Source organism: Notolepis coatsorum (genome assembly GCF_963971535.1).
Source record: "Notolepis coatsorum genome assembly, chromosome: 18".
NCBI lineage: Eukaryota > Metazoa > Chordata > Actinopteri > Aulopiformes > Paralepididae > Notolepis > Notolepis coatsorum.
In genome coordinates this window covers 93,480,838-93,625,016 of record NC_140182.1, presented here as the reverse complement: position 1 = coordinate 93,625,016, position 144,179 = coordinate 93,480,838, and the positions used below count along the sequence as shown (strand labels likewise).

The window sequence follows — 144,179 nt, the reverse complement described above, 5'->3', positions numbered from 1 at the left end:
GTAGGAACGTTTTACTTTTTCATTCACACATTCATACTAAAATACTGTCTAGAGTATAAATATGTTTTTATCGTTTTCTGCAGTATTTCATAGAACGTGAGATATAGGCATAAATGCATATATTAGATTATCAAATGCAGTTTGATACCGATCCATGCTATATAAAAAATGTCAACTGTACATGGTCCTAAACGTCATGACTGATCATCTGCGGGTGAACGGAGGGGGGGGGGGGGGGGTCGTTTATAATTCAATGACCGACGTTAAATGATTTATGTAGTATGGGTGATATATTGATCAGAGCAGTTTGTATCGAAAATGATAAAGAAAAACGCTGAAACGCTGTCAGTCTCCTCGTAGCATTGGGCGTTGAGAGTGGAGCAAACAGATCCCAATTATGTGATGTTGATCGATGCAATCCATTTCCGGTTTGTATATTACTAATACACGTCCAAATCATGTTGATTATTGAGTTATGGCAAAGATCCATATCCACGGTGTCTGTATTGAGCCCCGGGACGATAAACGAGTGGCCGGACGAAATTAGGGGACGGACCGAGCTCCCAACGGGCACTTCCGGTTTGGCAACTCGCCGATCGGCCACCAGGTGGCGGTATTGAAGCGTTGCAGAGTTGTGATGGCTCAGACAGCATCAGCCAAGACTCCGTGGGTGAAATATGAATACCATGACGAAAATATGAAATATTGATCTCAAACACGCCTTACGACGTGATTGGCAGACAACGCATGGCGGAGAAACCCGCCTTAACACGTGATTGTCGGAGAATGGGTTAATCAAAAGAAAATCGCGATCTCGATTCATAGACCTATGCAATCTCATTTCTAAGTTATGACAATTTCTTTTTATTAAACAAAAAAAAAGTTATTACATTTTTCTTTTTTTTCTTTTTTTTTTTAACTTTTTAAATGATTTTATTGAAGAAATAAGAATCGTGAGAGAATCGTGATCTCAATTCTTAGAGAGAAAAATCGTGATTCACATTTTAGCAAGAATCACCCAGCCCTAGTGGGCATGCTAGCGTCTGTACTGAGGGGAGATTCTCATCTCCTGTTTCACAGTTCTTAGGTTTTCGTGTAAAAAGTACATTTCTCCTCCTATTCTTTTATCCTTTCAACTAAAGTCTGACCTTTCATGTTTGACATATTCTGTCCATTTGGTCCAAATCTGGTAGAATTTTTCCAGTTTGCTTCTAATTGAAAATTACATCTTTTCCATTATGTATATATCATGAATTACATCTATCCAATCTTCTATTGTGGGTGGACAGGCTCTTTCATCAGCACTTCTCCTTCCCTTTGCCAGCCACGATCTCACATAACATTTTCTGGATTGAACTGTCCTAGCGGTGGTCCATTACATTTGATAAAAACCAGACTGGACAGTCGGCTGACAGAGAGAGCATTCCTTTTTGCAGTAAGGATATCATCCATGCTGCTGAATGCCCGCTCACACTCACTAGTGGAGACAACGATGGTTCGGACTGCTTTTAGTAGAGGCTCCATGGCAGCAGATGTACGGGATGCCCTGATTTCCATGTATTCACGAAAGCTGAACAGTCTCTCTTCTGTCCACTTTCAGCACTTCGCACAAACGTAGCACCTCTGCGTGCCCATACTGTATGTCTAACTCCTCTTCAGGCCAACTACCAGAACTGGAGTTTCTTTCTGCTCCTTGTCCGGTGAAAACCGCTTTCTTTTCGCACTCACATCACATAACATCTGTAGTAATGAAATCATTTGAACGCATCATTCTCACCCACCTCAAAACCAGCACCACCCCCCTCATGGACCCACATCAATTTGCCTACAGAACCAACAGGTCTGTGGAAGACACAGTCAAGACAGCCACCCATCACCTGCTGCAACACCTGGAAACCCGCAACTCCTACGCCCGCATTCTGGTCATGGACTTCAGTTCCACATTCAACACAATCATCCCAGCCAAACTCATCAATAAACTACTGGACATGAACATTGACCCCTGCATCTGTCACTGGATCCACAGCTTTGACAACAGAAGGTCAAAATAAACAACATCACATCCCACCCTCTATATCTCAGCACAGGAGCCCCCCAAGGCTGCGTCCTTTCACCCTGGCTTTTCTCCCTATACACCAACCTGCTCATATCCCTCCACAACGCCGTCAAAATATACAAATATGCAGACGACACAACCCTTATAGGCCTCATCACAGACAATAATGAAACAGAATACTGTACACAAATTAACCACACAATCACCAGGTGCACAGACACCTCCTCCTCAACTCATCAAAAACCCAAGAACTCATCATCGACTTCAGATGCCAGCCAAACCCCAAAACCCCCATATCCATCTCCGGCAAACCCATAATCACCACAGACTCCTTCAAATTTCTCGGCACCCACATAAGCAATAGCCTCAAATGGGAAACCAACACAGACCACATCCACAAAAAAGCCAATCAAAGACTCTTCGTCCTCCGCCAGCTCAAAAAATACAGAGTCAGAAAACATCTCCTGCTCCGTTTCTACCAGGCCATCATTCAAAGCATCCTCACCTTCTCCATAACAGTTTGGTACAGCAGTCTGGACACTCACTCCAAAAACAAACTCCAAAGAATAATCAATAAATCCTCCAAAATAATCCGCACCCCCCTCCCATCTCTCGAATCACTCCACCGCCAAAGCACAATAAGAAGAGCTAGAAAAATTATCTCTGACCCCACTCACCCAGCACACCACATCTTCCAGCTGCTGCCCTCCGGGAGGCGCTACAGATCCCTGACCACCAAAACATCCCGCTTTAAAAACAGCTTCTTCCCCACTGCCATACGGACACTGAACTCCCTGTAACAACCCCCCCGCAACCCCCCCTACCTCTGTTGCTATGGACATGGACATAAACCTTGATATTGTGGTCTTGTAATTATGTATTTATGTTAGGGATGTCCGATATTATTGGCCTACCGATATTGGCATTAAAAGTGTCATGGGGAGGGACCCTGTCGGCCACCCGCCCCCTGCGGACGGGTGTCCCCCAGGGCTTGGTCCTAGGACCCCTTCTCTTCTCCCTCTACACTAAATCATTGGGCAACATTATCACGTATCATGGCTTCTCGTATCATTGTTATGCTGATGATACTCAACTCTTCCTCTCCTTCCCTCCCTATCCACTTCTCTGAGCGGATCTCGGCCTGTCTGTCCGACATCTCCGCCTGGATGACGACCAACCACCTCAAACTGAACCTAAGCAAAACAGAATTGCTCCACCTGCCAGCCAAATCCTCCCCCCTGACCCACCTTTCCATCACAGTCGAGAATGCAGCTGTGACCACGTCCCCGACCGCCAAGAACCTTGGTGTAACTGAGGGGTACAATTCCCTGACTGTATTGTTAGATATGATACTTACTACCACTACCTTTGTACTTAATATTCGGCCACCCAGTACTCGGCATAAATATATTATGATGAACACTGTCACGTAGATGAAACGGATCCAACACAAATGTACGAATTAGAAATAGGTCTTTATTTCTACACAGCGATGGTGTGTAGAGCAAGCACTTAATCAAATCAATCACATTTATGAATGGGAATTAGTATGCACTTTTATGGCAAGAGTATTCGTCGGTATATCAATAGAGAATGTCCAATCTCTGAAGGCGCAGGTGGTACATATACGACCTGGAATAGTTAAGGAATAATAGCAATGATACTTATGATTATAGAACTGGATACACTAGGGGGGAATTCCGGTCGCTTGTAAGACAACTGGAGAAGGGGGGGGGGGTAGAGTCTGGCTGTATCCGTCTGGCCGAGGGTATCCTGGGAGAACCCACGGTTGTGCGGCTCGGTGCCTCAGCGATCCTCGATCCACAGATGAAAGCAGTTGGACTCTCTGTGGGCCGGCTTCCTTCGGTCCACGATGGAGAGACGTGAAGCGACCTCGTCGTGTAGAGCGTCTCCTCACCTGTCGTCCTCTCCGGGGGGGGGGTTTCCAACACACGGCAGTGTTGGTCTTTATCCATAGAATAATCACTGTATACAAAGCATAATCCGTGCCTGGGAAGGCGGGCTGTCGTCGGTAGAATAATCCGGTATGCAGGTCCACTCGCTCGTCGGCTCTGGGGCTCCTCGGGTGCAGCCTCACATGGGGTCGGCCACCCTGGATAAGCAGTCAGTTCTCTGCCCGAAACGATGGGGTACTGACTACGATAGTATTCTCACCGCACGAAGCACTACATATGAATAGACTATTATTAGCTTAATAGACTACGTCCAACTCGACGATATAGTGCCAAATATGACTATTCAAATATTAATATACACGATGTCTCAATACCAATGGTAGGCCGAACTTGGCCTTACTCCCACACGTGGCGTCGCGGGGAGGCTTTACGTCTGTCACTCTATTGGAGGGTAAGAAACTGGACTAAAAAGGAAGTCCTACTTTAGTAGCGCAGTATATATACGCACTATGAACAAATAGTACCGTTAGTGGTGCGGTAGCCAGATTCCTACGCGGAACTAGGACTTGTTCGTACATGTTGAGCGGTACGTTTGAACTGGGTCTGGGGGGTATGGCAGCCTGGCACCAAGGTCTCGACCAATAGTAGAATGGAGACTATTATGGGATGTTCAGTAGGCTAGAATGGATATTCAATGCATATTGTACAAGGAATATACAAGGGATATCAGGGAATATTAGAGAATATACAAATACAATTAAATATATATATATAATAAATATATATATTCGGTTTAATCTGGCCCTTCACAACAGCCACCCCCTGATTGGTCCCAGACCTAATCAGTTAAGCAGAGACAGATTAATCGCGTTGTCTATTTACACATAAGGGTTTGCTGTAGGGGTCAGTCAACTTCACAAAGTCATAGGGTTATAGGGTCATGGTCATCATCGATTGTGTCTGGGAGTCGGGGCAGTTCTATGAGCCTCGCCACGGGACGGGTGTAAGTGCGACCCTGGACAAGCACTTCAGCTGCTCGGACCTTGCCGTCGGCACCGGTGATCACTTTGCTTACGCGGCCGGCCGGCCACATAGCTCTGGGCAGTGATTGATCAATAATCATGACGACTGTTCCTTCTGTCAAATTGTCTCTCTCCTTTACCCACTTCTGGCGGGTCTGTAGAGACGGTAGGTAGTGCAGTAGGAATGTCCTTTGTTGTGCACTCTCTATGGTAGTGCAATCATCTATGTTGGGGTCTGCGGAGATAACAGTGCTCAATCCACAGAACACAGGCTTCTTATTCTCAGCCTCCTCCTGACTGGCTTCCCTCGGGATAGGCGTGGGCCACTCTCCTTCCGGGAGCTTTAGGAATGCTGGGCCGTCACTGTAGACATTGCGACGGGTGAGGTCATCTAGGGGCATTCCCCGGGTGATGACGTCAGCTGGGTTCTGTTTTGTATCAACGTAGCGCCACTCTGTTTCTCCGGTTAACTCTTCGGTTAAGTCTTGAATCTCGGTGACTCTGACTCCCACGAAGACTTTGTACTTGCATGAGTCCGATTTGATCCAGGCGAGTACTGTCGTGGAATCTGACCACAGGATTGTTCTAGACACCGGTATGGTGAGCTCACGTTGGATGAGCGTGGCTAGGTGCGCTCCGGCTAGGGCTGCGCAGAGCTCTAGGCGTGGGATAGATTGTTGCTTGCGTGGGGCTATTCTCGAGCGGGCGAGGACAAATGCTGTGTAGATCTCTCCCCCCTCTTCTTGGGCCCGCAAGTAGGCTACTGATCCGTATGCGACCTCTGAGGCGTCACTGAAGACGTGTAAGTCCATTTTACATGTCTCTGGCCTCACCGTGGGTGGGAAGTAGCTTCGGCGCATATTAACGCCGGGGAGTGAGTGGAGCTCCATCTCCCACTCTCTCCAGGTGGATGCAAGATGTGCGGGAATGGGGTCGTCCCAGCCCTGGTCCTTGTCCCACAATGCTCGTACAATCATTTTTGCCCTGGTGGTGTACGGTAGAATACATCCTAGCGGGTCATATTGTCGGGCGAGTGTTGTGTACACACTCCGTCTGGTGGTCGGCGCCGCCGCCGGCCTTCCCTGCTCCGTAGTCAGGGGCTTGTGTCTGTAGTGAAGCGAATCTGTTTTGAATCGCCACACCAATCCCAGGGTCATCTCCTGGGCTTCTCCCGGGATTGTAGCCATCCAGGTCTCGCTGCTGGCTGCCTTGTCCTCGGAGGAGAGGCTGCGCAGTACTTGCGGATCGCTGCTGGCCCACTGCCTGAGATCAAAGCCGCCTTTGATCAATGAGGCGCGGAGTTTAATCAGGAGAGCCTCGGCTTCTTCCTGGGTTGAAAGGCTTTGTAGACAGTTGTCTACGTAGAAGCTGTTCTTTACGCTGTGTCGGACCTCTTCGTCCGCTGCTGGGTCCTCTGCTACATGTTTCTGTAGTGCAAATGTAGCACAGCAGGGGCTGCACGTCGTTCCGAAGGGGAGGACTTCCCATTGGTAGATGGCTGGGTGCTCATCTCCTGGCTTCTCTCTCCATAGGAACCGTAACAGGGGCTTGTCCTCCTCTACTAATCTCACCTGCAGGAACATTCCTTTAATGTCCCCGCTGATGGCCACCTTTTCCTGGCGGAAGCGGAGTAGAACGCCGAGTAGGGAGGGGCCGAGTGTGGGACCGGGCAGTAACTCTTTATTCAGATTTTGGGATCCGATCTGGTAGCTGCAGTTAAATACTATGCGGTCTTTACCGTTGTGATGGACCTTGTGGTGAGGCACGTACCACGATTCAGTGGTCTGGTCAGCCTCTTTAATGTCCATCTTTGTGACGTGTCCCGCTGTGATGAGCTTCTCAATCTCAGCGCGGTATACACTCTCTTGGGCGGGGTTCTTGGCTAAGCGCCGCTCCGTGTTCAGCAGGTACCGTTCTGTGGCGTCTGTCTTGGCGTGGAAAGTAGGCATTCCTTCTCGCCGCAGGAGTGGCGTGGCGTATCTCAACACGCCGTTGACCGGGACTCTCTTGGTCCCTGTCTCGAGGAGGTGAATGGCGTAAATGTCATCTTTAGAGCGAATGTCTTTCTTTCCGTTCTTAAAGGGCATTTGTTCCAAGGTCCATAACCGCTCTACGTGTTGCAGGAGTGCGGTTTCTCCCTCTGTGACTCGGGAGTGGAGACATCTAGTGGCTGTACTTCGGTTGAGAGATTTGGCGAGCGGGCCTTGGAGAGTCCATCCCAAACGGGTCTCGACTGCTGCAGGACAGCCTCGGGGTCCGGTATGAACCCGGTCTATCGGGACAATGAGGTCTGCATGGTCGGAGCCTATCAACAGGGTCGGCATAGCATTGTCTATGAGCGGGATCGGTAACTTGCGCAGATGTGCATATTTCTCCATCAGCTTGGCGACGGGGTATGTGTACCGCGACAGTCCTATTTCTTGGCTGGTGAAAGCGTCTGTAATCTGGTACCGTCGCTCAGGCTGGCCGCTTGCTGCGATAGAGAATGAGACATTCTCGCCCTTTATCGTCTTCAAATCTCGTCTTATTGTCCGAATTGTCATTTGGGTTTCGCTTCCCCGCAGCCCTAGCTGGGCCGCAGCGGAGGCGAGCAGAAGGGTCTTCTCTGACCCGTCATCGAGGACGGCGTAAGTGTCCAGGACTTTATTCTGGTAGCTTAGTGTCACACGCACTACCTTTAGGAGTACTCGGGCTCCACTGCCGCTGGCGGGATCGATGTACATGACGCTCGCTTTGCTGCTGGATGGTGCGGGTGAAGGGCGCCGTCTGTTACTGTCGTGAAGTATGTCCAGATGGGCTCCATCGCACTTGGTGCACCTTTTCTTTAAGCGGCATTCGGCTGCCATGTGTGAGCGCGCACAGCGAAAACAGCGCTTGTTGGACTTTATCCATTGACTTGCTTCCTCCGCGTTCAGCTTGGGGAAGGAGTCACATTGCGCTAGCCAGTGTTCTTTCTCACAGTAGGGGCACACTATCTTCCACTTCTCCATTCTGGAGGGGGTACTGTGGCTCCTGCTGCTCGGTACTGACTCCGATTGGTGCATCACAGTCACCGATCTTCTTCCATCATTTAGTCGTCTGGTTCCTTCTCTGGAGCCAGGGGTGCTCCGTCCGAATGTATCTAGCCGTAGGCTGCTGACTTCTCTCGCCAGGAAGTCTGCTAGATCGAGGAGGTTCGGTTCGGGGCCATTCGGGTCTCGGTGGTCTCTCTGCCGCCTAAAACGCTCCTGTCGAGCGGGCGGCAGCTTCTCCAAGATCCTTTCCACATTTGAGTTGGCGTAAAGTTCATGCCTCCCCTTCTCTCTCTGCGCTCCCAACATCCCTACCAGGGACTGCACTCTGATGGACAGGTCGTCCAGTGCTCGATTGTCTATTGCTGGGGGTAAGCGGTCGATGTGTCGGATCTCCTGGATCACGTAATCCCATATGCGCCCATACCTCTGGTCCAATGCTACCAGCGCTGCTGTGTATGGGGTGGTGGAAGTCGCGTAGGCGAGCGCTATATTATGTGCGCGGGGTACCTTTAAGTGCTTCAGTAGGATGGCGTATTTATGGCGTTCATCCAATACATCCACCAACATGGTCTCCAGACACATGCAGAGTTCTGTATACTGGGCCCGGTTCTCTTGGGTGAAGTCGGGTACCATAGGCGTGCCAATGTATGACACTGACTGTGGATACATCGGCGAGCGTTGGGGGAGAGGCCTCCTAGGCGAGTCTCCTCCCGCTCCTTGGTATGGGCTGGTACCGGCAGTGTACCATGGCCCGCTTGTCCAGGTGCTGTTCCTCGGTGCGGGTCGTGCGTCATGCTCACCCGTGTATAGAGTCGGGGGTCTGTAGCGCAGCTCCGCGGGAGTATAGCCTGGGCTGTACCGGACCTCCTGGTCCGGTAGAGTACTGTGCTGTCGTCGGGCGTGGTTCTCCTCCTCTTCCTCTTCGTCTTCAGTTAGGTCATCCAGTGCTTGTAGTCTCTGGTTTAGCCTCTCCACAGGATATGCTGCTCCTTCCCGGTTGCTAGGTCTCGCTTGGACCGGTGGGGGGAGGTGGTCTGTGGGGGGTATAGACCTCGTCTGTTGGTCAAGTTCAGGGTTGTTTACTCGGCTAGGGGATGCCGCCCTGGAGGTGTGTCTAGACGAGTTCCTGGAGCCTCTGGCGGAGGGAGAGGGTGTTGTCCGTCTGATCAGCTGTTCTATTAGTTGCGCTTGCTGTCTGTCGCGCTCTGCGTCCCGTAGAGCACCAGCGGCTGCTCGCTGGCTGTCTGCTCGGTCTCGGGCCACATTCTCTTCCCTCTGAATGCGTCTTATTTCTAGACGTATATGCTCTTCTTCGCTCCGCTGCTGGATCTGCAGTCGGTCGCGTTCAGCAGCGGCGTTCAGGCTGATGAGGAAGGCCTGCTGTAGGGTCCTCTCTGCCTCGCTGGGAGAAGGCGGTTGTATAGGGGAGCCTTCCCTCGGGGTACTCCTTGCGGAGCCTTGGAGCTCTATCTCCACGGTGCTCTCCCCGTCTTCTTCCGTGCCGAGTTCTCTCTCGGTAGCGTTGTATTCCTCCCGGGACTCATCGGGGACTACTTCTTCAGTACTGGCGGGGTGTGAAGTCATGTCTGGTTCCCACTGGTCCCCACCGTGAACTTGGTCAGTTACATTAGAACCCGTAGGGGCCTCTATGGTCGGGGTAGTCTGGGCGTTGGGGTTAGACATACTTTTACTTTCTAGTTTTACCGCGTTTACTGTTAGTAGAAGACTAGGTTGTTGACTGACAGCGTAAGCCTCTAAGTACTGAGGGAGCCGTCGTTCGCGCTGCGGGCGTTGGTTAGGAGGATCGTTTCGTGGAGTGTTCATCATAGGCCATTTCAATATTAATAACACTATATTAATATTACACTAATTACCTCCGGCTCGAAGGACCAATTGTAACTGAGGGGTACAATTCCCTGACTGTATTGTTAGATATGATACTTACTACCACTACCTTTGTACTTAATATTCGGCCACCCAGTACTCGGCATAAATATATTATGATGAACACTGTCACGTAGATGAAACGGATCCAACACAAATGTACGAATTAGAAATAGGTCTTTATTTCTACACAGCGATGGTGTGTAGAGCAAGCACTTAATCAAATCAATCACATTTATGAATGGGAATTAGTATGCACTTTTATGGCAAGAGTATTCGTCGGTATATCAATAGAGAATGTCCAATCTCTGAAGGCGCAGGTGGTACATATACGACCTGGAATAGTTAAGGAATAATAGCAATGATACTTTAATGATTATAGAACTGGATACACTAGGGGGGAATTCCGGTCGCTTGTAAGACAACTGGAGAAGGGGGGGGGGGGGGTAGAGTCTGGCTGTATCCGTCTGGCCGAGGGTATCCTGGGAGAACCCACGGTTGTGCGGCTCGGTGCCTCAGCGATCCTCGATCCACAGATGAAAGCAGTTGGACTCTCTGTGGGCCGGCTTCCTTCGGTCCACGATGGAGAGACGTGAAGCGACCTCGTCGTGTAGAGCGTCTCCTCACCTGTCGTCCTCTCCGGGGGGGGGGGGTTCCAACACACGGCAGTGTTGGTCTTTATCCATAGAATAATCACTGTATACAAAGCATAATCCGTGCCTGGGAAGGCGGGCTGTCGTCGGTAGAATAATCCGGTATGCAGGTCCACTCGCTCGTCGGCTCTGGGGCTCCTCGGGTGCAGCCTCACATGGGGTCGGCCACCCTGGATAAGCAGTCAGTTCTCTGCCCGAAACGATGGGGTACTGACTACGATAGTATTCTCACCGCACGAAGCACTACATATGAATAGACTATTATTAGCTTAATAGACTACGTCCAACTCGACGATATAGTGCCAAATATGACTATTCAAATATTAATATACACGATGTCTCAATACCGATGGTAGGCCGAACTTGGCCTTACTCCCACACGTGGCGTCGCGGGGAGGCTTTACGTCTGTCACTCTATTGGAGGGTAAGAAACTGGACTAAAAAGGAAGTCCTACTTTAGTAGCGCAGTATATATACGCACTATGAACAAATAGTACCGTTAGTGGTGCGGTAGCCAGATTCCTACGCGGAACTAGGACTTGTTCGTACATGTTGAGCGGTACGTTTGAACTGGGTCTGGGGGGTATGGCAGCCTGGCACCAAGGTCTCGACCAATAGTAGAATGGAGACTATTATGGGATGTTCAGTAGGCTAGAATGGATATTCAATGCATATTGTACAAGGAATATACAAGGGATATCAGGGAATATTAGAGAATATACAAATACAATTAAATATATATATATAATAAATATATATATTCGGTTTAATCTGGCCCTTCACAACACTTGGTGTTGTCCTCGACGACCAGTTGAACTTCTCTGCTCACATCGCAGCAACAACCAGAACCTGCAGATTCCTCCTGAGCAACGTCAGAAGGATCCGCCCCTTCCTGACAAAAGAAGCCACCCAACTCCTCGTCCAATCAACAGTCATCTCCCGCCTCGACTACTGCAGAGCACTGCTTGCTGGCCTCCCGGGAGGGTCATCAAAGAGAAGTCGCCTATTCTCAGTCCTTGCCCCACAATGGTGGAATGAACTACCCACCCCAGTTAGGACAGCCGAAACCCGTCCAAAATTTCGCCGTCGACTAAAGACGCACTTCTTCAACCATTATCTGAAAAAAATTTAATTAAAATATCTAACCCTAACTAACCTTACTGTCATGCACTTGTCCTAATAAACTAACCTACGCTGTAACACGCAACACTTTGATGAACATTGTTACTCAGCTGATAGAGTTGTACCCTTCCTGATGACTTGTCGTACAGAACTTGTAAGTCGCTTTGGATAAAAGCATCAGCTAAATGACTAAATGTAAATGTAAATATATATCGGAAATTATCGGTATCGGTTTTCACAAAAAAAAATTATAATGTTTTATATATATATTTTTTTACATTTATTTAATCTTTATTTACCCAGGCAAGCAAGTAAGAACAAATTCTGATTTTATTTATTGTCAAAAGTATGCATAATGTTCTGTTAAAATAAGAGATATGTAATGTTAATTACCTGAAATTATTCAGTTTTTTTGGGGGGGGGGAACCCTGCATATATCGGTATCAGTTGATATCGGTATCGGAAATTAAGAGTTGGACAATATCGGTATAGGTAAAAAAGCCAATATCCAACATCCCTAATTTATGTATTTAACTGCATGTAGTATGTACGTATTGTAAGTGATGTTATATGTTCTATGTTATATGTTGGAACAATGCTGTAACAATGCTGCACTGAAAACAAATTCCACCAGCCTGGCTGGGTGGTCATTAAATAATCTATCTATCTATCTACTATTAAGCCACGCTAACATTTTCGAAATGGTAACGTTATCTCTCTCTCTCTCTCTCTCTCTCTCTCTCTCTCTCTCTCTCGGAACGCAGTGCACGCTTACTTGCATCACGCGTAATGAGAGTCTCTCTCTCTCTCTCTCTCTCTCTCTCTCTCTCTCTCTCTCTCTCTCTCTCTCTCTCTCTCTCTCTCTCTCTCTCTCTCTCTCTCTCTCTCTCTCTCTCTCTCTCTCTCTCTCTCTCTCTCTCTCTCTCTCTCTCTCTCTCTCTCTCTCTCTCTCTCTCTCTCTCTCTCTCTCTCTCTCTCTCTCTCGGAATGCAGTGCGCGCTTACTTGCGTCGTTCGTAATGAGAGTCTCTTTCTCTCTTTCTCTCTCGGAACGCAGTGCGTGCTTACTTGCATTGCGCATAATGAGATTCTCTCTCTCTATCTCTCTCTCTCGCTGTCTCAAATAGCCAAACTTTACACTATAAAAACGAACTGGATATTTGGATAGAGTGTGTGTGTGTGTGTTAAGGCTGTCCCCAAGCCTGTTTTTGGGATTCGAACATTCGCCAGTGTTTTTCTAACGGACGTTCGAACCATAATTTTTAATCATGCAAAAAATGTCTCCTAAATACTTTTTCTGTCGAGTATTAGCTCACATTCACGCATATAACGTAGCGCATATGCACACATTGCTGCGGTTATTAACAGTACTGACTACATACTGGTCATGGGAGGCTTCAATAACGTTTTGGATGATAATCCATTTTGTGAATACATTTGTTGAAACAGCATCTTTGTTGGCCGACGGCTGCTGCTATAATAACGTTAGCAAGCTAAAGCTAGTGTTATCAAGCTAAAGCATGATATGCTTCACTGCCTGCCTGTTTTGTTTTTATGTTTTGTGTGGCGACTGCGGATGAAAACTAGCATCCTTGCTAAATTCGGTGTATTTACACGCATTTATTTGTAGTGTCCATTAATATGCTCTGTCTCGTCTAAATAAACAAATAATAAATAAATAAATAAATAAATAAATAAATAAACAAATAAATAAATAAATAAATAAATAAATAAATAAATAAATAAATAAATAAATAAATAAATAAATAAATAAATAAATAAATAAATAAATAAATAAATAAATAAATAAATAAATAAATAAATAAATAAATAAATAAATAAATAAATAAATAAATAAATAAATAAATAAATAAATAAATAAATAATAAAGCCAAGGGCTGCGCTCTGCATAGCCCTCCTCATCTCACTAGACTGTGTTGTTGTGACCCGTGTTCGCACGTGACTTTCGAATTATTGCAAACACAACATAGTACTGTGATATAATATATCACATTCTGATATAGATTTTTCGTGTAAAATAAATAAAATTGAAAAATTAAAACAAATTTAAACCGGAGGTTCAAACCCATTAATTAATATTCGAACGCCAACGTAATGAACGAAGGTCCGAAAGTTCAAACCTTTGGGCTCAGCCCTAGTGTGTGTGTGATTTTTTGCTGGTAAAAATGCTGAGTGGCTAGTGACTTTGGAAAACCACTAGCCACAGTGGCTGGTGAGCCAAATAGTTAAGCCCTGATTATAGGTATCCACAACATGATAAAATAACTACAATATGCATACCTAGATGCGTCATGAGGTGGCGGTACGCAGATGGGTAAAAATCTGAAGTCCCGGTACTGCGTACTGGTGAGTACCGGCCTAATTCAAGCACTGCCCCCAAGAAGATATTGTGATATACTGTATAGTGTTATTGATTCTCTCGCCCCGCTGTAAACGGAGTGACATCACTGGGAATTGAAGATCATGAGGGAAGTTGTAGTGAAACCTTTACTAAAAGCATCCAACCCCGAAGAAGCAAGAAGCATAGACAGCCTGTAAACGCCGGTCTCCCCTCGGAACGTCCCGCGCAGAACAAAATGTCACGATTTTCTCGCGAACAGTTCCAGGCGCGGATCTCGCTCGGGTATTTCCTTCACACCTTCTCACTCATGTACACTATTTGTAGGAATCTGGGCTAGTGCTCCCAACCGGCAACTCCCTGCAGACGAGGCGCTCCAGAAATACCTGCAGGCGAGAAGGAGCTAGGGCTGTGCAACAGGTGTCCTGTCACCTTAGCTATTATGTAAGGCATCATACCTGGGGGTGGGCGTGGTAATTAACGGTTGCTTTTTAGAGGTTGCCATGACAGCTCTCTCTCCCTCTCTTAGTACCCTTATTTCTCTCTCTCTCTCTCTCTCTCTCTCTCACTCTCTTAGTACCCTTGTCTCTATTTCTCTCTCTCTCTATCTCTCTCTCTCTCTCCCTCTCTCTCACTCTCTTAGTACCCTTATGTCTCTATTTCTCTCTCTCTCATTAACTATTTCCTGCTTTTCATCTCTGTCTCTTGTGTGTGAGTGTGTGTGCGTGTGCGTGTGCGTGTGCGTGTGCGTGTGCGTGTGCGCGTGTGTGTGTGTGTGTGTGTGTGTGTGCACGTTCGGGTGGTCCTGACTGAGTGACAGTCACATCCATCATGGGCGTATCAGGCCACAGAGCCGGCCCAATGGGCCGTGGCCTGCAGGTAATAGCAGCTGCAGCCGTAGCAAGAGACTGTGTCTCTGCTGTCATCCATCTATATACCAGACTGACACTTCCCGTCTAGTCCACTGGGACACCGCTAGATAGGAAATTACTGTTTTTTTCCTGTCCCATGCCTGCAGATAAAAGCAACTTTGTTACTTGATTGACTCTGATGCCAAGGTCCAATGTTTAATGATTTACAGCCCTGCCAGTCAACACCTTTTATCTTTAAAGGGACAATGCACAGCCCGTCGGTGGGAAGGCCTGGGAGTAAGACAGAGTGACAGAGATGCGGGTTCTGGCTTTGGCTTTGGATTTGACCCCCCGTCCAAACTGGGGGTTTCATCTATGACACTATCAATGTGGTTTGTTGAGTATGTGTACCGTATGTGCTAGAGGTCGACCCCATGTGTCACTTCACACCTTTAATTGGGGCTGATAGACAAGGCTTTATAGACATTAGTTATCTGTGCGCATGAGCCGATGGTGGCCGATCGTGATCGATGTGCTCTGGTGCTCAAAATAAACAACAGCATTCCCTGATGTAGACGGGATGTGCATCTCAACATTACCAATAGATCGCACATTACATCAAGGTCGTATGTCCTGGAAATTGTGAGGGGCTTTCAACCCTCTTATCTCTTTGGTCTGCTGGCCTGTTCAGTGTTGTTCAGTTACACGTACAAGCAGCAAGTCACTGCTATATGCTACACAAATGGAAACAGCAAATTGCTTGTTCATGGGCATTGATTGATTGATTGATTGAAAATTGTATTAACAGATTGCAGAATGGGTACAATACAGTACAGCTCAATACACACAATTGTTAAGGGGATGCAGACCAGATAAAGACTTTCGTCTTGTTTACATCAGGGTCCCCCATTTTCAATTAATCTTAACATATATGACATACATGACATACAGATAGACAGTACTGCTACATCTAGACATTTATGACATACCAGATTTACAAATACAGTACTGTTTGTGATACAAAAAGAGTCTAAAAAAGAGAGTATATACATTTGACGAAGAAACTGTACATTGGAGGAGGTTGGGTATGGGTAGGTGGGGTAGGTAACTGTACATTGGAGGGGGTTGGGTTAGGACATTTACTGTACATTGGAGGGGGTTGGGTTAGGACAGTTACAGGGGCCAGTTTCAAATTGCAGTCTCCCGTAGGTGCTCTTTGAGAGTGGTTTTGAAAGTGGGTAGTGATTCACATTCCTTTACAGCTGTGGGTAAGGCATTCCACATTGATGTGGCATAATTGCAAAACGTGTTTAGTCCCTTGTTTGAGCCGAATCTGGGTTTAACATGATTTGTGGTATTCACTGACCTTTGGGAAGTATTTTGACATGTACATGGGTACCTTAGTCGTGTAGTGTATCTTATAGACCAGGCCCATTGCAAGTTGCTTTACTCTGTCGTCTACTCTAAGCCATCCTAGGTTGTCAAAGTGGGCAGGGGTGAGGTGGGTTCTTGGAGTAAGGTCAAGCAGTAGTCTGACCAGTTTGTTTTGTGATGTTTGTAATTTTGATTTTAGCGCCTTTGAGGTGCTTTGGTACCATGAGGTGCAAGCATAGTCGTAGTACCCTTGAATTAGTGCTCCTGCCAGACTCTTCAGGGTATTCTTGTTTAACAGAGAGGAGAACCGGTACAAGAATCTAGTTCGTTGGTTGACTTTTTTTTATTACATTGGATGCCATTTTGTCACAGGAAAGATTTGCCTCTAGGATGGAACCTAGGTATGTAATTTCATCTTTCCTTGTGACAATATTGTCACCCACTGTAACTGAGAAACCGTCGGTCTTGCTGAGTTTGTTATTTGAACCGAAGAGAATGGACTCTGTTTTACCCAGGTGTAATGATAGTTTGTTATCAGCGAGCCAGCTGCAGATTCTGCCTAGTTCAGAGCTTCAGAGGGTTTTTTCAACCTGTAACTTGTTCTTGTCAGAGACCAACAGGGCTGAGTCGTCCGTGAACAGGAACAAGCTGACGCCATGTCATTTGCATAAATTAGGAACAGTAGCAGTCCTATATGCTTCCTTGTGGAACACCACAGCCAGAGCCACCACAGTTCACTGGGAGGGGGGGGGGGGATAGGGTACCGTTTACCTCCACCATCTGTTCTCTCCCCTCCAGGTAGGATTGCATCCAGCTCACTGGTAGACTATCAAAACCAATTGCTTTTAGCTTGTCAATCAGAATGGAGTGATTGACAGTGTCGAAGGCCTTTTGTAGGTCCAGCATGACCATGCCGCAGTATTTGCCCACGTCCACCTCTTGTTTGATGTGGTCGTTCAAATAGAGAAGGCATGTGTCAGTGGAGTGGGATGTTCTGAAGCCAGATTGGAATTCATAGATTCGATTTTTTTCTAATACATTCTAAGGGGTATGATTTTACAAGATGGCCACCAACCCTGAGCTGTTGTTGGGAGTTGATTGCTGCAGGGGGTTATTAGCAGCAATCCAATTCATGTGTGAATGCCATCTTGGGGTGGAATAGGCAGAGAAAAATATTCTGTGCAGTGGAAGGATTGGTCTCCTTCAGTGGGTGAAGAATACCCATTTAGAGCAGGAAAAGAGGGTTCAGTGAGGGAATCACTCCAGAGACGCCATTGGTATGTGTTTTATAATTGTCAATTTAAATCACTATAATTTGTACCTGTGGAGGGCTGGGTTGGTGGCAATTTTGTGGGAATCATTCCAATTAATGAATGTTTGTGTACTGTGTAAGATAGGAGGTGATGCCAATTGGCAAGTTGTTTTGTGTACTTTGGGTTGGATTTGGTCCGGTGTGATCAAGTAACAATTGTTTGGTTAAATTAAATTCAAAGATAATTGATTTGGTCTGTTTAAATTAAAAGTAAAATGTATTTGGAAGGTTGGTCAATTAATTTGGTTAAATTGAAATTCAAACATATTTATTTGGCCTGTTTAAATTTAAAGTAAAATACAAAATGTATTTGGAAGGGAAAATAATCATACTGAAAATACTGTGAAGGAAGTGTATTTGATTATTTGGCATGCACTTGTTATTTGTGGAGTGGCTAATTTGTGTATTTTTCTTTAAAGGTTTTCAACCTACTTTCAATGATGCTACCTTCAACAACATGATTTCAATGACTACCTCCAACAACATGATTGGAATGATGTGTTGGAAGCAATGAAAAGTCATTAATTAATTAGTAAAGTACTTGAAAAGATAGTTTCAGTTCAAATAAATTCCTTTCTTGAAGAAAACAACATCTTAGAAGAATTTCAGTCAGGTTTCAGAAAATATCATAGCACTGAAACTGCCCTCACCAAAATAATCAGTGACCTCAGACTAAACTCTGACGAGAATAAGATCTCCATCCTTATCCTGTTAGATCTCAGTGCAGCATTTGATACAATCGATCACGATATTCTAATCGATCGTCTTGAAAACCATGTCGGTTTCTCAGAACATGTGCTGGGCTGGTTTAAAACATACATCAGAGGGAGGAAATTCTATGTTAAACTAGGAGATCACATGTCTGATATATACGACAACAACTATGGAGTTGCACAAGGGAGTTGCTTAGGTCCTTTACTCTTCTCCCTTTACATGTTACCGCTGGGTGATATCATCAGAGAACATAATGTAGATTTCCATAGCTATGCGGATGATACACAACTGTACATATCTGCTGAACCAAATGCTACAGCGACTAGCTCCATTACAGACTGCTTACTGGCAATAAATAAATGGATGAGTAAGAACTTCCTGAAACTAAACGAGAACAAAACTGAAATTCTAATTATCGGCTCCAAAACTAGAAAAGAAACATTAATAAAGAACCTGGGGGGACTAACCCCTTGGATCAAATCTGAGGTCACTAGTCTTGGGGTTATCATAGATTCAGAACTGAACTTCAATTCTCATATTAGCAAAGTGACGAAAACATCGTTCTTCCATCTCAGAAATATAGCAAAAGTACGACCATTTATTAATCAGAACGATGCTGAGAAGCTAATTCATGCATTCATTTCTAGCCGGTTAGACTACTGTAATGCACTTTTCACAGGTCTCCCTAAGAAAACCACAGAGAGGCTTCAGCTAATCCAAAACTCTGCAGCCCGACTGCTAACTAGAACCAAAAGGAGAGAGCACATTAGTCCAGTCTTAGCTGCTTTACACTGGCTTCCTGTAACATTTAGAATTGACTTTAAGGTCCTTCTCCTTACATACAAAGCTCTAAATGGACAGGGACCTAGCTACATCGCCAACACTCTAATAAATTACACACCAGCAAGAACACTGCGATCATCAGCTGCTGGACTACTAGAGGCTCCCAGAAGCAGTCAAAAGAGGATCGGTAATGCAGCCTTTATCAACTATGCCCCAAAACTATGGAACAAACTACCCCAAAACATCAGGGAAGCCAACTCGCTAGACATCTTTAAAAGACAGCTTAAAACCTATCTCTTTGCTCAGGCATTTCACTGATAGATATCTGCTACCACCTAGTCCTAGTGGCAAGAGGAAACATCAGGGATATCCTGACACAACTTGTATTTACCTGCACTATTCTTACCCTGCCTACTCTTATACACTGCCTATCAAATTCATGTGTCGGTTATTGCACTTTTTACTTCTTACTGATGACTATTTTTAAACTGAATCATTTTAAACTATTTTTATTATTTGCTAGATCCAAATGTGAAACACTGCGATTATTTGTTCATGCAATAGGTCCCACTATTTAGTATGGGTTCGAGTCCCTGTGATCTAATATCACTAAAGTTACAGTGTGGGTTCGAGTCCCTGTGATCTAGTATCACTAAAGTTACAGTGTGGGTTCGAGTCCCTGTGATCTAGTATCACTAAAGTTACAGTGTGGGTTCGAGTCCCTGTGATCTAGTATCACTAAAGTTACAGTGTGGGTTCGAGTCCCTGTCATCTAGTATCACTAAAGTTACAGTGTGGGTTCGAGTCCCTGTGATCTAGTATCACTAAAGTTACAGTGTGGGTTCGAGTCCCTGTGATCTAGTATCACTAAAGTTACAGTGTGGGTTCGTGTCCCTGTGATCTAATATCACTAAAGTTACAGCAATATGTACTGGGAAGTATGTTGGGAATTACAGGAGTATTACTGAATAGAGAGCCTATTAGGATGCTAGATCCAAATGTGAAACACTGTGATTTGCCATATCTTGCTATGCTCGCTCATGCCTGTATTTTTTATGTCCGTTCTATTTTATAATTTTTTTACTATTTTTAAACTGAATCATTTTAAACTATTTTTACTATTTGTGTTACTGAAAACTGTAAGCGGAGAGCCTATTGGGATGCTAGATCCTAATGTGAAACACTGTGATTCTACCTGTCTATCTTTTTATGCTCGCTTATGCCTGTATTTTTTACTGTTGTGAAGCACTTTGAACTGCAACCTCTGTATGAAAAGTGCTATACAAATAAAGTTATTATTATTATTATTATTAAAATCTGCAAATTGGAGTCGAGTTGTCCCAGCGTCCTCTGTTGAGGTTTCAAGCCGTTTTTTAAGTTTGGGCAGCACTGGTACCAGGAAAAAACCACATAACTTGACAGTCGTTGCCTGGGTCTAATTTGCTGCCATTTTTGTTGAAATTGATACAGTGTGGATCTCGGAAAGAGATCAGGTCAAAGAAAGCTTCTCTCTGACATGCTCTTTATCAGAAGACTCCAAGGAGCTCAAAAGGCCTAAATGGCGCACCCTGCACTGCACTCTCCATGATGCTGAAACCTTACTGTCACCCACATTAGTAGACTAGAGCAGGCACAGTCTCCATTCACGCCAGTGAGAGATGTAGAAACGTTGGTTATATGTGGCAATTATTATTACAGACCACTGTGTGGTCCTTATCCGCTTACATTACTAAGCTAGACTAGCTTGCAGCCAGATAGCTTTCTACTTAACGTACAGAGCGGAAATTGGTATCCATCATCTTTGTCTGACTCTGGAGAAGACGGTAAGCACATCCCCATAATGTTAGCGTGTTCCTTTAACCGTTCTCCGTGGGAGAAGACCCCATATAAAAGAATGGCTCGATGTATCAAGTTTGTCGAAAAATTTGACTTTTGAAACATCACTTCCTACAGAGAAACTCTCTTCTGCAAGAAAAGAAAGCAAGCTTGAGATCAGTCAATTGGATCCTTTTCAGGTGGCGGAATGGTTAAGACCGTGGTGTTTGACTTTCGTGGTGCTGGTGGTTCACGACTTGGAGGACAAGGGCCTAGTGCCTGCTGTTATTGTACATGGTTATCAGTGTTATGTGGGTAGACTATGGCCCAATCGCAATACCCCCTTGTGGCCCTAGCATTGGCCTTACCCTGTTACAGTTGGGTAGGGTCCAAAACATAGCACAAAAACAAAACACGTCGGGCGACAGTGCCACATAAGCACATGAAAAGGTATACAAACGATACTGCAAGGCACGGTAAATACTATCAACGACGAACTAACGTATCCTCCATGGCAGGAGCGATAAGCGTTTACTCACAACGGTGTACTCGCGGGTAGGTTCAGTGATCGACTGACAATCTAAACAGTAACCAGGAAGAGCATATAAAGCCAACCTAACTAGACACACCAGGTACCAATGAATGCAATCAGGGCAGATAGACAGGTTAATTACCATCAGGTAACGCTAGGGGTTTGCTCCCTAGCAAAACCCCAAACATTACACTACCCCTCCGTTTTGCACATGGCCACATAGGGTGTCACAATTATTTTGTGGATCTAGGGGTAGTGGTCATCTAGCCCTCCAACTGGCTCTCCAAACTAAGTGTTTTCAGATGCTGACTTGAAGTGGAGCAGGTAGAAGGGTGAATAGGTGTTGGTTTCACCTTGAGGAATATACGCTGAATTGCGTATATTGCGTTTGTTCCAAAAAATTTTGTAACTATTTTCACGGCTCCAAATCAAGAAGAAATTAGTGGATTTCGGTATCTTTTGATGGCGGATACGGTGGTTATGTCAGTTAAGCCAGGGGTTCCCAAACTTTTCAGGCCAGGGCCCAGAAAATAAGGCGTCAGAGAGCCGCGGCCCAATGGACATCGTCAGGCTTTTTTTTTTTTTTTTTTTGCCAGGTGACCGATTTTTTAAGCCAAATATCACTTCAATCCTATTAAGTTAGTTCAAGTTAGTTATTCATTTATATGTGCTATTTATGAGAGGGCTAACTTGTTGCAAAATAATAATGATAATAATAATAGCCTCATTAAAATACTATTGTTGCTTCGGTTGTTTTCAGCGTTTTATGTGCATAATCTGTTATTTAGTTTAAAATGTTCGTTGAAATAAGTAGATTTTTCGTTTTTGTTTATTTATTAAGTTAATATAAAACCATATAGTCACATTTTAGAATACAATAGAATAGAATTTTAGAATACAACTAGAAACACTGTCCTGGCCTGCTTCTAAGTTCAGTGGCATGACAAAAAAAAAAAAAAAAAAAAAATAATAATAATAAAAAATAATAAAAAAAAAAAAAAAAAAAAAATTTAATCATCTCGCGGCCCACCCGTGGCTGCTCGCGGCCCACCTTTGGGTCGCGACCCCGACTTTGGGAACCACTGAGTTAAGCAATCAAATACAGCAAACTGCTCAACTGGACAAACCGGGCAGACAGTACCGCTCCTCATTCCGGGTGGGTTTTCTTCGCAGCCAGGGACGTAGAATACCAGTAATGTAGGAGAGACATGTCCGGTTATGGAGAACGGGTGGTGTTTTGTGGTGTTGCAGAGATATTGAGTGAAAACGCAGAATTGCTTTTGTTTTGAATGGTTTTTCTCTCCAGACGCACAGCGTTCCAAAAACATCTCAGTTCAAATTTAAAATAATGTATTGGAGGCACACACTTAACGTAATCACAAAATACACTGTAAATAAAGTGCTGTGTTTGATACATACAATAAATACGTAGACCTGCAGTATCATTATTATTTGTTAAACTACTCTACGTTTCTACGCCCCCTGCCATTACAGAAATATGTAAGTCCTTTACATAACAAGGCGTGTCTCATTTCCTAGGTAAAGATTTCGACCCCTTCCCCTTGTAGCTGCATTCTGAAGTGCCACTACCCAGCCAAGAAAAGCTAGGGGTGGTGCTAAGGGAAGGAAATTGTGATTGGGCCTATATATAGGCATAGATACTAGATAAGTATAAATTGAGTATAGGCAACAGAGTTCAGCGTTCAGAGTTTGTACCATATGGGTAGCAGAGCCTATATAGTATAGGCAATAGAGTTAAGAGTTTATAAGGCATGGTGAGTGGATGTGTGTGTGTGTGTGTGTGTGTGTGAGAGAGAGAGCGAGAGAAAGGGGGAGAGGTGGATGGGGGCTGTCACTGTGGTACAGAGTTCAGTGAGATGATAGCTGAGGGCACTTGGAACGGAGATTCCTATAAAACAGCCTGTGATTGGGGTGAGAGGTGTCCTTGACAATATTGCGTGCCTTCCTCAGACACCGTTTGTGTTAGATCTCAGTTGCAGGGAGTGGTGCACCGGTGATGCACTCTGTGGTGCCTTCCGGTCCAAGGCAGTGCAGTCGCCATGCCAGACTGATGCAGTAAGTACATGTATTTTCTACGGTACCCCGGTAGAAGTTCACCAGAATGGACCTGTCTCAAACCCTGCCCTCTTTTCTTGATCCTCCAATCACAACTGTCGCTTACCTCGGACAAACCAAGTTTGTCCGAGGTAAGCGACAGTTGTGATTGGAGGATCAAGAAAAGGGGCAGGGTTTGAGACAGGTCTATTGGAAGAGACAAGTGGGCTATCCGCAGTCTCCTCGGGAAGAAGAGACACTAGTGAGCTTGACCAGTGACAAGGTGTTGAGGGTCCAAGAGAGGTCCTTGGAGATGTGGGAACTCCAGCGGCACGGTGCTAAATGGTAAATGGCTGCTTTTTTATATAGCACTTTTATCCAAATCGCTTTACAATTTGTTACTCACATTTTTACCCGTTCACTCACACATTCACAACGACGGCAGAGGCAACCATGCAAGGTGCCAACCTGCTCATCGGGAGCAATTAGGGGTTAAGTGTCTTGCTCAAGGACACATTGACACGTTGCCCGGGAGGAGCGGGAATCGAACCGGGAACCTCTGGATTGCCAGACGACTGCTCCGGTGGTGTAGTGGTAAACACTGTCGCCTCACAGCAAGAAGGTCCAGGGTTCGATTCCCGCTTGGTGACCAGGTTTCCATGATGCCAGGTACCCAGGTGGGGTATCTCCCAGGCCTTTCTGTGTGGAGTTTGCATGTTCTCCTCGTGCTCGCAAGGGTTTCCCCCCCGATAAGATAAAACCCAATGGAAAAACATGCACAACAGATCGCTAACGCTGTGGCATCCTTGACGAAGACGGACAGGAGCACTTGGATAGGTCCCCGGGGCGCGGCTCACGTTGACGCCCTATCTGCTCCCGGCTGCCCTTGGGGGGAAGGACAACGAGATGGGAAAAGTGCAGAGAGACATTTCATCGGCGACTCAGTGCATGTGTGTGTGTGTTCCTGTGGGTCGCCCTGCATGACAAATAAAGACTTCTAGTCTAACAATTATTATTAACTCACTCAACCTTCATGCTGTTGATATGGATGCAGGGACGCGAGAAGGGGGGGTGCGGCAGGGGCTGCAGCACCCCCTGCTGGATGGGAGTGTAACTGCAACTGCAAGGTTGTTTTGGATTTTATTCCAAATTTGTAACCGAGGCTACTCATGTCACAGAGCGGAACGGCACTGCAGATTTACCCTACTCTTGGAATTAATTCAGATCGTCATAGGGGCGCTGTCTCGATAATGCAGTGTTATTATTAACAGCGTGTAGCCGACGGATGAACCGGTTGGGATTCGAATAGACGCGGCCTGGAAGCGTCAACGCGGAACTGGAAATCCGTTGGTAAAAAAAATAGACACAGCGGCTGGGATAGTTTTGGACTTTTGGGACGCTGCATTCGCAGTAAAGGAATATATGAACAAGCCAGCAGAACGGGAGGGTGATCGAAGACCTTTTGCATCATGTCGGCGATCATGTATGCGGGGAACGAATTGCAGAGGGAGTGCGCAACAGCCAGGTGGGGACCGTGGGGTAAGCTGGGCTGTGATGTGTGCATCAGAACGGTTGGGCAGCGGTTTTGATTGAAAAGTTTGATTGAAAAGTTTATTAACAGATTGCAGAATGGGTACAGTACAGTAGGCTACAGCTCAATACATACAATTGTTAAGGGGATGCAGACCAGAGAAAGACTTTCGTCTTGTTTACATCAGGGTCCTCCATTTTCAATTCATCATAGTATCCTCTAGTCAAGTGAACGAGAGTGTTGGTTATGACATGACAGACAGTGGAGCTGTTTGCAGATAGCGAGCATTTTGACGTGTTGCGTGGTGGCGATGTCTCGCAGACAATACAACTACAAGTATAATTATATAATATATATATTTTATATAAAAAAAAAATTATATAAAAATATCAAAAACGATCGATATCTCAGCACCCCCACTCCCCGCGGACTTCTCGCATGCCTGTATGGATGGGGGAGTGTGTGCCGACTCTGGTCTTCCTGAAGTCCATGGTGAGCTGTACCTCCTCCCTGTAGGCCTTAGCTTGTGGCTATTCTTGCTTGCAGTAGGCTTGCGCATTGCCAGATCTAAAAGGGAGATCACAGGTCGTCTCCCACATGACCATTATCTCTTTGTTTTAGAGATGTTGCAAATGGGGGTAATGCCCTTGTAGACATGGCATTCCTTATGTTGTTGCAACGTTTGTTGTGTGATCGATTGTTTGATCGATTGTTTGATCGATTCTGCCCCAGTCAGGGGAGGTTAATCTAAACAGAGATGTTAACTGAAGTCACAATGTTAACCGCTGTTTTAAATAACACTGTGATATGTAATCTAAACAGGCGATTGGCCAGCCAGATACCAGGGATAGAGACAGCTTAGAGACAGCAGCCTATTAGGTTTACATTGATGTTTCCAAAGATTCAATAAAGGATAAGACGCTCAGATCCAACGATTCAGCTTGCTCTCTTTTCACCGTGTCCTTGAATGGTTCGGTTCTCACTCTGACACATATTGTGCAAGGCAATGCCTGACTAGGCCTAACAAAAATAATAGTTGGTTTCAGGTTGGTTGTCAGTTTGGCCATGGGTAGGTAGGGAATTTTTTTTTTTTTTTTTTTTTTTTATTCTTTCCCACGGCGACTATGGATAGGGAATTTCTTTATTTAATTAACCCTTTCACTGCCACACGACAGAAGGTTAGCCCTTTACTATCACACAACCGACGGCGATGCTCCATCATTAGCATCATTAGCTCCGCGGATGCGGAGCTAATGATGCTAATGATGGAGCATCGCCGTCGGTTGTGTGATAGTAAAGGGCTAACCTTCTGTATTGTCACAGTGAAAGGGTTAACCGGCTGTCGTGTGGCAGTGAAAGGGTTAAAATGTTCACAACAACATGGATGCATGTACTCTGCCAGCATGTTTAATATCCATAATACTAAATGTTTGACTAAGATTTCTATGAAACTTTATTCTAAAAAAAAAAAAAAAAAATTTTTTTTTTTAATATATAATTTTTTTTTAAACTCATAAAATATATTGGGTCGCACCTAAATCGGCAGGGTCGGTCGGCAACCTGAAACCAACCATTATTTTTGTTAGGCCTTATGGTATTTATGAGTCATTTGGGGATTTTGTTTTAGCATGTGTGAGAAAAGAAAAGTTCAACAATATGTATTACAGTCTCACACACTCACACTCACACATGCTCAAATCAGCCAGTGGTTTGCTCTCCTCAACTAGGGTGTGAGCAAATTGCTAGAGCCTTATTAAGGGAGGAGGATTTAGATTTAGTGAATTAAACGGCAAATGGCTTATTTAAAAAACGGCAATCGTTTTTTGCAGGAGTGTGTTCTCACCTGGGAGCAAGTCTGGGTATGTGGTAAATACAGTGTCTACCCTCTCCCAGTCTCCTCTGCCCTTAAGGCTCCTTTTTAATTATTGAAAGACCTGCAATACTCTCTTTTGAGACTGAAACTACTTCCCTCGTTGTGCGGTTGAAGTTAGCCTGAAATCAGGCATAGTAGTGGAGGGTATAGACATCATCATCATCATCATCATCTTTGTTTTACGTCCTTTTTCCCCACTACAGTGAGGTTGGACGGGGCGATGACTCCACGCCACTGGGCACGGTTTTATGCCATGTCTTCATGTATCTCCAGATCCCTCATATCATTTTTCACACATCCCCTCCACGTCTGCTTTGGTCTCCCTCTCTGCCTCCGCCCATCCACAATCATCTCCTCCACCCCTCTCAACATCCCCCCCTCCTTCGATCACCTCATCACATGTCCAAACCACCTGAGACGTCCATATCTCACCTTGAAATCAATTTCCCTGACACCACAGATCTCATCCACCTCGGCACTGGTCCTCCCGTCCTGCCATCTGACTCCAGCCACATACCTCAACATCTTCCGATCGCAGCTCCTTAACACCACCATCACCCTTTTTGTCATTGCCCAAGTTTCTGAACCATACAGGAGAATTGATCTCACACATGCTTCATATATCCCTCCTCTGATCTTTACCTATATGTTTCGATTCACCAGTAGCCTACTAATTTCCCGCCACTTCCTCCACGCCGCCGCCACTCTCGCCCTCACCGTCCTTTCCACTCCCGCCTCACAGTCCATCACATCTCCCAGATTGCAAAACTGCTTCACCTCCTCCAGCACCTCTCCTCCCACCACTAGACCACCATCTCCAACCACCTCCTCCTCTTCCCTCTCACACGTGGCGTGGGGCATCTAAAATCCCTTACTCCCCTCAGATTTTCCAAACCTGAACATCTTTGGCGACACCATTTGTCACATTCTCTACACCGCACAGAGTTTACTCCCACTCCTCTTCCACAGACTCCACATGGGTATCTTCCTGACTGAATTCTCTCTCCTAGACACACCTAAAATCAGTTTACCTATGTCTTTTTATTCGTGAAGCAGAGTTTACACTAATACAAACTGTCATGATTTAAATTCATTGCATAGATTATAGCCAGCAGTATCATTATTGATAAAAGTGAAATGGAAATAGGGTCTTCTTGAGATAAGAAAACAAAGCAACACTATTCTGAAGAGACAGTATATGTATAGGCAGGGGCGTAGCTGGGGGGGGTAGCTTAGGATGATTCCAAGGGCCCAGCACTGGGGGGGGGGCCCAAAAAAGTTTTTATTTATTTTTTTTTACTAGCATCACTAGACATTATTAATGCTCTCATTGATACTATGTTTGTTTCTGAAGTGTGTGTGTGTGTGTGTGTGTGTGTGTGTGTGTGTGTGTGTGTGTGTGTGTGTGTGTGTGTGTGTGTGTGTGTGTGTGTGTGTGTGTGTGAGATATATAGAGAGAGAGGGGGGGCTTTGGTAGACTATTGCATTGGTCCATTCATTGAAGATGAACGCAATGCGACATCCTTTACTAGGCTCACCCACCAACAGTGCAGGTGCTGAACTGCTGATCCGAATGTATAGGTAAAAACCATATTATGCGTTTTCATCAATAATGAAAATTGCCAAAGAAAATTGGGGGCCTACAAATAAATTATTTCATGGGGCCCAGAATCTGGAGCTACACCCCTGTATATAGGTGATGATGACTGCCATGGTCGTTGACTGGAGTTCATAGTTTATTTATTTACTTTATTTTAACACTACCGTCTACAAGTGTACACACATTAACACATTTGGGGCTGCTCTGTTGAGATAAAGTGACAGTTGATTGCTTGGTTTTCGTCCATTCGCTTTTATCTCTGTGGTTGTGCATATAACCTTCAAGTACTTGTTGGCTTACATCACTCTGTGTCTCCGCTGCTTGTAATCATACAACCGACCTTTTGTTGCTAAGGATGTGGTAACATGTGGCTCCACCATTTACTGTAGATGAATTACTCGGCTGCATAATGTGTTGCACTGGTCTCCTGATAACATCACTGCAGCTCACTGGAGTCAAATCAAACAACTACACCTGACTGCTTACAGGGACAAGTGATGAGACAATAATGAGTGTGCAATGGTATAGGTTAACAAGATACACAATTATGTCTTTATTCCTGTAAAAGATCATGTAATAAGTATTTAGAATAAGTGTTTTTAATCTGCTTCTATCATGTTATTATTAAATGGTGTTATTGCCCGTGCTTTGAACTGCAAGTGAAAATTAATTGGGCTACATTCAGTGTCAATAGAACATAATGTTGATGGAGACAGGATTGCTGTTTTTGCTTGTTTGTATTCTGTGTGTGCATGCATGCTATGCACATGTGTATGCCTGTGTGTGCACAGTGCGTGTGTGCATGCGCTCACATATGCACATGTGTGTGTGTGCTTGTGACGCTGGTAATGTGTCATTAGCGTCATGCTCTGACATTATTGATCTCTCTGAGACGTTAATCACATTGTAGAGGCTTGGCCGGTATCTATTGCTATAATAACAAACACAGGAAATGAACATCTCTCAGCCTGATCATGTTTACTGATCAAGAACATGTTTCTTACTCTCTCCCTTTATCTGGAAGGGAAAACATTTATTGGGTAACACAAAGACCATAATAAAGGCCTTTTGCATCTCATTTTGTGATCATTTTCAGAGAGGGCAGAGCCTCAGCTTTCCAAGTTCCTCTCATTGGCTTGCTGCTCCATGTGGTCAGCTTGTAGACTGACAGACAAGGCACCCTAAAAACGTGGTATCTTTTGGTATAAACCCACCCCTGCCTTAACCCTAACCATAACCTCCTTGGACCTCATGCCCCACCTTAACCACGGCCGGATTATGCCACTAGGGGGAAAGGAAGTGTTATGGGCCCAACCCTGTCCCTCTTAATTAATTACAAAAAAATTATTCATTGAATTCATTGAATTCATTAATAATACATAAAAATTTATAATAATAACAGTTCTGGAATACTAATTTCTCTGGTCATTTGCCCAGTATGCCCAGTCAGTAATCCAAGCTCCCATGGATGCAGTGAGTGACACGGTACTTCAGATGGCAGGTTTTTAGCGACTCCCAGTGACAAACACACCTACATGGGCTGTAAAAACGAGTGGCCTGGACTACAGGCTTTCTCAGTTAGGTGGACCCCGTGATGAGAAAACAGATTTGTAAAGCCTGTTCAGCGGCTCGGAGCATTAGCGTAGATTATACCATGCAGTGATTGGAACCCTGAAAGCCCCGGGAGACCTCTAATTCTTTTGCAATTTCTGTCCTCTTGGTTGTTCCGTTTGTCAGCTGTCAGACCACAAAGGGCTACGTCTGTTGGCAGGGGTTCATTCAATCCAGCTCCTCTGTTGCCTGGAACCTGTGGACCGAGAAAATGGAAACATTCTCCTCATTTTCACAGCATTCGCACACCATACAATTACATCGGCGATGAGGAAGGGAGCGATAAGCAGGTGGAGAGGTGGGCAGTATTAAAGAAGAAAGAAGAAGAAGTCTAGTGTGAGGGGCTGGAATGTAGTTTGATGAAACATACAGAAACTCCACTTGCCACGTAGATTTACATATACCTGGAATGTATCATCTGTATTTAACCCATCCTATCTATTTAGGAGCAGTGGGCAGCCACATTAGGGCCCCCGGGGACCAACTTCTCTCCTAATGCCAGCGCCTTGGTCAAGGGCAATGGCAGGAGTTAGCTTAGCAGTAACATGGTCCCAGCTTGCTAGCGCACTCCTGGACCACAGAAAATGCCATGTAGTTTCCCTATGTAGCCTACTTACGAGTTTGTTCATATCTTCTGAAACTCGTGACATGTAATCGCACAGAAAGCACACCTGCCTGACTGTTGTAATAGTATATAGTCTGGTGAGAAAGACGAACATCTGTAGTTAAAACACTTGCTTCTGCTATCATCTGCTGGATCTCCATCAAACGCACTACCATTGAAAAGGCTTTCTACTTCTAGGGGCGGCTAACACAATTGTCAGTGTTAGCGGTTGGGAAGCCGGTGGGTTATGTGTCCTGGTCGTTGTAAACTGTGACTCCTACTGGTCAGTCGGGGCGCCTGTTCAGCAGGGAGGGGATCTGGGGGAAATAGCATGAACCTCCGCACACGTTACGTTGCCCCAGTGAAACTCCTCGCTGTCAGGTGAAAAGAAGTGGCTGGCGACTCCACATGTATCGGAGGAGGCATGTGGTAGTTCTACACCCTCCCCAGGCCGACAGTAGGGCAATACGCACAACGGCCAGGAAGGGAATTGGCATAACGACTAAATTGGGATGGGTGAAAAATACAGAAAGCTATTTTTTTTTTTATAAAAAGGCCTTCTACTTCTCCACAGCAGCTTCATCAAATAAAAGTAGAAACACAAGAAAAATAAAACTGAAGTAAACATTTTGACTAGGTGGGACTGTAAACTGTAAATTGTTTACAAAGTTGGGATGAGTTTTCTTGCTTGTATTTCTTACCAGACTATAGGCTAATATTACTACAATCGAGAAGGTGTGAACAAATGTCAGCAAACTCATAAGCTACATAGTGAAATTGCATGACATTTTCTGTGGCCTAGGTATGCGCTAGCAAGCTGGGGCGCTGTTGCGGCTAGAGTTACCGTTAGGTTATGACTATAACCAAGTTCTGTTAGTATAGCGACGCTCGGCATCGCTCTCTGCACTATCTCGCATATGTGCACGCGCACTGAATAAAGACCACAAATGTACCTTTAATCCCAATATTCGTCTGACCACACCCCTATCAGCTTACCCATATAAGCAGGGGTGGGGCCACCCACTCGCCTCCTTCCCAAGCTTTCGCCACAAGGCGAGGTCAAAGGCTGCAGCGGCGTCGGATGCCGAGCGTCGCTATACTAACAGAACTTGGTTATAGTCATAACCTAACGTTCTGTATCGTATACGCTCTCGCTCGGCATCGCTCTCTGCACAAGGGAGGCCGAGCGAGAGCCAACGGCCGACAAATACACCCCGCTGACAGCCCCCCACAACCATCAGAACAGGGAGGGCCGAGCCCCCCCGACCCACCCTAATGGAGGGCACCCCCCCTATTAGGGGCTTCACGGGAGGGCGACGGACCCGACCGTGCGAAGAGGCACTCAAGCAACTCAACGCACAGGGTGAGCAGACCGTGGCTTGACCCCACGACTACACACACGCACAACCCGCATGCCACCCGGGAAAGAACGGAGGAACAACCTCGTTACTGCCCCCAGAATCACGGGGTCAAGGGCAAACCCAACCCCGTGGCAAGGCCGTAGCAGCGGAGCGCGAAGGAAGACCCAGACCCACCAAAAGGATTGGACTCCCTGGAATGGGGGCCCGGAGAAGTCCATGATGCCAGCATCAAGACCCCACCAGGTGGGCACGTAGTGCCCCGCCCCCCACATCGCCAGCGTATTCGGACAAAGGCCCCTCAGCCGAGCGGGCCCCGTCCCCCCAATAGTACACCGCCTGGCACACTGACCCTGCAACAGGCAGTCAGCATGGCCGTAAGCACACAAAAAAGGTTAACCAACGGAAGCAGGCAGCGCACCGGGGAAAAACCAGGCAACAGGCTATTAACCCTAGCCTGGAGACTGCGGACGAGACAGGCGCCAGAGGGGACAGCTGAACACAGCCGCCCCGGCGGAAGGAGCGTAAGCTGGCGTTGTTGCATGACCAAGCCTCCATTTAAAAACCCCCACCCAGAGGGGTCGAGGCAGAGAAGGCTGACACGATTGGCAGACGTCATGAACGTGCAGGGGCACCCTCAACCGGTGAACCCGGGAGTTGACACTGCACCAACACACCAGGGAATCAACCACCTTGGTGTTACCCAATGCGGTGGTTGTTCCTATAACCCCTCAAGAAAAAACTCCAAAACACACCTGCGGGTATACACCGACTATACCGCAGTACAAGTGTTTCAGTTTCCAAAAAAGGGTTAACCCAGGCCTACGGGTCGACAAAACATTACTTCGGACCGGGCCTGGCGGTACGGGAAGCACAGGGTCACCAGAGGAGGTCAAAAACCACCCCCACAGGCCCCTCTTCGCCATGCGTGAGAGAGGAGCGAAAAAGAATGGAGAACCAGCCCCTAAGCACACCGTACTTGGTATTCCCAGGCGGTCTCCCAACCAAGTACTAACCAGGACCAACCTGTGTAGCGGCCGAGATCCGACGAGATCGAGCGTGTACAGAATGGCATGGCCGTAAGCCATTACGACAGTGCTGAGTAAAAACATACCCAACCAGGGTCTCCATAGCGCTTAACCCTGTGACACCCGGACCGACCTGGCATTTTTCCCCCTGAAAAAAGCCCAAGTCCCTCAGGGTACCAGAACAGCAGATCTGCATCCCCGGCGGACAACGGGTTCAACTGATCCGGACCAGCGTGACCAGAACCAGTCCCGTGCCCTAACCACGCCGACATGCCTACTCCAGGAGAAAGGGCAGATATGCGTGTCAATCTTAACATGAAAAGAAGGCGCCACCCAGACGTTCGGGCGAACCGCGCCTGGTGGCCCACCCCAAGGGCGTGAGACCCCTCTACATATGTTCAGATCCATTCCGTCATCATCCCCCAGACATGAACGAGAACCCGTCGAAAACCAACCCAGGTCGTGGGATTTGGTCGTCGGAAGAGGAAAAACCCCCATCTCAGTTGCTTTATAAAAACGCCGTTTTAACCACAAGCAACCAAGGCGCGCCAGTCAGTCGCCTGTTTACAGCGAGCTAGCACTATACGTGCGTCGGGACACACCCCCATCAATGAACAGGCTATTTAGACCTGTCATTGAATCCCCAAGGCGCCCAGGGGAACGACAAGAGGGGTGTGACACTTCCTAACTCCAACACTTTTTGAATAGAAAAGAAGGAAGCATCAACAGTATGTATCCCAGTCTACACAGCCGGGGGTAAAAATTGTTCACATTTTTACATCCCACCACCCTCCCATAGGAAGGAGACGGGGATCCCCAGAGAGACTTCCCACGCGAGCTGTACAGATTGAAAAGAATATATTGCACCTTGAGCCATGTAAAAAATTGGTTTTAGGGCTCTCCGGGGAAGAGGCACTGAACCCATACACACTCAATAATCGAATTGAATCGAATACATATACAATAGAATAGGACACCTTCCAGAGGGTCCACTCACTTTGACAATCTGAGGAGGAAGGCTCTGTACTCTGATGGAGGCTCCCTCACATGGAAGAAGGAGTCCGAACTCACAGAAGGCCCGAATAGGCGCTTGGTGAGGAGGAGCCCTGACCACCCCCCTGAAACAGATCCATCACATGGACCTGAACAGCACACGGAAGTCCTACCAACAGAGACGCGCACGGTGACGTACTCTACGGCGGGGGAATTCCTGCGGTGCACACGCCCAATATACCAGGCCGTGGGACCAGGAAACTCCCTCCCCCCCCCCCGTAACGTGCCGAACCGCCACGTGACGGGAACCTTGAAGGACAGGGGGTGTACCCCTGACCGACAGAAACAAGGAGGAGAGGAAAGGTTACCAGTTCACCCCTTTACGACCCCACACCCATGATACGATGTAATGACAAAAAGAGAATATGACACAGTCATAGTCAGCTCCATGAAGCGTTTGACAGCTCCACACAGCGCATGAGCTAACCTGCTATCTGATTTTTACTAAGGAAAAAACACAGAATAGAGAGGGCTCTAAGAGCCCCGGTCCAACATACACATGTGCTTCTGTGGCCAGTCCAACCCAGTTGTAGGTCACATGACACACACAACCCATCATCACCTACAAAAAATGGCAAAAACACTCTACAGAGGAACGCCGTTTTTCATAATGAGAGAATACATAATTCTCGATTAGTATCGGCCACAGGCCTTGCTAAGCACACACGACAGCGACCAAACAATCTTTTCGTTTAGGAAAATAAAGTTTCTCCAGCAGTTTTAGCACAACCTCAGCAATCAAGCTAAGGGTTACATCGCATCCCTACCACACAAAAGACACAATTTAGTGCACAACATGTCTGATAGGAGGATGAAAAAGTCCCCAGGGAACCGGGGGGAAACACAATCCTCTTATTTTACCCTCAATACGGCCAGTTAAAACAGGAAAACCTGTTAATATGTGAACACACTGTTCATTGTCATCACAGGCTGAGAAAAGAACATTCTTTTACTCACTTGTCACTAAGCATAGCTTCATAGGTTAGTTACCTTAGTTGTGAGTACACGGTACATATAAACACCATGATGTTTCTCACACAACAACCAGATCATTTTCACATCTGTAACAACAACCCGATTTGCACGGAGAAGCTAACTGCCAGTGACAAAAACAGCTCACACATAACTCGCGTCGTATCCTAAATGCATTGCAGCAACACACATTTTGGGAAAAACATCGTTATTCACAAAACATTTAGAAAAGTAAAACCAGAAGACGTGTTATAAGGTCTGGTCAAACCTTGTCCTACCCGGAACGTAGATCAGCGAAGTGCAGACTCGAGACCCCGTAGACAACACAGCCGATCCTGTGTTGCTCGAACTGGGCAGTGTCGTCGCTCCAACCAGTCGCTACAGTCCTCTTTGTTGACGCAATCCCCGTCCAGGCTCAGGGCAGGGTCGACGAACATCCCCTGTCAAGGATGACGTCGTAGTCAAGAGTGTAAAACATGTTAAAATCAAAGCACGTTCAACAGAGTAGCATTAAGCTAACGGCTGCTCCAACCGTTCGGGCGCTACTGCCCCTGCTCGCGAGACGCCGAGCTAACGGCGCACGCGACCAGAAGCGCTCGCGGCGGCGCGCGAGGAGCTAAAGCTACCCCGTGCCAGGCCTTGGCCTACAGCAGCAAGCTAACGTTACCTAGTGATCACGACATGCTAGCGCCGCAGCTAACAGCTGACTGGCTAACAGTAGGCCCAACCTAAGTAGGCCATGCAGCGATCCCAGCAGGCTAACGCAGCAGCTAACAGCTGACTGGCTAACCGTAAGCTAAGCAGCTATCACCTGAACATGTATACAATGACATAACACTCACCCAGACAGGCCGCCGTTCTGAACCTCTCCTCACTTTTTAAGAGAAAAGAGAAACAAGATGTCAACACTGCTTTACAACGGTGATTTTACCTACACCCAACGGAATCAGCACAATACCAAACTGGCCTGTGTAGCTGACTTGAACATGGATCTGCCGCTATCGCACATCCATGCACATATCTCCTCGTGAAGGAATACTCTCATTTGGATATGAAAGAAGGGGCTTAACACGGGACAGAGAGAATCCACTCGTCCAGAACACACAGGGATCACCAGTGTTAATGGTCGCGGCCCACTAGTTAAAACTACAATGGTCTTCAGACCAAGGCCTTCTGTCGCCTAGGTGGCTGAACAAAGGACCCTAGCCTGGGGCCGGTTTCCATAAACATTGTCAAGTAGCCCCCATAGCACTAACAGACAAGTGAAGCCCGCCAGCAACAGTACTCACCCAACCTGAACCCCACCGCTTCTCACAACAGCGGCGCGTCCGACAGTTCAGCTGTGGCCTGACAGGTTTCACCCCAACAAACACAGCAAGGAACTGCAGTTGAGAAGCATGCAGCGGCGTGCTCCCAATACGAAAACCGGTGGAGGGTTTTTAGAATGATCATCATCTTCCAGACACTCCAGTACGAAGACAATATCGCCGTATTTTCTCGAAAATAGTGAGAGAAAATAACGATATGATGTCAACGTATCCTTGTTTCCCAAAGCTGCTCCTAATCCTTTCCATCATGGTGTCAAGTGTGGGGATCTACCGAGGCACTTCTTCCTTGTGGTGAAAGCGAGAAGGAGGCGAGTGGGTGGCCCCACCCCTGCTTATATGGGTAAGCTGATAGGGGTGTGGTCAGACGAATATTGGGATTAAAGGTACATTTGTGGTCTTTATTCAGTGCGCGTGCACATATCCGAGATAGTGCAGAGAGCGATGCCGAGCGAGAGCGTATACGATACAGAACTAGCATGCATGTCTTTTATGGTGTGGGAGGAAACTGAAACTGGAACTCTCTAACCCCCCCCCAACCCCCCCCCCCCCCCCATCTCTCTGAGTGCCTGTCTCGTAGTGCTGACCAAGGTGATGGATGCCTCTGGGTCTTGGCCAAGATTGCAGTGACTGCTCTACATGCACCACCGAGGCCATGGATCAGCTCCTTACCGTCTTCTGTCCGTGGTCTGTCAAGATGGTTAGTGGTCTGTCAATGTGGTTTCATTGCTGGGTTAAGTACTTCTATTCTATTCACATAATATGCTTACTTCATATATCTATTCTATTCACATATATGCTTACCACTTGTATCTATTGCTATGTCCGCCCACTACAATCACGCAAGCTGTCTAACGCCTGTCCCGTCTCCCTGTCTCCCTGTGAGTTGCTGTCCCGGAGTGTCGGACGTCCCGTGATGAAGACCGGGAGGATGCGACCCTCTCTACGTGCCCTCCTGTCTCCCTGTCTCCGGCGGTCTCGTAGTGGTGACCGGAGTGCTGGACGTCCCGCGATGATGTCGGGGAGGTTGCGACCCCTATCTCCCTGTTGAACGTCCCGTGATTAAGACGGGGAGGACGCGACCCTCTTTGCGCCGCCCCTGTGCCTCAAATAGATTCGCTATCAGCTCTATCTTTAATCTTTCAAAATGTTCAGTTGCTATCGCTATCAGCTCTATCTTTAATTTTTCAAAATGTTCAGTTGCTATTGCATGCACTCATCTGTGTTTCACTACACACATGAGTGCATGCTTACCAACTGTCAGTCTGCAACACTACTATCACCGACATCTAAGAAGGGAGATCCCCCCTTGAATGGCCCTTCTAAGGTTTCTCTCCTCCACACTGCCTGTGGTGCATTTTTCCCTATTGTTAGGTTTTAGTGAGTTTTTCCTTACCTTCGCGTGGGGTATGTCTGGGAGTGTTTGTATTCATTAATTTATTTGCATTTATTTTAAATTTGTTGGACCTTATGGTGTTCTTGTTTTGTTCTTGACTTATTGTTATGTTTCTTCTTGACTTGTTTAAAGAAGACGTGTCCGGCCCATGGGGACATTAACGTGTGTTGTCGGGCCTTACAAATAAATTTGATTTGATTTGGAGCACCCAGGGGAAACCCACACCAACATGCAAACTCCCCACTGTGGAGTTTTGCCTGAAACCTGCCCCAGCACAAGTTAATATCCTTTTAAAGAATATACTGTAGTCTACCACCCTATTACCACCACTCTTCTGAGTGATACCTCAGCCTAATGTTCATCATCAGCTTATTCAAGTTATTTGGAATCCATTTGTGCTGATTACCTAGGCTTTTACTGTATGTGTGTCTGAAAACGTACTTTAACCTCTTAACATTCATGCATGTTTTGCATAAAACGCCTATCGAATGCATACCCAAAGTAAATTGAAAGCTATTCTTGAACCATTTGTAGCACATGCATAAGTCTAGTCTCTTTTGAAAGACTTTTTCAAAACTGACGCTCGTTGGCTGTTTGGTCTTATAACCCGAGATTGGAAGCACGTAATGGGTCAAACCATTTTAGCTTTCAAACGAGGTGCTGCTTCAGATATACTCGAACAAAGGGACGCCGACAGACTACCCTAAATGTACTGTGACGTGTACCTGTACATCACGGCCACGGGCAGGCCGTCGGAACAAAAGAAAATTGCTTGGCGTCTCATCTTTTTCATCTCCCGAGGCTCTTCTGAAATATACCATGAAGTGGAAATCAGAGCTTAATACACGATGAGAGACTAAAATATTGGCAGGGGTAGAGTTGTGAGTTGGAGGGCGGGGGTGTGCATTGTGTTAGCGACAGGGCAGTAGCCAAACACTTGACAGCAACTGATCCTGTTTGAGGAGGTGTGCAATAAAACAAGGAAGCAGTGATGAAATGTTATTGTTCTCAGATTGTAGCCAGACAGATTTACTGGCGGTTTTGTGCTTCATTTGAAATAATTGAAATAATTAACACCAGAGGATGTTGATTGTTGGGACACATCTTCACTTGTCCTTGATAGTACACCATTAACTTGGAAACATTCCCAGTTCAGCAGTAAAGGATGACAGTCAAGCTCCTATTCCCCTGATTACAGAATAAGTCATAAAAAGGTACATTGCTCAGAAATATCCTTTTCAATTGACCTATCTCAAGCACCGCCCTCTTTTCTTGATGATCCTCAAGGAAAAGAGGGCGGAGCTTGAGATAGGTCAATGGTAAGTATTGACACAAAAGGTAGTTTAGTGTAGTGGTTTCATCAATAGATTTTGTCACAGACTTTATGTAGTAAAGAATTATTAACTGCTATCAAGACAGAAATGTTAGGATTCTGGGGCGTTGCCCTTTAAACCGCCGCTCTTCTGTGTCTTTCCTTTGTCCCATAGTGTTTTCCCCCTGTCTCGTTATTCTTGATGACCCTGTGCCCTTTAGCTTTGTAGCTCAGTCCTTTGCTATATGCCTCCCCTCTGTACTTGTCAGCAGCCGCACCGGTGCCACCCCTGAGCCCTGACCCCACAGCAATTTGTCGCACTGTTCAAATGTCAGGCCGTGGTGCCGTGCCGTCGCTTCTTAAGAGTGCCACGGGAGCAAAGAGCATCCGGGCACCTTTTTGTTGTGAATACCAGCTGCATAGGGTCTGAACTCACACAGTCTCTTTGGCCAGGAGAGACCAGGGTCTTCTCGTTCCAAGTGGTCAGTCGTCTTGGCCGTGCCAAGGTGTTGCTTTACTGTTCTGTTTATGATTCAAGATTCAAGATTCAAGAGTTTATTCATCATATACATACCAGGGCATACATTGAAATGCGGTTGGCCATGCCCGCTACGATTGTGCAATAAAACAATAGTAATAGTAATAATAATAAAAAGATAACTAGAATAGACATGATAAATAGACATGTTAATAAATCGCTTAAAGGCACTGGATCCTATGTACATTCCTATACAATGTGCATATGTCCCTATGCTATACTTGCTGTTACTAACTACTGTATACTATACAACAATCACAACAGGTTATTTTCTTAAAGTGTCCTTTTCCTTCCTTTAACACATTGGGCGCCAGCCATTACCCTTATCCTTGTAGCTAATGCGCCAGGTTTCCATAGCCTACTTTCACTGTGCGTCACTATATTTATCTATCTATATTCTATATTATAGCTATGGAGACAATACTATGGTAATTTGACAGTCACTTTCTTCCATCGAACATGCAAAAAAGAGATAATTTTGTCATGTATACGTTCACGCGTTATCCCGTGGTGAATATTGTATAGTTTAGGAGTGATCCAGGCTAATTCCTGAAAAGCTGAGTTATAGGGCGCTACGTGAATTCTGCTCTAAGCGTTGGCGTTTCTTGCCTGGACACGCTACTATTTCCAAATCAAATGTATATAATAGGTATTATGTTTCATCATGAATGCATGAAAGGTGTGGGGGGGGGGGTCGTTTTTTGATGCTTTGATAGCCAGTAATGGCATTCGTTTTGAACACCACACACGCTGATCAGCTGGATCGATATGAAATCATTGTAGGATCAAGGTGGAATTGACGTCAGATAGTCCTTACCTTTTATCAGGGTTATTCCAAAAAGAATATTCCAATTGCCTGATCGTGATTTCCAGTATTGATGTCCGACTGCTAACTAGAACCAAAAGGAGAGAGCACATTAGTCCAGTCTTAGCTGCTTTACACTGGCTTCCTGTAACATTTAGAATTGACTTTAAGGTCCTTCTCCTTACATACAAAGCTCTAAATGGACAGGGACCTAGCTACATCGCCAACACTCTAATAAATTACACACCAGCAAGAACACTGCGATCATCAGCTGCTGGACTACTAGAGGCTCCCAGAAGCAGTCAAAAGAGGATCGGTAATGCAGCCTTTATCAACTATGCCCCAAAACTATGGAACAAACTACCCCAAAACATCAGGGAAGCCAACTCGCTAGACATCTTTAAAAGACAGCTTAAAACCTATCTCTTTGCTCAGGCATTTCACTGATAGATATCTGCTACCACCTAGTGGCAAGAGGAAACATCAGGGATATCCTGACACAACTTGTATTTACCTGCACTATTCTTACCCTGCCTACTCTTATACACTGCCTATCAAATTCATGCGTTTCGGACTATAACGTTGGATCAATAAACGCGATCAATATTTGGAATATTTGGAAACGCAATCAGGAATTGGATTCATCTTTTTGCAGAACATCTGATCTGAGGTAAGGAATCTATGTTACCAGTTTTGGGTTAATCAGAGTTGTTTTTCACAGATTGCACAACGTGTGTGTGTGTGTGTGTGTGTGTGTGTGTGTGTGTGTGTGTGTGTGTGTGTGTGTGTGTGTGTGTGTGTGTGTGTGTGTGTGTTTTCACGGATTTCTCTGGAATGACTAGAAATCTCCGAAACTATACTCTTATTCAAAACCGTATAAAACAGAAATGTACTGATGAAAAAACAATCCGTTTCGTACATGTTGACTGCAAGCAAGTCATTGATAAGATAAGATAAGATAAGATATTCCTTTATTGATCCCCTTGGGGAAATTCAGGCATCATAGCAGCATGGGGGGGAGGGGGGAGGGGTACAGGTAGTAAAACAACACAGTATACAGGTAGTAAAAGACAACACAGGCAGTGTAAACAATTTGATCAATATGGTCAATATAATTTACTATCTGACTAGCTGAGGAATATTCACATTATTCACAGTGTCACATGAGGTGCAGTATGCAAGAGGTAGTGTTATAATTTACTATCTACTGAGTATACATTAATCAAAGTACCAGGGTAGTCTACTTTGTCCCCCTTGGGTTCCTATAAGTCCCAGGTCAATGTCTGGTAGCAGTCGCTGTCGCTGCCCCCTGTTGTGGGGCCTGGAGGCTGCTAGTCGCTGCCCACTGTTGTGGAGCCTGATGGCCGCTGGTATGAAGGACTGTCCGAGGCGGTTAGTTGAGTGTCGGGGTGTATTAGACACATAGCCATAATTTGAGATATAGTTTATGTGTTCGCAAATGTGCTTGTCCTCCCATTGATTAACATGGTGGCATCCAAGCGATAAATCGTCATATCCGGCTGGCAACCAATGTGTTAAGAAAGACATGAGAGTGTAGGTTAAATTAACAATAGTATTTATTATATAAAACTGGTGGACAAAAATACTGTAAGCCCACTTCGACCTCATGTTAGGAACCCCAATCAGAGTTGACCGGGCAGGGTTTGATTCACGGCAACCTGGTGATACTTCACACAATGAAGGAGAACGATATCAAATGAAAATAAATACCACTTCACACAATGAAGGAAACCGATATCAAACATAAATAAATACCACTTCACGAACTGAAGAAAAAGATATATCAAACTTCTCACAATGAAGTAAACGGATATCATCAGTGATTCAACTTTATCAAACATTGGCAAACAGTGTGCATAACCACGGCATCCATATAATATGGCACACTAGGCCTGCCCGTATCCATGTCTGAGAGAGGTACCTTGTACATGGGTTGGCGTTATGGTGGGGGGCGCGGGGGGGGGAGAGAGAAACGGACACACAAATAAACAAACAAACGTAGATAAAGAAAACGAATCCGCCCGAAGGGCAATACCCAATTATTTTTGCCCGTCTACCGGCCCACTGGCCCGGGTGGATTAGACATAAATATAACTACCAAGCAATCAGCCAAAACGTGTTTCACGGCAAGAGCAGCTGGACCACTGGTGCTCTGCCGGGAAACAAACACAACACTATTAAAAACACTTTATTATTAAAACAATAACACACATAATTATTAGACAACATTACATGCTAAAACAAGGTGCTACATTAAAATTAGGGATGCACCGATCCAATATTGGTATCGGTATCGGCCGCCGATATCAGTAAAATAGCTGGATCGGGTATCGGGAAAAAAATAACAGTAAAGGGAGAGACTGATAATTGGATCCACGGTGTTGTGTGTATTTACTTCGAATAATATAATTACTTACCTCAGTGAAATACTTGTGACCCAAACTGTTGTGATAAATTGTCCAAGGTATTTATCTTCCACCCGACGGGACTGGTACCGGTCCCGAAATGACATCTGGTCATAAATCAATATTTTGCAGACTGTTGTATAAAAGTAGCGATTTTTATTTCAAATGTATTCAAGTATTAACATCATAAACATGTCACAACAGCATGTAGAATGTATATTATCATCAATACGTTAGTTTAGCAATAGGTTAAAAGTGTCATTAGATAGATTTAACTTTTCGATTTTCGATTTAACTTTTCGCGAGGGCGACCATTTTGGATATTTTGAACTATGGGAATTGTAGTACTTTTGCTGCCATTTTGTAGCAGACTTCCACATGTCTGGTTCTGCGTTAAAAGTTTTTAAAACTATACTTCCTGGAAGATTCTATGGGGTTCAAGGTTCAGAATTCTGTATGAATTATTTCAATAACTGTTATTATTCGGGATAATAAGCCACAAAAGGTAACGTTTTTGACAAATATTGAAAGGCAGTTAGTTTCTCTTCCCTATTGTTAACATGTAGGAACAATTAGATCTGAAATTAGTTTCAAAACGGTTGCACTGTGGGAAAAATAAAAAAGTACAGTCGATTACAGTAGATTTCATTATCTGTTCTTATGCATGCCTGGTGATACTAAATCCAAATTGAACTCGGGCATTTGAAAGATAATATATGTATATATATAAATGTGCAAATTGGCTATAATAAGGTAATTTATAAGCATCCTATTCTATATTCTATAATAATATTTCAAATTGCATTGGTCCGGATGGGAGAATTCAGTACTGTATCTACAGAACCTTCTGTTTAATCATCTTCCCTTTATTCATTTCCTTAGATTTTTTTGTACACATGATCTCAAGAAGGTACTGAACGAGATCAGTGGCAGTCTTTAATGTTTGGTCATTATTAGCATGGTGTTAGTCACTGTCAAAGATGCAAAGAAAAATCATAATTCATATTCTCCTTTGTTTCATCACAATTTAAGCAAGCCTAGTAATAGACACAATATTTCTGACACTGTGAATACATTCCCTGAGGTCCATAGATGTCCCTACCAAGAATATGCAAATGGCCCTTGTAGAAGTGGAGCAATATTCCATTTACCTAGGTATATATTTTAGGCGGATCTTCAGAAGATATTCCACGGGTGGAAGAGGTAAAGGGGCCATACACTAATCTGGAAGACTCAACAGATGAAAGGTACGTTCCTATTGTGGGGAAAACTGTTTGGTCTATTACTTATACTGGGTGTGGGGGGGTGTGTCACCTACTTGGATGCGGTTATTAAGGGGAACTACAGTGTGTTAACGGGTATCAGTCACTAAATAGCAGGTGGTGCCTACTGTGAAAACGCCTATGGTTGGTAAACCCTAGGCCCCACTAATTGCATCCATATACCTTACGCTTACGCCTTGTAGCGTGGCAACTACAGTTGGAGGCCCGGCGGGACATAGCTCCTCAGCGCTCCTGCTACCCAGTGTTTGTAGAACCTCACCCTCACTAAGCAGGGATAATCCACCCTGTTACATACTCTGCATCATTGAAAAGTATAGGCATTCTCTGAGTTTTTAGATAAAGGTTTGAATGAATCAACATCTCCCCGACAACGACACAGAGAGTCTGCTATCTCTCAGTGAATTACAAACACAAATTGCCCCTAATTAGGGAGTCCTGATTGAGGTACACCTTCTTATTTGGGAGGAAGCCAGCAGCATCCCATAGCATCTGCCTGTCATAATTGTTCGTTTTAATATTCCTTGCTTACTTTAATTGTTCCTGAGAAACTACCATATGCATTATTGAAGACATTGGTACAACGAAGTGTCTTGAACTCAGATTTATACGTGTTAATTGTGATGTCATTAACCTTTATGGATTTACCTTTTGTTACATCATCTTTCAGTGATTTGGGGCGTGGAGATGAGAACGTTTAAGACGCCCTGACCTAGAGAGAAATGAGATTGAAGAGACAATTTAAGTGTGTGGCTTTATTTGTGATGAAGCAGCCGTACAACCACTCATCGCGTTGCTGAATCACTGTGATGGTGGATGGATTTACTTCCGATTGCAAGTTTTATTGCAATCTGACACAGCTTGCCAAGTCTACACTTCAGAAAGCATTGGTCTGCAGAGGTTTCTGGACTGGCCTGTAGTGATGCGTGTTCTATGTGTAGATTCCTGTGCTTGAAAGAGTTGGAGGATGCTGGTTATTCTCACATCATGAGCCATGCAGTCCTTTGAATCCCCTCTATCCAGACTAGACTACATATATAGGGCCACTGCAATTCGACAAATTAGCAATATCAGTGCAGTATCTCATTTATATATATATTTAGCACTTGCAGTTAGTTTAGTTTGAACTCTTTCCTATTTTTTATTGCTGCTTGTTATGTGTGAATGCGCTAGGATTGCTAGTAAATTTTGTTCCAATTCAGTTATGCTTTGAAGGACCTTGTTTTTTAGTTAAACACACACTGTGGTTCATATTAAATATATATGAATATATTTGACAAAGTTGTGTGTGATAACTTAAGTCAGTAATTTACTGTGACTTCCAACAAACATTTTAGGCCTATTATGCTATCCTCTGTGTTAACCTAATACAACGGCATTCATTTGCACAAATGAGCCAACTAAGAAGGCTGTTTACAGTATCAAAATAGTGAGAACCTGCACAATAGTTACAGTAAAAGAAAATGGTGCAAGGGCGCCCTCTGTCTCTGATAGAAAATAAAACATTGCTGTAGCTTTTTTTTAAATGTGGTATATATATTTCTTGTGTTGATTATCAATCCTTAAACAGTGAAGAGTTTTTGGCACAAGGTCATTTTAAGACTATCCTCTATTCTCAATGTTAAAATACCCTTATGTCCAAGAGTCTGCCTCTTGGGCATAGGGGTAGTTGCATACAATCAGCACTTACGCAACGCTATACTTACAAGCACTTACACTAGCACATATGTCAGTTAAGCGTACAATCATTATGAACTGGAAGATCCAAAAGCCAAATTGGGAAAACCTGACTCTATATCAAAACATCTGTCTAATTTTTTAAATAAAGTGTGGATTGGCTCCTCCTCCTTTGTCCGGTTTCATCAACCTCAAGTCTGCCTCAACCAGGAACACTAGATGTGCGGCAAGGGGGGACTGTACAATCCCTTTTAAAAAAAGTGTATTTGGCCAGGCCGTCTTCTCATACAGAGCATCCCACCAATGGAACTCAATTCCTCAAACAATTAGAGTGTCCACATCATACCATTCATTCAGTGCAGGGTTAGGGAATGGCTCATTGAAAACCAGAACGGTCAACACTGAGGTGTCTGTGTGTGTGTGTGGATATGGTGCGTCTGTCTATGTCTGGGTCTCTTAATATGTCATGATGTGCTCTGTCCTTGTGTCCATGACTGTATTGTGACCTGTATCCCTACTATGTCTATGTGCTTTTGTTGTGTTTTTATTCTAATGTTATTTATCTTGATTTTATTCTGTTTTTATTGCTAACCCTTTTTTTACACAGGATTTTAGCCTGTACCTTCTGGCAGGGGGACTGCCAATGGAAATGATCCTTTTGGCTAAAATTGGGTGCATTTACATTTGTAAAATGTTTTATTAATGTACACTGTCCCCCTTGAACAAATAAAGTAAACCTAAACCTAACCTAAATTGTTTCTGCATGGACACCTGGATGAGGGATTTCATGGACCTATTGTCAATGGAACGAGCAGCTTCAACGCTCGCTGAACATGACCATGGAGAGGACGGTCCCTGGATCTATATAAGGACATATTTGGAGAATAGTTATGACTGAAAGTAGAAGTGTTTGATCTGCACCCCCCCCCCCCCCCCCCCATTTTGTTAGTGTTTTGTCTGTATTGTACTGTTTGTGAGTTTTGTTGTCTGTATTGTATTGTTTGTGAGTTTATTTTTATTGTACTGTTTGTGAGTTTAGTTGTCTGTATTGTACTGTATTTATGTTGAGCTGCTGTTTCAAATTATTAATAAAAAAATAAAATAAATCCTTAAATATTAAATAAATATATCATATACCTGCGCAAGCAACAAATTGTAAAGTTACTGCATGGCAGACACACTTACATGTAATAATTATATCTATAAATATAAATGGGAGTTTTAGTTATTTTTCATCTGCTTTTCGATCTTTTTTCATCTTCTGGGAAATAGGCCAGTGAGACTGTAAAACTCACGGTCTTGATTCAAATTCAATTATTCAAATAATTCTCGCACAATTGCTACTTATGAGACTCCATTAACGTTGTGTGTGTGTGTGTGTGTTAAGGTTTTGATGTGACAGACCTGCTGAGGAGGAGTCCAAGAACCAAGCAGACTCAATGCGTTGTTGCCAGGGGTAACATGAGAGAGATGCATGCTGTGAATTAGATTTACATCAATGGCTATTGAAGAGTATAAAGGCTTGAGACATCTGGAATTAATGAGTTTGGTTTAATTAGAGTGTCTAATTAAAGAGGTATATATTTCACCTTAGTAGAACATTACAGCAAAATCCAACATCCATCTAAGTTAGGGTGACCAGGTGTCCCCCTTTTGGTTGTACTGTCCCACCATTTGACCAAATGTCCCGCGTCCCTCATATTGAGAGGATGTCCCTCTTTTCGAAGCCAAAAAAAAACATGCGTCTAAAAGCCCCTCCCTACAGACAGTAAACGTAGCAACCCGCCTCTTGTCCACACACATTGCTCTGATTGGTTATAGTACTTTAGCGCGCTGCTTGCCTGCTTGTGACGTGACTGAGTCGTGACGCTACCTCATATCGCAGATCTGATTGGTTATAGTAATTTAGCGCACTGCTCTGCTCGTGAGAGTTGAACTTGTGACGCTACCTCATATCGCAAATCTGATTGGTCAAAAAAAACACAACAACATTACAAGCGAACTAGTTCAAGATGGAAAGCAGTAAAAAGAAACGGACCTGCAGTTACAACCAAGACTGGCAAACGACACATGACTGGGTGAGGCAGATGGCAGGCAATCCGTAGCAGGCGTTCTGTGTTTTGTGTCATAGTTCGTTTTCAATTGCGCATGGAGGAGAATACGACTTGAAGCGCCACAGTGGACGTGAGTCTCACTTGAAAGTGGTTCACCAAAAAGAAACATCCAGATCTATGGATACGTTTCTTTTTAAACCAAACAATGATAGCCAGACGGACAAGGTCACTGCAGCTGAGATAACAAGTGTCTATCACACAGTACAACACTCCCATTCATACAGGTCAGCCGACTGTGGTATGAAACTAGCTCCTGTCATTTTGCCAGACTCAGTTATTCTAATAAAAAAATTTACATTATCTATCTGTCCCACTTTGTCCCACTTTGTCCCACCAAAATCTTACTGTTGTCCCACTTTGTCCCACCAAAATCTTACTGTTGTCCCACTTTTGGACTTTTTGCATCTGGTCACCCTAATCTAAGTCCATCAAAGTAAGCTAGTGACCACTGCTGTCCCTGTTATCCGCTGTCAACACCACCATTCCTCCAAAATAAGCTAATCTAAATATATACTTCTGAATTACATAAACAAACTACTGCTTTGCAGATTTCAGACTTAAAAATGAACGTGTTTGTCTCAACATTTAACCTCTTTTTACATATTTGTTACCTTTGAAAAATAAAAGCAGATACAGTAAATGTTCTGTACTGTAAGTTAGAGCAAGCTGTGTATCTATGCCTTGTGTAGAATGTTTGGGAAGTGGTTACCATGAGTATATGTTGCCATGCTGGACGATTCCAAACATTCTGTGAAACGTTGACAAGTGGGAAATAGTTCCTTTACTGTTAATGTGAAAATGTCAACATTAGCTCATATAAGCACATCTATGACACATAAATAATATGACATAGAATCATGTTGGTGTAGTTTGTTTATACTATATACTTGTTCATATATCTTTAGGTCATGTTGGCAAATGCAGTATAAGAACATTTGAAGAAAATATAGTAAGTGTGATGCAAGTTTAAGATTTTATTTATAATATAATACAAGGATATTCTGTGCAAGAGGTTGGTGTGGGTGTATGAACCTGTACAATATCAACAAAGCATTATAAATTCAATAGCAACCAGCAAGCATAACATGACCATTTGGTCATGATCATGTCAAAAAACAAAAAAACATCTATTTTATCAAGATACATGTCATATTATACAAATGGTTTCCACTAGTATACAATGGCTGTATAAGATTAGATTACATATGTATATATAAAGTGCAAAAAGACATGAAACACTTAACAGTGAAGACATGGCCCTGAAGTGCTGTGTGACTGAGTGAACACCCACCGCTGTGGGCTAACATCCTCATCATCCTATATCATATGGCAAGGTGGTTGGGCACATACTGTCTATGGCCTCTGCAGGGCAGTATCACAAAACCATTGCCCAAAGTTCATCTGCCGATTATACATTGTATTATAAAATGTATGAAAGAGTTACCAATCTATGCGATATATCAAGTTGTACAAATATAATCAGTATGAACAGCTAAGAAAAAAAAGTCACCCCGATCCCCTCTTCACAATTACTAATACATACTGTTTGCTTTAGCTGCTTTTAAACCAAACATAGCACCACAGGGTCTCATGTTTCAGACCTAGAAATAGGAAATCACCTGTGGGGGAAAAAGCAGGTTCTTAGATCAGAGGAATAAGGCATCTCTGACGTAAAAGATCTAAGAAAATATAAGCACTGTTAGTTACTAGATTACATGTTTGTTTGCTTTGTGTACATATTTTATAATTGTTGTTTTTCCTCAATGGTTTGTCTCTATATTGTTTCAAAGTTATAAAAAGTGAGTGTGTATTCAGCATCACAGTCTCCTGAGTACAGAAGATCAGGGAGGCATCAAAGTGTTCAGTGGGACTCTGTCCAGCACCTCTCCACGCCAACCGCCAGCATCTGGGGGATTGTGGGGGATTATCTAGGTCTGCTGGGGACCCTGATGAAGGACAGAAAGAAGACAAAAGACAGGGCACACACAGATTAATGAAAGCCAAACCCAAGTACTGTACCTTTTTCCATTTTTTATTTGAGAGAAAGTAGTCCCCTTAGCAATTTTTCATTATCCCTGCCAGGCGGTAGCCTGGGGGGGGATTAATGCGCTTGGTCGTGTGTGCGTGTGTGTGTGTGTGTTTGTGTATCCCTCTGTCCACAGCTAATCTTGCAAACTACATTGTACGTGGTCTGACAGCAGGCCAAGGACAGAAAGTCTTGAATATATATATATTTCTTTTCTTTTTTATCAGTCAATGACAAGTAATTCATTTGAACGAATTTCCATCAGTTTACAACATGCCATGGTAAACCTATTGTCACTGATATACCTATGCATAAAAGAAAATCAGTATTCAATATTGTGCTGTCGGAACAGTCTTATGTTTGCAGGTTAAGTATGTAATGTTCACTAATGACTATTTAGGCCACTGTCATCTTATCACCAAGGAAATGCTCACGTGAAATCTAGTTCTACGTACGGTCAGCAAATGTCATTAGTTTGCCTGGTTGATTAATGAACTAACTGGTTGGTATCAATTTGACTTACACCGTAGCTATGCCAGATAGGGAAGGTATGGGGGGCAGTGAAGAATAGGCATTAGCGGATAATGCTCAGTGCCTTTGCTCCCCTTACCGAGTTTGTTCTCTTGCGTTTCCAGCAGTCTGGATTCAGTCTCTTCTGCTCCTCAGCCAGAGCCTTGGCCTCCATGGTGTACATCCTCCTCTCCTCATTCTTCATCTTCTTCCATGTGTCACCCAGAATCACACTAATGGCTCTGAAGTCAAAGGTCAGTCAGGGGGGGGGGGGGGGGGTTAGACATGTAGAACTCAGTTCCTACGTGAGACACCACAAAATAAAGGATGTGGTCACACAGAACCAAATGACTAACCCATCCTTATGTGCATTGTGTCATTATCTTAATGTGAGTTTTATTCTGAGAGCCACTCTTTCTCCCAAACGCTCTGGGTCTAAGGGCATTCATGAGCCATGCTCTCTGTGTAAGCTCCGCCAACTTTCACTCACAATTTCACTGGCCTCTAATCCTTTCTATTGCTTTGGGGTTTAAAGCTATAGATAGTCTGGCTCACTCTGAAACATTTCCAGACAAAGAGAGCCGTTCATTATGTTAACATGGAGTCAGAACAGTACACCCTGGACCACCCCCATTCCCTCTATCACTATCCCCGATAGTGCCCCTAATAGTGTCTGACATCAGACATTGAGGAGAAAGTCACTGTGCTGCTTACTGTGACACAATGATAAGACATCATTCAGTCATTCTGCTCTAGGGAAGTATCCCGCAGGTGGTAGTATGGCGTGGCACTATGGCTCCCATAAGCCAACTCCACTACAGTCCCTTTTCGATAAAATTGTGTTGCTAGGGAAGAGCTTGGGCCCAAGTTTATTTCCTGTCAGCTATTGTACTAACATTGCAACAGGAAATAAACATGGGCCCATTTTATTTGTTTATGTTGTCAAGTTTGAAAAGGTCTATACTGTAGCTACAGTCAAGAAAGACCAGTACACACCTATTATCCTTCCCAGGATACATCTGAGTGTACTCCATCCTGTACTTTTTCGCAAAGAGCATAAAGGCGTTCATTGGCCGCTTGCATTTTATGGGCGTAGCAACGGTGGCTGTCCCTGAGACTTGGCTCCTGTTTGATTTGCTGCCGGAGGAGTAGTGGGAGCCGGAGCGCTCCAGTTTATCACAGTCTGGGCTAACAGCGCCCCCGCTGGACTGGGAGGTCCTGCGCTGGCGTGCCATGCTGCTGAGGACGTACACCGCTGAAGAGTCCAGCGGGGTGAAGTCGTAACTGCAGTTGGAGAGAGGGTAACAAAGGAAGATTTTTTTCAGATTTTATCATTTATTTCAGGACATTATTATTTAATTATTTGTCTTTTTATCTATCAGGTGTCATCTCTAAAGCATCTGTCTAGGGGCATACCTCCTGAAGGTGTCAAACACGACAGAGTCATCACAGTTGATGGCGTCGGGGTGGCTTGGCGGCAGACACAAGTCACCCAGCCGCATCTCGTAACAAGGTATCCCATGGTGCACCACGGTAAGGCTCGGATAAAAAGAGGACCACCCTGAAACATACAACATGTGGACAACTTGACATGGTGTCCTATTACCGTATTGCACCATGGTTTAAAGTTTAAACCCAAGGCCAAATGGTCTGTAGTCTTATTCTGAAATATCAAAAGCCTTTTGTGCACAGTATAACTCATGTCTTACCAAAAACGCTGACAATATTTTCTGTTCTCAGAAAAAGGAAAAACATGCTGCATGCATAACCTGCAGATCCAGCTTTTCATCTCATAAATGTCTCTCAAAATAATTGTTACCTTTATTTTTGACAAAAAAGGGGTGATCCAATCTGCATTCTGCTGTCAAAAGGCCATCATCAGGTGAGCCAGGGTCAAAGGTCAGTTTGAGAACCGCCTGGCCGAAAGACACTGTCTCCTCATGGGCCACTAGCTTCAGACCTTCAGAACCGTAGCTCTGAAAATCAACATCCAGAGACACAGGCATCAGCCAATGAAATCAGACCTACCTCCCCCCCCTGGGTATTCATCATCATCATCATCATCATCATCATCATCATCATCATCATCATCTTCGTTTTACGTCCCTATTTTCCCACTACAGTGAGGTTGGATGGGCGATGACTCCACGCCATTGGAGTCATCATTTTTGGTTTGTAGCTCATTTTTATACCTCGGGTGCCCCTCCTTACAGGTAACCCCATTGTCGGTGAGGACCTAGCCTTTGCGTATTCCTACACACACAAGGCAGTGCGGTTTTCTTTCAGGGTTTTCTCCCTTAGCCTTTGCGTATCCCTACGCACACACACACACACACAAGGCAGTGTGGTATTATGTGTTGATTTCCACATTGGTAACATTGTAGTTTGATGGTAATTAATGCAAGGTAATTAAGCCATGCACGCATTACAGTTGATTAGAGATGATTTTGAGATGTGCTGTAACATTAACGTCCCCCCAGTGCTCTGCTACCTTGCGAGAAGAGGATGGCGTCATGGTTTCATCATCTGATTCGTCGTCAGTATCTCCGAGGTCGTCAGCATCCTGCCACTCCACATTAGGACCACGATGGAAGCGCAGGCGTGTGCCTGAAGAAAACACGGTAACACTTCGTCATTGATTCGCTCAAAATTAAGTAACGTGTTTTAAAAGGTGCTGTAAGTGGTATTTTGTTGTTAAAATAAGTGGACTATGTGTCAAAATAATAGCTCTACGTTCCTAAAGCCATCACTGATACTTGGTCAGTAACATGGGTCTCTCAGTCCCTCCGCTCTGCAGTAAACAGAAAATAGATTTTCTGGTATCCTGTCCCCACGTTTTCCAATCAGGAGGAAGAAAAATATTTTAACAAAAATAAAAACCACTTACAGCACCTTTAACTCATTCAGCGCCAATCACGAGTATAGTCGGGTTAACTCGCCATCGCTTGAGCGCCAATCACGAGTATAGTCGGGTTTTGGTCGTTATTTCTTTTATTGGCGATATCCATTCATTTTAATCCATCCAGCCTGATGTTATCATTGGGAATGGGTCTGAGCTCGCAAAAGGGCAAATACCGCCACCTACGCCTTCCAGCTGGTATTGCACTCCATTGGGAATGGTGTAGTTTCTTTTCTGGGACGATCCGAGCCGTGCGGGCGGGGTTTAGGTGCTCAGGCGAGGTAGGCCTTTGCAACGATGGTATGGAACAGTAACCCCGCCCGCCCGTTCATGTGTAATGGTCGGTAATGTGGGATGGACCTCCACGAGCAGTATTTGGAATGGCGATCAGATAATTGGATTATTTATTTTGCATTACATCAGAGACAAGGTAAGAACACTATATATAAATTTGATCGTTGATCTGATATTTATTTCTACCGCGATCGACGCTGTCTCTGTGTGTGTGTGTGTGGCTGTGTGCCGTTGGGTGCAGGAGGTGGGGGGGGGGGGGGGGGGGGGGGGGGCGTGCAGGAGGTGGGGGGGGGGGGCATGTACAAAAACAATCCGTTTTGTACATGTTGACTGGAAGCAACTCACTGATAATCGACGGGTGTATTAGACCCATAGCTATAATTTAAGATATATTTTTAAGCACTCGCAAATCTCACAGTTCCCCCATTGATTAAAGCGGTGGCGTTCTAGCGCCCTCTCGCGCATCAAGCGATGGCGCAGAATGAGTTGAGGAGCATATAGAGTTGCTATATTTATATAAGGACACCGGAGGTCAGTATTTCTCTCTACTAGTGGGGTAGACTGCTGCTGAGTGATCCTGGCAACATGTACATTGAATAAATTAAAGCCATCTTCCTGCTGTCAATACTGTAAGTGAATCGGTGCGATCAGTGCAATCGTTCTCACTTTTAAGTTTTTCAGCATTGAGACCCAGAAAATAGGTTACATTTATTCCATCCACAATGGGCCGGGCTGTGGCACAGTGCATGTTTGTGGACGTCCTAGCTGTGGTCAGACACCTTTACTCCCATTGAGAACCTATGAACATCCCGCTCACTAGTTGTTCTATAATAACTCTCTATGGCCCCTTCTCACAGAGTGCAAACAAACGGTTTAACAACAGGAAATTTGCAGTCTCCTGTTGCCTAATACGGTCCTGATTGAAAATCCATTTTTATCAACATGTTATCTGAGCAGAGCAGGTTGGGCAGGAAGGAGGCCTTATCTGCTTGGAAATTCTAAGAAAAGATAACACACACTGTGTGTGTGTGTGTGTGTGTGTGTGTGTGTGTGTGTGTGTGTGTGTGTGTGTGTGTGTGTGTGTGTGTGTGTGTGTGTGTGTGTGTGTGTGTGTGTGTGTGTGTGTGTGTGTGTGTGTGTGTGTGTGTGTGTGTGTGTGTGTGTGTGTGTGTGTGTGTGTGTGTGTGTGTATGTGTGTGTGTGTGTGTGTGTGTGTGTGTGTGTGTGTGTGTGTGTGTGTGTGTGTGTGTGTGTATACTGTATGTGTGTGTGTGTGTGTGTGTGTGTGTGTGTGTGTGTGTGTGTGTGTGTGTGTGTGTGTGTATACTGTATGTATGTGTGTGTGTGTGTGTGTGTGTGTGTTCACCTTTCAAGAAGCAATGCCAGGCTGTGGAGGGCCAGGTACGAGACCAGGCCATGTCTTCATCATCTGAAAATGATGAAGACATAGAAAATACTCCGGACTCTGATTCACTGCTAGCCTGTTTGAGATAGAAATAAATAAATACATAAATAAACAAACAATTTATAAACAACACCATTAACAATTTGAATGCACATGAAGACAGCAATGCCATACATTATGGCTATGTTCAGACTGCCAGCACAAATATGATTGATTTGAAATGGAAAATGGACTGCATTTATATATATATTTATTTATATTTATATTTATATAAATTATATTATATTTATATAGCGCTTTCCAAAGCGCTTCACAACGTATGGCTCACATTCACCCATTCAGTCACACATTCACACATCGACAGTGGAGGCGACCATGCAAGGTGCCAGTTAGGAGATAAGTTGTCTTGCTCAAGGACACTTCGACACGCTGCCTGGGAGGAGCCAGAATCTAACCGGGAAGCGTGTATGCCTTCTACAATGCTGTTCGGTTTCCGCATTGCCGTTTTGTGCTCCGATTGGCCAAGCGCGCGCATGCGCATGAGCCGCGACAAGCTCCTCAGAAAGGCAGGAATAATAAGCTCCGTTTAATGCAATTTATACAAATGGAAGTATTGATTTCGCCGTAACAAATCATTAAAAAAAATATACCGTTAACTGGAATATGTTGTGCCTTTACACATATGTTGGATTATGTAATTGGTTTGTCATGACAAACCAATAAGAAATCGCGAATTAATGATGCATGTAGTTACTGTGTGTTGTTGTAGCCACCGGTTAATTTGCGATTTTTTATTGGTTTGTCATGACAAACCAATTACATAATCCAACATATGTGTAAAGGCACAACATATTCCAGTTAACACTTTGATCGCCGGGGTTAAATTCATAATTTACCATCCCTCGCCAGCCCTATTTAACATGGAGAAGTTCCCCTTCTTTGCAGGGCTATAACTTTTTAAATTGTATTGCTAAATTGACATTACCATGGCCCATTCAAAGTCCTATATCTTTTTTTTTTATCCACTTTTTCTCCCATTTTCTATATTTTCTCCCATCCCAATTTCGTATCATCCAATTCAACCCTCCCCTGTCACGAACGCTGTTTCTTGCCTCCCACAAGCCGGCTGCAATGTGGACTAAGTCATACATAGCACAAGTCCCCTCCGGTACTTGAGGTAACAGCAGTCGCATCTTTTCACCTGCGCAGCTCGATCTCTCAGTGGCGAGGAGTAACGCGTGGGAGGCTCACGCTGCCCCCGACACTTCCTGATTCTACTGCGCAGGCGCACCAACCGACCTGTAGGAGTCGCTGTCCACAACGCCCGATCTCCACCCATCAGTTTCCCACTCCCTAATACGGCCAATGTGTATTAGTATGAACGACCAGCTAAACTGAAAGCAATGTGGAGCGCTGGGCTCGAACAGGCAAGCCCAGCGTCTCCGTCATTCGTGGCAAGTGCCTTGCCCACTACGCCACGTAGCCGCCATTCAAAGTCCTATATCTATTGTTCAGGGTGTAGCAACGTTATACTTTTTCATTCACATATTCATACTAAAATACGGTCTAAAGTATAAGTATGTTTTTATCGTTTTCTGCAGCTTTCTCCAGAACGTGATTTATAGCCCTAAATGCATTATATTGATGATTGTATACAGTTTGATAGCAATCAGCGCGAGATAAAAAATTTCAACTGCACGTACTTCTAGAAGTTACTACGTATGATCTGATGTTGACCGGATGGGCGGGGGGTCGTTTATAATTCCGTGGGCAACGTTATATCATTCATCTAGTGTGGGTGATATGATCATTAGAGCAGTTAGTATAGAAGACATTAAAAAATAATGCTGAAACTCACCGTAGCTTCCTCTCGCCGTTGGGAGATGAGCGTGGAACAGAATCTTTTCTATTATGGGATGTAGAAATACCCGATCCATTTCCAGGTTGTATAATAGTATATACGTCCAAATCATGTTGTTTATCGAGTTATTGGCAACGGATCGCTATCCATTGTGTCGAGATCGAGTCCCGGGACCTATAGCGAGTGATCGGACCAAATTGAAATGAGCACCAGCTTCCACTTCCTGTTTCTTCCCTGGGCGATCAGGCCGATCAGCCACCAGATGGCGCTCTTGAACCGTTAGAGAGTTGATAGGGGCTCACCAGTACATCTCATGTCTCCGGGGGAGAAATATGATTTCGATCACAGATTTTTGAAATATTGATATCAAAGACGCTGTCCAGCGTCAACGGCAGAATGAGCATGGCGGGGAATGACGTGTTTCAGCGTCAACGGCGATTAAAGGGTTAACGGTATATTTTTTTAATGATTCGTTACGGCGAAATCAATACTTCCATTTGTATAAATTGCATTAAGCGGAGCTTATTATTCCCGTCTTTCTGAGGAGCTTGTCGCGGCTCATGCGCATGCGCGTGCTCGGCCAATCAGAGCGCAAAACGGCAACACGGAAACCGTTGTAGAAGGCATACACGCAACCGGGAACCTTCAGATTACCATACAACCACTCTACCTCCTGAGCCACTGTCCTGAGCCACTGATTTTAGCAAACAGCAAAATACCCCATGAAATGCGATTTTTGCAAATCTGATCCATACCACACTTGGAGGTGGTTTGAAATATGATAGCAATCGGATTTCTACAGATGAGTCTCAGTCTGGATGCTCTGGCAACTCAAATAGGATTTCAAAGTGTCTTCTGTGTCACTCGCAACACGACACACAGCAACAATGTCAAGTGCATCAGAGCTAATAATGGCATGAATAAATGTTCATGTTTGTCTAACGGCAAATACGTAGTGTTAGTGTAATGATAAGCTTTCATTACCTAATGTTACTAACTCTGTAGAAAGTTAGCTAACGTTCAATAATGTTAGGCCTACATAGTGTTGGCTAACAGTTAGCTATCGTTATACATGCGTGTCACCTACCATTAACAATAGCTAATGTTATGTAGTTACCAAAGCAACCCATGCCGATAGGTTGGTGATGTCTGGCAACACAAATCCGATCTGAACACTTGCAAATAAACAGTGCAGACAGGTAACCATCTGACTTGAGAAAGATTTGCCTGCAGCTAAGGTAACAGACAGAACACAGGTCAAAGGTTACCCTGACACGCCTGCGCTCCCTGTGGTGGGTTCTGAATGAGTTGGGGGCACTGCTGGCTAAGGGGGGCCGGGCATAGGAATGTAAACTGTTACTGGTGCCAAAGATGTGGACGGGAGATGATCTGAAAAGGAAGATAAGAAAAAGACATAAAAACCATGATCACAAGGGATTAAGTATGTGTGTATGTGCGTGTGTGTATATGTGTGTTTATGGGTACGTATGTGTGTGTGTGTGCGTGTGCGTGTGTGTGTGTATGGGTATGTCAGTGTGTATGTGTGTTTAAGATAAGATATTCCTTTATTGATCCCCTTGGGGAAATTCAGGCATCATAGCAGCATGGGGGAGGGGGAAGGGGAGGTACAGGTAGTTTGGGTGTGTGTGTGTGTGTGTGTGTGTGTTATAAATTATTTCCTCGAAATAAACATGAAACGTGGTCGCAAAGTTTCGATATATAGATTTTCCAAGCTTGGATATCAGCACACGCACTAACAACCAATCAGTGAAGGAGATGGCCGACAGTGAAGGAGACCCGCGGTGCACCTCTGGGTAGAGAGGTAGGACTCTAGTAGTAAACAAGGCTGGCTAGGATAACTAGCTTGCACGGCGCGATTTTATATATTTACGTGCCGAGTATGTGTGTTGCGTGAATTCTGAGGCCACGTTTATAGTAGTGTGGGGTATACAGTGGACGTCGTTTCAATATATTAGGGCGGAAGAGAGTATTTTAGGGTAATATCTAGTACATTTGTCATGAGATACTCCGCTTAGAAACAACAGGCTGGCTAGGATAACTAGCTTGCACGGCACTATTTTATATATTTACGTGCCGAGTATGTGTGTTGCGTGAATTCTGAGGCCACGTTTATAGTAGTGTGGGGTATACAGTGGACGTCGTTTCAATATATTGGGGCGGAAGAGAGTATTTTAGGGTAATATCTAGTATATTGTCATGAGATACTCCGCTTGTCGGCTAACTGTTAACGTGCGCGGACTGATGACGACATCAACATTCGCAGCAGCAAAACAAGTCTATTATATATATCTATGCTATTAATAGCCCGTCCATCGCCGCCGGGCATAAGAAGTTAATTAAACTTGACAGACATTATATCGACGATAATTATCGATATCGAGTTATATGAAAATAATTTTATAATTTTATCGCGATAACGTTTTTGGCCATATCGCCCAGCCCTATGTGTGTGTGTGTGTGTGTGTGTGTGTGTGTGTGTGTGTGTGTGTGTGTGTGTGTGTGTGTGTGTGTGTGTGTGTGTGTGTGTGTGTGTGTGTGTGTGTGTGTGTGTGTGTGTGTGTGTGTGTGTGTGGAAAGGTGTCATTGTGTGTATTTGTGCATGTGTGAGTGCTGGAGTTTGTGTTGGTGTGTGTCAGTGCTAGAGCTGCCGCGGTATTGATATTTTCCTTACCGCACGAATTTGCCAAATATTTTCTACCGCCGCGGTATTACCGCACAGTGCGCACAAAAAAAAAGAAAAAAGTTTGAATGCATTTTTTTTTTTTTAGTAGTCTACTCTTATAGCCTGCCTCTAGTCTAATGGCGCTTTTCCACTGCATAGTACCTACTCGACTCGACCCGCTTTAGGCACCTGGTACTTCGTTCCTTTTCCACTGCAGCCAGGTACTACCATAGATATCTATATATATCTATGGGTACTACTCCGTTTGTCTCCGTGTGGGGACGCAGGCGGCGCCGCTTGTGTACACTGAAAGCTCCGTGGGCATAGATGTCCGAGGGCTTGCAGCAAGCCAGAGTTTAACACAGTTTCAATCAATCAATCAATCAATAACAACATTAACCAGACTCTCGTTGCGTCTATTCTGCCAAAGCTAACGTTACCTCTCATTGTGTATTCTACCAAGCAAACCCGGGTTTAACGTTACCGGTAGCATTAGGCTAATAACAACAACAAACTTAACACATCAGCGATCTTGTTGTGACACTAAACTCTCCGCTCTGTGGTAAATTGGGTTGATGTCGGTTTTGTTTCATCAATAAATAAGGCAGAATACACAGTGAATCCATTCTTTTTTGTTTATTGCACTTGGTTCTGTCGCAAACAATTCCTGAATGAAATGCATCCTTAGCGAGGCAGTAAAGATGGCGGCGCGGCGTTCTGTTTTCGTTCAGAGGCTACAAAGTGTGACACGTCTCTCTTCTGACCAGTCAGTGGTCTGCAATGTTTCACATGCCTTTTCTGGTACCACTTCTACCCAATAGGGTCGCTTGGAACCGAGTAGGGTATATCTGCAGAGCCGCAAGCCAACTTTATTATTATGATAAAAAACAGCGGTGACGCGGTATTCAGCCTAACTCTGCGGTGAGCGTGATGCAACAGCGATACCGCGGTAATGCGGTTATCGCGGCAGCTCTAGTCAGTGCATGCACGTGTGATTGGTGTATGTGTATCTGTTTGTATGTCAATGTTGCCTAGATGCCAACCTCTTGTGTGGGGCGTTCTTCAGCAGGGGGTTCTGGGGGCTGGTGTGTGGGGCGTTCTTCAGCAGGGGGCTCTGGAAGCTGGTGGCGATGTCGGCCAGCTCAGTGAGCCAGTCGCTGCGCGGGGAGGTGCTCAGCTCCTGGTGGGACAGCCCCGCCCCCACCTGGAACAGCACAGGAGACCGCTGGTTCTCCTCCACCTCCTGCAGCTCTGGCAGGTCATCTGGATGGAGACAGGAGTGGTGGTCAACATCGATAAACAATACAAAATAAAAAGGAGTAGACATACGCACATCCCAAAATAGAAAGGAACAGACATACGCACATCCCAAAATAAAAAGGAGTAGACATACGCACATCCCAAAATAGAAAGGAATAGACATATGCACATCTCAAGAATTTTTACCAGATTTTCTTTTTCAGCAAAGTCGCACACTGATTCCAATGCGCTCATACGTTTATTTAGACAACCAATGTGTCCACACTAGCTCTTCATCAGTTTTGAAACCTTTTTGAAAATGAAGACATAACATCAAAAGGTTGCGGGAGCATTGCAAGCAGTATGCGTTAGTGTTGTCACCTTTTTAATCCAAACATAAGTGCTAAATCATTTTAAATGTGCAATCTGTAAATTATGCTCACTCTGCATTATTACTCAGAATCAGATTTACCATAATCCATGTTGCACCCAGGTGAAGAAGGCAGGTCCTCTGTGCACTTGAGTGGATCGAAGGAATCGTCCATTCTGGTAGCGAGCGACTCGCTGGCTTTACTCTGTGTTCACAAACGGCTTATTTTTTCAAACTTTGCAGGTCACACTACGCCATGCCAACTGGCCAGACTGTGAAAACACAATGAACACAACACAACATGACAGTTTTCAGAGTGAATTGATTGATTGATTGAAAGCTTTATTAACAGATTGCAGAATGGGTACAATACAGTACAGCTCAATACTAACAACTGCTAAGAGGATGAAGACCAGACAAATACTTTAGTCTTGTTTACATAAGGGTCCTCCATTTTCAATTCATCAAGATTGAAGGAGGGTAGGGATTCACATTCCTTTACGGCTGTGGGTAGGGCGTTCCACATTATTGTGGCATAATTGCAAAACGTGTTTAGTCCCTTGTTTGAGCCGAATCTGGGTTGAACGTGATTTGTGGAGCTCCCTCTGGTGTTGTGGTCTTGGACTTCACTGACCTTTAGGAAGTATTTCGACAGGTACATGGGTATCTTAGTGGTGTAGGCCCATTGGGTGGTGAAACTAATACATAAACGTAGGCAAATTGCTGAAGCCAACTTGAATGACATAAGAGTGACAATCTCAATGAGTGCTTTTATTGAACTGCTTGTTAAGATATTTTGAATTATTAAATTTTTTCTTTATAAAAGAGCATATCAAAAAAAAATTGGAAAAGAAAATGAGTGAATCGTTGAAATATGTCAAGCTAGACAATAATATTTTAGCACAATGTCATAATACATTATAACATGCTAATGATACATTATCATTGTACTGTATGAGAGAGGTGTCACAGAATGTCACAGAGGTGTATTAGGCATAGAATATAAAAGGGCCTGGGGGAATCCATTGTTTCTGAATCGACAGTAAAACCCTCTTTGACCCGTTGCGTGCAGGCCTGGTTTTATATTATGTGGCCTCGTTTCATACACCTCACCTACGCAGGCAGCTAATGTTTTGCAGGCTGTGACGCCTAGTTTATAAACGTTAAGGACTTAGCGCATGCGCAGACAGAGCTCATTCATTCATAAATGCGTAACAAAAAAACATATCCATAGCCTGGTATTGGCAGTTTGACAGTGGTGTATTATTGACGCTTTGAAATCAACAGAGAATGTCATGGATTGGGGGGGGAAATGGTCATTTTTAGCCTACTATAATGGGGTGGATTAAAAAAAATCTCTTTGTTTAGTGAAGGTCGGACAAAGCAAGTAAAATAATATGATTTAACTACATTAGGCTGCATCCCACGGAAAAGTACAAATGCATCAACTAAGAAAAGAAAAGCCAAGAGATCGAGCGAATAACTACTGTTACGTAGGCTAACTTTTTTTAACAGGGCCAACCCATTGTTTCAATCATGTAAAAAAAGAAAAAAAAAAATGCTATTTGGAGGCTTAAGTTCAGTTATAAATAATAGGAAGATCATTTCCACATGATTTGACTAGAGGAGATATCATTATGGGTTATTAGGCCAGTCTCCCCAAAAGAAGAGCAGCTGATCCATAGTTTGGCTACATTGTAAACAAAAGAATGTCAACAAGTTGAGGCATGACGCAACCTCTATGATGCTCTGCTCAAATGAATGGAACGAAAACGTTTGAAGAAAAACAAAACGGTCTTTATCCTAATTACAATAAAAAAAGATATATACATTTTAACGTCTGGCAGATCGCTGAGCGCAGACTGTGCTGTCTGGTGGTTTCTCTCAGAACCAAAACAACAAACCGTCACAATGAGAAAAAATAAATGTAAGAGCGATGTGTCATTCGACAGCGAATAATAACCGTATGACAACCTCGCCTTGGCACACGTTATAACCGCAGAGTAACATAACGAATATTACTTGTTTTCAAAATAAATTGTAACCCTTTTGTTTCTTTGAAATGATAGCAGACAACTCTCCCCACTTACCAAACCTGTCGCCATCAAGTAACTCTCTGGCATTCGCTCGAGGGGTGGGGATGAATACCTTCAACTGAAGCCTTCTATTGGTGGATAGAAACGTCAGTAGCGAGAGTGCGCCTTTTCCATTGGTGCATACCGGCGATAAACTGTAGAGGGCCGGGTTTGGTTTGTTGATCAAATTGTGATTGGCTGAAAGTACATGTCTGTTATATCCCAGTGACAGCTGATTGGTAAAAACAGGAACAATAACACTGCTATTTTTCTGTTATCTAAAATGTATTTATTTATTGCTGAGACAATTTAGTTCATCCTGGATGACCAAGTATTTCCTTGCATCTTCTATAACAGGATTCCATTCACTAAAAGCCTACTTCAAACATTGTGTGTTATTATGACACTGATGAATGAATGAATGAATGAATGAATGAATGAATGAATGAATGAATGAATGAATGAATGAATGAACGAATTAATGAATGAATGTTTAAATCAGTGCTGATGATGAAATGTCTTAATTCAAGTGAACAATAATGTCACACGTGGCTTAATATAAAACTGCTCTTTATTGTAATGTATAGTGAAATATAATGCTGGCCAATATTATACAAGTTTCTCTAACAATAATCCCAATTGGCAGAACCGCCAACAGAAGAGGGGGATGCTTGTATTGTACAGAAAAGTAACATGTTAAAATCATCCTTAACCCATATTAAGCTACAGTGAACCACAAGCAAAAATACATACAGTGAATATATATTTAGGCCCATATATAAAAGGAATGATAGGACAAGTAACCACTAGAGGCTCCTGTTTGAGAGGGGACATTCAAATAATGCACTTCCAAATGATAGTAGTTGTTGGCAGAGGTAGACAGCAATAAATAATCTTATTAATGTCATTGGAAGTAATAATCAAAACTGCATATTATGTTTCACTGGCACAAGAAGAGCATAATGACAAAAACAAAATCACATTAAAACGCAGGGAAATAAACTAGTAAAAAAAACACAATGCACTTAGAACGACTCAAATCTAATGTGGTAATCCTCCGTCCAAAGGCATATTGTAACAGTAAATACTCAAGTGGTATGTCGTGTATAGCCTATTTAAAACTATCAGCTATCTCTCAGAAGTTTGTTTTGTGCAAAAGCATAGCATCAGGCTAACAGCCACTAAACCCATACTGTAACAATGGTATACACTTTATGAAAAGGTATTTAAGGGTTTCTCAATCTCATGAGAATGGAGATATTATTTCTTAAAAAGTACAAACACTGCCACCACAGGATCATCTACATTATCCGGTGGACAAAAGTGAATGTTAAAACTGGTCATACAAAAAACAGGATGCAAACCAGAAGTAAAGATATTCAACAAAATCATCCCTTATGAATAGTCTCAAATGTTTAACAAACAACGTTTATTCATCTTCACATTGTGGTATTCTTATATCAATGGACCTCAGGGTCAATTTGTATCCTATGCTGCAAGAGAACTTACAGAGAGTAACAGTTACATAATCACTCACAAGTGGTTTGATCCAGTAAGAAATAACCTTTGGCATGTGACTCTAACAAATAATATTCATAAAATGACAAATAATATCATACTGTAGGCTTGATCGTAAACACTCTGGATATCGTAATTATTAACGGCAATTTGAACATAACAGAAATACATAAGCAAGTAACAAGGTACACTGAGTCACTGACAAAGTAAATTGATGCAAAATAAAAGAAAAGAAAGAATAATAATCAAGCAAATGATTGTGAGAAATATAACCTTGAAGAAGCTTTAAGCGACCTTAATTTGGCTTTTTTCTTTCTTTAGTAATTACACCATGACAAAGTCTTCCACAATGTAACTTGCCTCTTCTGGGATCTTGAAGTAGTTCTACTAAACGTGTGTTATCTAAAACACTAATGTGAGTATCAGGTTTTCACATTTCCTGTAAGAAAATGGTAAAAGGGGTGGGGGGGGGGGACATCCACATAAGATTGGTTTCCAAACATTGTATGGTCCATTGGTCAATCCCCAACCTCATGCCTTTTGTTCTTCAATGTCAATGCAACCACTAAACAGGGTTACCAGTTGCTCCTCGTAGTTGGCAATATTTCTCTTCATGATGTCCATGCATGGGCCCAGCAGTCTCTCAAAGGCCTGAATGTCCATGACTGGTGAACAAAGACAAGAGCGGAATAAGACAAACTTCTATTCAAGGGAATCGTCAGATTCTAGAACTCAACCCAATCTGTGGCTTGTCGGTAAAGTTCTGAGTTTTTACACTGGTATATTTACTTGCCCAGCAAAACGTGTGAGCGGGTAATAATAACACCAAAAATATATACCTAAGCATTTCACACAGCCAACGGCATAAGCTGAAGCAGCTCTGGGCTTGTTTGTTACCAGTGACAATTCCCCAAAATACTGTCCCCTGCAGCATGTGGCTATTTCCACCTCATCTTCCTCCTCTTGCTCTTTTTTCGTCTGGGAAGAAAGAAACCCAAACTATAGTGGTACCAAACAGGAATTGACAATGATAGCGGTAAATTGTACATTTCACACTTTTAATCTGAAGTAGACAGCTGTGTAAACAAACAATACCCTGGTTCTCTTCATGGTGATTCTGACTTGACCAGATTCGACAAAGTAGAAGCAATCCGCTAGGTCACCCTGCAACACAAAGCGTTATGGCATTTGTAAACTGGCACAGAAGAATGGTGACAAATTGCTTATCTATGCTATACTGCGGCAGAAGAGAAACAATACTGTACCAATTCAAACATAAAGAATGCATAGAAAACTGTATATAACCTGAGCAATAATCTGTTGTCCATCGCGGTACACCTTGGTGGAGAGCACGTCTACCACCTTCATTCTCTCTGAGAGCTGTGGATGACAGAACAATTCATTGAAATCACCATAGTCAATAATGCATGCTGCAATTTCTCTACACAAATTCGAGGCAGATTGTTACCTCTAATGATGTAAGTAGTGGTAACGTCTCGATGAATGCCTCGTATAATCTCCTCTTCTTGGCGTTATTCTTCACAATAATCCTCCTGAAGGTCAGACGGTCCTGAAAGAAGGACAAATTCATCGTCGCTATTGCAGGAGGAATCATTTACAGCCATTTTAAGAATTCACGTTATTCTTGTGCCTCAGGCCAGTTCAGTCGATATATAATATGTGTGTACTCTCATGAGCCACTCGCTCTCCAAAAGCTAGACATCAGAGAGAGAACCCTCATATTTGTGATGTCACCTGGATGTTAAATTGGGGGGCTGCTTCAAAGGCCATATGAACTAGCTCTGTGGAGCCATAGAATGTTAAGATTAGTTCTCACACAGAAACTAGTTTATATTGTAGTATTTCTAACCGGCCTGAAACTGAATTTAAATCTCTTTTAGGTGTAAGAGCTCACACAAATATTGTATGGGCCCACAAAGTCTGAACTATAGAGTAATCCCAGATTCCATGCAGCACTTGCTTCAAGAGATATATGGTGTGTATGTTTGCAAATATTGACTGAACTGCCCTTGGGCACACAAATACTATATGGGAATTCATTTTTTAATGGATGGCATTCCCCTTTAAATATAACATGTGAAGTATGAAGCACACCCATCCACCAGGGGGTGATGTGAGACAGGATTCACCACAGAGAGCAAAAGTTCTTCCCCCAACCAGAATGTTTTACATGCAGCAGCACCTTAGCACTTGTGTCAGGCTGCTGCTTGTTGTGATAAAGATGTAAAACCATTCATCATCACGATGCCATGTCATCAGCAAGATATATGTGCAATGTATAAGTACAAGCAGGCTATGCAGTTGTGCAGTGTCAAAACCACTATCTAACAACATGGTCCTGGTTCAGATAGCTGCTAAAGACAAATGTATAGTGCGGCGCGCACTGTGTGCTAGCATGGAGGTTTAATATTTCACTCACCAAGCACCAGAGGGCTCCAGGCGTCGTGGCGATAATTGTGGCTGCCCTGGGGGTGTTGTACATCAACGCTAGCTCCCCAAAGCTCCCTCGGTTGTCATAGCAACCGACCATCCTCTCTGTGCCATCAGCCCTCATGAAGATGTCAAACATCCCTCTGAATGAAACATAATGGAAGGAAACACAGGGAGTAGATATATAAACATTATATATCTCATCAATTGGTCACAGCTGTATTTTTCCAGTAGGCAGTTTCAAAACACAAGTCTTAGTACAGGGAGTGTTAATAATGCAAGAGACGTACAAATAATTGTCAAGTAAACATGGATGTAGTAGATTACCTTTCAATCACATAGAAATTGTCTCCGTCGTCAAGTTGATCAATGATGTGCTCTCCATCTGTCGAGTGCTTCTCAAACATGGCATCCAGTACTTGAGAAATCTCTTCCTGTGGTGGTATGGAATCAGAACTATTTAATATGAAAACAAACAAAATATTTCTACTATACATATACACGTGCCAGTAGTCATCAAACTCCACAACCTGCTGGAGAACTGGTGAACTGTTAGAACTGATAAGACTTTTTAACTACTGAACCCTGCATGATCTCTGGCAGGCTTTGCCATGGACTCACATATTCATTCGTTCATATATTCACATTTTCAATCATATTTGTATATGTACATTTATATTTATTGATACGACAGAGATCTGTTTAATGTGTTTAATACTTAGTATGGAGTATTGTATATTTGTACAGGGTGGACTTAGGTTAGCTGTATATTGTATATATTTGTACCGGGGTAGACTTAGGACATAGTCTGTATATTATACCAGGGTGGGCTGTACTTTATGTGCATAGTGACATTATTAACCTGTTAAGCTGTAGCCCTATTTTCAGAAATGTTGTCTAAAGGTACATGCCTAAGTAAATGGAAGATTGCTCCACTTCTACAAGGTCAATTAGCATGTTCATGGTATCTAGGAACATCTAGGGACCTGTGGGTATGTATTCCCAGTGTCAGAAATATTGTGTCTGTTACTAGGCTTGAGTAAATGGTAATGAAAAAAAGGAGAATATAAATGATGATTTCTTTTTGCATCTGTGCCGGTGAATAACACCATGTTACAATTGTGCTGGAACCGAGCTCGCTCACTGAGCTCATTCACCACCTTCTTGAGATAAAGTGTACAAGAAATCTAAGCAAATGAATAAAGGGAAGATGATTAAACAGAAGGATTTGTAGATATAGTAATAAATTATAATCCATTTGAATTATAAATTCATATTTGACCTTGAACTTGACCATGACCTTATTATGGCCAAATCATACATCTATGGATAGGGAAAAGGCTCCTCTTTCCAATGGCAGTGTTAAATTCTTATTTTCGGGTCAATCTTAAAAACATCGGTAAAAATGAAAATATACACTTTGACTGCTGTTTTGATAGGGTTAAGGTCTTTACTCTTGGCTACATTTGAAAAAGAAACACAACCTCTCAATATCCAAGGGCCCACATGTGGGCCCTCTTGAGGATGATTTGCGACGCGGCACTTTGCCGACCTCTAGCGTGTGCATTTCTTTTAATACAATATATATGTTTGTTGCTTGTCGATTGCCGTTTCAGGCGACAAAATCCGTTCAGCGGTTCTCGAGTTGCATGCCAATATATGAGGAGTGCGCCAAAGTACACTGCAAAGTACACGACACGTACACAACTCCCGGGGCTCTAGCTCCGTCAATCATTTGGCAATCTCGAAAATATTTGGACAGGGTTGTAGCCAATGAGTCTGGCTTTCCAATGATACCCCACCTGGGGATCTAATACGGTCTGTATTGATCGATTTATGATTAAAAAAAGCAAGGTCCCCTTATAAGGGGACCCTACAGCTTAAGTATACATATGTCACACTTGTTCACTCATTCAGAGAATAGAATAGATAGAATAGAATAGAAATACTTTTATTATCCCGAGGGAAATTTGACACTGCAAATCACTCAACATAATCCAACAGAATCCAGTGCAGGTCAGATTATTATATTTATTTTATATTTATATTTTATTCTTAATATCCTGGTTGTTTGGATCCTTATTCCTACATATACCTGTGTGTCCAGTAGCCCCAGAGAGAGGTCCAGGTGCATGCTAGTCTAGCTTAGCACAATGACTGGAAGCAGTAGGGAACAGCTAGACTAGCTCCGTAAAAAGAGAAGAAATAGACCTCCAAACAACTCCAAAACTGACGCACAGAGATCAAATTGATATCAATCTTCTCGTCTGACTCTGGGGAAGATGGCAAATAAGTGTATATCCCATAATAAGCTCCTGACCTCGGGTTATGTTAAATGAGGAGATAGTAGAGCAACAAATATGTGGGCACTGGGGAACATTCTACTCACTGGATCCAAATTTTTGAACAGCAGAATGTCGCTACAAGCTTCCTGTAGTCTCCGTCTCTGCTCATCTGTTTTCGGATAGGCAACCTGCAAAGAAAGGATCCATCACTCATACGATATGGCCATATGGACAGTGAGCTCCATACAGAGGACAGGTGTGAGGTGCACGCCACTCTTAACAATGCTCAAAGGGCCACTTCGCCGATTTTCAGCCTTAACCATATTCTTCTGTAATAATAAACTTAATAATAATAAACTTTATTTGTATAGCACCTTTCATACAGAAACTGCAGCTCAAAGTGCTTCACAACAGAAAAAAGACAGGCATAAAATGAGCACATAAAGTGCAGACATAAAATCACAGTTTTTCACATTAGGATCTAACATCCCAACAGGCCACCTTGTTTATGGTTTGATTCAGTTTGAAATAGACAATAATAAAACGAGTAAGATAAAATAGACAGAGTAAAATAGTGCAATAGTGCAGTGCAATAAAATAGTAGAATAGAATAGATTAAAAAATAAATAAAAGAAAAAAAGAAAAAAAATGTTTACAGTGCAATAAAATAGTTCTGGATTACTGTTCAACAGTTCAAAGTCGTCTTTACCTTCTACTTGTAATAGTAAGGACATGATAATCGGACGAAACATTTTGCAACTCCCATTGATGATGATGTAATCCGGAGGAGAAAGGACCTCTAGTGAACTGCAGATATTATTTCCTCAACTATGTTTTCAACATTCCTCATGTTGGGGATGACCACAGTTGAAAATAGTCGAGGAAATTGTGTCTTTTCTGGGTTTGTCAGCAGGGTCACAGAACACACAGAACATTATTATGTCCTCTCGATAGAATAGATAGAATTTGGGTTAAATATTGGCGAAATGCCTCTTTAAAAATGTTATTGATGTGGATCTAGATTTAAAGCAACAAATTATTTGGTAATACCCCCCCCCCCCCCCCCCCCCAGCATGATAACCAAATCAGTATCCACCCTCATCCACCTCCACTGGCTTCCAGTCAAGTCCCGCATCAATTTCCAGATCCTCCTCATCACCTAGTACAAAGCCCTTCACTCCCTGCCCCCCGGTACCTAGCGGACCTCCTCCATCCCTACATCCCGCCCCGGAGGCTGCGGTCCTCTGACTCCGGTCTCCTCTCCATCCCCACCACCAACATGCGGACTGTTGGTCCCAGAGCCTTCTCTGTGGCCGCACCCACCCTCTGGAACTCACTCCCTCCAAACATCCGCAGTGCTACATCCCTGCACTCTTTCAAATCCCAACTCAAAACCCACCTTTTCACCAAATTTGTAAATGACTGCCTGATTTCCCCTTTTTTCTTTCGTTTTCTTTCTTTCTTTCCTTTTGTTAATATTTTGTTGTTACGTTGTTCCCTTTCCCCCTCCCTTAGCTGTTAAGCGCCTTGGGTCTCCTGAAAGTCGCTATATAAATTTAAGATATTATTATTATTATTATTATTATTATTATTATTATTATTATTATTATTATTATTATTATTATTATTATTATTATTATTATTATTAGTAGTATACTAGCATTGCCTCATGTGCGTTGCGTGTCACGTCACTGTATGAAATGGAAGTGCACTTTACCCTTGGCTCTTTGTCCTCGTCATCTTCATCGGGATTGAATGCTTCAGCACACACTGCATGACAAAGAGACAGACATTAATGAAAGGCATATGCACTAGTAGTTCCAGACTGCAAATTGCTCTGAGGACATTTTTGTTTCTGTTCAACCAACTGTCGGAGAGATTTTGTAAACAAGGCCTCAACGATGAAATCAGAAGAACAAAGGTCCATGGCCACAATGGCCAACAGGGCCTTTATCCTCAGTCATAAAAGCTAAATCCCAGCCAAGATTCACAGCCGTCTCATGTGATAAATCTTTCAGTGAACATCACTCCTCTCTTCTTAAGTGCAGGGCTTTGGGGGATTTAATGAAGGTGGTGGCACTCCTTGCACCTTTCACATTTCCTTCCTGTGAATTGCGCAGCAGCAAAAGGCTAGTCATAACAAAGCTTTGCTTTTTTTTAAAGAGCAATTGAGCCTTAACCTTTTTGCGTGACACCAAATGACAAAATCCCGAACACCACTCAACCACCGTGAGTGTCGGCTTGCAAGGCCTCGAGGAAAAGGGTGTGCAAGGCCTCAAGGAAAAGGGTGTGCAAGGCCTCGAGGAAAAGGGTGTGCAAGGCCTCAAGGAAAAGGGTGTGCAAGGCCTCAAGGAAAAGGGTGTGCAAGGCCTCAAGGAAAAGGGTGTGCAAGGCCTCGAGGAAAAGGGTGTGCAAGGCCTCAAGGAAAAGGGTGTGCAAGGCCTCGAGGAAAAGGGTGTGCAAGGCCTCAAGGAAAAGGGTGTGCAAGGCCTCAAGGAAAAGGGTGTGCAAGGCCTCGAGGAAAAGGGTGTGCAAGGCCTCAAGGAAAAGGGTGTGCAAGGCCTCAAGGAAAAGTTATTGAAACACGTTTTCAACCAACGTTGAAACACGTGTTGTTGGTACTTAATTGAGATTTGGTAGATAATGAGGTGGTATGATTTGACAATCTATTGAGTTTACAGGTGTGCTGGTCCATCCTCTCTTCGTTTTGAAATGTCCATCCCCCTTCCTGAGAGTTAAAAGGGAAGCACTGTCTGCTAGTCAGCTTTGGTAGTGTGGTTGAATGCTCTCTCTTGCTCATACACCCATCATGCCAGTGGGTTCAAATGAAGGAGGCGGAGGAGGAGGAGGAGGAGGAGGAGGATGTTATCATTGTGGGAAAGGAGTAGAGGATTGGGATGCAGTTTTAATTAAACTTCGTCTTAAGTCCTGGCAATTCGTCTAAACTCCCTTACTCCCACCTAGCCATTCACAAGCTCTCGTGCTCCCAAGCATCTCAAAATCATCCATTTCCCAGTCAACCGTGCAGACATCTGTCCCAAACACAGTGCCGTTACTCTAGTAGTGTATGACCAGGGCTCATGATCAATATACCTTCTCACACAATAGCAAGAGATTAATATTCTCATCAACGCTGTACTGCACCTGGTCTGATCTCATCCCCCTGTCACCTAGTGACATATGACCCAGCCTCTGCAAAGAGCTTTCGCGGAATCTACTGTAGATAAATCAATGCTATTATTATAAGCACAGGGAAGGTGACATAAAACAGATGGAAAAATTGCTTCCAATACTGTATAAACTGAAGAAAATCGGACACATCTTTTGTTGAGCGTTCACGTGTCAAAGCTGGGACAAAGAGATCTCGTTGGCATTAGGTCACCATTGAAATTATCCAGGATATTCATCTCTACAAGACAGGTCTCCTGCTGTCACTCTGATGGTATTCAATGAGAACTCACCTGATGCTCTTCTGATAAATCTGTTAATCACTGGGGCTGCAAAAACAGTGAAAATGCTGTTAAGTTAGAGTTCATCATAATTATTTCAGTATAGCAATTGACCATATTCACATGGCACCCATTTTGCTCTCATGTCATGCTCTGGTTGGGTTCCTTTCCACCCTGTTCCCAGGATGGAAAGGAACCCAACCTGATCATGACAATGACATAAGAGCAAAATGGCCACCATGTGAATATGGCCACTGGTCAAAGAGAGTAGAAGTGTAATATCTCATGGTAACTGAATGATCAGTTAAAGATTACAAGCTGGCTAGGGTAAGATGGCATGTTTCATATGTTCTTATGTTTACATGTTTTAATTACAGGTGTAATAGCTAAATCAGACATTTTACAGCACCATGTAGGACAAATTCTCACCTGGTTAAAATAAGAAAGATTATAATTCAATAATATCTAGATTCTAGGCCTACATCCTTTGAAGTGCATGTTGCTTCTCTCAATGAAATTGAAATGAGGGGGGGGGGGGGGGGGGGTTCAGATCGCAACCACAACAATAAAGCACTTACAGCTCTAGTACAATAGCGTGGCATGAAAAATACATTAGATAGTGGGCTCTGAATCACCAATACCTAGCCAGGCACAAAGGTACCCTAGAAAATGCTCACAATAATTGAATATCATTACAAAACATGGGTCTGGTTGTGCGATGGGCTCTAGTCGTGGTCAACAAACAGCCTAATCAGGACATGCCAGGGAGATTGAGTGCACCTGTCCTCAAATAACCATTCCAGCCCAGAAGACTTGAGAGCGCTGTGCCGGGGCTCTGAGTTGCTATGCTACCTGCTGCACCTCATGGAGCAGTGTTGCCCTTGTTTTACATTTGACCCTCTTTGAACATGTACGACTGCCTTAGCTATCACTGTGTAAGCAACCATGCACAGCTCTGATATTTTGTCCAAATGGGAACAAAGTCAAGACTTCTTTTATCACAATTTTATAAAGGTTACTTAGCCTGTAGCTATAGTTGAATGTCTCACCTAGGTTAGGCCTGTGATAGCCCTACCGCCTGAACTCAACCGTGGCTGGTGCCAAGCGCTCGAGCGTCACTGTGCTGAATGCCGGTATCCCCTCAACATACTGAACTGCATGACCATCCAATTAAAGTCCAGGGGCGTTGCCAGAGTTTGAACTTTAGGGTGGCTCAGCCCTCCTAGGTGGGTCAGGCGGCGTGCTATTTTTTTGCTAAAGATATTCAAAACAAAAGCTCATAAGGGGTCATTAACCACTTAAGCCCTAAGACTTTTTCAAAGTGGTTCCATGGTCAAGGTCAAGTGGGCACTAGGTGCCACATACAAGCGTCATACACCATTGGAAACCTGGGACCGTAAGGGATCATTTGAGATGCAGCTCAATACGGTATGTCAATTATTCATATGCAATAAACTTGTTTTGAATCTCACTATTTAAGTTATTAAAATGAGTGTATAGGCTTGGGACATTATATCTATGCATATTTATTTAGCCATTGCCATGCTGAATTATCATAAGTTGTTGAAGCAATTCTTGGGTTGATAGTTTGTTACGCAGATTTGGTGCAAGATTTAATCATTTTTGACCACACAATAAATGATAAACATGATTAAAAATCCCAAAAGATATCCCATTAAGACACCAAGACCTTGGAGAACACCTTAAAAAAATGCATGCTGTGATTTGGTATCAAAAACCGTTGACATCTGGAGATTTCTGCAAGAATAAAAATGGTTGGTGATTGGATGGTGAGCACTTCTATTCTGAAAATGGCTCGGAACCCCCCCTTTATTGTCAATACACCTAGGCATGCCATATAACCTCTGAATTCCCTGGGTCTCTAGGTTGTACTTGTAAAGTTTCACAAGGCTGTGATTATGCTAGAGGTCACAATAGGTAATTATATACAGTGAGGTCAAGTTTAAAAAAAAAAAATGGTCTCACTACTTAAAATGGCTACTATGGGGACTAACATCATCACACATGAATAGATTTTGGACTCAACAGATCCACAATAGTCTCAGTTTCCCAGTCATACCCAACCCATGCAATTACAAGACTGTTTAGGGACCCCAGTATGCAGAAATATGCAAATACAAAAAAAATTTAATTGGTGAAAATAACATGATACTACAGTACATGCAAAAAAAATCATGGTTTTGCCCCAAAACTGAATGGGGTTAGTATAAGTGGGATACTCTTGGATATCCATAGACCTCATTTTCATTTAAGATATCTTGAGGTGAGAGGTCAAGGGACCCCTTTGAAAATGGCCCTGCAATTTGTTTCCCTGCCAAAATGTTGCCTAATTTAGCAGAATTATTTAGCCCCCTTCCAGACAGCGTAGCATGAATTGCTTGGTAGTAATGGATTCCTTAGGTTGTCCATGATACACTGATACACTACCTTCGCGCTAGAGTCCGTGGAAGTCTGCTAGTGGGGCTAAGGTTTTAATTTTTTTTAGGGGAGCTAAAGGAATTTAAATGGAGGCTTGAGCCCCCCAAAGCGACGCCACTGTTAAAATGCATATCCATATACTATTAAGCATATTATTCGAATCTGTAATCTGTCTACTGCAGCGCTTTTTCATTACCTATGAATTCCTCGTCGTCGTCATCCTCCTCCTCCTCCTCTCCGTTTTCCGAATCGATCTGCATGGCTTCGTCAATGAAGTTGACCGCTTTGCCAGACCTTGTGGCCGAATTTTGGTCATTGCCAAACGAGGCCCCTTTGTTCTCACTGTCCTTCAAATGGGTGAAATACTGTAATGCGAACTCGAGCAGATCCCTGGGCTGCTTCCTCAGTACTTCCACGGTAAAGCTCTGCAACAGCTCCGTCAGTCCTTCAGGGATTTCTATACTCATTCCTGTTATCAGTCTTTCGATGTGAACAAAATTCGGGTTTACTGCGAAATTAAAAATAGATATTCAAAACGCATGGAGGGGGGAAAAAGGCTGAATTGGTAAACCATCCACAGAGAATCCTTGCTATTTGTTGAATGAATATGGCTCTGGATTTTTTTTGATCCAAGCATCTTCTGCTGCTTCTGGCTACAGGAAACCCACGCATGTGACCCAGGAATCCATGGCAACCACCCACCCAGGGATTGCGTATGACTCTGAGCAGCAGCAATGGCAAGAACTGCAGTCAGTGGCACAAAAAAAAATTAGTCTAGAGAGAGAAACCTGCAAGTGCATCAATGAAAGACCATAACATGTAATCTAATAATGATAATGATAATAATAATAATAATAATAATAATAATAATAATAATAATAATAATAATAATAATAATAATAATAATAATAATAATAATAATAAATAATAATAATAATAATAATAATAATAATAATAATAATAATAATAATAATAATAATAATAATAATAATAATAATAATAATAATAATAATAATAATAATAAAAATAATAATAATAATAATAATAATAATAATAATAATAATAATATGAAGAAGAAGGGGAAAAAGGGAAATGAATGAAACATTGTTATCACTGTCATCATCATCATCATCATCATCATCATCATCATCATTATTATTATTATTATTATTATTATTATTATTATTATTATAGCCTATTATTATTATTATAGCCTATTCTTATTATATTAAAAAACACAAAATAAAATACATGTTCTAATTGTAACATTCAAAACTTCAGCTGGCCACAGAAAATATTATTGGTTAAAATAGTAGCCTATATATACCTTATAGTTTCCTTCTTCTGACCCATTCCCGTCCTTGGTTCTAGAATCTAAATGAATAGATATGACCTACATGCTGGGGACCCTATAGGGACCTCTCAGAACTGCAACATGGATACTTGACTCGTGCCTTTTGTACTTTCATTTTCATCAAAGAAAAGGTTTGTTCCATCCAGGTATAGTTATTCTCTTGCATGGGCCAATTCAACTCTATTAATATCATTCAGTCCCCATGGTCTATAGTCCCAGCCCTCACTTTTGTGCTTCTGGCCGTTAGTGCTATTTGTTGGGGAAAGCGCAGGTGGGTGTACGAGGAAAATTGCCATGAGGATAATATGCAACAAGGTCCTTTGTCTCAGTACCATGAATGTATGACACAACAACTCTGGGAATTAGTGTGTTGCGTAGGGTTTGATGCACTGATGAACACACTGCTGATTTGCCACAAACGGAGGGACGGGTTAATCAGCAGAGGGTATACATTTAAAGAAATGTAAAATTCCCAACACGGCAGCACAGCCATCTTCTGCCATGGTTACCAGCCATCCATGCGTCTGTAGTGCTGCTCCAGGACCCCTCCCCCTGCTGTGGCCCATATCTGTCACCATCTATTTTGTGGACATACTCTGGCTCGGGCGGTGAGCAGAGAGGGGAGCTTGTGTTACTAGCGGCCTCTAATGCAACACTGCTGCTACTCAGCTGCTTGCTTTCCAACTTCATTACACAAAGGCAGTGTCATCAGAACGCTTGGCAAAGCCATTATGTATAGTGGCTTTGCCACGCGTTCTATTTAGCATTAAGGTATGGAGGACTGGCTAGACTGGTATATTACCAGTGTATTCATACTCATACCACTGTATGTAATGATACGGTACATACATTAGCTTAGCATATTAACTATAGCTTTCTCATATACTCCATATACACATGTCAACTTAATGTCATTGTACTTTGTACTTGTACTTTATGACAATAAATGTAATCTAATCTCATAGCCTCATCCTGGCATCTAATTAAAATGAGAAAAGGGCAGTGTGCGAGAAGATAATTGTGACTCATCTCTCCCTGGAATATATGCCTCCCAAAGAGATCTGTTTAGTGAATTATAATTGATAATAAGTAACATATGTGGTATTTGCATGCTGGATATGGGAGGGTACTGGGTGGTATGAGGGGATCTGGGAGGGTATGAGGGGATCTGGGAGGGTATGAGGGGATCTGGGAGGTACTGGCAATGTGGAGGAGAGGGCCCTTCTAAGGTTTCTCTCCTCCACATTGCCTGTGGTGCATTTTTTCCTATTGCTAGGTTTGAGTGAGTTTTTCCTTACCTTCGTGTGGTATGTCTGGGAGTGTTGCATTTATTTAATTTATTTGAAAGAAATTGGACTTTATGGTGTTTTTCTTTTTAGTTCTTGATTTATTGTGATGTTTCTTCTTGACTTGTTTAAAGAAGACGTGTCCGGCCCATGGGGACCTTAACATGTGTTGTCGGGCCTTACAAATCAATTTGATTTGATTTGATTTGATTTACATGGGTGGTATGAGGGGATCTGGGAGGGTATGAGGGGATCTGGGAGGGTATGAGGGGATCTGGGAGGGTATGAGGGGATCTGAGTGATATGAGGGGATCTGGGAGGTACTGGGTGCAGATATGAGGGGATCTGGGAGGGTATGAGGGGATCTGGGAGGTACTGGGTGCAGATATGAGGGGATCTGGGAGGGTATGAGGGGATCTGAGTGATATGAGGGGATCTGGGAGGTACTGGGTGCAGATATGAGGGGATCTGGGAGGGTATGAGGGGATCTGGGAGGTACTGGGTGCAGATATGAGGGGATCTGGGAGGGTATGAGGGGATCTGAGTGATATGAGGGGATCTGGGAGGTACTGGGTGCAGATATGAGGGGATCTGGGAGGGTATGAGGGGATCTGAGTGATATGAGGGGATCTGGGAGGGTACTGGGAGGTACTGGGTGGTATGAGGGGATCTGGGTGGTATGAGGGGATCTGGGTGGGTACTGGGTGGTATGAGGGGATCTGGGGGGGTACTGGGTGGTATGAGGGGATCTGGGAGGGTATGAGGGGATCTGGGAGGTACTGGGTGGTATGAGGGGATCTGGGAGGGTATGAGGGGATCTGGGAGGTACTGGGTGGTATGAGGGGATCTGGGTGGTATGAGGGGGTCTGGGAGGTACTGGGTGATATGAGGGAATCTGGGAGGATACTGGGTGATATGAGGGGGTCTGGGAGGTACTGGGTGGTATGAGGGGATCTGGGTGGTATGAGGGGATCTGGGAGGTACTGGGTGGTATGAGGGGATCTGGGAGGATACTGGGTGATATGAGGGGGTCTGGGAGGTACTGGGTGGTATGAGGGAATCTGGGAGGTACTGGGTGGTATGAGATTGTGTTTATGATTAAAAGGCTTCATTTTTCAGCTTTTTCTAGCATAAATCTATATGGGTCAATTTTGACCTGTAACACCACAGAGGTTACCATAGTTAGTTTTTTTATACTCTTCTAATATTAGTTTATTTTAGTCAGATAACATAATTATCCACTATCTGAGTGAATTTAATCAAATTTCTTACTTAAAAATATGTAGTGTAATGTGTGTTGGGCCCATACAATTAAATGAAAATAGGATTGTATGGTTATAAATGCATAATAACTTAGTTATGTTGTAGTAAAAACAATATTGGATGACATTCATTTTGAGTTTTTTGGACTGAGTTAAATCATGGGTTGCGAACACCATGAACAGAAACAGCTTTCGAACACAACACAAGAGTTAATGCTGGACATTTTGAAATGAGTTATAGATTCATGAAACTGACTAGATTACCCCCTAATATTGACTGTTGAAAAGCACCCTGGTATGTATCAGTTGTCTACTAAAGCAGAGGTCAGTCACACTTGAAGATCAAAGAGATATCTAGTTTTAGACAGTGCATACTGCCATCTGCCGTTATAGAAGGGTACTGCGGTGGGGCTATTGTTATCAGTCGACAGTGGCCTCTGAAACAACCTTTGAATCTGACTATAACTGCCCACTAATAATACACTGCCAACATCATACCCCCCACCCACCCAACCCCACCTACCCAACCTCCTCCAATGTACAGTTTCTACGTCAAATGTACATATACTCTCTTTTCTGGACTCTTTTTGTATCACAAACAGTACTGTATTTGCAAATCTGGTATGTCATAATAAATGTATAGATGTAGCAGTAGGCTACTGTCTATCTGTATGTCATGTATGTCATATATGTCCTGATGAATTGAAAATGGGGGACCCTGATGTAAACAATAGGAAAGTCTTTCTCTGGTCTGCATCCCCTTAACAATTGTGTGTATTGAGCTGTACTGTATTGTACCCATTCTGCAATCTGTTAATAAAGATTTCAATCAATAAATCAATCAATCCTGTAGAGATATTGGGGAAATGTTGTGCATTAGATATGTTGCCTTGCCATTCTCATGGTCCATTTTGACCGGTGTGTGATGCTGTCTGAGGGGATAAATGGGAATTATCCACTAGTCGAGTCCATACAGTATATATATGGTCCAGACAGGACGGATGTCTCCTGAGCGGCACCTGGCTGTAGTTACGCCCATCCGTTGTTTTGAACCACCTCCAAGTGCATGTTCATTCACATCCGTAACTTTGCGTGTCGGTGTTATTACTGTCATCATAGATATATATCTATGATTACTGTCACCGACTCACAGCACACAGTCTAACTGACAGCTGCCTGCGACTTCTTCTGTATGCCACGACGAGGAACATGGAGCACCAGCAACAATTCAATGTACTGCTGGCCACGGATTCATACAAGGTGAGCTGTGGCACCGCACATGTTATTACGCTGCGCAATAGTTGTGTTTGCATATTTGGAGCAGTTTCCGAAATTGTAATAATAGTCAATAATAATTCTTTCAACATTTGAGAGGGAAATCTACGTTCTGTTTTGATCTCATTTCTCGATATTAACTTGATATTAACTTGATACGTTTGTTAAATACGAAACCTAGGCTACTACTACGCCAAAAATGAAAGTGAAAGTTCCCAACTCCTCCTGGGCTGGGTCTGTGGTTTTAATGATTCGATTCGATTAGAAGGATCAACTTCTGCCACTGCACAAAGTACAAGTACAGAGAGAGTACAGCGACATGTTAGTTAGCATGATCTAACCAGGGTACGAAGGAGCAGTCAAGTGCATTGTTGTAATGAACTCGCTCCAGTGACCAGTTTGCCGCTGGTTCTTCAAGTACCTGCCAGGACTGATCCTGGAAGTCTGCCTTCAGTTTTAGTTTAGTGCAGCAAACTCATGGAATCTCTTGCAAAGTGATCTAAAACGTAATACTTATTGGACGCTTCAGGTTTACACTTAATAACCGTTAATTTGCTGCCTGTTGTTTTTGCTGATCTTGTATGTTTTTTCCCTGTGTAATCTCGGCATCATTGTCAATGTATTGATTAAGTGACTAACCCTAATGTTTTAGGCAAGGCAATAGCCTATACTTGTCTTTGTAAATTTCATAAATCAATGAGCACAGAATATTGGCAAATATATTATAAGGTTTCTTTCTATTATTGAATATAGCATAATACTGCATCTGCTTATTTAGAATCACATGCATGCATCATTCTTGGCATACTGCTGCAGTATTGTAGTAAAAGTTTGCCTAATGCCTCATTGTGCTGTTTCACACTGTCCCCAAACAAGTTCCCAAAACAAAGAAACAACTATATGCTACATTAGATAAGATAAGCCTTGCAGGAGTCCACAAGGCAAGGATAATGACTGAGGGCATGTTATGCTAATGTCCACTAATACACAAGTTATATGTTGCACAATTGCCCTCACCTCACATACAACTCATAGAACTTCACTAAACAGTACCAGCCTCTTCCTCTAACTCATACAACTCATAGAACTTCACTAAACAGTACCAGCCTCTTCCTCTAACTCATACAACTCATAGAACTTCACTAACAGTACCAGCCTCTTCCTCTAACTCATACAACTCATAGAACTTCACTAACAGTACCAGCCTCTTCCTCTAACTCATACAACTCATAGAACTTCACTAAACAGTACCAGCCTCTTCCTCTAACTCATACAACTCATAGAACTTTACTAACAGTACCAGCCTCTTCCTCTAACTCATACAACTCATATAACTTCACTAACAGTACCAGCCTCTTCCTCTAACTCATACAACTCATATAACTTCACTAACAGTACCAGCCTCTTCCTATACTGCCAAAACTTCACAGTTTGCTTAGTTGTATGCTAGCAATATCTTGGTTATGAGCTGTTAGTGTGCACAGGTCTAAACACTGGAAGGGCTTGGTTGGTGAAATGGTATAACAGGCTGACATTTAGACTGTGAATTCCCCTCCGGGTGAGCAGAAGGGTACAGGGGCCTGGTCACTCATACAAAGGTCACATAGTAAAGCCATGAGGAGGAAGAGTGTAGGGTTGTTGTGTCAATGTCTTGCAGAATGGAACCAAGTTCACATAACAACTTGTGTTGTCCTCAGCTTTCACCAGTCTGATGGATGCCAACACTAGACGGACACAGTTGTCATGTTTGATGGCCCCCACCGCTTATGCAATATGCCCTCTTGGCCAATGACCTGACATCTCAGACTCATATTGTTCTTGTGACAATTTGTGCATTGAGATGTTCACATCCTTTTGTTGCAGTGGACAACATTTGTAGTAGAGACTAGAGAGTATGTAGAAATCAGACATACAACATTAATATCTGAATGTTATATTATGTTATGTAATGTTATATTATTATTGTTACAAGGGATGGCACGCATATATATTGATTATAATGTTATATTATAACTGGGCAATCACACAGAGCTGACATTGTATTGTTCTAGTTTCCTTGCTTCTATAGGGAAGTTAGGCTTTTCCAATTTCATGTTTAGGTTTTATGGTCGGCTAGGCTAGTTGTAGCTATAGGCAGAATTCAATCATATGGAAAATGTCGCAATAATCTATGTGAGAAAAATGCATTAATGCAATGCCTAATTGTTAGGCCTACTACACATGTGGTGATAAGACTAAAGCAATATTTATATTTTTGGCAACATGTACCTTCATATGAATGCGTTCATAATAATGACAATAAATGTCATTAAGGCGAGACAGCACCCCCCCTAATAGGGGAAAACAAATATTTGAATAGATATCACTATGAAACTTTCCAAGTTTGTTATGTACATATAAACTAAGAAAAAATATATTGCAAGTTTTCTGAATTTTATGTTTATATATGCAAATGACGCACTTCCCCTATTAAATATGCACACATTTGCATGTATCGCCAAGACTTGCATCACCAACATGGATAATGCCAGATTCAAAAACTTGGTTTCATTTTGTTGATACATTCAAAACGAAACTTTGTATAGAGAGACGTTGTGGCTATGTCCTCTTATCAGCCTATACATCAGGAAATACTGTCTACTGTCATAAAAAAAAAAAAAAAATCGCCTAGTTTTGGTATAAAATGTACTATAAACCCGGCTATGAATAATATATATCAACAAACCCTTCTATAGAAAGAAGCATAATATGGATGAGAAGAAATGTGGAAAGTTTGGTGTGTGTAGGTACTAGGGAAAATGGAGTTCCAAGACTTTGTGTGTAAGTAAAATGCATAAAAACTAGTTTTTCAGAAAACAACCTCAAAGTTTTGTATTGTAAAATGCCATACATTTTTATTTGAAACAGCTATTTACAAACACAACACCCAATCAAACCATTAGTAATAGACAACCTAAACACATGCCTGATAACTGAATAACATAATAATAATGTTATTGAACTGAACAGAACTACACACAGGCTACAAACAAACAGTGTAGTAACAGTGTAGTACCCTCTAATAGGCAAAAAAAAGTGAATAGATATCACTATGAAACTTTCCCAGTTTGTTATGTACATATAAACAACAAAAAAAAATTGCACGTTTTCTGAATTTTATGTTTATATATGCAAATGAGGCACTCCCCCATTAAATATGTGCACATGTATGGAGGCAATCAGGCAAAATGAAGTGAAATAAACAACTAAATGTGTGTTATTGACGTTTTATTGTCACTAGTTTCATAGAAGACATGTTTAGGAAGCAAAATATAACGAAATCTCAATATCGTAGAGAGAGAAAAAGCAAAAACGCGATTTTGGGGGTGCTGTCTCGCCTGTCTAGAAAGCTTTTCAAAACACACCTACAAAGTGCTTTCCAAAATACAAAAACAAATAAAATGTATGGACATTTGCTAAAGAGTGAAACGGTTCTGTCAATATATTGAAGAATTGTTTTATTACTATTGTTGTAATCAACTGCATTTTGTATCCTATCCCAGGTGACACATTATAAGCAGTATCCACCCAACACTAGCAAGGTCTATTCTTACTTCGAGTGCCGGGCAAAGAGAGATGATACCACCAAGAGTCAAAAAGTGAGATATGACAAGACAGTGTTTTATGGACTTCAGTATATTCTCCACAAATACCTAAAAGGTATAGTAAAATGTACTTCCTTTTCAACATAATCTGTACATTTTACTGATAGGAATTTCAGCTCAACCCAGAACGAGTGTCATTTGTTTTCTCCACATAGCCTACTGTACATTTCTCATAAACATCTAATTTCATGTGTATATTATATCTACCCGCCCCATATCATTCAATTTACATTTCCAGGCACGGTTGTTACTTCAGAGAAGATCGTTGAAGCGAGGGCGGTGTATCGAGAACACTTTCAGGACGATGTGTTCAATGAGCCAGGCTGGAGATACATTCTGGAGGTATGTACACACTGCTGAGTTTGCTGAAATGAGCACGTTACTTGTGTGATTAGATTATTACATTGGGCCTAACAAAAATAATAGTTGGTTTCAGGTTGGTTGTCAGTTTGGCCATGGGTAGGTAGGGATTTTTTTTTTTTTTTTTTTTTTTTTTTTTATTCTTTCCCACGGCGACTATGGATAGGGAATTTCTTTATTTAATTAACCCTTTCACTGCCACACGACAGAAGGTTAGCCCTTTACTATCACACAACCGACGGCGATGCTCCATCATTAGCATCATTAGCTCCGCAGATGCGGAGCTAATGATGCTAATGATGGAGCATCGCCGTCGGTTGTGTGATAGTAAAGGGCTAACCTTCTGTATTGTCACAGTGAAAGGGTTAACCGGCTGTCGTGTGGCAGTGAAAGGGTTAAAATGTTCACAACAACATGGATGCATGTACTCTGCCAGCATGTTTAATATCCATAATACGAAATGTTTGACTAAGATTTCTATGAAACTTTATTCTAAAAAAAAAAAAAAAAAAAATGATTTTTTTTTTTTAATATATAATTTTTTTTTAAAACTCATAAAATATATTGGGTCGCACCTAAATCGGCAGGGTCGGTCGGCAACCTGAAACCAACCATTATTTTTGTTAGGCCCTGCTGAGTTTGCTGAAATGAGCATGTTACTTGTGTGATTAGATTATTACATTGTTATGGAAGACGGGTCAGGAATTGAGAGTGAACATCTTTGTTGTCTCGTGTCATTTGTTGTATTTTACAAGGCAAGGCAAGGTAATTTTTCACACAACATTTTTCCAAGTTGACCAACGTATCCCATATGAAACCTCCCAGCATACTATAATATATAGACACCAGGGTAATTATAGTTTTGTGTTTTTATTTAGTTTTTTACATTTTTGTTTTCAATTTGCTTTAGTTTCAGTTAGTTTCCAGAGTGGGTTACTCAGTATTATTATAATTCTTTTATGATACAGGGATATTTGTCTGTGACAAGATTTAAGAAATTCAGAAGGTATTGTGTAATACAACCACATCACTTTGTGAAAGCAATGGACTCTCAGTCGTGTAGACATCCCAGTCTCAATAAGCATTATGCACCAATGCCTCCCCATGTTTGCCACAGTGACACATTTGACCAAATTGACAAAGACTAAAACTATAGACATTTTCTGTATATTTTTTCTTTTGTTTTAGTTTGTTCTGTAAGTACACAATATAATTTTAGTTTTAAGTCTAGTTTCTATTTTTATTTCAGTTCAGTCCTCATCTAGTTTTAGTTTTTAGTTCAGTGTTAGTTAACAACCTTGACATACACAACCCTTTATAAGCCAGAGATGTTTTGTTTTTAATTAGTTGAACGTGCCAGATAATTAGACACCCTTGTCATACCTTGAAGTGTGTTTATGTTTTGCCCACTCGTATGAAGAGCATGAGGCCTAACAAAAATAATGGTTGGTTTCAGGTTGCCGACCGACCCTGCCGATTTAGGTGCGACCCAATATATTTTATGAGTTTAAAAAAAAAATTATATATTTAAAAAAAAAAAAAAAAATTTTTTTTTTTTTTTTTTTTTTTAGAATAAAGTTTCATAGAAATCTTAGTCAAACATTTAGTATTATGGATATTAAACATGCTGGCAGAGTACATGCATCCATGTTGTTGTGAACATTTTAACCCTTTCACTGCCACACGACAGCCGGTTAACCCTTTCACTGTGACAATACAGAAGGTTAGCCCTTTACTATCACACAACCGACGGCGATGCTCCATCATTAGCATCATTAGCTCCGCATCCGCGGAGCTAATGATGCTAATGATGGAGCATCGCCGTCGGTTGTGTGATAGTAAAGGGCTAACCTTCTGTCGTGTGGCAGTGAAAGGGTTAATTAAATAAAGAAATTCCCTATCCATAGTCGCCGTGGGAAAGAATAAAAAAAAAAAAAAAAAAAAAAAAATCCCTACCTACCCATGGCCAAACTGACAACCAACCTGAAACCAACTATTATTTTTGTTAGGCCTGAACCTTTCATACTCAGCGCCGTGTTTACATGCCGTTTCAGAAGTACGACGGTCACCTCCCCATCGAGATCAAGGCGGTCCCGGAGGGCAGTGTGATTCCAAGAGGAAACGTCCTCTTCACGGTGGAGAACACAGACCCAGAATGCTACTGGCTAACCAACTGGGTGGAGGTCAGAGCTAAAGAAACGCTGGTCCCCGTGCCCATCCCACCACAGCTGTCCAAAGCGATGCCTGACCAAAATTAGCCCTATGTTTAACAACCAAATGCTATAACCAGCCTTCTATAATGGCTGCCTATAGTGCGATTGTTGAGCAATAGCTACAAAGTGTATCCGTTATTATTTTGTAGTAACCGTTGCATAATCACCCTATGTTCCCACATTTAAGATCCAAGGAATGTAAGTGTTTTTGAGCAATAGTGTTTGTCATGTTCAGGACTGACAAATCTAGGTCAGGAACACTATCCATAGCATGCAGCGTTCCTTTGACATGCCCTGCCCATTGTTGTCTATTTATATTTGACTCATGCTAGGAAGGTACAGTGCACTCACTGTCTCCACATCATGACACAGGAGTCATGCAAGTGGACCGTTAAGAGGAAACATATGCTTGTTAAGTGATGAAGTCGTGTTTACTGAAGTCATGCTAGTTTCACTGGCATGGGATGTACTTTGAAAGATGAGCAGACAGACATACGGTTGACAGAAACTAGAAAAACAGATACTGTACTGAAGAGAGGAGGGAGACAGACAGACTGACAGGTAGGTAGGTAGGTGGGTAGATAGGTAGATAGATAGATAAAGACAGCCTGCTGGCAGTCACATTTCAATTCAGGTCTCATAATGTTGAGACCTGACATTCTGTCAGTTCACACCATGTTAAACCCTCCCAGCTGAATTATAAACCAGTCAGACAGTATATAATAATTGCAATCATTTTAGGTTGAAAACAACTGCTAAGCTTTGAAGTACCTACTGAAGGATCTAGACAAGAATACATGTGCCCAAAGTGCCAGTTTAAATCAGTCAATACTAAAATGAGCAGTGAAATTATGGCCTGAACTTGTCAACATCATGCCATCCAATGTTTAAACAGGGCCTGGATTCAAAGTCAAAGTTCTTTTATGGATTCCAAGAATGCTGTGTGGACTAATATTTCTTTATTTTGTCATATTTTGTCAAAGGTCAAGTTTTCATTTCATTCATCAGCAGCCTGGTTGGATCAGCGGCATGTCCTGTGTTATTATACCAGCATTCCCAGTATGTTCTGCCTTCCTCTCCTATAGACCATCCTGGTCCAGATCTGGTATCCCATTACAGTAGCCACCAACTCAAGAGAACAGAAGAAGATTCTGGCCAGGTACCTCCAGGAGACATCAGGAAGTCTGAAGAATTTGGAGTATAAGCTCCACGACTTTGGCTACAGAGGAGTGTCTTCTCAAGAGGTAATGCATTGATTGATTGAAAACTTTATTAACAGATTGCAGAATGGGTACAATACAGTACGGCTCAATACACACAATTGTTAACACTTTGAGCGCCAGCTATTACCCTCATCCCTGTAGTCAATGCGCCAGCTTTCCATTGTCTATTTTCACTGTGCGTCACGATGTTTGCAGAGCTATATCTATATTCTATATTATAGCTATGGAGACAATACTATGGCATATTTGACAGTCACTATCTCTCGTCCAACATGTAAAAAAAGAATACATTTGTTCATGTATACGTTCGCGTGTTATCCCGTGGTGGATATTGTATAGCAGGGGTGGCCAACCCGCGGCTCTTTGCCCATCAATGTGGGGCTCTCCCATCCATTAAAAAAAAAAAAAAAAAATTATAATATATATATATATATTTTTTATGTCATGTTTATATATGTCATGTTATAAGGACGTAGAATAAACATTAAAAAAAAAAATGGTCCATTTGCATGTTCTTGGTATCTGAATCTAGGGACATATATGGATCAGTGTCAGAAATAGTGTGTATGTTACTAGGCTTGAGTAAATTGTAATGAACCAAAGGAGAATATCAATTCTATTTAAAAAAAAAAAATTATCTTTGACTGTGAATAACACCATGCTAAAATTGACCAGACCTGAAAAATCTAAGCAAATGAATAAAGGGAAGATGATTAAACAGAAGGTTTTGTAGATACAGTACTGAATTCTGCCATCTTTTTTATAATGTAAATTTCTCCACCATTTTTCATCGTATTGCAACACCGTTCTTTGCAAGACGTTCACAGAAAGGTAGAGAAACTAACTGCGTTCTGTTTTATGGCAATAATGTTCAGGTTTGTGGGAGATAATCCCCAAAAATAAGAGAAATAAAAAAGTAAATCCAGAAGTCAGATGATTGACAGGGGCTGGTTGGTGTGAGCTGGGTAGGGTAGTTTTTCGAAATTCGAACGCCCTGAGTCTCTTCCTTCAAAAGACTTTTGGCTGTGCCACTTCCTCCTGTCAATATGCGCCGATTTCCGACTCAATGCCCTGAGATTTCTATAATCTTATATTTCACTAATAACAGTTAAAATAATTGGTAAACAAACGTAATGCTGAAAATATACACTTACTGTATATCTCGGGCTTAAGAGGTTAACCCTGTGAGGCCCAAATTAAAAAGACATTAGCAACTTCAGAGGCCAGAGGGTGGGACATATAAACACATTTACTATCAAATAGCATTGTGAGGCTGAACAACAGGACAATTGACTATATATGTGCTTAACATTTTTTAAATAAACATTCTTTTTTTAAATGGCTAAAAGTGATTTTGTAATTTTGCAACCGTGGGTCTCACAGGGTACTTTTAACCCTGTGAGGCCCAAATAAAAAAGACATTAGCTACTTCAGAGGCCAGAGGGTGAGACCTATATACACATGAAGGGTGCCGTGACTGAAAAAAAAGTTGAGAAACGCTGGTATATGGTGTGGCTCTTTGTGGTACCACAGTAATTTTTGTGGCTCTTAGTCTCTGACTGGTTGGCCACCCCTGTTGTATAGTTTCAGAGTGATCCGGGCTAATTCCTGAGAAGCTGAGTTATGGAGCGCTATGTGAATTTAGCTAAAGTCGTTCGCGTTGCTCACCTGGACATGTTACTATTTCAAAATCAAAGGTATATAAGTAAGGGATAATGTATAGCTACGAGGTCATTGTCGCAAAATAATTGACCGACACAGTGTTCTAAACGCAGTGAAGGTCAATTATTTTGCGACAATGACAGAGTATAGCTATACATTATCCCGCTTATTACATGGCTAACTTACTAATAATATACCTAATTCATTTTACACCATCGACAAGACGAGATCAAATGCAGACGCAGTTGTTCTGTGGCTCCTCTGTCATCGCCGGCAGGTGTGGACGTGACTGAACCTGATATAGTGCAGCTGTGCGAGATATAGCTGGGAACGAGGTTATAGCTTTCGTGACTGCGATCAAAATGCTTGATTGTGATTGGTCAATAGCGCTCTGTTGCCCATAACAGCGGTCATTATTGCGCCGTTGCCCATAGCAGCGGTCAGTTATCGAGAAATAATTTACCGCTGCTAGGGGTAACGGAGCGCTATTGACCAATCACAATCAAGCATTTTGGCGAATGTTAAAACGCCATGTAATAATAGGTATTATGTTTCATAGGGCTGTCTTAAATACTTCGAAGCTTTGAAGCTTCGTTCGATGGGCATGGGATTCGAATATGAAAATAAAATTCGAATATATTAAAAAAAAAATATTTTATTTTATTTTTTGCAAAATCAACTCTGCCTCTCTTTGTTAACTACAACAAGCAATGCTGTTTGTTATTTAAGATGAGGTCGGACTCGGCACTGACAGATTTGTGTTCATTGTGCTGCTTTTATAAAGCCTCAAATGATGGCTTACAATATTTCATGAAAGCAAAGTGTTTCGTTTGTCTAAGATTTAAAAAGGTTTAAACTTTACAGCACTGACAAAGTTGAACAAAGTGTTGTACAAGTCCCACAACATAAAAAAAATTAAATAAAAAAATGTATTATTATATTTTTTTTTCTATCTCGAAGCTTTGAATTAAAATCGAATCTCGGCCCCGAAGCTTCGAATTCCAAATGATGCTCTCATCGTCAGCAACGGCATACGTTTTGCAGTACGTTACATATGATCGTTGCGATCGATGTGAAATCATTGTTGGATCAAAGTAGGATTGATGTCATATAGTCCTTACTAGGAGGTATCCAAAAATGAATATTCCAATTGTCTGATCGCACTTTCCAGTATTGATGTCCATCGGGTCCCTGACATGCATTGGCACAAAATATGCATCAAGTGTGTTCCAAGCGTTCCAAGTTGCTCGAATGAACCGTTTCACTTGCCCTAAGCCAAATTCTCCGCCCGGATCATATAAGATGTAACACACAGTGTGAAATAAGGTTTCAAAGGGTAGGCGATACTGCCACCTAGCAGGATTCGGCCGGTATTGCACTCTTGGGGTCTCCGAATGAGTTCCAATGGTAACACCGAGGTCCGTGAGACTGTATAGGATATTAAAATCGAAAAAAAGGAAAACGGACCAAATAACGTATATATACGTGATTGGCACTCAACGGTTGGCGAGCAAACACGTATATATACGTTAACTCAATCAGCGCCAGACCCGAGGAAAGTCGGGTTAACTCGCCAACCGTTCAGTGCCAGCCCAGAGTATAGTCGGGTTTTCATCGTTATTTCTTTTATTCGATATATTTTTTTTTGATCCACTTTTTTCTCCCATTTTCTATCATCCCAATTTCGTATCATCCAATTCAACCCTCCCCTGTCACGAACGCTGTTTCTTGCCTCCCACAAGCCGGCTGCAATGTGGACTAAGTCATACATAGCACAAGTCCCCTCCGGTATTTGAGGTAACAGCAGTCGCATCTTTTCACCTGCGCAGCTCGATCTCTCAGTGGCGAGGAGTAACGCGTGGGAGGCTCACGCTGCCCCCGACACTTCCTGATTCTACTGCGCAGGCGCACCAACCGACCTGTAGGAGTCGCTGTCCACAACGCCCGATCCCCACCCATCAGTTTCCCACCCCCTAATACGGCCAATGTGTATTAGTATGAACGACCAGCTAAACTGAAAGCAATGTGGAGCGCTGGGCTCGAACAGGCGAGCCCAGCGTCTCCAGCATTCATGGCGAGCGCCTTGCCCACTACGCCACGTAGCCGCCCCCTTTTATTCGATATTTTTATTAATTTCTCTCACACGGACCTCGGGGTTACCATAGTAGAGAACCACTCTGAGATCGCTAGAGTGCAATACCGGCCGCATCCTGATAGGTGGCAGTATCGCCCACTCTTCGAAACTTTTTTTTTCACACCCGGTGTTTAATTCACTCCGGGCAAATTATTTTTGGTCAGGCGAGTCTAGCGGTTCACTCGATGGCATTGAAACGCGTCCAATGCCCCCGATGCATGTGTTGTGGTGGATTATGTTGGCGACACGATGGACACCAATATTGGAAATCGCGATCAGACAATTGAAATATTCTTTTTGGGGTACCTCCTAGTGAAGGTAAGGACTATATGACATCAATCCTGCTTTGATCCAACCATGATTTCACATCGATCGCAACGACCATGTGTAACGTACTCCAGAACGTATGCTGTTAGTGACGGTCAAAGCAAAAAAAAATGCCCCCCCCCCTCCCCCCTTTCATGCATTCATGATGAAACATAATACCTATTCAAAACATTTGAATTGTAAATAGTAGCGTGTCCAGGCGAGCAACGCCAACGCTTTTAGTCAAATTCACATATTCCTCCATAGCGCCGTTTTATGGAATTAGCCAGGATCACTCTGAAACTATACTTATATTCACCACGGTATAACACGCGAACGTGTATACATGAAAAAATTACTTCTTTTTCACATATTGAACGATGGATAGTTGATGTCAAATGAGCCATAGTATTTGTATCCATATAGCTATAATATAGAATATAGATATAGCCCTGCAAACACCGCCACGCATTCCTATCTCTTAGAGCGGTGGCACAGTAGGAACAAAGATGCTCTAGGCCTGCGGCGCTCAGCTGAATGAGTTAATGGCACAGAACGTGTTAAGGGGATGCAGACCAGAGAAAGACTTTCGTCTGGTTTACATCAGGGTCCCCCATTTTCAATTCATCATGACATTTATGACATACACGACGATACAGATATACAGTACTGTTACATCCAGACATTTATGACATACAAGATATACAAATATACAGTACTGTTTAAGAGAGAGATCCTAAAAGAAAATATATACATTTGAGGGGGAAGAAACTGTACATTGGAGGGGGTAACCACGACAACAACAACAACAACAACAACAACAACAACAACAACAACAACAACACCAAAGCAAAGCAATTTGTACCAAAGCTAGGTTTTATTTCTTTATCTATATCGGTGTCCTCTGTGTATTCCTAACTCATTTCAGACGGCTGGTATTGGAGCGTCTGCACACCTGGTCAACTTTAAAGGTACAGACACGGTAGCCGGCATCGGACTGATAAAGAAGTACTATGGCACCAACAGTCTTGTGGCAGGCTATTCTGTACCAGCAGCTGAACACAGGTAATGCTGTGACACTTTGAGTTAGTTCAGTGTTTAGGGTAGTTTAGTGTTTTAAGCATGCTGTGTGTATATAATTGCATATCATCTGATTAGAGAAATATTTTCCAATTTGGTTTTACATAAATTACTTGACGTAATCTACAGCTACATATCTAGGAGGATACATCATCACCAGAAACTGAATTTATATTGATATTTGCATTATTTTGAACATTGAAGCTTCATTCTTATTTTCAAGATGTGGGATAATGTGCCACCTACTGGCGTTTGTCTGCCACTGCACTGCTCAACACATCACTCTGCACATTACCATTCTGTTTGGTGCTTCTGTTCAACAAGTAACGTAAGTTAATTTGAACTCCCGTGCAGCACAATCACTGCGTGGGGGAAGGACCGTGAAAGAGACGCCTTTGAGCACATAGTGAGGCAGTTCCCCTCGGTGCCCGTGTCCATAGTCAGCGACAGCTACGACATCTACAAGGCCTGCGAGGAGATCTGGGGGGAGGACCTCAGGGCTTTGGTGGAATCTCGCAGTGCAGACGCACCCCTCGTCATCAGACCAGACTCAGGAGACCCCTTAGACACAGTGTTAAAGGTGAGGTCCTCTGCAAAGAGAGATACGCAATCAGCGTATTATCCATTTTAGGGCTGACCCCGATTAGTTGAATAATCGACTAATCGATCGAAAGGAGCCGTAGTCGACTGCCAACCTCTTAGTCAAATGCAAAAGAAATATATAATAATAATTATAATATATATATATATTTTTTTTTATTTTATTTATTCTTTCCAAAAGCAAAGAGGCCCTAAAAGAGGATTTCACCCATCTAATGAACACACTAGACTAGACAAATATCAAGATGTATCCATCAGTGGACCAATTGCATGCATTCGCAGAGGACAAGAAGCCTTCAGTCGACTCCTTCAGACATTAAGCACCCCCCACAGCCCAAATGGAATGATAAAAAAATCACAAGCCTCTCTACTGTGTGTCTCTTACCAAGGTTTTGGAAATCTTGGGGAGAAAATTCCATGCCGAAGAGAACGACCAAGGTTACAAAGTGCTGCCACCGTGTATCAGAGTGATCCAGGGGGATGGAGTGGACATCAACACTCTTCAGGAGGTACAGTACGCTAACCTACATTTTACACTCTAGGCTAGAGAAGTGTAAGCTCTAATAAAGATCCAGTAATGTACCACCAACAAAGCAAGGAGCAAAAAAGAACGGCACTGACCCCCTCCCCCCACACGCTTATCCCTCTGTTATAATGTTATAGTATGGGCTCACTGAGTGGGTTTTTCTCCTTGTGCCGTCATCACAGATGGTAGAAGGGATGAAGCAGCATGGATGGAGCACCGACAACATTGCCTTTGGGTCAGGGGGAGCCTTGCTCCAGAAGCTCACCAGAGACCTGCTCAATTGCTGTTTCAAATGCAGCTATGTTGTGACCAATGGCCGGGGGGTGAGTCGGCGTCAGATGTGTCATCGGGACAATTTTTTTTTTTATGCGTCGCCATTTACTTCACTCAAGTCATGTCAAAGTTGAGTGCATCTAATCTTTTGTGTTTTATTATTTTCATTTCAGGTGAATGTTTTTAAGGACCCTGTGGCCGATCCTAACAAAAGGTCAAAGAAAGGTCGCCTGTCCCTACACAGAACGCCAAAAGGAGAGTTTATAACGCTGCAAGAGGGAAAGGGAGACATGGAGGGAGAATTGGAGGAATACGGGGAAGTAAGTAATATCGCACTCAAATTCTACAATCACAAGATAAACAGTGTAATCAAAGGTGCTGATCAGGGTCTGTATGCCCTATCAGTTATATTATACGTTACAATAAATATGGGCAATAAAGAATTAGAATCTGAATATATAGTATGGGTAAAGTAAACAGTATATACAGGTGCAGTATACACAAGGTACCCTAACTTGCATAATATACATCATACGTTATAGTCCTTGCAGGTTAGGTGGTAAGAGTCAGACACAGTAGTAGTAGTAGGGTATTTATAACTACAGTTATAAGTTAAAGGATTTAAAATACTACATATATACAGTATATATTTTGCCTAAAGGTCGCCGTTTGATGGCATTATAGATTCTACCTTTAACATGTCTGTCTTTCCTTAATGCAGGACCTGCTTCAGACTGTGTTCCACAACGGTTTGATAATAAAGACATATACATTTGATGAGGTTCGAGACAACGCTAAACTGCAGGACAGCGAGCTGCCGTCTCTATGAGACCATTTTACCAGCCAGACAATGGTTTCTGTCATCCTACTCACGCTCAGAACACCTCCAAAAAGATGAAGCTCACGCAGTGAACATTATTTGCCAGTTTCCAATATGTTTCCAACATTGACAGATGATGACACACTGGGCCAAAACCTATTGACAAAGTAAAACATGCATGCCAAATATGTTTTTTTTGTACCGTCTAATTTGCAGCAAAAATATTTGTAAAACTTTAAAACGTTTGTAAAATGTTTAAACCTTGTATTAAAAATGCTCACAACTTTATTACAATATTGTTTGATAAATGAGACCCAAAGCTCCTATTTTCTGTGTGTTTTCAGATTTCAGATGCACTGTTGTGACCGAATCTTGTTTTCATAGTATGGAATTAAAACATTTCTCTGAATTCTCTGGTACTGTAGCAACACCATCATTTTAAAAAGTTGCACTTAGTTCTATTGCACTGTATTGTATTGAAAGGCTAAAATATTGTGTATTCTAAATGTTCTAAATGTTTATTTTCTTACACCTATCATTGTTTGAGATCTGGGGCCTGTGTGGCTAATAAGCCAAGTGCTTTTTTGCTATGACTATTAATGGTGAAGGACTCTTTTCCAAACACAACATTACTTGTAACGTTTGTGTTTAAATATATGTTTTGTACAACCTAGACAAAAAAATGCAATATATTGTTAATAAAATTACAGAGATTCATCAGATATTGCCCAGTCTTTTTGTATCTGAACGAGAAAAAGTTAATGTTTTTTTGTATGAGACAGTTTGTAATTCGGAGATATGTGTGATTATGGGCATAATAAATCGTCTTAATCTTTTGTGTGGACTACCTTTAATTGCAAACAAATTCTGCGATTGTATGATCCACAGCCATCTTAGGTTTGTTACAATACTAATGGGGGGAAGGAGGTGTTATGTGACCATTATTAAGACATATATCAGTGTTTCTTTTTGCTTATAGAATATTTTGTGGCAACAGAAATGGACACTTATAGTCCATGGGCCAGAGGCCAAAATGTCACTTGTCGGTACCACTCAAGGTGATAAAACTTACATATCATTTTTTTAAAGATCTATGTCTAGATGATATTTTGGTATGAGAGCCCTTCCGGAGTGGTAGCTTTATCATAATTATCAAGTTGATGAACATTGTTTCTCAGCTGATAGAAGTTACAGACATGCAGCAACCAAAAACTGCAGGATGATCCAGAACCTGACTTTGAACTCGAGGAGTCAGAGGATGAGATAGACAAGCAGTTTGAGTGACATTATGGGGTGATTCTGGACTAGGTTACCCATCTCAACTCTATCATGTAAAAATGTCTGTTGTTGACTGTTCAAAGAGCTCGAGTGACCTCTATATTGGTCAGAAAGATTCACATCTTAGCTTGAATGAAAGATGACATACTGTAGTCCCCTTTAAAATGATACCAAAGACAATATTGTGAAACATTGACAGATGTCCTCTACGTGAGTCTAAAGCAGGATATGCACCAGCATCTGAAATGCAATTTCCTGAGGGGGTGGGTATACTTCATGACTTGATAATTATGATAAAGCTACCACTCCGGAAGGGCTATCATACCAAAATAACATCTACAGATGGGTCTCATTCTCCAACTGACTTACGACAAAAAGGGCTTTTTCTTAGGGCCATTTGAGACCTTTTCAGCAAAACATGAATATAGACAATATATTATAATTCAATATTAATTATATGTTTTATTGGGACGGTCTGTGAATCCCAAAATCGTCCCGAAAAGGTCTCAAATGGCCCTAAGAGAAAGCCCTTTTTGTCGTAAGTCCTTGGAGAATGGGACCTATATAGATCTTTACATAGAAAAATGATATGCAAGTTTCGTCACCTTGAGTGGTACCGATATCTGGTCTGGCCCATGGACTATTACAGATACTTGGGTTCTGTGTAAGAAGTACAGCATCCAACCAGAGTGCAAATGTAACAGTAAAGTGCAACAGCAATATACAATGTACAGGTGATTAAACTGGGTACAAAATTGTAAAGAAAATACTGAGTGTAGTGCTAATCAGATGTATGTACAGAGTTGTAGTATAATATGTACAGTGATACAGGTGTAAAGACAGTATGGTAGTCAAACTGGCCAGCCGTGTAACTAGTAAGAGTAGGATAATCCATGTAATTATATTTCCTACATAATCCATGTCACTACATTTCCTACATAATCCATGTCACTACATTTCCTACATAATCCATGTCACTACAGTTACCCTTCTTTTAGCATCTTCCCACATAGAGATGATTTTCCAGTTAGGCCACAGCATCCATTAAACGAAGAATGCATTTTCAGATGTCCCTGTTGTAGTATAGTAGTAGTAGTAGTTTATTCAGTCATCATCTCACACAATACAATATACACCATCATTTAACAATATTTGATTTTACAGTGACTGAAAAGGTACAGACTGAAGCATAATGCTTATATATGCCTGTCCTATATTCTTAACAAAAATTAAGACTCCAAAACAGTATTCTAAAAGAAAATAGCAGAACAAAAAAAACAGTATTATTCACCCTTGTAGTTTTCAAAAATAGCTTTACAAACCATTTTCTTAAAAACCAAAAGCGAATTACTCATTCTCAGCATTGTTCCACAAGTTAACCCCAATAATAGAAATACACCTACTTTTAATCCCTTTCTTAGCTTTTTGAACAGTAAATTTACAAATATCTCTCAAATCATATTTTCTTTCATGTATTGAAAAAAACCTTTGCACCCCGTCTGGGAGTAACTTTGCTTTAGCTCTGTACATTATTTGCATAGTTTTATAATAAACCAAATCATTAAATTTCATAATATGAGACTTTATAAACAATGGATTTGTGTGTTCATAGTAACCAGCCTTGAAAAGGTTCTGAATGGCCCGCTTTTGCACTAAGACTATTGGATTTACTGTATTTTTAAATGTCGACCCCCATACTTCCACACAGTAAGATATGTAAGGAAGTATAAGTGAGCAGTAAATGATGTGCAAGGCTTTGTAGTTTAATATATCCTTACATTTATACAATATTGCTACTGACTTAGATATTTTTCCTTGAATATAGTTAACATGTTGTTTCCATGTTAATTTCTGGTCAATAACTACCCCTAGAAATTTTATCTCAGAAACTCTTTCTATCTTTACATCACATATTTTAAACTCGATATCCCCCTCTATTTCTTTTCGATTACCAAAAACCATAAATTTAGTTTTCTTAATATTGAGACAATTTATTAACATCAAACCAAGTTTTGAGAATTTCAAGCTCTCTTTCAATATCAAACACAAGTTCCTTTAAATTACTTCCTGAGCAATATAAATTTGTATCATCTGCAAAAATAACAAACTTTAACAGCTCAGCAACATTGCACATATCATTAATATAAAGTATAAAAAGTTTTGGACCTATCACAGATCCCTGGGTTACTCCACAGGTGACCTTCCTAAATCCTGACAGTGTCATTAATTTGCACACATTGCTGTCTGTTTTCCAAGTAGCTCTTCAGCCAAGAGTTAGTTAGTTGGTCAATAATTGCTGACAGTGTATTAAGTAACATACAGCTACAGCATATCCTAGAAACGCCTAACTGCGTGTACAGTTTCTTATCTGATTGAATAACTTAGCGCTGTTACCAAGACACACATGGAGATATGTGGCTGATAAGAGCCAACAATGCTGTTTCCATAAAGTCATTGTATTGGACTAAATGCGAACCCTTTGATTGGACTAAAGAGGTGATATGACAACACACAAGATCCTTTTGGTCATTCACACTTCTGATTTATTGGGTCTTTCTTAAGTTTAATAATAATAATAAAAATTTAAAAAATAATCACTGTTAATCCAACATCACCAGGTCAGTCAGTGTTGCCTCAGACCTCTGAGGTTGTTTCCATTGAGGTTTTAGGGAAGGTTCTTGCCATGTGTGCAGGTGACCGTGAGGACCGCCCAGATGAAGCCCTGCCCTCTCCCTCACTTCTGGTCTGTGATAGGCTACTACCTGCCTTCCCAGCAAGTGATTGGTTTGAAGAATACATATTATCCAGTAGGATCAGGGTGCTGCTCCCAGGCTGTGCGGCTGAGGACTCAGACACAATGCTAGTGTCCTTCCAACGCCTGGCCCCCGACTTACTGTTGTATTCATACACTCTCTTGGTTACTAAAAAAAAGCAACCAAACAAAACGTTAGGTTATGACTATAACCAAGTTCTGTTAGTTAGGGGCGATGCTTGGCATCGCTACTGCACTATCTCGCGTACGTGCACGCGTACTGAATAAACCACAAATGTACCTCTAATACCAGTATTAGTCTGACCACACCCCTCATCAGCTTACCTTCATAAGCAGGTGTGTGGTCACCTGCTCTCCTCCTTCCCAAGCTTTCACCACAAGGTGAGGACAAGGGCTGCAGCGGCCGTCCGATGCCAAGCATCGCCCCTAACTAACAGAACTTGGTTATAGTCATAACCTAACGTTCTGTATCGTTAGTGGCTTAGCTTGGCATCGCTACTGCACAAGGGAGGCCAAGCGGAGCCACTTGGCTGACAAATACACCCCGCTGACAGCCCCCCAAAACCATCAGAACAGGGAGGGCCGAGCCCCCCCGACCCCCCCTAATGGAGGGTAGCCCCCCTATTAGGGACGTCACGGGAGGGCGACGGACCCGACCGTGCGAAGAGGCACTCAAGCAACTCAACGCACAGGGTGAGCAGACCGTGGCTCGACCCCACGACTACACACACGCACAACCCGCATGCCACCCGGGAACGAACGGAGGAACAACCTCGTTACTGCCCCCAGAATCACGGGGTCAAGGGCAAACCCAACCCCGTGGCAAGGCCGTAGCAGCGGAGCACGAAGGAAGACCCAGACCCACCAAAAGGACTGGACTCCCTAGAATGGGGGCCCGGAGAAGTCCATGATGCCAGCATCAAGACCCCACCAGGTGGGCACGTAGTGCCCCGCCCCCCACATCGCCAGCGTATTCGGACAAAGGCCCCTCAGTTACTGCACCTGGTATTCCCAGGCGGAACCAACCAGGCCAGAACCTGCCCAGCTTCCGAGATCGGACGAGATCGGGCGTGTTCAGGTCGGTATGGCCGTAAGCCGAGCAGGCCCCGTCCCCCCAATAGTACACCGCCTGGCACACTGACCCTGCAGAATAGGCAGTCAGCATGGCCGTAAGCACACAAAAAAGGTTAACCAACGGAAGCAGGCAGCGCACCGGGGAAAAACCAGGCAACAGGCTGTTAACCCTAGCCTGGAGACTGCGGACGAGACAGGCGCCAGAGGGGACAGCTGAACACAGCCGCCCCGGCGGAAGGAGCGTAAGCTGGCGGTGTTGCATGACCAAGCCTCCATTTAACAACCCCCACCCAGAGGGGTCGAGGCAGAGAAGGCTGACACGATTGGCAGACGTCATGAACGTGCAGGGGCACCCTCAAACGGTGAACCCGGGAGTTGACACTGCTCCAACACACCAGGGAATCAACCACCTCGGTGTTACCCAATGCGGTGGCTGTTCCTATAACCCCTCAAGAAAAAACTCCAAAACACACCTGCGGGTATACACCGGCTATACCGCAGTACAAGTGTTTCAGTTTCCAAAAAGGGTTAACCCAGGCCTACGGGTCGCAAACATCACTTCGGACCGGGCCTGGCGGTACGGGAAGCACAGGGTCACCAGAGGAGGTCAAAAAACCACCCCCACAGGCCCCTCTTCGCCATGCGTGAGAGAGGAGCGAAAAATAATGGAGAACCAGCCCCTAAGCACACCGTACCCGGTATTCCCCGGCGGTCTCCCAACCAAGTACTAACCAGGACCAACCTGTGTAGCGGCCGAGATCCGACGAGATCGAGCGCGTACAGAATGGCATGGCTGTAAGCCATGACGACAGTGCTGAGTAAAAACATACCCAACCAGGGTCTCCATAGCGCTTAACCCTGTGACACCCAGACCGACCTGGCATTTTTCCCCCTGAAAAAAGCCCAAGTCCCTCAGGGTACCAGAACAGCAGATCTGCATCCCCGGCGGACAACGGGTTCAACTGATCTGGACCAGCGTGACCAGAACCAGTCCCGTGCCCTAACCACGCCGACATGCCTACTCCAGGAGAAGGGCAGATATGCGTGTTGATCTTAACACGAAAAGAAGGCGCCACCCAGACGTTCGGACGAACCGCGCCTGGTGGCCCACCCCAAGGGCGTGAGACCCCACTACATATGTTCAGATCCATCCCGTCATCATCCCCCAGACATGAACGAGAATCCGTCGACAACCCACCCAGGTCATGGGATGTGGTCGCCGGAAGAGGAAAAACCCCCATCTCAGTTGCTTTATAAAAACGCTGTTTCAACCACAAGCAACCAAGGCGTGCCAGTCAATCGCCTGTTTACAGCGAGCTAGCACTATACGTGCGTCGGGACACACCCCCATCAATGAACAGGCTATTTAGACCTGTCATTGAATCCCCAAGGCGCCCAGGGGAACGACAAGAGGGGTGTGACACTCCCTAACTCCAACACTTCTGGAATAGAAAGAAGGAAGCATCAACAGTATGTATCCCAGTCTACACAGCCGGGGCAAAAAATGTTCACATTTTTACATCCCACCACCCTCCCATAGGAAAGAGACGGGGATCCCCAGAGAGACTTCCCACGCGAGCTGTACAGATTGAAAAGAATATATTGCACCTTGAGCCATGTAAAAAACTGGTTTTAGGGCCTCCGGGGAAGAGGCACCGAACCCATACACACTCAATAAACGAATTGAATCGAATATACATACAATAGAAAAGGACCCTTCTAGAGGGTCCACTCACTTTGACAATCTGAGGAGGAAGGCTCTGTACTCTGATGGAGGCTTCCTCACATGGAAGAAGGAGTCCGAACTCACAGAAGGCCTGAGTAGGCGCTTGGTGAGGAGGAGCCCTGACCACCCCCCCTGAAAACAGATCCATCACATGGACCTGAACAGCACACGGAAGTCCTACCAACAGAGACGCGCACGGTGACGTACTCTATGGCGGGGGAATTCCTGCGGTGCACACGCCCAATATACCAGGCCGTGCGACCAGGAACTCCCCCCCCGTAACGTGCCGAACCGCCACGTGACGGGAACCTTGAAGGACAGGGGGTGTACCCCTGACCGACAGAACAATGGGGAGAGGAAAGGTTACCAGTTCACCCCTTTACGACCCCACACCCATGATACGACGTAACGACAAAAAGAGAATATGACACAGTCATAGTCAGCTCTATGAAGCGTTTCACAGCTCCACACAGCGCATGAGCTAACCTGCTATCTGATTTTTACTAAGGAAAAACACAGAATAGAGAAGGCTCTAAGAACCCCGGTCCAACATACACATGTGCTTCTGTGGCCAGTACAACCCAGTTGTAGGTCACATGACACACACAACCCATCATCACCTACAAAAAATGGCAAAAACACTCAACAGAGGAACGCCGTTTTTTTCACAATGAGAGAATACATCATTCTTGATTAGTATCGACCACAGGCCTTGCTAAGCACACATGACAGCAACCAAACCAATTCCCCTTTAGGAAATAAGTTTCTCCAGCAGATTTAGCACAACCTCAGCAATCGAGCTAAGAGTCACATCGTATCCCTACCACACAAAAGACACAATTAATGCACAACATGTCTGATAGGAGGTGATAAAGTCCCCAGGGAACCGGGGGGGGAAAACACAATCCTCCTATTTTACCCTCAATACGGCCAGTTAAAACAGGAAAACCTGTTAATGTGTGAACTCACTGTTCATTGTCATTACAGTCTGAGAAAGAACATTCTTTTACTCACTTGTCACCAAGCATAGCTTCATAGGTCAGTTGCCTTAGTAGTGAGTACACGGTACACATAAACACCATGATGTTTCTCACACAACAACCAGATCAAGACATCACGATCTGCACGGAGAAGCTAACTGCCAGTGACAAAAACAGCTCACACACAACCCGCAACGTATCCCAAATGCATTGCAACAACACACGTTTTGGGAAAAAACACCGTTATTCACAATACATTTAGCAAGTAAAACCAGAAGACGTGTTATGAGGTCTGGCCAACCCCGTACCCACCCGGAACGCAGATCAGCGAAGTGCAGTCACAAGACACCGTAGAACACAGCCGTCCTGTGTTGTTCGACCCGGGCAGCGTCGCCGCTCCACCAGTCGCTACAGTCCTCTTTGTTGACGCAATCCCCGTCTAGGCTCAGGCAGGGTCGACGAACATCCCCTGTCAAGGATGACGTCGTGGTCAAGAGTGTAAAACATGTTAAAATCAAAGCACGTTCAACAGAATAGCATCAAGCTAACGGCTGCTCCAACCGTTCGGGTGCTATCGCTTCCGCTCGCGAGACGCCGATCTAACGACGCACGCGATCAGAAGCGAGCTCCCGGCGGCGCGCGAGAAGCTAACCTACCCCGCGCCAGGCCACTGACCGGCTAACCGTAAGCCATGAACATGTAAACAATGACATAACACTCACCCAGACAGGCCGCCGTTCTGAACCCCTCCTCACTTTTTAAGAGAAAAGAGAAAACAAGACGTCAACACCGCTTCACAACGGTGACATTACCACGTCCGGCGGAATCAGCACAGTACCAACTGGCCTGTATAGCTGACTTTGAACATGAATCTGCCGCTATCGCACATTACATGCACATATCCCCTCGTGAAGGAATACTCTCATTTGGATATGAAAGATGGGGTCTTAACACGGTGACAGAGAGAATCCACTCGTCCAGAACACACAGGGATCACCAGTGTCAATGGTCGCGGCCCACTAGTTAAAAACTATAATGGTCGCCAGACCAAGGCCTTCTGTCGCCTAGGCGGCTAAACAAAGGACCCTAGCCTGGGGCCGGTTTCCATAAACTTTGTCAAGTAGCCCCCATAGCACTAACAGACAAGTGGAGCCCGCCAGCAAACACTACTCACCCAACCTGGAACGCACCGCTCCTCACAACAGCGGCATGTCCGACAGTTCAGCTGTGGCCTGACAGGTTTCACCCCAACAAACACAGCAAGGAACTGCAGTTGAGAAGCATGCAGCGGCGTGCTCCCAATACGAAAAACCGGTGGAGGGTTTTTAGAATGATCATCATCTTCTAGACACTCCAGTACGAAGACAATATCGCCGTATTTTCTCGAAAATAGTGAGAGAGAAAATAAAGATATGATGTCAACGTATCCTTGTTTCCCAAGCTGTTCCTAATCCAATTTCTTCCATCATGGTGTCAAGTGTGGGGATCTACCGAGGCACCTCTTCCTTGTGGTGAAAGCGAGAAGGAGGAGAGCAGGTGACCACACACCTGCTTATGAAGGTAAGCTGATGAGGGGTGTGGTCAGACTAATACTGGTATTAGAGGTACATTTGTGGTTTATTCAGTACGCGTGCACGTACGCGAGATAGTGCAGTAGCGATGCCAAGCTAAGCCACTAACGATACAGAACAATGGTTGAAGGTTACAAACAAAGGTTGAACAGTTTCAGAAGGCACTTATAGTCAAGTCAAGAGTTTTATTTGTCACGGCATACAAGCATACAGTGAAATGCGGGGGGTCATGCCCGCAGCGATTGTGCAATAATACAAGTAATAAGAATATGAATGAGAATAAGACATTTGTGCAATAATGCAAGTAATAAGAATAAGACAGAACAGGTATAATGTACATAAAGTTTACAAAAAGCATGGTACGCCATGCTAAGGTCCTGCGATAGTGCAATACAATGTTAGCTACGGATGAGGCACTGGGTCTTATGTACACTACTATAGAAATATATAGAAATGAAAGACTCTTACCTGGATCAACCTCCTCTCCATCGAACACCGTGTTGATCTTCATCACTTCCTGTAAAAGAGGAAAGTGTACAAGTGAACTCCAACCGCTACATCGCCACACAAATACCATTAATCCAGAAACAAGCACTCTGAAAGCAAAGATAAGCAATAAAAGAAGTCATACCACTAGGACCTCTCTCTTTGTTGGAGGTTCTGTAAAGAAACCACAGACTCAAACTTAGACTTAGTCATGTACAGTAGGCTACTAATGATCACAGCTGCAAAATATTTCAAGATGACTATCGTGGATTCTTACCTGGCTCTGCCATGCTATTGAACAGAAAAGGGAGAAACACAATTGTCAAGCTTTGAAACAATGAACATTTAAGCTTTGAGCCAGCTTTGGCTTCGAGGCCCTCTCTTTGTCCAGACGACTTCCTGAAATTCTTTGCAATAATAATATTACATCTAGCATGAGTCATTTACAGCATAGACCGTTAAACCATCCGTCTAGGTGAGAAGATAATGAGTATACACTCACAACATGTCCTTATCTTCCACGGGACTGGGCTGGCAGCAGTTGCATTTCTTGGTGGAGAGCCGTCTACAGCAGTGGTAGAGCAGGTAGGCCAGGGCAGCCAACAGCAGCATGGCACCCAAGGCAATGATGAACCAAACATACCAGTCATGGAGGCTGAACGTGTTCTCTGTGATGGTGATGTGTGTCACTCGGGGCTGCAGGGGAAGATCAGACTGTGGGTTAGTTTCTGTATCTGCATTGCTGCCTCTGGGACAGCAGTAGCCAAGAGGATAGAGAGGCTGACTTGAGATTGGATGGACGCCTGCTCAATCAAGGGAAGTAAATTAATAAAGCTCTCCGCCCTTAACCCTAAACTTATTTGGTAGAATACTGTGGTTGTCTTGGGCCAACTTTCAGGTGTGAATGTGTGTAACTGTGATTGTGAAGCAGGGCACTTGTGAAGAGTATCGGGCACATTGTAGTTAATTATCCATAGTTAAATAAAGGTTAATGATAATGAATTGATGATAAAACTGTGGCCTAGCAGACAGCGTCGCAATACCGTGGATAGTTCGTAACTCTCTTCATCAGTAACGTGTATAGCTATCCATCGCACTCACAGGGGTTGTGGTTGTAACCGTGGTGAGATGAGGGTCCACCACGCGGATGTTGATAATGACCGTGCCGGTCTGAGTGGGATCCCCGGGACCAGCCTTCCCCCCCGACCTCAGGTTGCCATCGGAGATCAGTACAACCAGGCTGTAGCGCCACACCCGGTCCAGTCCGCTCTCAAAGTCAAAGGGTTCCCTCAGGAGAAGCCTGCTCACGTTGGTTCCGGACGAAGGCGAGAACACAAAGTGGTTGTTGAGGTTGCTGGCCCCTGGGGTGAAGGAAAGATACCGAAGTAGTACGAGAAGATTACTGTTTAACATGTAGTACGAGAAGATGACTGTTTAACATGTAGTACGAGAAGATGACTGTTTAACATGTAGTACGAGAAGATGACTGTTTAACATGTAGTACGAGAAGATGACTGTTTAACATGTAGTACGAGAAGATGACTGTTTAACATGTAGTACGAGAAGATGACTGTTTAACATGTAGTACGAGAAGATGACTGTTTAACATGTAGTACGAGAAGATGACTGTTTAACATGTAGTACGAGAAGATGACTGTTTAACATGTAGTACGAGAAGATGACTGTTTAACATGTAGTACGAGAAGATGACTGTTTAACATGTAGTACGAGAAGATGACTGTTTAACATGTAGTACGAGAAGATTACTGTTTAACATGTAGTACGAGAAGATGACTGTTTAACATGTAGTACGAGAAGATGACTGTTTAACATGTAGTACGAGAAGATGACTGTTTAACATGTAGTACGAGAAGATGACTGTTTAACATGTAGTACGAGAAGATGACTGTTTAACATGTAGTACGAGAAGATTACTGTTTAACATGTAGTACGAGAAGATGACTGTTTAACATGTAGTACGAGAAGATTACTGTTTAACATGTAGTACGAGAAGATGACTGTTTAACATGTAGTACGAGAAGATGACTGTTTAACATGTAGTACGAGAAGATGACTGTTTAACATGTAGTACGAGAAGATGACTGTTTAACATGTAGTACGAGAAGATGACTGTTTAACATGTAGTACGAGAAGATTACTGTTTAACATGTAGTACGAGAAGATTACTGTTTAACATGTAGTACGAGAAGATTACTGTTTAACATGTAGTACGAGAAGATGACTGTTTAACATGTAGTACGAGAAGATGACTGTTTAACATGTAGTACGAGAAGATTACTGTTTAACATGTAGTACGAGAAGATTAATGTTTAACATGTAGTACAAGAAGATTACTGTTTAACATGTAGTACGAGAAGATTACTGTTTAACATGTAGTACGAGAAGATGACTGTTTAACATGTAGTACGAGAAGATGACTGTTTAACATGTAGTACGAGAAGATGACTGTTTAACATGTAGTACGAGAAGATGACTGTTTAACATGTAGTACGAGAAGATGACTGTTTAACATGTAGTACGAGAAGATTACTGTTTAACATGTAGTACCTGAAGATGACTGTTTAACATGTAGTACGAGAAGATTACTGTTTAACATGTAGTACGAGAAGATGACTGTTTAACATGTAGTACGTGAAGATGACTGTTTAACATGTAGTACGAGAAGATTACTGTTTAACATGTAGTACGAGAAGATGACTGTTTAACATGTAGTACGAGAAGATTACTGTTTAACATGTAGTACGAGAAGATTAATGTTTAACATGTAGTACGAGAAGATTACTGTTTAACATGTAGTACGAGAAGATTACTGTTTAACATGTAGTACGTGAAGATGACTGTTTAACATGTAGTACGAGAAGATGACTGTTTAACATGTAGTACGTGAAGATGACTGTTTAACATGTAGTACGAGAAGATGACTGTTTAACATGTAGTACGAGAAGATGACTGTTTAACATGTAGTACGAGAAGATGACTGTTTAACATGTAGTACGAGAAGATTACTGTTTAACATGTAGTACGTGAAGATGACTGTTTAACATGTAGTACGAGAAGATGACTGTTTAACATGTAGTACGAGAAGATGACTGTTTAACATGTAGTACGAGAAGATTACTGTTTAACATGTAGTACGAGAAGATGACAGTTTAACATGTAGTACGAGAAGATGACTGTTTAACATGTAGTACGAGAAGATTACTGTTTAACATGTAGTACGAGAAGATGACTGTTTAACATGTAGTACGAGAAGATTACTGTTTAACATGTAGTACGAGAAGATGACTGTTTAACATGTAGTACGAGAAGATTAATGTTTAACATGTAGTACGAGAAGATGACTGTTTAACATGTAGTACGAGAAGATGACTGTTTAACATGTAGTACGAGAAGATTACTGTTTAACATGTAGTACGTGAAGATGACTGTTTAACATGTAGTACGAGAAGATTACTGTTTAACATGTAGTACGAGAAGATGACTGTTTAACATGTAGTACGAGAAGATGACTGTTTAACATGTAGTACGAGAAGATTACTGTTTAACATGTAGTACGAGAAGATGACTGTTTAACATGTAGTACGAGAAGATGACTGTTTAACATGTAGTACGAGAAGATGACTGTTTAACATGTAGTACGAGAAGATGACTGTTTAACATGTAGTACGAGAAGATGACTGTTTAACATGTAGTACGTGAAGATGACTGTTTAACATGTAGTACGAGAAGATGGCTGTTTAACATGTAGTACGAGAAGATGACTGTTTAACATGTAGTACGAGAAGATTACTGTTTAACATGTAGTACGAGAAGATGACTGTTTAACATGTAGTACGTGAAGATGACTGTTTAACATGTAGTACGAGAAGATGACTGTTTAACATGTAGTACGTGAAGATGACTGTTTAACATGTAGTACGAGAAGATGACTGTTTAACATGTAGTACGAGAAGATGACTGTTTAACATGTAGTACGTGAAGATGACTGTTTAACATGTAGTACGAGAAGATTACTGTTTAACATGTAGTACGAGAAGATGACTGTTTAACATGTAGTACGAGAAGATTACCGTTTAACATGTAGTACGAGAAGATGACTGTTTAACATGTAGTACGAGAAGATGACTGTTTAACATGTAGTACGAGAAGATTACTGTTTAACATGTAGTACGAGAAGATTACTGTTTAACATGTAGTACGAGAAGATTACTGTTTAACATGTAGTACGAGAAGATTACTGTTTAACATGTAGTACGAGAAGATTACTGTTTAACATGTAGTACGAGAAGATGACTGTTTAACATGTAGTACGAGAAGATTACTGTTTAACATGTAGTACGAGAAGATGACTGTTTAACATGTAGTACGAGAAGATTACTGTTTAACATGTAGTACGAGAAGATTACTGTTTAACATGTAGTACGAGAAGATGACTGTTTAACATGTAGTACGAGAAGATTACTGTTTAACATGTAGTACGAGAAGATTACTGTTTAACATGTAGTACGAGAAGATTACTGTTTAACATGTAGTACGAGAAGATTACTGTTTAACATGTACGAGAATATACAAGTGATGTAGCGCACTGTTTAACATGTAGTACGAGAAGATGACTGTTTAATATGTAGTACGAGAAGATGACTGTTTAACATGTAGTACGAGAAGATTACTGTTTAACATGTAGTACGAGAAGATACAAGTGATATAGCGCACTGTTTAACATGGTGTTAAATATTAGTCAATATAGTCAAACTCAAATCCTTGATCAAAAGATACTATGAGTCTAACCGCTGTAAGAGGGGATGTAGATGGTACTGAGGCCAGCCTGCCAGTGAGAGAGGAGAGCTGTGAGCAAAACGCTAGAGTTAAATGGCCTAGGGCAAATGAAAGGAAAGAATGGGAGGGCCATTGATTTTCTTCATTGAGCGTTTATCCTTATCATTAGGGCACAAATATCTTGTGTTTTATTATAAATTCAGATCTAGCCTAGGTATTGTGAATAGAGCAGCTGATAGGGAAGGTCCATGTGACTGCTTGAAAAGAGCCGACAGGAGGGAATAGACCCCATCGGGGGCTGGGATGGGTTAGCACCCCAACACAGCGGTGGTGCAGACTGTAAACAGTGTTGCTGCACCAAAAAAGCTACAGCAAATACAGGAAAATTAACCCTAGAGTCTGTGAGAGCAGGGGCGGCAGACGACTCACAAGCAGATTACACGGTTACAGACCATGGAAGACTATGTGAGTTGGATGAGAACTAGAACCATAGAGAACAGCACTATAAAAAAAAACGAGCTTCATGGTTTTAGGTGATAATGTATGGTAATTACCTGAGAAGGAGTAGATGAAGGAGGAGGGAGGAGAGTCCCTGTCTGTGCAGGACAGCATGAAACCCTGGACATTGGAGCCTATCGTCTGGTCTACGGAGACAATCAAGTCGGTGCGATTGGGGCCACATAGCGGTGGCTCGTCATTGGCCTCTGTGATGTTGATTGTAACCTGAGTACAAAGAAAACACACGCAACAGAGTAAGGGGATGAAGTTTAAGTATTAGATAACGTTCAGCGTTTGTCCTTAATATATAAACGTGAGGTATGCGGCATACAGTTGCGGTGGCGGAGAGGAGCCTGGCCGGATCTCCGTCCACCACCCTGACTAGCAGCCTGTAGGCCTGGGTGGTCTCATAGTCCGGGCGGGTCAGCAGAGAGATAGTCCCCTGCTTGGGGTCCAGGAAGAAGATGTTGGACAACCCACTGCTTCCCCCACCGCCGGAGACTATGGAGTACTGGATGGGAGTGGCAGGGAGGTCTTTGTCCGTAGCACTGACCGCTCCGATCACCATCCCGCCTGATTGAAGGAACAACATATAGTCGGGCCATGACCACAAGCTAACAAGGTCATCTGAGTTATAAGATGAGATAAAATAAGGTAAGATATTCCTTTATTGATACCCTTGGGGAAATGCAGGCATCATAGCAGCATGGGGGAGGGGGGAGGGGAGGTACAGGTAGTAAAAAAGCAGTGTAAACAATATAACAAATCAATATAATTAACTCTGGACATGTGCATATGGGCAACAAGGTGCGAGATGAGGGTATGTATGCCCTCTCAGTTATATTTGCCCTACAATAAATAGTTACAATATATAATCTAATAATCCAATAATCTAAATGTAATCTAATATATAATCTGAAAAAAAAACGAAATGCTAAACATATGCAATATATAATCTAATAATCCAATCATCTAAATCTAATCTAATATATAATCAAAAATGCTAAATGCTAAAATGCTAAATATATGAGTTATTTGCTTATTCTTTGCAAGAGAGAGAGAGCTCTTGAAGTCATTAGTGCAGACGACGTAGTTGCTTTTACGTACGTCCGAGGAGCTCCGAGACACTGTAGAAATACGAGGACTGGCTGAAGACGGGAGGAAACTCATTCACACGGGTCACTGTGACGTAGATGAAAGCACTGCCTGGAAGATACCCATGTGATTCGACCGAGGATTTCTTTGATGTGAACTTTTTTTTACTGTAAAGGGAAATGAATAAATGGTGTACAGTGTACCTTTCAGGGAGCTGTCGTTCTTATCCTCAACCAGAACCAAGAGGCTGTACACATCACCGACAGTTGCACTCTCAAAGTTTAGATCTTCATTCAACTGTGGGTGGTAAAAGAAAAAAGTTATGCAAAAAAAAAAAGGGAAAGGAATTAAATCCAATTTGATTTTTCACATTTTGTGAATACAATTATGATATTCTCGATAATGTGTCCCAAATGTTATTCTGTTAATTACCACAATCTGATTGGATTCTGGAGGGTCCAGGGCAAAGCGCAGCGTGCAGCCCAGACAGGAGAGACCAGTGAACCGGAACTGTCTGAAGACGTCCTCCACGTCGTTATCGGTGCACGTAACTGTTGTGACAAGGGTCCCTCTTATCTGCGTCTCGGGCACTGCAACCCTATGCCCACCCCCAAAGAAACCGTTACTACTTTGCAATTAAAGGTCCAGTCCACACAAAAGATTAAGCCGATTTATTATGCCCATAATCTCACACATATCCCAAAATTACAAACTGTCTCATACAAATTAATTTGTTGAGTTATTGAGTTAAAGACTTGGCATATGATGTCACCAGGAAGTATTACAGCTCAGTGAAAAGATGAAAGTGAAAACACATTAAGTCCAGTTCCTGCAAAAACGATATCTGCAAACACCTTGATATCATCTTTCATTTTCATTATGTCACTGAGCTGTATTTAATCATGCCTGGAATATATATGACATCATAATAACATCACTCTGAGTTCCGACTCTGTAACTGAATAACCCCCAAACCAATTGAATTACAAAACAGTCTGTAGTGTTGGGATGTGTGTGAGATAATAAATATAATAAATCAGCTTTAATAAAAAAAAAGATTCATGAAGTGAAGTGATCCTTTAACATACATACATTAACATACTGTACATCCTTATGTGGAGACAGAGGTGAGAAGGCAACAGGTGGCCACGGCTCCATTCCTATAGTATATGTTGCTCGGCGCTGGCATGTAACTGTGAGACACTGACCTCTGGGCAGCAGGGAGGCAGAGAGGTGGGTTGTCATTGATGTCAGTGACAGTGACGTCCAGAGTGATGGTGTTGGAGAGGGGGGGGCCAGAGGGCCGGAAGGTGGCCGTCACAGTGACAGCTATAGTGGGGTTCTCTCTCAGTGGCGATGAGTCACCATCCATTCTGTTGGCTACCGTCACCAGGCCTGTGTCTGACACACAGAAGGCCAGATGAACGGCATAATGATTGGACACAAAATGCACGCATTTGCAGTGTCGCTTACATACAGTATACAATCAATATCATTCAATTACATACTGTATTATGTATCCAATATACCATGAATTAGAAGGAATATTGGTGTAAAATTGAGTGATCAGACAAATGGGGGGGAGGGGGGCGGTATTGATTGGATGGCAAACTTATTTACATTGTACATGACTCAGGTTGGTTTGGTAACATACAGTATCAGTGTCAAAGTGTCCTTGAGCAAGACACTCAACCCCTAACTGCTCCCGATGAGCAGGTTGGCACCTTGCATGGTCGTCTCCGCCGTCGGTGTGTGAATGTGTGAGTGAATGAATGTGAGGCACAAGTTGTAAAGCGCTTTGGACAGAAATGCTATATAAATGCATAAATATGGTGTTGCTGTTATATACTGTAAATGCAGTCCATCTACCATTTATATAAATGCAGTCGGTTTAAGTTAAAATCACAGATGAACAGACCAGTGAGGTCCACACAACAACAAAGGTGATGGCGGTGATGGAGCTACCTCTAGCCTGACGTGTTGGGCTACCCTCCCTCTAAAATGCTCTTTGACAAGACTATAGTTAAACAGGCTAGGACAATTATCCCATGTCTTCTATTCAGAATACAACTGCTACCATCAGACAAATAGGTAATCTTGATCTTTAAAAAGGGAGTGCCGCCCATTTTAAGAATCCATATGTTCTTCCTGTGCCCCAGGACAGTTGAGTCAGTATGTTCTTCCTGTGCCCCAGGACAGTTGAGTCAGTATGTTCTTCCTGTGCCCCAGGACAGTTCAGTCAGTATGTTCTTCCTGTGCCCCAGGACAGTTGAGTCAGTATGTTCTTCCTGTGCCCCCAGGACAGTTGAGTCAGTATGTTCTTCCTGTGCCCCAGGACAGTTGAGTCAGTATGTTCTTCCTGTGCCCCAGGACAGTTGAGTCAGTATGTTCTTCCTGTGCCCCCAGGACAGTTGAGTCAGTATTTGTGAACATGCATCACTCTCTCCTAAAGCTGGAAATCAGAGAGAAAACACTCACTGATGCTCCAAACTGGGATGTAAAAATAAAAAAGATATGGGGCCATACAATGTTTATGTGAGCTCTTACACCCAAAGGAGATTCTGGTTCAGATCTAATTTGGATGCTCACACAAACCTTTTATGGCCTCATAAAGTCAGAGCCCCATTCGATTGGAGCGATTGGAGGGTTCCGTTTCTGATTTCTGGCATTAGGAGAGAGCGGTGCATGTTCACACCTGGGGCACAGGAAGAACATGTGTGTGAATTCTTAAATTGGGTGTCATTCCCTGTTAATGGAGTAGTGTACTGTATGTGCTTACATCTGTGGATGGCCAGATAGTCATTGTTGCTGATGGTGTAGAAGATGAAGTCGTGGTACGGGGAGCCATCAGGGACCACTGCTGTGACGTTGGTGACAATGGCCCCTGGGCTCAGCTCCTCACGAACGGTGAAAGAGGTGATTTTACTGGACGCCACACACGCGCACACGTACACATGAAAGCATAAATACACATATACACATAGAGCAACATGTAGGAACTTACAAGATACAAGATACAAGATTCCTTTATTGCCACACAACCAGGTTGGTGGTATTTGTGATTGGTACAGAGTGTATTAAGCTCTACAGTACATAAAACTGGAACATAGATACATTCCCCCCCCCCCCCCTTCCCAGCAATGGATACATAAGACAGCACAACATGACACAACTTGTCACGAAACCCCCCCAAACTGATACACTACTGTAGCTACTGCAGGAATACTCACTTTAAGAACTGAGGTCTATCATCATTTACATTCACAATGTTGACGAACAGTGTTTTGGATATTGTGTTGTTTCCATCGCTCACACTGAGATTCAAAGCATAGCTGGGGGATGGGAAGGATGAATGCAAGCACATTAGTGTAATTCTTTAGTATATGGTCGCAACTAAATGAGCAAGGTTGGTATAATACACTTTCTCCACCGCTGAAGTTTCTTTTTCAAGTGCCCAGTTTCAGCATAGATCTGATCTGGGCAGGCTGATTCTTACCTTCTCTGGTCAGTCTGGTAATTGAACTCCTTTGTTGTGAAAAGGGCACCTGAAGTGATGTCAATGTCAAACCCAGGGGTCAGAGGGATCACTTGGAACTGGGGAGGAACACACAGACACACAGTAAGCTATAGAGACCATATACACTAATAGACCAGCGGTGTGACAGGTGGTATAATGATGGAGTCCTACGGTCAAAGGCCTGTTCTCAGGATCAGCAACAGCTGGAGAATAGATCTCTCCTGGCAGGGATTTCTCCACAATATAGAGGACTGATTCTGTGGGGGGGAGAACAACAGATCTCCCTTGATCAACCTCAAGTTGACTGAAAACAAATTAGGGCTCTCCTGACTTAGTTGATTAGCCGACTATAAGGTCTCATTAGTTGACTAAAGTGTTGATTTGTAGTTTCTTTATTATTTGAATGTTGTATGGGTTATTCCTGGAAAATGATATGCACAATCTATCATATACAAACAAATCATCAGAGACATGTATTGGTCTTTGATTGGCTCTAAAGTGCAAATAGGTCATTTTACACGGTTTAACTCATCTGCAGGACATTATGTGGGAAGAGCCATTTTACAGTGAGTATTAGGAATTTCTGTAGTTGGGGACTTCCCTGCAAATGTAGACATTTTCTTTTTACAATATGTTTTTACAATTGAATAGAACCTTCGTCAAGGAACACAGGAGGCTCGTCCACATCTGTGATGATCACCGCCAGTGTCTGAAGGGCGCGTTCTGCATCACTGTCCATGGCCAGGATTTGAAAGATAAAGCGGTTCGGGGTGGTTTCAAAGTCCAACTCGGCGGTCCCAGTTACAGACACCTGTGTTCACGTATAAGACAAATAAATAATCAAAGACCTACTTTCAGATTCAGATTCAGAGTTTTTATTTGCCACATGGAATCAATACAATCAGAGTTTCTTCATACACAATCATAAATATCATACCATGGACAAAAGGAGCAGGAAGAAGAATAAATCTTAGTTACCTGCCCCTTATTCCTAAACTAAACAAGTATTTACTTAATGGTCGGCGTACAACCTAATTTACACAAAATAATAATTTATACCATTATACAAGAAACACACAATCCACAGTTAAACAAGAACAATTTTAATAATAATAATAAGAATAAAGAATAAAAGAAAGAAAAAAAAGAAAATATCTCACTATTCAGATCACATTTGACTTTCATACGGACTACTTTTTTTTTTTTATAATTCTTTTTGAATTGATAAACACTATTACATCCCTTAAGCTCGCTATGGAGAGAATCCACAACTTTACACCAATAACTGAAGGACACATGTGTTAAGTGTGGTACGTGCAGACTGATTTTGAAAAAGGAGTCTTCCTTTCTTTGACCGTGTGACGGCCGTCTGTAACGTGCCCCTGAAGCCGTCACCTGAGCATGCGTGATGTTGCGCATGGATACAAAAAAAGCAGTGGTGAGCGGGTCCGAGTTGAGGATCCGGGGGTGTCCTGGTGCCACACTGGCCCCGGAGGAGAGCAGCAGCTGGAAGCAGAAGACACCAGTCCCTGCAGGGCTGTTCTCTGCCAGGGTAGTTGTGCCCGGTAGTCCTATGAAAGACACCTCTGGAGTACAATCTGAAACCCACATTATAGGTATATTCTTTATTTCTTTGTATACTTTATTTTTGTTTAACCTAGAAACAGAATAAGTAGGTCATCATGGGCATCACATTAATTTTATTTTGCATACATCAGAGGCGTAGTGGATTACACACATTTCATACAATCACAAAATGTTCAGACTTAATATTTGTCAGTCTCTTTGTAATGAATGGATTTATTTTCTTGTTAAGAGGCCAATTCTGTGACAATGTGCGTGTAATGGGTTTCTTCCATATCCGTTAGAAGTATCTAGAGGGCATTTATCCCATACCAGCAATTTGTCTGGAAAGATTACCCACAAATAGGATGTAAATTATATTATATAATTATCTTTCTTTGCTTCCTCTTGCCAATATGATATATAGCAGCAGTAGCAGCAGGTTCAACCAATACAAAGACAAGAGGACAATTCAAGTACACTGGCAAAAACAAACTACGAGTTTAAATCCAATGACTGAAACAACAGTCTCACCTTGCATCAACCATGTGCACAATATGGCCAGGTTCCACAGGAGACAGCCTTTCTCACCATTCATTCTTACAAACACAGGTATATCCCTTACAGGCTGAACTTGAAAGCAATGTACATCGTCCAGAGTCCTTTTAACAGAGTATGTTTCCAAGGCCTACTGTTGGTAGATACACATATTTATGGCCATGGGCTCACCTCAAGTATCCAAGCAACCCTAACCCATCAACTGGAAAAACAAACTTGTTTCCTTTCTGAAGGCTTATCAGAATATAACTCTAATGTCTTTACTGGTAAGCTTGTGTTAATCACTGTGAAAGATACAAATAGTGTCCATGCTGTGCTGTTCTACAGACATCTAATGAATATAAGGGTTGTATTAAAGTAATTGGTGTAAACCTAACAATGCCACATTTTCAGTGACATAATTTCCATATGATAAACTTATCTCGAGTAGTATTACAGGGTTCGGGTAGAGTCAAAGTTAAATTGAAGATATTTTAAGACCACTTTGAAATAGAGTTGAATGCCCATTTCACAGCCACTGGTATAAAAGTAAAGACAAAGTGTTGGGAGGGTACCGCTTACTTGACATTCTCTAAAACACATTTAAAAAAAGATACAGAAGTTATCGCAAGATAGAAGTAACATCCCAATCCAATAAATGTTTAAGACCTATCAAAATTAAGACCTTAAGTATTTTTAAAAAGGCCAAAAATTCTTTACATTATTACATTCAAGACTTTTTAAGACCCCGCGGGTATTCGTAATACAGTTTATTGATCACCAAGCACACATGGCATTTCTCAGGAAACATTTATTTGATCAAGAGACAGGATCACATCTTTTCATAAACAAGTCATAAATATTAACAAATTTACAGTCATGAGGAATGTAAAAAAACAAACACAACAAAAACAATGAACGCCATATAAAACCCCCCCACCCCAGGGAGCCCCTCCAGAGTAACGCATGGCCACGGTGTTCCTTGGCCCAGGCTCAGCTCCAGTCCCTCCCCCCTCCATTCAGTGCTTCATAATTCATCTTTGTCCGGCGTCGCCTGAAAGAGAAAAAGAGATATTAGATATGAAAGAAATATTTTGAAAATAGCTTTGTAAGATAATTCTCCAACAAACGTAATATTTTAGTGCCCATAGCCTTATGACCATATTTTGAAGTTCTGGATTAGTAGCTAAATACCAACCTCCAGACAACCGACCAGGCTGACAGAATTTCTGTGTTGTCCCAACTTGGGTTCAGATATTTGGAATGCCCCGCCCAGCGCTATAATATTATATATATATATGGTGCATTTATCCTAAGCACTTTTAAAAAAAATTATTCCTCACATTCACACACCAATGGCGGAGGCAACCATGCAAGGTGCCAACCTGCTCATTGAGAGCAATTAGGGGTTAAGAGTCTTGCTCAAGGACACTTCGACACGCCTCCCGGGAGGAGTGGGAATCAAACCGGGAACGTTCCAATGACCTGAGCCACTCATCTTACCGTTTCTTCCTCTTCCTCATCGACGACCTCCTCATCTTCAGGCTCCTCCTCCGGCTCCTCCGGCTCCTCCGGCTCCTCCTCCGGCTCATCTTCAATCTGCGGAAACAGCCACACTATCAAATCGCTGCTAATCTCCCAACCATCGCTGTGCTCAAACACAAGGGATCCAGCAGACACCATTGGCTATGGTGATTTTATTTAAACCAGGCAGGTCAATTAAGAACTAATTCTTGTTTTCAATAACGGCCTGACGAGAGGCCAAAAGGTCCCTCGAAGGGTAGCAGAGACAAAAAATTATAAAATTCTATAGAAAAGAGACAGATGAGGCAGTCAGGTGGCGTAGCGGAGATTGCGCTCGTCACCAATGCAAGAGGCTGCAGTCTCGACTCCCGGAGTCAGCATTGCCTCTGGCTTGGGCTGATCGCTATACTAACCAGTTTGGCTGGGTTAGGGGAGGGAAGGCACGGGTGGGGATCTGGCGTTGTGGACAGCGACGCCTACAGGTCAGGTCTGGGCGCTTGCTCAGCGGAGGCAGGACTTGATGAAGGCAGTGTGACCTCCCACGCGTTGGACTCTCATTGGTGAAGTGTAACGCATGGGAGGTCACGCTGCCAGGTGAAAAAAAAGAGGCACTGGCTGTCACCGCGCGTATCGGAGGAAGCGTGCGGAGGACATCAGGTTTCCCTTGTACCGACCAGTTGGAGAACATGCGCACAACAAACAGGTAGGGGAGGGGGGGAATTGGCACAACGACTAAATTGGGACGGAGAGAAAACAGTGAAAATTCTGAGAGGATTTAAAAAAAATAAAAAAATAAATAAAAAAGAGACAGCTGGTACATACATCACAGAGGTAAAGGAAATAATTAAAACACACAACCAAATAAAATTACAAAGGAGCATACATGAAGCAGAAGTCAAATGACAGTAAAAAGGCTGGTTGACAGTTGCAGGTATGTGTAAACAACTCCGCGATAGTGGTCCTTAAAAGTAGTCTTTTGCATCGCGTTCCAACTGCTGGGAGCAGCAAATTGGAAGGAGGGTTGACCGAAGGAAGTGTTAACACGGGGAACATCTAGCGCGATATGGTGAGCACTGAGCAGCTCTGGTGTTATAGGGAGCAGATGACACTTTTAACAAGTGTATCATATAAGGAGGGGGCAGACACAGGAAGGTTGAGTGACAGGGTACTGCAGCAGGCGTGACTTGCCTGTTCTTCTAGGTCTACGTTCATACTGAGCCGCAACATGCGCTCTATCCTCTCTCCATAGGCCTTGGTGTCGACCAGCTGGTAACCCGAGCGCAGGGTGGCCGTCTCATACAGCACCACCGCCAGGTCCGACGCCGTCTGGTCATCAGGACTCTCCTGGGGGGGCAACAAGGAGAAATAGTATTGTCTATGTGGTACAATGCCGATAAGTTCCATGTTTTGTTTTAATAGTCACATATAAAAGGTACATGTACATTATAGTGAAATGCTTGGTTCTGTATGACCCTCCTGAAATTGTGCTTCATGCAGTCAAAAAAAGAATAAAGACCAAACACTATACAAAAACAATGCAAGAACAAAATGCAAAAATGGTTCATGGTTAAGGTAGCTTTCACACCAGAGCTGTTTGGTCCGGACTAGACGGACCAGAGTTAGTTTCCTTAGATAGTCCACTTGGTTTGAGGTGGTGTGACTGCTCTGACAAACTCTGGTGCAGACCAAAAAAGCGAACTCTGGTCCGCCTGAAAACGTAGGTCTCGGTTCGCTTCCAAGTGAACCCTGGTGCGTACTTTTGTGGTATGAATGCTCATCGGACCAAACGCAAGACCAAATATAGGAAGTGACCTGATAAACTGTGCATCTTGGGGAGAAGGAAACAAAAACACAGCGGCGCTGTCCCGCCTGCTCTACTTCACTGTGAAACAGAGAGAGTCCCTGCTCTCAGCGGAGTGTGCGAGAGAGAGACGCAAGTGGAGGCTTTTGTTAAGTACCGGTAGGACCCAGTGAAGTCACAGACTGACACCGGAAGAAAGGGCAAAGGAATTTTTTTATTTATCCAATCATCTGATTTGGGTCTCTTCCCATCTCTTCTCTCCAGGAGAGCAGAAATCCCACAACCTTATAAATGTGATGTTGCTGCATGTTTGTGTTTCGCGGATTTCACTCCTGAAGGGGAGGGATTTCCACTCTATTGTGTCCAATAGACGAGCGCCCTTTTTGATGTGTTCGAATGTGGTGTGTGTATGTGGGCTGGGCTGCTCCCGAGAATAATGTGGTGTGTGCGCTGTAGAGCTGTCCCCGAAGCCTGTTTTTGGGATTCTATATATATATATCCAATAGACGAGCGCCTTTTTCGACCGCGTGACATTGTTCAGAAAGTTTGACAAATTGCAGTGTAAAAGCAAACCGAACCAAATGAAGAATGCAACAATGTTGCAACTTCACTCCCCCCGAATCGCACAGAGTCGACCAAAACGATATGTGAAAGCGACCTAAGACTTACGTTGACCCGCCTCAGCATCTGCTTGATGAGAGGGTGTTTAGGGTTGATTTCTAATGTTTTCTTCTGGCTTGCATAATAACTGAAAAGAGGAGCACAGCATTATTAGCACATGCATACAAGAATCTGTACAATAATTAAACATGGGCATGTTTTATAATCCTATCGGGATAATAAGACAAGAGTTCTATACCGAGAGAGGGAAGAGTCATCGCTCACCTTGTAGAAATGTCTTTTCCAGTCTGATAAGCCTGTGCCTTCATGATCCTCTCCATATTTCCCGACCAGCCATACTGGCTGGCGACCAGGGCGCAGGGTGAGTTGGTTAGCCTCTGAGAAATGATGGCCTTCTCAATCTGTGGGGAGGAAGACCGCATTACATAGAGCGATTTCCACCAGTTGATCCCAATGCATGTTGGTAGAGTTTAAAAAGAGGTTGTCAAGTCCCAAGTCTCAGACTCGGCTCAGCCTTGCTACCTTGTCTTTCAGGGCGTTTTCCTTCATCCAGGTGGTCAGAGGTTCGTACTCCTTCTCCAGCGTCTCCCTCCTCTCCTTGGCCTTGTCGCCCTCGTTGAACTTGACGCCCTCCTTGGCGACGTTCTGGAAGCGCTTTCCGTCGAACTCCGGCAGGGCCTGGACACAGTACTCGTCCACGGGCTCAGTCAGGTAGATCACCTCGTAGCCCTTCTTCAGCAACGTCTCCACGAAGGGAGAAGACTCCGCCTAGAGAGGGGACCAAAACAGCAGATGATTCTCAATGTCCCATCGCTTCCATCTGTAGCTTAGGTCAGGTGTATGCATTAATAAATTGCTGCATTTACTGTCTATGAAGCATCGATACCACTTAAGGTAGAATGTGTACTGCCATCAAACGGCGACCTCTTGGTATTGCACTTAACCAGCAATAGCAACCCCTCCCCTATCAATACTGCACATCAGACCAAAAGGGGTATTTTGCCTAGAGGTCACCGTTTGACTTGCATTAAAGAGTCTACCTTTAAAGAAAATACCAGCACGATACATTTTTGCCTGATCCTCATGTTAGCTTGTCGATCACCATTTCAGACAGTTCATTTTAGTATTGGATCACATTCCAACATCGGCAACAATAATGCCATGAAGAGACATTTGTTTATTTACATGTTGCAGTTCCATCATGGCTAATGACTTGGTTGTCGGGGATAGATACAAATCACCAGTTCGCTTCTGGACAAATAAAATAAAAATAAAAACTATTCTCAGTGTAACAGATACTTCATAGATTCCATAGAATTTCAAAAGAGGATCTTTCACCATGACAATGCCTCCATTTCCACCACCCACCTCCTTCCTGCTGGTGCCGGCCATGAAGTAGATCTTGTCCTGCTTCTCCTTCATGCGCTCCACGTACTGCTCCAGGCTGGCCAGGACCGTGTCGCTGTTGGAAGTCTGGAAACGCAGCAGCTTGGACAGACGGGTGCGGTTGGAGTGATCCTCAATCACGCCGAGCTTGATGTTGGTTCCAAACTCCTTCCAGAACTTGTCATTGTACTGCTCCTCAGCAATCTTCTTGATCATGTCCAAGGTCTTGCGTACCAGCTTCTTGCGGATGACCTAAGAGAGGAACAAGACAAGCAGTGATTTTACCAAAGATACACTAATAACAGAAGATATGCATTAAAAGCTATGCCAATTGGATGGAAATTTAACAGTTACCGTCTCCTAAGAGGGCAGGACTTTTACACAGGCACCATCGTTAACAATGATCGCTGGACAAGTCTCAAACAAACTTGTTTTGTGCTGCATCTACAGGTCAGACAAACTAATCAATTAAGTGTCAGAATGTTCAGAACACCTTCAACTTGTAAGCTAAGGTCCAATATTTACCTCGAGTTCTACGGCAAATAAGAAAATAGCCACATTTGGCCAAAACCGCTACATTGGGAGGCAGGATGGCTAGATGTAAATAGGCCCGCCAGTAACCGAATGGTTGCTGGTTCAATCCCTGACAGTAGGGTTATTCCAGCTGTGAGCTGGTGACTTAAGGGTGGCTGGTATTACATCAACGGTGCCCACCATCTCTGCAAAGTGTCCTTGAGCAAGGCACTGAACCCCTGCTCCAGGGGCGCTGCACTGCGGGCAACCCTGCACTCTGATGAAATGTGTGGGGGACTATGTGTATATGTACCGGTAACTACAGTCAGAGGGATATGTGAAAAGACATTTAAATTGCCATGTGTACATACTACATAGACAATGAAATAATCTTCCATCTCCGATTGGGGTGAATGGAGCTAGTGCTCCGCTCTAGTCTTCTAAATTGGCATGCCTGGCAGTAAGCCCCGCCTCGTGTAACTCACGTGACACCCTCCATTGTACAGTTTATTCACCCTCGAATGTATATATTTTCTTTTATGATCTCAGTCTCTTAAACAGTACTGTATATTTGTATATCTTGTATGTCATAAATGTCTGGATGTAACGGTACTGTATATCTGTATGTCACGATGAATTGAAAATGAGAGACCCTGATGTAAACAAGACGAAAGTCTTTCTCTGGTCAGCATCCCCTTAACAAGTGTGTATTGAGCCGTACTGTATTGTACCCATTCTGCAATCTGTTAAAGTTTTCAATCAAACACATTAGAAGTAGTGGGAAGGACTTGGGTTAGTCTCCCTGTGAAATGTCTTGATTCCATCATTGCAGCTCTCCTCTGACAGACTGGGTGTGATGTGCTGGAGCTCGAGCATCATTTCTCTTCAGGCGCACGGCTCACCTTGAGAAGTTTGTGCTGCTGCAGAGTCTCTCTGGACACATTCAGGGGCAGGTCATCAGAGTCCACCTGGGGGGAAATGTTTTACATTAAATGACATGCAGGGCACCATGTTAGAAAACAAGAGCACCCGTCGGTCTCAATTAGGAAACGGGACGTTTCTCAGTGACTCACCACTCCCTTGACAAAGTTCAAGTATTTGGGCATCATGTCGTTAAAGTCGTCTGTGATGAAGACTCTCCTGACAAACAGCTGCGAGAGAGAAAGAGAAACAGAATTAGTCAAAAAACAGGAACAGAATCAGAGGAACTTGCCACCCCATTTAAGCAAAGCCATAGAACAGATACTGAATATACTGAACGTGACAATTACCTTGATGTAGTCGTTCTTCTTGGAGCCGTACTCGTCAAACAGGCCGCGAGGAGCGGAGGCGGGCACAAAGAGGATGGACTTGAAAGTGACCTCCCCCTCGGCGGTGAAGTGGATGTGAGACAGGGGCTCGTCAGTGTCCTGTCGGGGAGGAGGACAAAAGTAAGGGACGTGGACTCAAGCAGTCAAAATAAACACCAGAGTGGTGGGTACAGATAGGCCCGTCGCGATAATTACTATATGGACGATATATTGGACATGAACTATATTGTTTTGCTGCGATGTTGCCCTTCACATGCTTGTTTGTTTACATAGAATGTCACCGACATCTTAGCCAGTCGCACTGCTTCTGTCCCTCTCATCTCAGTCTGTGGGAGGCGGGGCTCAGTGGCAGTTCCTCGGGCTTACACACAGAGTGGACGGCATGCAGCAGTGAACCAGCCAGGTGAAGCGTAGAGATAACGTGTTCCTCAAGATGTCTCTTCTCTTCCCCCCCCCCCCCCCCCAGACGACGGCACATTTCTAGCCAAAGAGTTTGGAAGAATAAAATAGACTTGGTTTCAAAGCCGCGTTTCACAGCAGCTCTGGTGTGGGAACATTTTGGGTTTAAGCCGAATGAGAGATGAAAATCCATTAATAACGTGAACAAGCCGATATGTCAACTGGATGACCATTTCATTCTCCTCCATTGAGCGGATAGATAAGTGCTGACAATTAGTCGGGAGAGGCTCTGTGTTTTGGGTCACTTCATACTCAACCAGTCAGGAGGGGATGAGACGGGAGTATAAACCCACGTGTGTCATTATCCGGACACTCGAGTGGCTGGGAGTCCCCCTCCCTCATCATCAGCTATAGACCGCTTAATGTTGGCACTTGGTTGCTTTACTGGGTCGAGTAGGGCGTAGGCAATGGTCTTAACAATGAATGAGCCATTTCAGCTCTGATCCACGCCGTTTCCTCAACTAGGAAAACCTTATTGTTTTAGACGACGCAAAGTTACCAGATGCCTTTTCCAGTCAGGGAGGCACAGAACGCCATCACAGTCTGTAGCCTGGCATGCTCAACTAATAGAAGGATAAGCAATATCAGTACAATATTTCAAAATATAATGTTATAGATTACGTGACTGCATATTTGTATGAACCATTCGATTTCACCCACACAAGTGCCACGCAACCCATTTTGCTTGTAATCTAGAGCCCTGAAATGCCAACTTAAGCTAAATAAAGTGAGATGCTCACGTTATAATATTACATCAGTGACATGAAATATCTTAGAATGACAACATAATGCATCGATTCTTTTTGTGACAATATATCATCCCAACAACAATAGTTATCGTGACAGGCCTAGTACACTGTCTCAGATGGGCACCTTGGAGACGAAACAACATTCTGTGTGGGAGTTAGAAAAGGACATTACTATCTCGGTTTGGGTACCTTGGAGAAGGTCTTGTAGAAAGCCTTGTACTCATCCTCCTCCACCTCCTTGGCTGGTCTCTGCCAGATGGGCTTGATGTCATTCAACAGCTCCCAGTCCCACACAGTCTTCTCAACCTGGAACAAGCAAGTTCATCTTCAAAAAAGGGATAAAGCTAGTTTTCAGAGTATTCACCTCGGGATTCTAGGCAACAAGGATGCTGCTAGATTGCTTTTGCTAGATTGCTTTTGCCTTCAATGTTGAATGAAAAACAGCAAGCCACTCGTTCTTTTTCTTCAATTATTATTAAGGATGTTCGATATTGGCTTTTTTACCAATACCGATATTATCCAACTCTTAATTTCCAATACCGATATATGAGTTCCCCCCCCCCCAAAAACAGAATCATTTCAGGTAATTAACATTACACAGAGACGCAGCAGCCGCCATCACCCCAGTCATCACACACATAATAAACCTCTCTATAAAACAGGGGCACGTCCCCAAGGACTTCAAAATTGCGAGAGTGACCCCTCTACACAAAAAGGGCAGCAAATTAGACCCAGGCAACTACCGCCCTGTTTCTATTCTTACCTCCATCTCGAAAGTCATGGAGAAAATAGTCTACGAACAGGTCGAAAAGTACCTGGCGGAAAAAAACCTAATCTACGAATTCCAATCTGGCTTCAGAACGTCCCACTCCACTGACACATGCCTCCTCTATTTGAACGACCACATCAAACAAGAGGTGGACGCTGGCAAATACTGCGGCATGGTCATGCTGGACCTACAAAAGGCCTTCGACACTGTCAATCACTCCATTCTAATGGACAAGCTAAAAGCAATTGGTTTTGATAGCCTATCAGTGAGCTGGATGCAATCCTACCTGGAGGGGAGAGAACAGATGGTAGAGGTAAACGGTACTCTATCCCCCCCCCTCACAGTGAGCTGTGGTGTTCCACAAGGAAGCATACTAGGACCGCTACTCTTCCTAATTTATGCAAATGACATGTCGTCAGCCTGTGACTGCAACTTGTTCCTGTTTGCGGACGACTCAGCCCTGCTGGTCTCTGACAAGAACAAATTGCAGGTTGAAAAAACCCTCAGCACGGAACTAGGCAAAATCTGCATATGGCTCGCTGATAACAAACTATCATTACACATGGGCAAAACAGAGTCCATTCTCTTCGGTTCAAATAACAAACTCAGCAAGACCGACGGCTTCTCAGTTACAGTGGGTGACAATATTGTCACAAGGAAAGACGAAATTACCTACCTGGGTTCCATCCTAGAGGCAAATCTTTCCTGTGACAAAATGGCATCCAATGTAATAAAAAAAGTCAACCAACAAACTAGATTCTTGTACCGGATCTCCTCTCTGGTAAACAAGAATACCCTGAGGACTCTGGCAGGAGCACTCATTCAAGGGTACTATGACTATGCGTGCACCTCATGGTACCAAAGCACCTCAAAGGCGCTTAAAACAAAATTACAAACATCACAAAACAAACTGGTCAGACTACTACTTGACCTGAACCCCAGAACCCACCTCACCCCTGCCCACTTTGCCAACCTAGGATGGCTTAGAGTAGACGACAGAGTACAGCAACTTGCAATGGGCCTGGTCTACAAGATACACTATACGACCGGGGTGCCCATGTACATGTCAAAATACTTCCCAAAGGTCAGTGAATACCACAACCACTACACCAGAGGAAGCTCAACAAATCATGTTAAACCCAGATTCGGCTCAAACAAGGGACTAAACACGTTTCGCAATTATGCCACAACAATGTGGAACGCCCTACCCAAAGCTGTAAAGGAATGTGAATCCCTGCCCACATTCAAAACCGCCCTTAAAGAGCACCTACGGGAGGCTGCAATTCGAAACTGGCCACCATAAATGCCCAAAACCCCCACCACCTCCTAATAGACAGTCTCCTCCCCACCGTATGTATATATTCCCTCCCCGCCGTATGTATATTCCCCTCCCACCCACCCACCCCCTCCTAATGTACAGTCCCCTCCCCATCATATGTATATACTCTGTCAGGATCTAGGGGTAACAGTACTGTATATTTGAATACCGCCTATGTCACAAATGTATCAGTACTAAATACCTATATGTCCCTATGCCATAAATGTCATGTATGTTATGTATGTCATAAATGTCTATATGAATTGAAAATGGGGGACCCTGATGGAAACAAGACAAACGTCTTTCTCAGGTCTGCATCCCCTTAACAATTGTATGTATTGAGCCGTACTGTATTGTACCCATTCTGCAATCTGTTAAATAAAGTTTTTCATTCATTCATTCACATATCTCTTGTTGTGGAATTAACACAACATTATGCATACTTTTGACAAAAAAAAAATCTGAATGTGTTCTTACTTGCCTGGGTAAATAAATGAAAAAAATATAACAGATACAGATAATTTCCGATATCACATTTTAATGCCAATATAGGCCGATAGACATCCCTAATTATTATAATTTTTTACAAAACTATTTTACAACAAGGAGAGTAAGCTAGATAAGGAGTTTGTTCATTTAGAGCAGGGGTCTCAAACTCGCGGCCCGCTGGGTGATATTTTGCGGCCCCCTACTTGACATCAAAGTTCAGTGTTAGTGTGGCCCGCGGGCAACTTTTTGCCGAGTCTTTGCACGAGTTGGACGTTTTATTTATTTGATCACTTGCAGGCTCGTGCCAGCAACGTTACGTTAGTGACTTGGTTGAAACATGATTCCGGAGTGATACCAAGTAAAGTGGAAGGCAAATGCATCCTCGCTATCTCCTCTGCAAGTCCGGCTGCACTGCCACTCTGCGTCCGTGTACTCTGCTCTGGTCCAATCACATTCAGCGTCCCGTCAGCGTTTTGCCCCCCCACCCACAGTCTGCCAATCAGATGCAGAGTAGGGCGGGTCTTCACGGAATGCATGTCGTCTCTTTCAGTCCGAGTCAGAGCAGAGAGTTGACAGCGCATCTACAGTAGCCTCGTTCCCAGTTTTATCTCTGTGAGATAAATGTAGCTAGTAGCCTAGTTTGGCCAGCAGAAAATATGGCATGTTCAAAGATGGCTAGTAAAAGAAAAGTCGACGCAGAATGTTTGCGTCGATTAGTCATAATTTTTTATTTTTTTTTTTTTTTTTTTTTTTTGCGCTACCTATCTTTGTGAAAGTGGCTTCTCAGCTCTGGTCCAGCTGAAGACAAAGCAGAGGAACAGATTGGACATTGAGCATGGACATTGAGCATGACCTCAGAGTTGCTTTGTCTACCATCACCCCAGACTTTAAGACTCTTGTCAGGAGCAAACAACATCCCCAGTTATCCCATTAGTTCCCTGGGATGTTAAGCTAAGAAGTCTGCTATATATATTTTTTAGTTATTTAAACACTTCCACTTTAATTTGTATTATTTAATTTATTTATCTTGTTATGAGTGATTGTTGTATTGTTCAAATACATTTTGCAATTCAAAGGTGAATGGATTGAAAAATATGCGTTCATCCTGAGTCCCAGCACCAAACCAATGTGACTAATATGCCAAGAAACGGTAGCTCTTGTCAAGAGTGGCAATTTGAAACGCCACTACGAAACAAAAGTTATTTTGATGCAACCTTTCCTCAAAATTCAGTGCTAACCAGAAAAATAAATGGAATGAAAATCATCATATCAAGCTGCAAGCAGAATTATTGTTAAATCTATGTCACAATGAGAAAAAGCAACCAAGTCCTCACTCAGTGGCATGGGTGTTGGCTAAACACAAGAAGCCATTCTCCCTCTCTGATGCATACATAATAAAATAATGTATGACTGAAGTGATGGAGACTATGTTTGAAGGCAAATAAAAGCAAATCCCCCTCAGATCACACAGCAACCAGAATAACTGAAATACTGGCTGGTGATTTGATTAAACAGCTTTGTGATAGAATAAAAAAAAAATGCAGTGCATTTACATAGCTGCATGTGGATGAGTCCACTGAGAAGCCTATGTTCTGAAGAGCCGTTCATGTTCTGAAATGTTATTGCTAAAGATTGGATCAGTTGTACTTTCTTTTTGGAATACTTGAAACTCTTTTTTTTGTGGAATATTTTATGCGGCCCAGCCTCACCCAGACTCTACCTCCAGCGGCCCCCAGGTAAATTTAGTTTGAGACCCCTGATTTAGAGGTTATTTTGTTCAGTTTGGGAATATCCACACTAGCTATTGTAGGATCTTTGCCACAAAGTTCTGCAACAGGAAATAGAACTATAGTGTCAGAAGTGGGCGGGGCAATATAAGGTGAGTAAAATGGCGAGTTTGCTCAAACCTTCCTACCTTCTTAGTTTTAGGCTTCTCCTTGTCCTCCTCCTCTTCCTCCACCTCCACCTGTTGTGGAAATAAAAGTCGTCATAAACTCTTGGTGATGCATGAAATGAATATAGCTTTGGATACAGAGTCTTTCACAGTTAAGTGAATTATTATTATATTCTGCAGAATACAAATGGTGACAAGTCAAGGCAGAGCACACAAAATGCCCTACACTGAGTTGCACAATTGAATGAACATTTTAATACAGTTTATATAGAGTAAAAGTGGGCATGGTAACATGATAGTGTTTGATCCAATCACAAAGATGACAGCGGTTGTCATCCAATCCAATACATGCACGTTAAGGAAGTCTCATCTAAAAAGCAGTGGTGTAATGTTTACACAGGGCCAATACAAGGGGGGTACAAATGTGCCATGTCATCTTGAGGTCATGATGACAAAGGCAGTGATAGTGGTATGATTCAGACAGGGTTTATAGAAATTACTTCGGGGCACATGATAATACAAAGGTGGGGGGGGTAGTAGTGGTGTACAAGTTGGGGCCAGTCAGCTTGTGCAAACAATGGCTTGTTTGCATAAGCGAACCTTTGCACTAGGTTTTGGGACAGACAGAGTGTTTATGGTCTGAAATAAAATATATTCAATTGTGAATTTTGTACATTATAAATGAGATATCATACATAAATAATTTTCCCTTACACACCTCATCTGCATCCTTCTCTGGTTCCTCCTCAGCATCATCCTCTATGGGCTCCTCCACAGTCTCAGTCTGCACAGGGGAAGGAGAGTGATGTTGCCATCTGTTCACTAAACACTACTACCGTACTTTTCGGACTATAAGCCGCGGCTTTTTTCCCCATTTTTCGACCCTGCGGCTTATATAGCGGTGCGGCTTATATGTGACTCGACGTGACCAAACTCGAAAATGTAAACATCTAAATATTGCTTTTTTGACTGCATTGAAATGTTATTTATCTGTTCCCTTATTTGCTAAACTTAATACAACTTGTAAATGAGTTAATGCTTGTTATTTGTCCGACAGTATTGTGTCCCAATGCTAATTACATATGGTAATTAAACACTAAAACACCTGCGGCTTATAGTCCAGTGCGGCTTATATATGTACACATCATTCAATTTAGCTGCTGCGGCTTATATTCAGGTGCGGCTTATAGTGCGAAAAGTACGAGTAATTAAAAAAATAAAACAGTACTGCTCTTCATAAATGGGGTTGGGAGATATACCGTATTTTAAGGTACACTAGTATGGCTTCACACATTGTGTTAAACAATACCGTCGTAATCAACAATATTCTATTTTTTTTTTACCTACTTTTTCTCCTCCTTTTTCTGTGATTTTTCTACCACCCCAATTTCCTCTCGTGCCAATTCTCCCTCCCCTGATCGTTGCTCGCATGTGCCCCCCACTGGCCGGTCGTAGGGAGGATAGAAGCCCATCACATGTCCCCTCCGATACATGTGGAGGCAGCCAGTCACTTCTTTTCACCTGCCAGCACGCACTGTCATTGGCGAGGTGTAACGTGTGGGAGGCTCACACTGCCCCCGCCATTTCCTGTCTTTGCTGTGCAGGCGCCCTGACCGACCAGTAGGAGTCACCGTTTACAACAACCAGATTACCACCCATTGACTCCCCTCCCGCTGCCTGCCAATTGAGTCAGTATGATGGCCGGCCCAAGCCGGAGGCAACACCGGATTCGATACCGGTGTCTCTTGCGTTGGTGACAAGCACAATGTCCGCTGCGCCACCCAGCCTCCTAACAATATTCTATTTTAAACGTTCTCATTGAATGAATATAAAAATTGCAGCAGTATTCTTAAGAATTTGCTGTGAAACTGGAGTCTGAGAAATAATCTAAGGTGTTTTTTTAAACAAATACCATAAATACATTTTGTAATGTTATATTTTGACAGTTATCAACACTTACTAGGAAGTGTGTTAAGTGCTCACCTTGCTGGCCCAGATGTAGATGGGGAAGTTCATGAACTGAGAGTATTTCCTGATTAGGTTCTTGATGGTCTCTAACTCGAGGTAGTCTGCAGCCTCCTCCTTTAAGACCAAGCTGCAATATAAAACATCCAATACACAGGCAATAATACTTTAATATTCATGTGAAAATGACTTGTAAAGTCTGTTCTGCAGCTCTTCCATATTAGTCTCCAACTGCTAAAATTAGTCGTTTAACACGCCCTCCCCGACTTTCTCTCTGCCCTTGGTAATACGTTAGCACCAGGCGTCACACTAGTAGCAGAGGGGCAAGGTACAAGGGGAGTGGGGGATTGAAACGGAATAGACTTGCAGACAGCAGGGGAAATCTAAAGCTCTGGGGGGGGGGGGGGGTAATGGTGAAGTAATTACAGACTAACAAGTCAGAAAATATAACTTTTGTTGCTAGGATCATCATAATTATCTTGATAGTTTGTTTACCAACACTCGTATATGGTTTGTTCAATCATTGGTCGCACAGGAAATTACAAAGAATCACAGTGCATTCTGGGTAACAATGTGCCTCCGGGTGTACATCGCTGTTGACTCGCTCCCTCTGCTCATGAAGGGGTGATCTCAAAATGTTCACCGAGTTTCTCATAGTAATGAAACGGTACTTAAGATGGCAGCGATGATTCCCGAGGAGAAGTCAACGAGGGCATATCGAAATGACTAACGAAACGTAGCCCTGAAATAGAAACGACGAGACTCACGTGACTGTGCTTCCCCTCCCCAGCGTGTCTCCGCGGGGGTCCTCGATGACGGAGAAGTCGTTGGAGTCAGACTCCCAGATGTGCTGCGTGTCGTTGTTGTGTTTGGACGTCACGATGACCTTGTCGGCCACTAGGAAGGCGGAGTAGAAGCCCACGCCGAACTGGCCAATCAGCTCGGAGGTGGACTGGCCCTCAGTCTGCATCTCAGTCATCTGGTTGAGGAACTCGCTGGTGCCCGACTTGGCGATGGTGCCCAGGTTCTTCACCAGGTCTTCTTTGGTCATGCCGATGCCGGTGTCGGTGATGTGGAGCATGTTCTTCTCCTTGTCAGACTGGGGAGCAGAACACCAGGTGTCACACATGACAGAACTAAAACACAATGGACAGAACTAAAATGTATCAACAGAGAGGGGTGTAAAAGTTCTCGTCTCTCCAGGGTTCCCACAGACATTGCAAAATGAAATTCAAGGACTTTTAAGTACTTTACCAAGCACTATTTTTCATTTTCATGGATGTCACTCCAAGGATACAATTCACTTTTAATTTAAATGCGGTTTTTTTAAGAATCTGCTTGGCCTGCTTGCCAGCTAGAGCATCACAAGCGAAGAAATGAGGAAAAGCAGTTGGAGCGTGCAAGACAGCGACTCGTCAGATTTGATTAAAACAGAAATTTATTTTTTTTACGATTTCTTGATTCAGAACAATTTGATCATTGATGAACAACACATTCAATGCGAATGGTTGATTTGAATTCCAAGGACTTTTTAAGCACCTTGTTAAAAAATTGGCTGTTCAAGGAATTCCAGGCCTCGACTTTTTTCGTAAAAAAAATCAAGCACTTTAAGCACTTCAAGGACCTTGTGCGAACCCCGTCTCTCGTACACACCTTGATCCTAATGGTCAGTTCTTCATTAGCGGCCAGCGCGTCATCGTTGGTAAGAGACATGAGGCGGATCTTATCCAGCGCATCGGAGGCGTTGGAAATCAACTCCCTTAGGAAGATCTGAGGGAAACATCACACATACAGATGGTTATAACAAGAAGCCTTCCTTCAACACCTCTGCCCACAATGGTTAGCTGGATAGCAATTGACTGGTTTCAAGTAGGGATGAGCCCGATACCACTTTTTCACTGCCAATACCGATTCAGTTTACAGTTTAAATCGGTCGATATGATCCATTACTTTCACTTAACAGTATGGACCATCCGTTTGGGATCAGTGGACAACAATGACTGCACGTTTTCAGAAGGCAGTTATTGTACGGATGAAAATTAGATTAGATTCCAATGTATCATCGTCACACAGCACACTACCTATAGTGGAATGGACTGTATTCGTATTCCATTATACCATCTTATTCTTGTTAGTTGCGCGCTCCTGCCCACAACACACACAGCTGAATAATTCTGTTTTGCATCAATATATACCGGTATACACTGTATATCGAGGCAAAACAGAATTATATATACAGTATATTGAGGTAAAACAGAATTATTCATCAAACGCTTTATCATGCAAGATGACTTGTGCAACGAGATATATGCCTACTGTATATATTATAGTTTTGGCTAATTTTATAATTTCGAGAACACTGATAATGTTCGGCCAGCTAATTATCCTTTGGATTTCATGTGGTATCGTATCATTAGAGCAGGTAGAAATACTATAACAGTCACTCATTCACACAAATTGATGTGAATCAAGTCTTAATTTATTATTTGATACAGGAGTTTATGTACCAAGAGCTTCTGCCATTAACTTTCCCATTATATTTGGTTCCGGGGGGTTGATACTGTTATTTTGATATAAACTCCATTGCAGAGATGGTTATTAAAGGGGAACTATCTTATAAATGGCCTTTGAGTGTTTAGCATTGTTTCCTAGCTATGTGAACTTATATTAATATGATCCATGTCTCAAAATTCTCATATTGGCGCATTCTTCCAATTCTCCTCTCACAATATTCACCCTCACTGAACTGAGTCATTTGAAAATGTGCGCGATATGTGATGTCAGAAAGACACCGCTGCATGTTAATGTTGAGATAGAAGATGAGCTCCACACAGTGGCTGGACCCTGACCTGGAGCCCACACAGCCTCTCTCTCCACACGGCTCAAAACGGCTCGAGATCTTGAGGTAGAAAAATGCTGTTTTTGAGGACTTGATTAGAAATACAAAACAATGAATAAAAAATATATATATATTACAGAGGTGTTCCATAGACTCACAGGAATTGTGTAAAAGTGCCCAAATAGTGAAAGAAATTGTAAAATAGTTCCCCTTTAACACTTTGAATGCCCATCACGAGATATCTCGGGTAGAGCTGCCGCGATTACCGCATTACCGCGGTATCGCTGTTACATCACGGCCACCGCAGAGTAGGCTGAATACCGCGTCACCGCTGTTTTTTATAATAATAATAAATTACCCTCCTCTCGTTGGGCTTGCGGCTCTGCAGATATACCCTACTCCTCTATCGAGGTTCCAAGCGACCCTATTGGGTACCAGAAAAGTCACGTGAAACATTGCAGACCACTGATTGGTCAGAAGAGAGACGCGTCACACGTTGTAGCGTCATGCAGTGTGTTACCACCAATCGGCAAGCGCGTATTAGGTTTTTACTTCCTGAATGTCAGCTCATCACAACACGGCTAATAACGTTAGCTTTAACTCTCCGCCGGAGTGGACTACCATCGCTCCTAAGGAGTACTAAACGAGACATAATGATTTTACTGTCTGCAACGAATGTTATAATAAAAGCCCTTCGTTCTATACACTTGTCTGATTGAAAACTTTATTAACAGACCGCAGAATGGGACAACTCAGCACGCTCTGAGCAAAGAAAGGAACTGAGATATGAATAGAGTATTGCTTGCCTTGCTATTGTCCGGTAAATACGCTGATGTTATTGAACGTATAACTATATAATGTTAATGCCACAAAACGAATGCCTTTATTATAAAGTAGTAACTTTATAGTAATAATAATAAGAAAGGGTCGGGGGGGTTAGGGGTAACCACCCCTGCCCGCGACACCGAGTGAACGGCGCACGACCAGAGGGGAAACTTCGAATCCGTGTTTCACTTTCAATAACTAATGCGTGCTTGCCGAATCCCAAACAATATTCATGCTGCAAAGTCATCCTCTAAAGATAGACATTTAGACTAGAGGCAGGCTATATGCTATAAAGAGTAGACTACTACTAAAAAAAAAATGCATTCAAACTTTTTTTTAAATTTTTTGTGTGCATGCGGTAATAACCACGGCGGTAGGAAATATTTTGCAAATTTGTGCGGTAAGGAAATAATCAATACCGCGGCAGCTCTAATCTCGGGTTATCAGCCCGCCCCCTGAATGCCCATCACGAGAATTCTCGCTTTATTTTTTTTATTAGCGATCTGAATTCATATTTCATCAACCGAGTCTACCGTTGGTAACACCGGTTCCTGACAGGCAGCGAGCGAGCGAACTGGAGACGAAATCGCACGCGACACTGTCCTGATATGAGGCAGCGCGTGTCCAAGTGTGTCTGTGTGTGTGCGTACAGGGGGCAAAGCAGCCTGCGATTCTCGACCAATAAAAAGTGTTCAGGGGCGGGACTCAGCCGCGTAATCGCTCAACTAGAGACACAGCGAGCGAATATTTGAGGGGGGGGGAACGACATCGCCGCTCAGTTCGCTGTCGCTCGCGGCAGGTCAGGATAGTCTGATTGAAACGAATACATTTGAATCATTTTCGCAATCACGCTCGCTCGCGTCGCTGCCTGTCAGGAAGGGGTGTAACCTGCCCCGCCAGTAGGGGTGGGAATCACCAGTTTCATCACGATACGATACAGTATCGATTCTTTGGACAACGATACGATATTTGCCGATATCACAAAGTCTCTCACGATACAATACGAGATACGATTAGATTCAGGTGCCTGCAATCGATAATATGAGATGATATCATATGCCCATTTAACACAATCAGTCACATTTAGATCAACAACAAAAAAGGTAACAAAAATATCATTTTGACATTTGTATTTTTGAGCTCTTCCAGACATTCAAAGGAAACTCAATCTATTGTTTTTAATACAAATAGACCTCCTGTTCACTGCAAAGAGCCACGTTTTGATATATTGAGCTTTAAACTTTAAGCTCCATTTTTTGGAACTCAAAACTCACAGCCTAAAACCCCTCCCTACCTCCCTCTCCCAAACCGTTCCTACAACAATTTGTTGATGTTGCATGATCATGTATAGGCCTACATTTATTATGTATTATATTGTTTATGTTTAAATAACATTTAAACATCAAACTCCTCTGACCTCATCTGGTCTTTCCAAAGACACACACAGAACAGCTACACACACGGAGCTACTGCTGTTGTTCTTGGGCGGATATGAGACTCGCCACAGGATTTTCAAAATAAGAGTATCGATATGAATCAATCCGATTCGATCGTTGATAATTACATCGATGTATCGATCTGATCGATGTATCGTCCCACCCCTACCCGCCAGGCGCTCAGATGTGGAAAAAAGCGCCCCCTATCGTCTCCCAGATGGTAATGCACCCTTTTGGATTAGACTCAATGAAAATGGATGAGAAAAAAAAACTCCGGAATCCACATTTTACTTCCCACGTAGATCAGCCGATCAGATTAATTCTGGACCCTCAGCACAGCGTGTAATATGCGTTTTACAGTATACGCGTTGGATCAATAAAAGGATCGATTTTTGGAATGGTGATCAGGAATTGGAATAATCCATTTGGATACCATCTGATCTCAGGTAAGGAATCTATTTTACCAGTCTTAGGATAATCAGACCCGTTTTCACGGAGATATAAGCTTTTCCCCTATATGTGATATGGCTGTTTGACTGTAAGAGCGATCAGCGGAACTAAGAGAATAGATTTTCAGCTTGCGGCACCAGCGTGCATACGTACACATAATACTATCGATAATCTAGCGTTTATTTGAAAACTATTCATAAATAGGCCGAAAAATTACAACGTTCTAGAATATTACAGTACAGGGCGATTATCATGGAATCTTTTTTTTTCCTTGAAAACGAGGGCTTTTCAAAATGCTATAAAACGGAAATTAACCGATAAAAACAATCCACTTCGACAATGTTGACTGGAAATGAGTCATTGATAAGCAACTGGCAGATTAGACGCATAGCATTAATATCGCCTGCTAACATTGAAGTGGATGGTGGGCATTCAAGCACTAAATGTGCGCCCCCTGCTGGGCACTGAACATTTTAAAACAGTATTTATGAGGAATGTGTAAAGCGTTCAATTGTGAATGTCAGTACTCTGATTGAAATTTTGTATATTGCAGAATGGGTACAATATAGTACGGCTCAATACACACAATTGTTAAGGGGATGCAGACCAGAGAAAGACTTTCGTCTTGTTTACATCAGGGTCCCCCATTTTCAATTCATAATGACAGTTCATGAAGTTTATCTTGAAATAATGATGGATAAGATAATGTAATTTGAAGAAGCTCTTGGTACCAAAACTCCTGTATCCAATAATAATAATAAATCTATCTGATAGACGGGACCCTGATGTAAACAAGACGAAAGTCTTTTTCTGGTCTGCATCCCCTTAACAATAGTTTGTATCGAGCCATACTCTGTATTGTACCCATTCTGCAATCGGTTAATAAAGTTAATTAAAACACAGTGCAACTAGGTATAAAATCTCCAACGCACCACGCCCGCAAATGTGTCCCCTCCACCATTGAAAACAAAATTACGCCCTTGGTGGTGTGTGTGTGTGACTAATTTGGCAGAAATGGCCATGTGAATAGTTGACTGATAAGAACTCCACATTATGTTACATCAGATGCAGCTGCTCTCTTTTTAAGTGTCGTGTCAAGAGGAAGCAAGGCGGTTTGTGTGACACAGATTGCCGGATGACTACACCAATCATTTTACAAATAGTCAGCTCGTAGTCCCAGATCCATGTGGACACGTGGGGCAGAAGAGTCCTGGTTATTGCTGCTCACCTCCTTGTTCTTGTAGAGGGAGTTGATGATCAGCTTCATCATGCGGTTGACCTCCGCCTGGAAGACGTGCTTCTCCGACTTCTCTCGGATCTCCTTGATCTGCGCCGCGTTCAGTCCCTCCAGCTGGATCGCTTCCTCCTCCCTTGTGGACGAGAGGGACACAGGGGAAATTAGCAACATTCAAAACAGCAACTCGTAGACGTCAACAACAGACATGCTCATCTGCTCTTCTCTCTGGAGGCCAATTTCAGTGCAAATAATTAAGGCAGGAACATTCCTTCCCCTACACTGTAATCAATCTCGTGAATTGCATTGTTAAGAAGGGATGTTGTGAGCAACTTCTGTAAACATCGGTCGTCCTTGCAGTTTGAGGGTCACCCTGTATCGTCGTCCTGTGAACCGACTTGGTAATGTTGACCTTGCATTGTTAAATAAAGGTTTAGTCAGTCTTTTATTGACTAGCCTAGAGAACAGGTGCAGTGAACACACCAGGCCTGCTTGTTCCAACTGTAGCCCACCTCTGTACCACCTCGTCATCTGTCCTGGAGCCATCTCTGCTTTTGCCCAGGTCCTCCTCCACAGCTCCATCAATGTCAAGTTCATCCTCCGCCTTTACTGCAGCTGTCAAGAAAGAACAAGAGTTCTGGATTAACGTGTTAACGTTGTTCAATCATCTTTAGTAGGGAAAGAGGCTGCACTTGAAGAACACAGGAGTGAATACACTCAGTTTAGAATCATGTGATGTGTAGCGTGAACAGTCGGGGGATAACCATAAGCAAGTGTAGAAGAGACACACATGCATCAGTGCGTGTGTGTGTGTGCTAAATGCTAATAGCTTACATGAATGAATGAAAACTTTATTTAACAGATTGCAGAATGGGTACAATACAGTACGGCTCAATACATACAATTGTTAAGGGGATGCAGACCTGAGAAATACGTTTGTCTTGTTTCCATCAGGGTCCCCCATTTTCAATTCATATAGACATTTATGACATACACAACATACATGACATTTATGGCATAGGGACATATAGGTATTTAGTACTGATACATTTGTGACATAAGCGGTATTCAAATATACAGTACTGTTACCCCTAGATCCTGACAGAGTATATACATATGATGGGGAGGGGACTGTACATTAGGAGGGGGTGGGTGGGTGGGAGGGAAATATACATACGGCGGGGAGGGAATATATACATGCGGTGGGGAGGAGACTGTCTATTAGGAGGTGGTGGGGGTTTTGGGCATTTACGGTGGCCAGTTTCGAATTGCAGCCTCCCGTAGGTGCTCTTTAAGAGCGGTTTTGAATGTGGGCAGGGATTCACATTACTTTACAGCTTTGGGTAGGGCGTTCCACATTGTTGTGGCATAATTGCGAAATGTGTTTAGTCCCTTGTTTGAGCCGAATCTGGGTTTAACATGATTTGTTGAGCTTCCTCTGGTGTAGTGGTTGTGGTATTCACTGACCTTTGGAAAGTATTTTGACATGTACATGGGCACCCCGGTCGTATAGTGTATCTTGTAGACCAGGCCCATTGCAAGTTGCTGTACTCTGTCGTCTACTCTAAGCCATCCTAGGTTGTCACATGTTAGCTAACGTTGGCAAAGCACACCAGTGTGTTATTGGCTAACTTAGATAACATCAGCTATAAGGTGGTTTTTCATACAGAAACGTCTGGAAAGACTCTGTGGAATGAAATGATGGTTAACAATAACGTTACTGTAACCCAACCGGCATGGTCAGATGAAATCAACTGACGTCACAGTTTGTCTTGCAAGCGAGAACATCTCGCTATAGCAACCAGCAGCATACTGTACCGAACAAGCTTCAACAATCACTCATTCATTCAATCAATGGACAGAGCTGGTCCAAAATGCGATGGCTTGCAAGGAAGCTAACCAGCTAACAAGCTACAGTATAAGCGCAATTAACAGTGACACGAGATAATGTTCTTAAGATTCTTAATACTCACCAAGGGATAGAAGTACGCAAAGGAGGCCTATCATCACCCAAACACGTTTCATTTTGAGACACTGACTGAATGAAAGTGTTGTTGTTTATCTTCAGCTCTTGAGACAGAAGCCGGGTTATCAGCGCACACACCACAGCGCCTTCTGACAGCAGGGACCAGAGCCTTTCTGACAGCGACGAGACAGTCCACCTCTCCCACCGAAATAATTCTCTTTGTTAAAAGGCCTCCAATCCACCAATGGCTGAGCACCACGCAAGTGCATCAGCCAATCGCAGCGGGCATCGCAGGAAGTTTCTCCAATCGAACTCCTCTAACTTGATACCTGAAAATCGTGTCTCGAGATCATTGGCTAAGAATGAATATTCAGCCAAATCACTTCCCCAAATAAAACCACTACCGTTGACTGATGATATTCCTTATAGTCTTTACAGTCTATTATTGTCTGAAAGTAAATTATATATCCACTGTGTGAGGTAGTTCCAATGATAAGGATGCTGCTGCTTTGATACTGATATAGCAAAAAGAAGACTGCTAACACATTTATTTTGAGTCTGTAATGTATTTGCAGTTTCATATTTTCTTATCAGATTAAAAATATGTTCATATAAATATATGTCTATTTGCCACTCTATCACCAATTGATATACAATAATACAATAATAATGTACCTAATAATTCTACCTATACCCAGTTCATGAATGTTTTTACATTTGACTGTTATTGGCTGTTCTAAACACTGGTGTCTGGTAAGACATTCCCAGGAAAATCATCTGGCACACAGGAGGCGATTTTTGGAGTGAATTAGATTCAATGCATGGATTTTCAAGATGGAAAGCAAGTCAATACTGCAAACACAAAAACGCAACAGCAATGATCGGTTATCACCAATAGATGTCACCAAAACAAACAAAAATGAGGATCTTGCGGATTACCACTTTACTATAATGTAGGTACTGTAGGGTGTCAAACTAAGGCCCGCGGGCCAAATGTGGCCCGCCACGTCATTTGATGTGGCCCACAAGAGCTATGGTTAAATAAATAAATAAAGCTTTAACTTTGACAGCCTTAGTTATTACACATTCTCATACATGTATGTTGAACATCTGAGGTATTGATGAAGTAACAAAGGAAAAAAGCCAAAAGCACTTACTCCTCAGACACTTTGACAATTTTACAGCCCAAAATACAAAAAAGATCCAGGCGGAATAGGTAACAAAGGGTTGAAGAAATATTGTCTGAACTGTCAGATGCAAACTGGATGTGTGACATAACCGAGCATCTTGCTCAATTGAATAAGAAGCTGTAGGGACGCAAACAAGTCCCACCCAACACTTGACCAATATAGTTGTGAACTGAGACAACCCTTATTTTGTTATTTTTGAGTACAGTTACAGTTGTGTGTTCATGCAGACACATAATAGCAATTTCATTACGAATTGAAAATGGGAGACCCTGATGTAAACAAGATGAAAGTCTTTCTCTGGTCTGCATCCCCTTAACAATTGTCTGTATTGAGCTGTACTGTACTGTACCCGTTCTGCAATCTGTTAATTAAAGTTAATTAAACTATCTTCCATTAGTTGGATGTATGGCCTCTGCAAGGTTGTGTGCAGCCATTTGTTTTTGTAACACCTGCTACATCTGTCCCACGTGTTCTTTGCAGCTCACAGTTGTTAGTTCTGCCCCTCTTGACTGTGACAAAAAGGTTTTGAACAAACTTAATGTCATAGCTTGTATTTGATGATATTCTTCTTTGTTATTTACTTGAATGGTTTGATCATTGATTGATAGAGTAATATGGGGTTCTGATCAACTAAAATTATTTGTTAAAATAACATAAGCTAACATATATTTTTACATCTATGCAAATGCATATGCAATATGTGTAACTTGAATAAGTAATAAATACAGAAACAACATGTTTAACTATATGTAAATGAGTAGCTACATTTATTTTACATTACATCACATTAACATTTATACAGTCTTTGGACCCTCCCCAACATCTCTCAATGACTATACAGACCGGTGGCACTCACCTCTGTGGTCATGAAATGTTTCGAGAGGCTGGTCAAGGATCACATTTGTGCCTCCCTCCCCAGTGATATGGACCCTATGCAATTTGCATACAGGCCAAACAGGTCCACTGACGACGCGGTCTCCCAGGTACTGCACAGCACCCTCTCTCACCTGGACCGCCAGAAGGGGGGCTATGTGAGACTGTTGTTCATTGACTATAGCTCAGCGTTCAACAACATAGTCCCCACCAGGCTGGTGGACAAGCTGATCGAGCTGGGTCTGAGCTCTGCTCTGAGCGCCTGGGTACTGGACTTTCTGAGTGAAAGACCCCAGGCGGTCAGGGTGGGGGGTCAGACCTCCAACACCATCACCCTGAGCATCGGGTCCCCCCAGGGCTGTGTTCTGAGCCCCCTGCTGTACTCACTCTACACACACGATTGTGTGGCCAAGTTCAGCTCCAACTCCATAGTGAAGTTTGCAGACGACACGGTGGTGGTGGGGCTGATCTCGGACAACGACGAGAAGGCCTACCGGGAGGAGGTTGAGGTACTGGAACGCTGGTGCCAGGACAATGAGCATTGGTAAAACCAAGGAGCTGATCGTGGATTATAGGAGAGGACAGCAGGAGACACACACACCACTGAGGATAAACGGGGCTACTGTGGACAGGGTGAGCAGCTTTAAGTACCTGGGGGTCCACATCTCAGAGGATCTGACATGGTCAACACACATAGACACAGTCGTAAAAAAGGCGAAGCAGCGCCTCTACCACCTGAGACAGTTAAGGAAGTTCAGAGTATCAGGGAAGATACTCCAGTCCTTCTACTCCGGAGCTGTAGAGAGCATCTTGACTGGAAACATCACTGCCTGGTATGGAAACAGCACGGCACAGGACAAGAAGGCCCTACAGAGAGTGGTGCGCTCAGCCGAGCGTACCACAGGTATTGCACTACCTCCCCTGCAGGTTCTATACAACAAGAGGTGCAAATCCAGAGCCTGCAGAATAATGAAAGACCCTCACCACCCCAATAACAGCCTGTTCCAGCTGCTGAGGTCAGGCAGACGCCTGCGAATCCCAGCTACTAGGACAGAGAGGCTTCGGCTCAGCTTCTTCCCCCAGGCCATCAGAGCCTTGAACAATGAACACTGAGTACCACAGAACACTGAACTCTCCACACACAAGCACACATGAGCACACACACGACACGCATGCTGCACACGCCC

General features: G+C 43.1%; 5 protein-coding genes across 5 annotated transcripts; 1 reads left to right on the top strand and 4 right to left on the bottom strand.

The window, feature by feature from the left end:
- Positions 1-48,925: 48,925 nt before the first annotated feature.
- On the bottom strand, positions 48,926-63,377 carry hbp1 (HMG-box transcription factor 1). The gene is made up of 11 exons (XM_084335344.1): positions 63,342-63,377; positions 61,354-61,523; positions 60,686-60,905; positions 58,228-58,348; positions 55,060-55,174; positions 52,992-53,107; positions 52,320-52,476; positions 51,917-52,061; positions 51,497-51,784; positions 50,601-50,742; positions 48,926-49,910 (listed from the first exon to the last, which is right to left on the bottom strand). Exons 2-11 carry the CDS (start codon positions 61,424-61,426, stop codon positions 49,893-49,895), a joined length of 1,395 nt encoding a protein of 464 aa, XP_084191470.1. The 5' UTR covers positions 61,427-61,523; positions 63,342-63,377; the 3' UTR covers positions 48,926-49,892.
- Positions 63,378-64,809: 1,432 nt separating this feature from the next.
- prkar2b (protein kinase cAMP-dependent type II regulatory subunit beta) lies at positions 64,810-76,062 on the bottom strand. Its single transcript, XM_084334744.1, has 11 exons — positions 75,665-76,062; positions 73,042-73,077; positions 71,298-71,350; positions 69,685-69,768; positions 67,623-67,729; positions 67,285-67,438; positions 66,313-66,414; positions 66,150-66,224; positions 65,940-66,008; positions 65,684-65,822; positions 64,810-65,509 (listed from the first exon to the last, which is right to left on the bottom strand). The coding sequence occupies exons 1-11, from the start codon at positions 75,933-75,935 to the stop codon at positions 65,376-65,378; spliced, it is 1,224 nt and encodes a 407-aa protein (XP_084190870.1). The 5' UTR covers positions 75,936-76,062; the 3' UTR covers positions 64,810-65,375.
- A 4,400-nt stretch (positions 76,063-80,462) lies between these two features.
- LOC311245496 (nicotinamide phosphoribosyltransferase-like) lies at positions 80,463-96,277 on the top strand. Its single transcript, XM_084335355.1, has 11 exons — positions 80,463-80,630; positions 84,188-84,344; positions 84,528-84,631; positions 86,704-86,832; positions 87,948-88,106; positions 93,116-93,252; positions 93,622-93,847; positions 94,257-94,376; positions 94,576-94,716; positions 94,840-94,986; positions 95,388-96,277. The coding sequence occupies exons 1-11, from the start codon at positions 80,580-80,582 to the stop codon at positions 95,493-95,495; spliced, it is 1,479 nt and encodes a 492-aa protein (XP_084191481.1). The 5' UTR covers positions 80,463-80,579; the 3' UTR covers positions 95,496-96,277.
- A 2,868-nt stretch (positions 96,278-99,145) lies between these two features.
- LOC311245450 (cadherin-related family member 3-like) lies at positions 99,146-116,894 on the bottom strand (the record flags this gene model as incomplete). The annotated part of the gene is made up of 18 exons (XM_084335292.1): positions 116,578-116,894; positions 115,936-116,092; positions 115,453-115,538; positions 115,261-115,358; positions 114,544-114,689; positions 112,973-113,165; positions 112,197-112,362; positions 111,968-112,061; positions 111,777-111,875; positions 111,001-111,242; positions 110,726-110,894; positions 106,476-106,735; positions 105,877-106,070; positions 105,652-105,665; positions 105,520-105,548; positions 105,357-105,405; positions 99,531-99,685; positions 99,146-99,151 (listed from the first exon to the last, which is right to left on the bottom strand). Exons 1-18 carry the CDS (start codon positions 116,890-116,892, stop codon positions 99,146-99,148), a joined length of 2,472 nt encoding a protein of 823 aa, XP_084191418.1. The 5' UTR covers positions 116,893-116,894.
- Positions 116,895-118,287: 1,393 nt separating this feature from the next.
- LOC311245032 (endoplasmin-like) lies at positions 118,288-141,119 on the bottom strand. The gene is made up of 19 exons (XM_084334787.1): positions 140,937-141,119; positions 139,476-139,578; positions 138,958-139,099; positions 133,833-133,949; positions 132,947-133,278; positions 132,198-132,309; positions 130,933-130,998; positions 130,236-130,286; positions 125,934-126,050; positions 124,498-124,635; positions 124,300-124,377; positions 124,129-124,194; positions 122,696-122,965; positions 121,850-122,095; positions 121,592-121,728; positions 121,376-121,454; positions 120,094-120,249; positions 118,885-118,980; positions 118,288-118,435 (listed from the first exon to the last, which is right to left on the bottom strand). The coding sequence occupies exons 1-19, from the start codon at positions 140,986-140,988 to the stop codon at positions 118,409-118,411; spliced, it is 2,385 nt and encodes a 794-aa protein (XP_084190913.1). The 5' UTR covers positions 140,989-141,119; the 3' UTR covers positions 118,288-118,408.
- Positions 141,120-144,179: the final 3,060 nt, after the last annotated feature.

What these genes read in the sequence shown, in the direction of transcription:
- prkar2b (XM_084334744.1), bottom strand. Translation starts at nt 75,935, where the DNA reads ATGAGTATAGAAATCCCTGAAGGACTGACGGAGCTGTTGCAGAGCTTT. An exon ending in ATTTATCAGAAGAGCATCAG is followed by an intron (nt 71,351 to 73,041) that starts GTGAGTTCTCAT and finishes TTTGTCATGCAG; the next exon opens with TGTGTGCTGAAGCATTCAAT. An exon ending in AATTTCTATGTGATTGAAAG is followed by an intron (nt 67,439 to 67,622) that starts GTAATCTACTAC and finishes TGTTTCATTCAG; the next exon opens with AGGGATGTTTGACATCTTCA.
- hbp1 (XM_084335344.1), bottom strand. Translation starts at nt 61,426, where the DNA reads ATGGACGATTCCTTCGATCCACTCAAGTGCACAGAGGACCTGCCTTCT. An exon ending in CTGGCATTGCTTCTTGAAAG is followed by an intron (nt 53,108 to 55,059) that starts GTGAACACACAC and finishes TGTTTTCTTCAG; the next exon opens with GCACACGCCTGCGCTTCCAT. An exon ending in GTGTTTGACACCTTCAGGAG is followed by an intron (nt 51,785 to 51,916) that starts GTATGCCCCTAG and finishes CTCCAACTGCAG; the next exon opens with TTACGACTTCACCCCGCTGG.
- LOC311245032 (XM_084334787.1), bottom strand. Translation starts at nt 140,988, where the DNA reads ATGAAACGTGTTTGGGTGATGATAGGCCTCCTTTGCGTACTTCTATCC. An exon ending in GGGAGGGGAAGCACAGTCAC is followed by an intron (nt 132,310 to 132,946) that starts GTGAGTCTCGTC and finishes TTTATATTGCAG; the next exon opens with CTTGGTCTTAAAGGAGGAGG. An exon ending in AAAACGCCCTGAAAGACAAG is followed by an intron (nt 121,729 to 121,849) that starts GTAGCAAGGCTG and finishes TCCTCCCCACAG; the next exon opens with ATTGAGAAGGCCATCATTTC.
- LOC311245496 (XM_084335355.1), top strand. Translation starts at nt 80,580, where the DNA reads ATGGAGCACCAGCAACAATTCAATGTACTGCTGGCCACGGATTCATAC. An exon ending in GTACCAGCAGCTGAACACAG is followed by an intron (nt 93,253 to 93,621) that starts GTAATGCTGTGA and finishes ACTCCCGTGCAG; the next exon opens with CACAATCACTGCGTGGGGGA. An exon ending in CCTTAGACACAGTGTTAAAG is followed by an intron (nt 93,848 to 94,256) that starts GTGAGGTCCTCT and finishes TCTCTTACCAAG; the next exon opens with GTTTTGGAAATCTTGGGGAG.